The sequence below is a fragment of the Dunckerocampus dactyliophorus genome, chromosome 17, assembly GCF_027744805.1.
Source record: "Dunckerocampus dactyliophorus isolate RoL2022-P2 chromosome 17, RoL_Ddac_1.1, whole genome shotgun sequence".
In the NCBI taxonomy this organism is placed as follows: domain Eukaryota; kingdom Metazoa; phylum Chordata; class Actinopteri; order Syngnathiformes; family Syngnathidae; genus Dunckerocampus; species Dunckerocampus dactyliophorus.
Window position 1 is genome coordinate 5,540,685 of NC_072835.1, and position 107,348 is coordinate 5,648,032.

The 107,348-nt window shown below is 40.4% G+C and overlaps 4 protein-coding genes across 7 annotated transcripts; 2 read left to right on the forward strand and 2 right to left on the reverse strand.

Annotated features, from left to right (window-relative positions):
* The first annotated feature begins 2,708 nt into the window (after nt 1–2,708).
* Nucleotides 2,709–23,890, forward strand: dcp2 (decapping mRNA 2). The gene is made up of 11 exons (XM_054758281.1): nt 2,709–3,222; nt 6,522–6,673; nt 7,895–8,022; nt 10,992–11,090; nt 11,174–11,326; nt 11,407–11,519; nt 13,443–13,547; nt 16,002–16,110; nt 20,503–20,598; nt 20,672–20,723; nt 22,870–23,890. The coding sequence occupies exons 1-11, from the start codon at nt 3,170–3,172 to the stop codon at nt 23,001–23,003; spliced, it is 1,194 nt and encodes a 397-aa protein (XP_054614256.1). The 5' UTR covers nt 2,709–3,169; the 3' UTR covers nt 23,004–23,890.
* A 2,530-nt stretch (nt 23,891–26,420) lies between these two features.
* On the forward strand, nt 26,421–73,383 carry syk (spleen tyrosine kinase). Of its 3 annotated transcripts, none has more exons than XM_054756485.1 (14): nt 26,421–26,564; nt 35,679–36,137; nt 40,495–40,655; nt 53,546–53,684; nt 55,453–55,534; nt 55,627–55,682; nt 56,530–56,592; nt 58,267–58,342; nt 59,631–59,790; nt 60,020–60,229; nt 61,827–62,016; nt 64,403–64,543; nt 66,764–66,876; nt 69,983–73,378. In XM_054756485.1, the coding sequence occupies exons 2-14, from the start codon at nt 35,742–35,744 to the stop codon at nt 70,053–70,055; spliced, it is 1,860 nt and encodes a 619-aa protein (XP_054612460.1). In that variant the 5' UTR covers nt 26,421–26,564; nt 35,679–35,741; the 3' UTR covers nt 70,056–73,378. The 3 variants fall into 3 exon arrangements, with proteins under 3 accessions (XP_054612460.1, XP_054612462.1, XP_054612461.1); XM_054756486.1 differs by lacking the exon at nt 26,421–26,564 and adding an exon at nt 29,142–33,627; XM_054756487.1 differs by lacking the exon at nt 66,764–66,876 and having other exon boundaries at nt 69,983–73,383.
* A 698-nt stretch (nt 73,384–74,081) lies between these two features.
* auh (AU RNA binding protein/enoyl-CoA hydratase) lies at nt 74,082–92,524 on the reverse strand. 2 transcript variants are annotated; one of them, XM_054756490.1, is made up of 11 exons: nt 92,287–92,524; nt 91,875–92,179; nt 91,518–91,585; nt 90,260–90,347; nt 85,647–85,733; nt 84,131–84,223; nt 80,928–80,984; nt 79,586–79,773; nt 75,839–75,889; nt 74,963–75,010; nt 74,082–74,483 (listed from the first exon to the last, which is right to left on the reverse strand). In XM_054756490.1, the coding sequence occupies exons 2-11, from the start codon at nt 92,104–92,106 to the stop codon at nt 74,406–74,408; spliced, it is 990 nt and encodes a 329-aa protein (XP_054612465.1). In that variant the 5' UTR covers nt 92,107–92,179; nt 92,287–92,524; the 3' UTR covers nt 74,082–74,405. The 2 variants fall into 2 exon arrangements, with proteins under 2 accessions (XP_054612465.1, XP_054612464.1); XM_054756489.1 differs by having other exon boundaries at nt 91,875–92,182.
* Nucleotides 92,525–96,135: 3,611 nt separating this feature from the next.
* nfil3 (nuclear factor, interleukin 3 regulated) lies at nt 96,136–106,720 on the reverse strand. Its single transcript, XM_054756488.1, has 2 exons — nt 106,527–106,720; nt 96,136–100,687 (listed from the first exon to the last, which is right to left on the reverse strand). The coding sequence occupies exon 2, from the start codon at nt 100,589–100,591 to the stop codon at nt 99,395–99,397; it is 1,197 nt and encodes a 398-aa protein (XP_054612463.1). The 5' UTR covers nt 100,592–100,687; nt 106,527–106,720; the 3' UTR covers nt 96,136–99,394.
* Nucleotides 106,721–107,348: the final 628 nt, after the last annotated feature.

Below are 107,348 nucleotides of genomic sequence, written 5' to 3' on the forward strand. Positions count from 1 at the left end.
ACGTGATAGGAAGGCACTCCAGCGGGTGATCAAGACCTCACAGAACATTGTTGGGGCAGCCCTCCCCTCACTGCAAGACATTTATAAAACTAGAGTCCTACGCAGAACACACAACCTCATCAAGGACAGCACACATCCACAACACTCATTATTCACACTCCTACCGTCAGGCAGACGCAACGGGAGTTTGAAGTCCAGGACCACAAGGCTGGCAAACAGCTTTTACCCACAGGCCATCAGGCTTCTCAATGAAGCTCTCACACACGCCGCCGCACGCAACACACGCACACACTGATAGCACTTTTATTTATTTATTGATTTATTTATTTGTATTAATGTCTCTTCTGTTGTTGTTGCTCAATTTATTGGTATTTATGTTTCTGATTTTCTTATTCATTTTCTTGTGTTTTTCTTTCTTTTTTTGGTAGAATGAACAGAACAAGAATTTCATGGCATAGCAGAACTACCTGTTTTACTGTGCATATGACAATAAAACTCTTGAATCTTGAATAATGTACAGAAAGGAGTAAGGCATGTGTGTCTCACATGTACTGTATGTCTCTCATAAGAATTGTGGATGATCCCAAAAACAGTGCAGAAAGGGTTTCAAATGGAGTAGGGAAGAAGGACAAAGTAAGAAGCCAAAAACCTACCACTTCCACACGGAATGGGAGGATAACTTTTTTTTCACTCTATCATGTCGGACATGTCATGGCTACTACTAGTGATGGCCGACTCTTTGAAATGAATGTCAGGAGCCGGTTCGCGTTGTTGGGAGCCAATGGGGAGCCGATTCGTTTTTTCCTCCTCTTTTTTTCTATTAAAGTACTTGGGGTTAAATGATAGTCTTAGTGTCATAGCAAAGTCATACAATATTTTTACATCAGGGGAAAGACCATACTCCATCTGAGGCCCAAAACGCACCAGAGACCACCTGCGCTCTGTAGCGTTCCCCAAGGTGACACGTTCAGGCCACTTGATGCCACAGAGCTCCATTTTGGTGTCCTGTGACCCAGTGGCGGTTGCTCTTCTTTGAAACAGGAGAAGCTCATTGGGTTGTGACTTTCATTTAATAAGATTTTAGCAACGTCGTCTTCTGCCATCGTGGCTGGGCTAACTAGCAAACTACTCCTCCCACTATGGTGATATGATTTAATGACCAACAAAAACAAAACTCAATATTGCTGTAATGTAGTATGTACAAAGTGAGAAAATAGCTTTAGAATTGAATCGCTGGGACATAATTCATTCTGGAAGAGACTTCACGTCTGCTCTGACCACTGAATCTGCATGAGGAAAGGGGGGAGGGGCTTGTGTGAGTCATTCAGGTATTTTCATGTCAAACATTTAGACGGGTCTGTACATGTGTCTTCTTGAGCAGACCTGGCGGGCACTGCGAGATCTCGCCTCATGACAGCAAGTGTCTTGCTTTTCTCACTGACTGTGCTCCCAACTCCCTTGACATCATCAACCAGCTCCTCCCTTGTCATTGTGGGCTGCTCACAATCATCCTTACCCCAGCAGGTGAATTCCTGAATGGAGCTCCAGAACGAGGGTGATTGACTGTTATCTTGGATTTCTTCCATTGATCAGTGATTGCACCAATGGCGCTCTTTTTCTCATCAAGCTTCTTCTTCACGCTCTTGTAGTCTATTCCAGTCGTGTGCAGGTCTACAATCGTGTCCCTGAGGTCGGCTGTGGTCAGGAGAGACAAGTGAGGCATTTTTTCATGATGAAAAAACAACAACAAACTATTAACATAAATAAATGTTCATGTGTGTTCATTGAACGGTGCTGTAAATGTCTTTTATGTATCATTCCAATCGTTTTAAACATTTTATTCAGTAAAAATTGCTGAATTAGCACATTTCCTGATCAAATACATGCCATAAACGTGAGATGAAATGAAATCTGACTAAATATTTAAAAACAAAGTGAATCTTGTTATCCTCTTAATGAGCAACCTAACATAAAATAACAACTCCAAAGGAGTCAGTGACTCACCGGCCATGAACCTCATTGCACATCACTGGCTCTTTGGTCTTGCCTATGGCAGAGGAGAGGTTTGAATGGAAGAAAGTGTTTGTGTGATACGTGTCTTTTAGCCACATAATGAGTTGAGATTATGAGTACTTTCTTAAAGGGACAGGCCTAATTTGTGTGTTTCAGGGAATGTTTTTGTCAGTCAAATACAAACTGATAAATAATAAATAAATACAATAATATAATACATAAATTATTTAATTTTGACTTTGTTTTAAAATGTTCCTATTCGCTCTCGCAAATAAAGCTTCCATAAAAATGGTGGACTGTTGTCTACGTATGGGGCTAAACTGAAATACTCATTTTCCCATTTTTTCGGACATATTGAGGTGCAGGGTGATGAACTGGCTGAAGTATGCTAAAGGAAAAGGAATGGCAAAGTAGGATCTAGTTTGTTTAAACATTAAATAAAGCCAAGTTAAACATCATCAAATTAAAATCAAAAACGTTTGGCAGGGAATATTGGTTAGAGGAAGTGAAGGCAGGTTGTATTTAAAACCCGTTCCTGAACAGAAGGTAGCCAAATGCACCAAAAGGTTATTTGCCTTGCAATTACAGGTAAGTGAGCAAGAAGAAGCGTTTTACTATATCTCTTTTTCCATCCAGCTGGTGGCGGCAATGCGTCCCTGAGCCAGGCAAGAAGAAAAAGAAGAAGAAGAAGAAGGAAAAAGAAGAAGAAGAAAAAGAAGCAGCAATCAAGACGTACGGAATCAACAATAAAATAAAATGCTACATATGAAATAATAAATAATACAATAAAGTGATAAAGAGTACAGCATGGTAGTGACGTAGAAGTAGTCACTAAATTTGGCTAAGATGTTGATTTTGGGGCACAGGCGTCGTAAACATAATAGCGTATCTGGTCATTGAGTGACATGAGAACGAACCAATTATATTCCACGGAATCGCCTCGCGTTATTTCCGGATGAGATGTTTCACCTCCGGTCTTCGTCTCCTCTGTGTTAGCCCATTAGTTCGTAGCCGACATTTACAACTTTCTTTTAAAAAATCGACTTTGGAGGCGACTGAGGGCTTCTTCAGGAAGAAGGATGTGAGTAAAAACGCGGAGGAAGCTTCGCGCTGCTGTGGCTTTTGTTTCAGTCCGCCTCAATGACTCCAAAACAACATGGAAACAAAAAGAGTAGACATCCCGTCTGGCTTACTGGACGATCTCTGCAGGTGACTGACTGGATGCTTCTTCTTATCTCTTTCTTGTCACCTTTTGCTTTTAAACATCATCCAAACCAAATCTTCAACAGGTTCACCTTGCAAAGACGGACGCATTTGTTGTTGTTTTTGCCTGCCGAGGTTGCACTGAATGTTCGTGTATAAATGTACTGAAAATCAATTTGAAGGAAATGTCAATCCACTCAACCGAAAAGCGGAAATGTTGCTTCAGTTGATGTAGAGGTGGTATTCATTCATGGGTGTCCAAAGAGCTCGTTTTTTTTTTGTAAAAGTGAACCTATTGTTAAGAAGATATATTATGGGATATTACACTAATTTGCGTTGTTACCTATTACACAAAGCTAAGATGTTGATGTTTTATTTAGATAACCTAGCATGTAATATATTCCAAATATTGAGAAGTGTTTCTCACAGGACTGCAATCTTCCTGTGGCGTTGGGTTGAGGGGTGGAGGTAGCATCATCTACTTTGCATAATTGGCCATGACACAAAACTTTGGACTGAGTGGAGATTTTCAAAAAACTCAAACCTGGTGTTTGTTTGTGGACGGGTAAAACTGACCCTTTTGGCTGGTGTCAAAAAAAATGTGTGACATTATCTCACATTTTTAGACCTTGTTTAACAGCAGAACATGAAGCTGATGAGTCGTTATAGTGTTAACGTCATTTCGTGCAGCGGTAGACGTGCATTCAGGATGTCTCCTGGGATGTATGTAAGTGTGTGCCGATTTTAAAGTTAACGTAAACATCGCTGTACATGTAATATATCACTATATTGATCAGATTACATGTTATAACGTGCGACTCAGTCAGTCGTGGTGTGTGCGTATGAGTTGTGTTAAGAAGCAGAGTTGCAATGCCATCTACTGTATAGAGTTGTAATGCCAAGCTACACAGACAGTCCCATTATAACGTGTTTGTGAGCAAGCGAGCAAATATTCGTCAATGAAATGCCTACGAGAAAGAAAAAACACAATGTACTTTAGTGCCGTTTGCCGTGAACTAGGCCTGTCGTGATAATCACTAAATTGATAAACCTCACAATAAATAAAACCAAACTCGATCATTTTGCCGACCGTGATAAATTGACATGTGCATCCGTCTTTGTTTAGCGCTAGCACACACAGAGTGCTGCAAGCGAGTGTCGTGAGGAGTAAGAAGCAAGCAAACGCGAATGGGTGATTCTCCTGAACGGGCTACCAGCGAACGAGAGCATTTACAGCCGTACTAGCGTCGGTGCAGTGACTCTCGAGGGTCACAATGCACAGACTACAGTGATTTGAAGCCATGTGAAATATACTGCTAACGTATCACAGAGCTTTGTGATATACTCAACAAAAATATAAACACAACACTTTTGTTTTTGCTGTCATTTTTCATGAGCTCAACTGAAAGACCTAAAACCTTTTTGTATGTACACAAAAGGCCTGCCTATCTCAAATATTGTACACATCTGTTAGTAAGCATTCATCATTCATGATTCATAATCTATCCATGTCATGTGTGTGGCATATCAAGATGCCGATGAGACAGCATTATTATTGCACAAGTCTGTCTTCGATTGTCCACAATAAAAGGCCACTGCAAAATGTGCAGTTTAACTGTATTGGGCATGGCCCGGAGGGGTCAGAAAACCAGTCAGTATCTGCTATGACCACCATTTGTCTCTAATACCGTGTACGCCAATCCAGAGCATCCCAAACATACTCAATGGGTGACATGTCGGCTGAATATGATGGCCATGCAAGCAATGGGATGTTTTCAGTTTCCAGGAATTGTGTACAGATCCTTGCAACATGGGGCCGTGCATTATCATGCTGCAACATGAGGTGGTGCTTGTGGATGAATGACAACAATAGGCCTCGGGCTCTCGTCACAGTATCTCTGTGTATTCAAAATGCTATCAATACAGTAAAATGTATTGTGGATGGAGTGGCCCACGGTGGCAGTGGGGTCGTGGCATGGGCAGGTGCGTATCTTATGGACAACAAACACAAGTGTGTTCTATTGATGGCATTTTGAAGATAGCGAGCATGTTTGGGATGCTCTGTATCGGTGTATACGGTATTTGAGGCAAGTGGTGGTCACACCAGATACTTACTGGTTTTCTGACCCCTCTGGACCACCCCCGTCAAAACAGTTAAACTTCACATTTTGGAGTGGCCTTTTATTGTGGCCAACCTAAGACACACCTGTGAAATAATCATGCTGTGTCATCAGCATCGTGATATGCCACACCAGTGAGGTGGATAGATTACGAATCATGAATGATGAATGCTCACTAACACAGATTTGTGAACAATATAGGCCTTTTGTGTTCATCGAAAACGTTTTACATCTTTGAGTTCAGTTCATGAAAAAGGGGCGCAAAAACAAAAGTGTTGCGTTTCTATTTTTGTTGAGTACAGGTGAAAAAGCCTATTAGTAGGACAAATATTGATCTTTGCTTTTTTCCCCCATTTGTACTTATGTTTTTTTAAATTTGCCAAATATTTCAACTTTCTTCTTAAATAATCTTAATAACCTTTCTTTTCATAATATTTGACTTTATTTATCACATTTTCCCCAATGTAATTTTCCCAAAATTACAGCTTTGTTTTGTTGTTTGTTTTTCATAATATTTTTTCCTTTTAGTATTTCAACCCTATGCTACTAACATGAAATTTAGTATGTATGTTCTCGTAAAATTTTGAAGTTTTTTCTCATTAGAATGTGACTTTTTTTCTCTCAATATTTTGACTTTATTCTTGTAAAATTCCAGTTGCTTTTTTTTCATTCTCTGCTCTTGTTTTGTTTTAAATTTTTTAAATTTCAACTTTCTTCTTGCAGATTTTCCTCTTGTAATTACGACTTTCTTCCCATAATATTTTCACTTTATTCACGTAACTTTATGACTTTATTCCAAAAATTACAACTTTATTAATTGTTTTCTTTGTTTCTCATAATATTACGACTTTAAAACATTTTTTCTTTAATATTTCAACTTTATGCTACTAAAATGATGCTATTTTTCCTCATAATATTACAACATTGTTCTCGTTCTCGTTAGACTACAACTTTTTTTAATCTTAAAATTTTTACTTTATTCTTTTAAAATTTTTGCTGGTTTTTTTTTTGAATAGTTTTCTTGTTAAATTCTGTTTTTAGAATGTGCCACGGGCCTATAAAAAAACAGCCACGGGCTTCACTTTGGACGCCCCTGGCCCATGTCGACGTGAGTCAGCCAATCAGACTGTGGCAGTCGACGAAAATGGTTTTCCGCAATTAATTAGTGTCCTTTTGTCTCTGTAGTCGCTTCATCCTGCACATTCCCAGTGAGGAACGGGACAACGCTATCCGGGTGTGCTTCCAGATTGAGCTGGCACACTGGTTTTACCTGGACTTCTGCATACCCAACACACCGAATGCCCCTCACTGTGGCATCAGAGACTTCGCCAAAGCTGATATCCTTTCCCGCTATTAGTGACATATACTGGTGCGGCATTCCTCAGGCTTAAGCATCCTTCCTGTATCCCACGGGACCTTTGTGTGCTGAACACAGGTCACAGTGTTAAAGTACTTAGAATATTTAGTGGCTTCTCAACATGGAAAAACATTTTTTTGTAAATGAAAAGTCCTTTTTCATTTGAGCTGGGAGGGGGCGATACTGCAGATTTTGGTATACAGCTGTTGCCGATACCGATACTTTTTACGCGAAAATTTTCAAGCTCATTTAATGATTTAAATCTCTTTTTGCCTTTTAATAGAATATTTATAAGTGATGCTCACCAATCACTATCGGCCGATTTTGCGTGTGGTGGCATACTCACAACAACGTGTCTGCCGTATGGAACTTATATGCCATTTGTGATGAATGATATAAAGTTTGCATCCTGCAACACATGCCACGAAAAAATCCACTTGGCATTGTCCCCTAATTTGAGCCACTCTTATCATCTAGGTCTATCGTCTAGATCTGGAATGGGCAAACTGCAGCCCGCGGGCCACATCAGGCCCGCCAAGCATCGTAATCCGGCCCACCAGGCATTTCCAAATTATTTTTTTTACATCGAAACTGTAGCCAGCGACATGACTTTATGCTGCTCTTGTACCCATGCCAAAAAAAACACCCATATGTGCCACAAGGCATGCTGGGTAGCTTTTGGTATACTCTTTCTCCCAACACTTTGCTGTGTTTGGCACTTTTTTGCTTGATTGCAAAATATGTTGAGGAGGTCTTCAGAGAAGGAAATAAGGAGGTGTTAACAGCTCTTGATATCTCATGGTTTATTGTTCATACTTCATATTGTTGTTGCAGCTGGGCGACCCAGCATGTCTTGCGGGCATTGGGAACTAACAGTTTTAAGTTACCGTTTACCGCTTGGTTGTTGTTTATCATCCACTTAGTAGTAGTAGTAGTTGATTTCTTTGATGCGTTAACTTGCTGTGGATGTGTTGTGTTTTTGTTTTGTTGCACCGTAAGCACATAAGCTGTTCTGTTTGATGACCACCTATATATAGATGGCCCCTCCGCTAAATTTTTTAACCCAATGTGGCCCTTGAGTCAAAAAGTTTGCACACCCCTGGTCTAGATAAAAAAAAAACAAATACTGATAACAATGCACAGTCTACTTTAAATTACTTTAGTTTAGAAAAGGCTTCCTTTTTTCTTGACAGCTACAAACTTTTCCAGCACTGTCCATTCCTGTTGCCAAACGGAGAAGATGTGCAGAAAGTCCTGGAGCAGTGGAAGGAGTACAAGATGGGTGTTCCTACTTACGGGGCAATCATTCTTGATGAGTCATTAGAAAATGTGAGTTTTGCATGCTACAATATTAGAAATGGATTTGAATATGTCATCACTAGCAGTGACTCTGGGCTGGAACCCTCAAGTTCTTTTACGAGTGTGCACTATTATTAGGTAGCCAAACAACAATTATTTTATTGTTCTTTTTGAATTGCCACCTTTTTAGAGTACACAGTGGCTTATTGAAACACCCATTAAAATGAAGAAAACCGTGTTATCCAGTTGACCACACCACGGCTAAGTCTAACACTTGGCTATTATCATGTAGCATGCTCCTCCGCTACCCCAGGTGTGTCCAAAGTGCGGCCCATGGGCCATTTTTTTTTGGGGCACATTCTACAAATATAATTTAACAAGAAAACAATTAAAAAAAAAAACAGAAACAAAAGAGCAGGAATTTTACAAGAATAAAGTCAAAATATTAAGAGAAAAAAGTTGTAATCTAATGTCGAAAAGTCATAATTTTATAAGAATAACATCATAATATTATGAGAAAAAATACTGTGATTTTAGTAGCATAAAGTTGAAATATTTAGAAAAAATAATTTATTTTTATTCGTATATGAGAAAGAAAACGATGAATAAAGTTGTAATTTTTGGAAAATTAGGTTGTGGAAAAAGTTATAATGTTACTAAAGTCAAGTGAAAATATGGGAATAAAGTCATAATTGCGAGAAGGGAATTTGCAAGTCGAAATTGTTGAAAAATTTTAAATAAAATAACAGCAAAAATGGAAATAAAAACAGCTGTAATTTTACAAGAATAAACTTGTAATATTATGAGGAAAAATAATGTCATTTTAGTAGCATACCATACATAGTCTCTCCAACGTGTCCTGGGTCTTCCCCAAGGCCTTCTACCGGTTGGACTTACCCTGAACACCTCCCCAGGGAGGCGTCCGGGAGGTATCCTGACCAGACGCCGAAGCCACCTCATCTGGCTCCTCTCAATGCGCAGGAGCAGCGGTTCTACTCCGAGTCTCTCCCGGATGAGAGTGCTTCTCACCTTATCTTAAGGGAGAGCCCAGCCACCCTACGGAGAAAACTTATTTCGGCCACTTGTACCCACGATATTGTCCTTTCGGTCACTACCCAAATCTCATGACCATAGGTGAGGGTAGGAACGTAGATCGACCGGCAAATTGAGAGCTCTGCCTTTCGGCTTTGCTCCCTCTTCACCACAACAGACCGATGTAGAGTCCGCATCACTGCAGACGCCGCACCACTTCGCATGTCGATCTCGCGTTCCATCCTTCCCTCACTCGTGAACAAGACCCCGAGGTACCTAAACTCCTCCACTTGGGGCAGGATCTCGTCCCTGACCTGGAGATGGCACTCCACCCTTTTCTGGGCGAGAACCATGGACTCGGACCTGAAGGTGCTGATTCTCATCCTGGCCACTTCACACTCAGCTTCGAACCGATCCAGTGAAAGTTGAAGTTCACGGCTCGATGAAGCCAGCAGGATCACATCATCTGCAAAAAGCAGAGACTCAATCCTGCAGCCACCAAACCGGAACCCCTCAATGCCCTTGCTGCGCCTAGAAATTCTGTCCATAAAAATAATGAACAGAATTGGTGACAAATGGCAGCCCTGGTGGAGTCCAACCCTCACTGGAGACGGGTCCGACTTATTGCCGGCAATGCGAACCAAACTCTGACACCGGTCATACAGGGAACGAACAGCCTGAATTAGCTGGTCCGATACCCCATAGTCCCGGAGTACTTCCCACAGAATTCCTCGAGGAACACGGTCGAATGCCTTCTCCAAGTCCACAAAACACATGACTGGTTGGGCAAACTCCCATGCGCCCTGCTGAGAGTGTAGGGCTGGTCCACAGTTCCACGACCAGGACGAAAACCACACTACTCCTGAATCCGAGATTCAACTATCCGGCGGATCTTTCTCTCCAGAACCCCTGAATAGACCTTATCAGGGAGGCTGAGGAGTGTGATTCCACGATAGTTGGAACACACCTTCCGGTCCCCCTTCTTAAAAAGGGGGACCACCACCCCAGTCTGCCAATCCAGAGGTACTGCCCCCGATGTCCACGCGATGCTGCAGAATCATGTCAACCAAGACACGCCTACAGCATCCATGGCCTTCAGGAACTCCGGGCGGATCTCATCCACCCCCGGGGCCCTGCCACCGAGGAGCTTTTTGATAACCTCAGCAACCTCAGCCCCAGAGATAGGAGAGCCCACCGTGGAGTCCCCAGGCTCTGCTTCTTCATAGGAAGACGTGTCGGTGGGATTGTGGAGGTCTTCAAAGTAATCTTTCCACCAATCCACAACATCCCGAGTCGAGGTCAGCAGCACACCATCCCCACCATACACCGTGTTGACTGTGCAATGCTTCCCCCTCTTGAGATGCCGAATGGTGGTCATAATATTCACGTTGCGTTAACAGATGCCTATTTAGCCGGTTGTTCTCCATTTTATTGTTATTACTATAATTTACCTTTCAATATGAAATGTCTGTTCTTGGTCTCTGATTTAATAAAATACATTTTCCCTCAAAAATGCGACTTATATATTTTTTTTTCTTCCTCATTGTGCATTTTTGGCTGGTGCGATTTATACTCCAGAGCAATTTATAGTCCGGAAAATACGGTACTGTATAAGCCACACCTGACTATAAGTCGCAGGACCAGCCAAACGATGAAAAAAAAGTGCGACTTACAGTCCAGGCAATACGGTATACGTCTGAATCATACAGTAGACCCTACTTATCGCGACGCTCCTCAGATTGGCAGACTGACGTCGACATAAGCGATTATCAACATAATCGAACAGTGAAACTAGCCACTTGCTTGCACATTTACTTGGGCCAGAGACATAAAGAGAATAAAGGCATTTTCAACCTACGACAGTCTGTTGACATGGTTTTCCTCCATTCTTGCATATTTTTAAATTGTGATTCTTGTATTTTCATGTGATATTTTATACTATTATTTAACAGAGCTACATCTTTCAGGCACTCCTTGTTCAGGGATACCTTGCAAAGTCAGGCTGGGGCTTTCCCAAAGGGAAAGTGAATGAGGACGAAGCACCACATGATTGCGCTGTTCGTGAAGTGAGTCGCATCTTTACTTGCCGTCTCTGAGCAACTGAAAAGCACTTGGCAATAGCTTATACACTGTACTGTGTCTTTTCTAGGTGTTGGAGGAGACAGGCTTTGACATCAAGAATCGTATTTGTAAAGATATGTACATTGAGCAGAAAATTACTGACCAGCTGGTGCGGCTATACATCATACCAGGAGTATCCAAGGATACAAAGTTTAACCCCAAAACTAGAAAGGAAATACGGGTATGGGATCATTTCACTCAGTAAAATGTCTTTTTCACTGCTGAAAAATAATCCTTAATTTTCTTCTGCCTCTTCTGTAGAACATTGAATGGTTCCCGCTTGAGAAGCTGCCATGTCACAGGAACGACATGACTCCAAAGTCCAAGCTTGGACTGGCCCCCAATAGATTTTTTATGGCCATTCCATTCATAAGGTGAGTGGAGAAAGTGATTGTTCTGGTTTAGTATTAATGGATCCATAATTAGTAAAATATATTTCACCTTGCGCTTCGACTTTTGCGGCTTCAATCTATCATTGGTTTTTCACAAATATATACATTTTCAAAAATCATTGCTCTTTGTGGTTGACTACGGCTTATTATGAATTAGAACATATGCATATAATTGTGTGTGTTGTTGGCCTAAATTAAGCATTTTCAAAGGTAAAAATGGCTAAACGAAGTAAAATAGAAATGTAAGGCATTCACAAGACATGCTGTGCTCACGCATTCAAAGACAAAGTCCTGGTTACGCATACTGTATGTATATAGCATCGTTATCATCATCAAACAAGTTGCAGTATTTTCACAGGTTAGTGGTGGAACTGTGGGTGGGTGTGTGTGTAATTATAATGTACAAGTAGGTCAGTATTACTAGTTGTGTAGTAAGTTCACCAAATGAAACAAACCGTAGGCTAGGGGTAAATATTTGTAGTAATGATATGTCGTATTCTACACTGGTCACTAGGTGTGAGTAATGTTACACTGATGACAGTAGCCACCACAGGAAGTACTTTACAGAACAGGAAATTTTAAAAATACCCAACAATTTTCTCTTATGTCTACTACATTGGGTAAAGTTGACTATAGAGCGGTGTTACTTCATGTCTAGAGGGCTATAAAAAACATATTTGGAAGGTGGTAAACAGGTTTTCAATACTAATGAGGAGAAGCGGCATAGAAAATGGATGGATGGATATTAGGCAACTCAAAGAAAAACAAAAATATTCCCATCTCACTACTTTATTTTCATTTTTTAAAGTCAGAATGATGAACAAACAACACAAACTTTACAAATAAATATTTCTGGCATTTCCAAAAATAAGTCAGTTACCAGTATAGCCACCCTTCTTTTCAATAGTACGGAAAAGCCTTGCATCCATGGAGTCTGTTCAGAGAGGTGTACCTTTTTTCTTCTCTTTTCACTTTTCTTCACTATAAATCTTACGTTTAAGGGCCCACAAGTACTCAATAGGATTTAGGTCAGGTGAGCAAGGAGGTCATGTCATTATTTTTAAGACCTTTTTAAGTCCTATCCGCACAGTGGAGTACTTTGATGCATGAGGTGGAGCATTGTCCGGCATAAAAATCATGGTCTTCTTGAAAGATGCACACTTTTTCCTGTACCACTGTGTGAAAAAAAGTGGCAGTAGGTTTGGGAGTTGAGTGAACAAATACAGTGCAGTCCAGCCTTTGGCTTGCACATTCCCCGTGATGTGTATTGCTGCTGGCTTTGCTGCGGTAATTGTGACAATTTGTTGTGGATTTTATTTCATATTGGAGAATTTATTACCCAGTTGTCATTTTATTGATATTATTGAAGTATTTAAATTACTATTCAGTTCAGCTTGCATGTCACCAAATTCCAAAAACGTTCAAAAATATTTTCCTTTTAAAAACTACTGGTTCGAGCTCCGTTTAAGCGTCAGCACTGTTTCAAAAGTACTGATTTGGCACATATTCACCACTTGTAACTACTGTTTGTAGTGTTCCCAATATGGATGTACACTCTTTAAAATGGAATGAGTTGTGGCAGTCTTTAATAAAAATGAAATCCTGGGGTATTTTGATGGGTATAACTTACTTGTTAGTATAAAGCCACATTGTTCAATTACAAGGTCAACATCTTTTTGAGAATGCATTGTAATACTAATGAGTGTTTAAGGTGAAAAATGAATATGACTAACTGTAAAAGTGTTTAAAGGTTTAGGTACACCTCATCCCCAATGCCGCCAACCGTTTTTCATCCACATCTCATGACATGGCCTCCTTTATTTGAACTTAAAGATTCAACTTAAAATTGTTCCTCACAAATAATGTTTGGCAATTAACGGCCCACTTGCTGCTTCTTCCGTCCAGGCCCCTGAGGGAGTGGATCGCGAGGTTGAAAGGTGAGACTCCAGACAGCGATGAAGACTTGGCAACAAATGGCACCACTCCAGGCAAGCCATCAGAAAATGCTGGGTAAATAACCTCATCGCTTTTCATCTTCTCAGGGCATTGAATTGATTGCACCTGGGGTCTCATATATAAAAATGTGAGTGAAATTCTGTCTAAAAGTCTCCGTATGTAAGAAACCCAAAATGTGCATATGGACAAAAATATCCACAGTTATAAAAAGTGGCGTACGCGCACATTCACGCAATTTGTGGTTCATACCTTGAGTAGAAGTGTGCGTACGCAACTCCGCCTCAAGTTATGCCCTTTCCACACCTCCACTTCGCCATTGAAGGTCAATGCAAGGTGACGTTCATGAATGTGGCGTCCACATTTAAATAGCCTTCATTGCAATGTTACGATGGCCGCTGTCATTCGGAATCACAGCTGGTGGGAAGACGATGAGGATGAAGAAGTAGACTTTCTCAGGAATGGAGGTGTAAATACTGGAAAAAGTAGACTACAGTGTTCCCTCGCTGCACCGTGGTTCACCTTACAACGTATGAACGCGCATTGTGTTGTGCGTCCTTATTGGCTAAGGGACAACCCACCCATTGTGTTCTGCGTTTCTATTGTCAATCTCCTTCTTGCCAGCCCGCATGGCCGTATTTCCTGTTGTGTTTATCGCTAGCAAACCACTTGCCTTGCAGTGTGACTTGCAAGTTTTGTCCCCGACAAAATCGACAATGCCGACGAAAGAAGTTACGTGTCTGTAGGGCGCCATTACGGAATAAATGAATCTTCGGTTCGAGGAGGAGGACTGCAATAGGAGGAGTACTGCAGCAATATGTTTTAACAGGGATACAAAAACGCTACAGCTTAGCGGCGCCAGGACAAAAGGCATGGTCATATGAGTGAAATACACGCGAGTCACTTAATGATTTCTTGTGTCCAACCTTGTAGGTTGATCATTAAAGTTCAAACGAAGAGTTCAACTTTGAGAGTGTTTAAACAAGAGAAAATATTACTTACTGCCTGTCTGAGAAATGTGTATCAAGTATTTGGTGAGGGGTTTTACAGCCTACCGCTACCGATTTCACTTATTGCGGGCTACTTTGGGAACCTATCGCCCGCGTTAAATAAGGGAACACTGTATTTGGACAACACAGCAGTGGCATAACGAATAAAACAGAGATTCAGTGAGAGCATGTTGGCTGTCGTTGGTGTGAATAGAGCAGGACGAACTGAGCCACAACTTAAAAAAAAGTGGTCCGATATCAAGGCACACTTTTCCATTTTGCAGTCACCGTATGTTAAAGAGCGCGAACAGTATAGGATATTACATTTGATTGACAAATGATATCCGTCGGTGTCATGTAAAATAGCAACGCTTTCCACAAATGTTTTTAAGTCAGTCACGGCGTGAGGGTTAATGCAATGATGGATAAACATTCATTGTCATCCATTGCATGTTTATTTCAACATATGACTTCACTTCACCACTTAATACTTGTATGTGCGTCGCCTTTTTGCCATGTCGCCAAAAAGTGTGTACACCAAGTACAAACGTGCATACATTCTCAAGTCAGGTTGTGCTTAGATAGATCCCATACCTGTACTTTGCATGGATTCAAGATTCAAGAGAGTTTTATTGTCATATGCATAGTAAAACAGGCAGTTATACTATGCAATGAAAATCTTATTCTGTTCATTCTCCCAAGAAAAGAAAGAAAACACAAGAAAGAATAAGAACATAAGAAACATTAATACCAATAAATTAAGCAACAACAACAGAAGACACATTAATACAAATGAATAATACAAATAAATAAATAAATAAAAGTTCTATGAGTGTGTGCGTGTGTTGCGTGCGACGTGTGTGAGTGCTTCGTTGAGAAGCCTGATGGCCTGTGGGTAAAAGCTGTTTGCCAGCCTTGTGGTCCTGGACTTCAAACTCCTGTAGCGTCAGCCTGACGGTAGGAGTGTGAATAATGAGTGTTGTGGATGTGTGCTGTCCTTGATGAGGTTGTGTGTTCTGCGTAGGACTCTAGATTTATAAATGTCTTGCAGTGAGGGGAGGGCTGCCCCAACAATGTTCTGTGAGGTCTTGATCACCCGCTGGAGTGCCTTCCTATCACGTGTTGTACAGTTACCGTACCAAACAGTGATGGAGGCGGTAAGGACACTTTCGATGGTGCATCTGTAGAAGCAACTCAGGAAAACGGCATACGGCTTTTCGTCCCTGTTTTGTGCATACACAAGCTTTATAGATGAGACCCCTGGACTTTTCAGGTTGTTTTCGTCTCTCATCCGAGCAGGATCAAAGACTAGATAGGACAGTTCTAGTCGCTCAGATTTTCAATTAAAAAAATGATCTACTGTTCATATCTTTTGTTAGGGAATAAACTTTCAAAATCAGCAGGGGATCAAATATGTATTTTCCACACTTTATCATATTAACACTTAGTAGAATTAAAATATGATTAACACATTTTTCAAACAAATTAACCCATTTTTTTTTACCTTCCTTGTTTCTCTCAGGTCAAAGTTCCGGCGCCTCACAGTGAATGAAGTGTTTCTTGGTGACAGTTGTACCAAACAGAAACAGCAGAAGGCCCAGAGTCATCTGAACCACTATGAGCTGAACCAGGTAAGAAAAGACGCCATGGCAACTATCTGGACCAACTCAACTCTTTCTTATGCGTGTTTGCAGAATTTCATTGCCCACACATTGACAGGGATTTGGTATCACTTACTGTAGTTTCAGGACTATAAATCACACTTTTTGTCATGGTTTGGATGGTCCTGCAACTTATTGTCAGGTGCCACTCATATATCAAAATATATATGTTTTAACATGTTTTTCTATGTTAATTCATACTGACTGTGTGTGCAAAGAGTGAATATTACCGGCAACAGCCACGAGATGGCACTCTAAGCTTGGAGTCAGTGGGAGTGGGAGCTTGGTGAACTTGCTTAAGGCCCTGTCACACCTTGACGATTTAGGCAGCGCATGCCTGACGTGATCATTTTGATGGCATACGTTGAACTGTCGACGTTTTTTTTTTTTTTTTCAATTTTGGGCGTATACATAGCGTATTCATAACGAGTTAGACGTATACATGACGTATTAGTAACTTATATAGAACGTTTCTATAACTTATAGACAACTTATACCAACGAATGCGTAGCGTGTTGCCGGTGTTCACAACTTATGCCCAACGCCTGTCACACCTTGACGAATTAGCCAGCTTACGCCAACGTATGAAAAATTTGGCCAATACGCTGGCGTACGTCGAATAAGTTATGTGTAAGTTTTGTATAAGTTAAGAGCACGCTGAAGCTTGCCGACATACATCGTAGTACGTCCAAGTCATCCCAAAATTTTGTGCATGCACAAAAGTTTTTGACGTATGTCAACATATGATTCATACGTCCCGCATACGCGGGCAATAAGTTATGCGATCGTTGAAGCCCGTTCACACACATTATTTGTTACGCACAAGTTGTAATACGTCAACATACCTTGAGACAGAACTGTATCTTCTTGGCAAGCGTTTGGATGAGAGGAGATGGAGGCTGTTGTGTTTGCATTAGCAGATAAGTTTGCACCTTGACCAGTAGAGGACACTGTGACACTGGGAATGGAACCAACTTTTTAAACATTATTATTAGGCGTTAGAAAGGCGTTAGAACCTGCGTCATCTCCATCAGAAAAGCCTTTCCCTCCTGTTGGTTCCATTCCGTGTTTTTGTTATCCAACTCTTAATTCTTAATTGCCCATGGTTTGATGCACTGTTAGTGTAATTTGTAATGCGGGGGTCTCAAACTCAATTTGCCTGGGGGCCGCTGGAGGCAGAGTCTGGGTGAGGCTGGGCCGCAAAAAGGGATGGATGACAGTATGTAAAAGAGATTAATGATAGATTATGAAAAGTGGAATATGGAGAAAGCATACCTTCTTCCCTAGGGTTACAGAAACACGGAAGAAGGAATATGAATATTGAAATATGAATGAAGAAAAGCGGAAACAAGGGAGATAGGAGGAGGGGGGCAGGAAGCGCCAAAGACATCCATGAAGTAACGTACTGTAAAGGTGTGTCAAAATAAAACCCATCTTTGTGTAAGAAATTAAAAGTGCACTGTTACGTAGGTCGGAGTTTCGGAGAAGAACAAACACACAGCAGCTCTCTGAGCGCCGTCGTCAAGAGCCATATACCTCACCGTGATTGGTTCGTTCGGCTCCGCACACGACAAGTGTCATTCATATCAAACTTGCAGGCCACACGAATATTAATTTTTCATATTAAGACGGGGGCCGCGAGTCTGAAACCCTTGTGCTAATGCAAACACAACAGCCTCCATCTCTTCTCATCCAACGCTTGCTTGAAGATCCCCAGCGGTCTCTATCTCCTCTCAGCCAACGCTCGCCAAGAAGATACAGTTTTGTCTCAAGGTATGTTGACGTATTACGACTTGTGCGTAACTTACAAATAACGTGTGTGAATGGGCATCAACGATCGCATAACTTATTGCCCGTGGATGCGGAACGTATGAATCATACGTTGACATACGTCGAAAAGTTTGATTCATGCACCAAATTTTGGGACGACTTGGACGTACTACGACGTATGCCGGCGTGCTTCAGCGTGCTCTTAACATATACAAAACTTAGCCATAACTTATTCAACGTACGCCAGCGTATTGGCCACATTTTTCATATGTTGGCGTAAGCTGGCTAAATCGTCATGGTGTGACAGGGCCTTTACCAGTGACTTGCTTGTTGGACTCGCTGGCTTGTTATGTTAATTCAGCCTGTTCAGCCTCCCAGATATGTTCTTTATGCTATTGAGTTAGCTGAATAACCCTCTGCTACGAAAAGGGGAAACATATTTAAAGAGGACACAGGAGGTGGAAAAGTCAAATAACCAAACATTATGAATGAATAAACTAAAAAAAAGGATAGTCAGGTGAATAGACCATTAGTGTCGGCCCATATTCAAGCCTGCAATATCTGTATCGGGCCGCACGGTGACCTAGTGGTTAGCATGTTGGCCGCACGGTCACAGTCTGGAGATCGGGAAGACCTGGGTTTGATTCTCCCTTGGGCATTTCTGTGTGGAGCGTGGGTTTTCTCTGGTTTCCTCCCACATTCCAAAACATGCATGTTAGGTTAATTGGCGACTCTAAATTGTCCATAGGTATGAATGTGAGTGTGAATGGTTGTTTGTCTATATGTGCCCTGCCATTGGCTGGCGACCAGTCCAGGGTGTTGCTCGAAGTCAGCTGGGATAGTCTCCAGCATGCCCCCGCCCCGCCCCCCGCGACCCTAATAAGGAGAAGCGGTATGGAAAATGGATGGATAGAATATCCGTATCGGATCGGAAGTAAAAAAGTTGTATCGGGACTCCCCTAATACTCGGTACTATACTAAAACGGCATTCATGTATTATTTGCATGTTGGCATTGACTTGGCACTGAATTACCGGTTCTTGTGACAACCAAACATGTAAATAAGATAAACAACATAAAACTATATAGTGACTTCAATAAAAGAATAACGTATAAACCTGTTTTATATGAAATGTATCATTACATTACTTTTGTTGTTTTCTGGTGCTATCTTGAAAATAAAATATAATAAAATAAATTTGACCTGTTGGGGGGGTGTGCCTCTCTAATATAATGGAAGGGGAGAGACTGCTTTGGTCCAATGACAAAAAAATATCAATATGAATGCTAAGCAAACCGTACCTGTGTGTGGGTACTGCAGAACACTTAACGCTCTTTAAAAAGTCTGCTTACAGGATGCTTGCACACTTAACCGTGCTCCCCCTGCTGTTTTTTGGTGCTGTTGGTTTGGTCAGGTGACAGCCAAATAAGACCTGATCAACCGGTTGTGCCATCCCAGTTGATAAAAACCGAGCAGTCTGCATTTTTGGTTTCACCACATAAAACATCACAGAAACTGTTCAGCCAAGTTGTGTCGACGCGTACGTTTTTACTGTGCAGCCTTTGGTCTGATGATGAGGGGTGGGTATCGTTTCCATGTGTCCCAATTCCGGTACCAAATCTGTACTTTTTGAAATGGTACCGGTGCTGAAACGTTGCCGTTCCGGTATTTAAAAAAAGGAAAACATACAAATTTTCTCCAAAAACACTGACTTTTTTTATTTTTACGGAATTTTGTCCCATGCAAGTTGATCTACTTCAATAAGATATAAATACTTCAATAATGCAAAAAATGAGAACTAAATCATATATTCAACAGTCAAATTGCAAAACCAGCAGCAATACACAACACAGACGATGTAGTGCAAAACAAATGGTAAGATTTGGCAAAATTTGAATTCTTACATTCTGCACAATTGGAGCAGAAATTGATAACTGATGCACAATTGTGACGATGTTAGGATAGCGTTACAACGTGTCTGCTAGTGAATCCTACATGCAAGAGTCGTGCATTCATTGAGCAAAATGAAGTTAGGGTGAACAACATGCTTGTCTTGTAATGTTGATGTTCAGAATTCCAGTGTTCATGAAATAATGAAAATAAAAATAAATTAACGAGGACGTGTTGTGTGTTGGTGTGGAGAGCAACAGGGAAACGTGTGTGCGAGATAACATTGAATTGACACTACATTACTTACTAAATGTTACTGTACTTGAGCAATATCCGATAAAAAAGAAACATTTATTTGGTCTCCTGGGCTCTAAGTAAGTGAACACCGTCTTGAAATATAATGTACACGTTGTTGTACATGTAACATATCATATATTGATAAACAGAGTTGTTGCAAAGCCACCAAGTCAGCTCTGGTTGCTTTTTCAGGTTTCTGATTAAATCAAATAAAAGTGAATGTGTTTTATGTGTTTAAACTACATTGGTGTGGATGGACATTTAACACATCAATGAGGAAAATGTGCGTCTTTGAAAGAAGAAGAAGGAAAAAAAATAAAGTCTTGTAGTGAAATTGTTATCCAGGTGTGTGCGATTCTGAGGCATAAAGGCACTTTACCGTTGCTGCGTCTGTTTGTTTCTTAGAGCCAGCACTTAAAAGGCACTGGGAAGAATTCATCCTCTCAAAAGAAAGGAAGCATTGAAAATGGATTCAGCAGCCAGCATATCAAACTATTATCAGTAAGTATATGGCTTTACAAATACTCGGTATTTAACTCTGAATGAATCTTGCTTATCGTTTACTTTGATGCAGAAGGAAGATAAACGGCTTCATCCCAGGAGGCTGCAAGACAGTTTTGAGAAAGGTATGCGTTTTATTTTATTGTATGGACATCTTGCTCTCTTCAGCAACAGACTGTAAAGTAATCCCCGCGCTTCGAATTTCACGCCTCCCGCTATCACAGTTTTTCAAAAATACAGTGTTCCCTCGTTTAGTGCCTTGGATAGGTTCCCAAAATAGCCCACATTAAGTGAAATCTGCGAAGTAGCCAACTATATTTTTGTACAATTACTATATTCAGTCTGTTTTAAGGCTGTAAAACCCCTCACCATACACTTTATACACATTTTCCCACATTTCGGTCTTGTTGAAACACTCTCAAAGTTCAAATTTCGTTTAAATTTTAATGAGCAACATACGAGCTTGGACACAAGAAATTAAGTGACTTACTACTCTGATTGTGGCTTGTCCTGGCGCCGTTAGGCTATAACGTTTTTGCATCCTTGTTAAAACATATTCCTCCTTCCATGAACCGAAGATTCCTTTACAGTATTCCATGCACCCTACAGCCGCGTAACTTCTGCCTTCATTAAGCATGTATGATCACAAGCGATCATACAACACGAAACAGGCAGTCCTGCACGAAGGAGATTGGTTGACAGTGGTCTACAGCCAATCAGAACGCATAACACAATGGGCGGGTTCTCCCATAGCCCATCAGGACCTTTGTGGCTCTATACATACTGAGATGAAGTGAACAGGTCTGGACAAGTCTTCAAATCTCACATGAGTATACAACACCCTCTACTGGTAGCAGTAATAAATACAATAACAGACCCATGCAACATAGTACCGATATATCACTGTAATACACTACAAGGATGCAGAACACAATGCATGTTCATACGCTGTTCAAAAAAAAAAGTGCAAAATTGCACTTAAAAATATCCACGAAAGGTGAACCGCAAGGTAGCGTGGGAACTCTGTATATGAGTTAATTAATCATTTCGTTTTGTGGTTGAATGCGGCCTGTAATTAGTCAAAAACTATGCATATTTAAGCAAATTGTACATATTCATGGCCTAAATTGAACATTTTCAAGCATAAAAAAATGGCCCAATGAACAAAAATACAAATATAAGGTATTCAAAAGACGCGCTATGAAGTGTAATATAGTATCTGTGACTTGTGTGCACTTTTATGAAGCAGGGCCTGGGAAGTGACGTGTGTGACGTCAGCTGTTCACTGCATATGTGTTCTCTGCTTGTTAATAAAGCAATTGAAGCACATCGTGAGTCTCTTTTTAAGCATAAATAGCGGCAGTAGAGTACTATTCTACACTGGTCTCTCAGTGTCAGTAATGATGAGATTGATGAGACAATAGCCAACAGGAAGTACGCTGTCAATGCTAACATGTGAGTCTATCTTATCTAATTTATGTCTAAAGGGTTTATTTTCCATTCTTATGATTACGAGATTGGGTAATACAAATGTAAAGGTGACTATAGGGGTGTTATTTGATGTCTACAGGGCTCTAATAATGGTAGAAACCATATTAAGAATGCCGTAAACAGGTTTTCTATTCTCTAACTACGAAAATATTCCATTTATTAAAATTTAATCCTACTTTATGCACTTACCGAGGTTGCGTCCGGATCAATGACTATACTCTACACTGGTCACTAGGTGTCAGTAATGTTACTGTAATGTTCAGTGAGAGACACATGCGCCACACTTGATTTTTTTCTGTGATCTAACTACCAAAATATTAAATTTATAAATAAGGAATCCTACTTCACGGAAATTCACTTATTAAAGTCGGCTCTGGAACCAATTAACTGCCATGAACGAGGGATTACTGTCAACTTTTACATCTGCAGTGCAGGAAGGACTGCTAACAAACAGTTGTAAATGAATCTCTTTCTCTCTCAAAACCCCTTCTGAGATTTGTGAAACTCTGGTGAGCAACCAAAAGGATCATTTGACCTCTGTGCTTGCCAATAAGGCATTTTCTACTACCTAATGAATGAACCACCTTTTCTATTGCCATCACATACTTATTTACCCATGCAAATTAATTTATAAACTTTATTTCATGTTATGGTTTTACATTCTTTCCCTTTGTTAATATAAAGCTACCAATGAAAATAGTTCATATCATTATAAGGGGGTACACTTCAGGTACAATCAGTGGGGATGAAATAAGTGTAAATGAACTTGTCTTTCCACAGACAGGACTCCATGCAGTTCTCTTAATGGACCACAGACAGCCCACCACAAGGACTCGCAGCACCTGCTGTCATCCAACGCTTTCCTTCATTTTAAGTTTGACAAGGATGCCATAATGAGATGTTTTGACTTCTGATGTGGCGGATGATGAAATGTGATGACCCAGCGAATTCAACTTTGACCCCTAGAAACTCTTTTACACTCCAGTTTTGCTTGTCAGTTTTACATGATGTCACATTGAAAGTCTAACTTCCACTCATCTTCACTGGACCTGGACCTGTCCTGTCAAACATTTCACAGTATGAGCTTTCTAAAGTGAAACGTCACTTTCAGAACCACAGGGAGCATTGATTTCAAAGTTCAAATTGTTCATTGATTTTAAATGGTTGGTAATTCTTTTCTGTCCGTACACGTTGGCTGCTTAGTTAGGAAAAAGTAGGTAGGTACCACTTTTCTAGTAAATATCTTCAGATTTTATCCAGTAATGTAGAATGTAAAGCATTTTATTAAAGTTCCGTTGGTCTTCTTTGGAAAGTTGTCTCAATTCCAGATGATGTATGGAAATCTATAGTAAGCATTAGGGATGTGAGATTGAAACATGACATACTTAACATTTCTTGTTAAACAGTTTTGCAATAATAATTAATTAACCACACTTTAAATGAAAATGAAGTTGATAATTGTGTGTATGCGTGTCTGGTTTCATTGTCTCTCGCCTCCAAGCAGGCAGGAAGAGGGTTCACTCTCTGCATTGGTTCAAACACCTAAACGCTTCATAGAACAACACCGTTTCATAAAACAATGGCGTTCGAACAGAGTGAGACATCTTGTCAGTCATACAGTCGCGTTGTCTCAGTGGGGGACGGCGGGGCCGCTAGCATACACACACACAGAGTAAGCCTTGTGGGGAGCAATGCAAGGTAGAAATTAGGAGGTGAAAAAGGATGATTGCAAAAGAAAATGCCGCAGCCCCTGTGTGGGAATATTCCAGCTTCAAACCGAATGAGCAAGGTGAGCCCATCAACACGGACGAACAGACGGACTTACCTCAAATACAGTATCCACCCAACCCAGTTTTTCCATTTGGGGAAAAAAAACATCAAGATGCAGAAACACCGAGATGTTTGATCGGCAAAGCAAATAAAAACAGAACAGCGCAAAATGGTGTGCATTCACAGATTAATTTACTACATTGCAAAAATAAATGAGCTCTTTAATACAGTTGGAAAGTCAGCATTTCATCTCCAAATGTTTCACAGACATTACGTTTTTCTTGTGCGTAAATACAAAACACAAAGTCCAACTCCAACTCCATCATAAAATCCGGAAAAAAAAAACATTTGGTTTATTCCACTCCTCTTTACAGATACTCTCCAAACAGATGTACTATGGGGGTTATGGTTTATTATAAAATGACGGACTGTTCATATCTCTGTAAGGGATAAATGACAAAATTAGCAGGGCTGTTGACGGCCTTTCACCTTTAATCCAAAAAGCTTCAGTTCTCGAGTTATACAGTAAGTGTTGAGGTTCCCTATTTACAGTATGTCCCTGGTGGGTGTGCCCCCTGGGGGTGGTCATAAGTGTTGTTATTGTTCCTGGTGAACGAGCATCCTGCATAGCAATAGATCATTTGCCTTCCTGGTGGCAAAACAGCTTGTTAGTGGCCACTCTTCCCTTGGAATATGACAATTTTGAGGGAGAGATGTTAGGGTTGGAAGCAGACGACAGGTGACGGTGCAAACCTCCTCCTCTGTTTAGAGAGGGCCTTTTTAGTTTGACATAGATGGCTTCTTTAAAACCAGCGAGCCTCCCTATCCAGAATTTGGACATCATTGTTCTCGTCCCTTCCTTTTGAAATGGTTCTCTGATGTGGCATGTGTTTGTATCGGGTTTGTCGGTTTTTCCAATGTAGGGGTCATTGCACCCCTTACTACACTGGACCACTGAGTTTGCTTTTCAGTATTTTGTCCTTTGGGTGAAGCAGCTTTTTTTCTGAGGGTGTTGGTGAGGTTGAAATGCGTCGGTATGTAATGTTTGGGGAAAATCCTTCTGAGTTTCTCAGACAAACCAGCCACATAAGGGACTGCCACATTTTCCACGCAGTTTCTATCCTCAGGCTCGGTTTTTTGATTTTGGATTTGACAAAGGCCCAGTTGGGATAGCCACAGTTAGAAAGAGCCTCCTTGATGTGTGTCTGCTCTTCTGTCCTCTGTTGTCGGTGGTCGGGATCTTCTATGCTCTGTCCGAGGGTTCTGACGACCCCTAGCTTGTGTTCTAGTGGATGATGGGAGTCACAGAGCAGACACTGGCCTCTGTGGGTAGGTTTTCTGTAGACCTCAATATTGCAGTCCAAAAACGGCAATGCTTTCTTTGTGTTTGAAGTTTTCCCGGGTGATTTTTGTCCACAGAGTTGATATGTTCAGGGAACAAATCTGCTAGGCAGGTTTTGATCTTAACCCATGCATTGTCAACATACTACCTGAACCAGTGGCTGGGCTGAGTTCCCCTAAAGGAGTCAGTACTTTTCTTTCCGCTTCTTCCATGGACATGTTGGCCACAATGGGGGAGAACGGTGAGCCCATGGTACAACCATGTTTTTGCTTATAGAAACATTTGTTGAATTGGAAGCAAGTGGTGCTCAGGTAAAGCTGAAGTACAGTAGATTGCATACCTGGTCTGGAGTTAGGTTGAAATACTTATTTCTCCTGCTAGGCGGTGTTTGTTGTACCGCATTTCGCGTTAGAACATTTTGTGGTTCTATGCACTCCCATAAACGATTAATACATTACAAAAGGAGAAGTAGTTACGTTAGGCAGAATAATATTAGTGGTGGAAATTTAGGCTCTTTTAAGGGAGCTGGTTGTTTCGGCTCGGTTCAATAAAAAGAGCCGGCTCTTTCGGCTCCCAAATGGCTCCTCAGATTTCTTGGTTGCGTAATTGATTTATTACTAAATTACATGTAAAATGTAAAAACACAATTCTATGAAATGTTTTATTTACATGGCTTTATTTATATGCTTAACATGGAACAGAATTGCTACAAAAAAAACATATCAAGTGCAAAAACCAAAACCCATCTCAAATGGACGAAAAGAACCGATCCGATTGTGTCTATTACTTGTAAATGTCCACCAATTTACAATATGCAATCAGACATAAAGACAATGGATAAATGGCAAGCAAACCAAGCCTCTCAAATGCTGTGACTATCATGAAGGATAAAGATGGTATCTTTGAACTTGTGAAAGGATTTACTAGTGCGGTGGTCACCAACCTTTTTGAGGCCAAGATCCCTGGTCTCGGCCGTGAACCTGCGCAAGATTTACCCCCTCCAAAACAAGGATATATATATATATATATATATATATATATATATATGACAAATGACTAATATAAACATGACAAATTGGTATAGTCTGACTTAAAATGTTTTCTTGGGTTTAGACAACACTGCCATCTACTGGTGATGTTTGTTTATGGCATACATACAGTGTCCTCCATTCCTATTGGTCACTTGAATGATGACACATTTGTGCCTGTGGACCAATAGGAAGTGGTCGAGGAATCTCGCGTCTATGGGACAGGAGGATGAGGAGGATGACGATGATGGGATGCTATTGGGATGCTAAGATGAATTCCACACAATAAGAAATACAGATGGAGCATAGGTCCATCGTGTTCTGCGTTCCATGGCGTGAGTATGACCTCTATTGCTATTTAGATTTGACAAACATGTCCAGCAGATGTCACTCATTCACCACTTTAATGGAGCACAGTGGTGCAGCTTGGCAGTTGGAAGGCTAATGAATCAAGAGGCAGAGGAGGAAGTTCTCATGTCTTTACAAGGTGTCACACATACATGCATATATTATACAATTATATCACTCAACAACATAATATACATACATGTTTCTTCTTTTTCAGTTCATATATTAATTTCAATAAATGTTTATCCATATTGACATACATGCAGTGTATTGCATACATACATACGTACATATATATTATTATTTTTACTTTTTAAAATAATGTGATTGTAATTAGTTATTAAATCAGTAAGTATAGTATTCAATTTATTATGAATTAATTATTCAAGGAAACTTTTTTAGACTGTCCAGATATCATCCAGATATTAGTGACACAGGAATTCTGAAAGAAATAATGCAGGTTATTAACAGCTGCCAAACAAGAGATATAAATTAAGATTCATTTGCCAGAATAAACTATAAAATAAAATAATACATTATTTATAAGATATTACCTACAGCCACAAAAAGAAAATCTGCCTGTAAAACAATTAAAAAATATCTAAAAACACTAGCATTTAAACAAATAAAAAGCACACTCATGGATAAAATATACATGCATTACAGTGTTAAATGTGCAAATGCTAACTAACCGTCTAACCGTCGCTACAGCAGCTTCATTCTACCACGGTTTTTCAAAAATATATTCATAAATAAACCATGCTTTTTGTGGTTGAATACGGCCTATTATTCGTTTAAAAAAAAAAAGTAAATTAAGGAGATTTTATGCACTTTTTATGCCTAAATTGAACATTTTGGAAATGACTAAAATACAAATATAAGGCATTCAGAAGACGCATTCAAAGATGTTGATTATCTGTGGTATTCTACGCTGGTCACTAGGTGTCAGTAATGTTACTGTAATGTTGAGTGAGGCACACAAGCACCAGACTTGATCGCCTGAACAACAGGCTTTTATTGCAGGTTTGAATGATCTCACAGCAGGCACAATAATAATAACAGAATGATCATAATATTAACATGGGCTACTGTTGTGGCTGAAATCCATGACAAACTAAAACTCAACTATTAATCCCCGACATCACTTCCTTTTCCCCACACGTCCAGAACACATTTATTGACGACCACTAGCATGAGCACAAGAGCATGAGTCTTATTTATGTCTTGAATTATATTATTTTCTCTTATGTTTTCTATATTGGGTAATAGGAGTGTAAAGGTGAATTTAAGGGTGTTATTTCATGTCTAGAGGGGCTCTAATCATGTTAAAAACTGCATTTAGAAGGTTGTAAACAGGTTTTCTATGCTTTAACTACGAAAATAATGGAATTAATCGAAATTAATTTCATTTGTAGTGAATAACAATATTTGACAAAATCGACAATGTTTTTCAATTTCGACTGATTTTTGGTCAATACCTCCATCAACTAGAGAAGTTAATTTGTGGAATTTGCGTGAATGCTGAAGAGCTGAATTTGAACAGAGATGCTGTATGGAAAAAGTTGAATTATGGGGAAAGTGGGAATTTTTAGGCTGTGGAAAATTGTTACCCTGAACGTTTTGAAGTTGGAATAATTTGAATGGGTTGAGAAATATGGACACTAGGGATGCTTCGATCCAAATCGCCTGATTTCCGTGAAAAAGCATGTGGTCGACATATGTCGATAAATGCCTTTCAACGGCCATCACAAAAGCCGAGCACCTGTGGCTTGTACTATTGCAGCATGCAGCCTGTAGCGAGCGCCTCCCGCCCACTCTCCTTTCTTTCACACTGTGCAGGTGTGCCAAACCCAAAACAATCATGTCTGCCGTGTGGGACTCACCTGTCGTTTGTGAGTGATATCAATTTTGCACCTTGCAAAACATGCCACAAAAAATACCTTGCCGGGGTAGAATGTTAAAAACCTTTAATTTAACACGGCATTTGAAGAACAAACACTTGATGGAGTACGGTGAGTTTCCAAGGATCACGATGTGGTCATCAGTCAAACAGCAGCTAATGTAGCCAACGCTGGGCACTCACCCGTATGTGTGTGACAGTCAAAAGTCTAAAGCAAATAACCCCCCAAAAAATAACTGAATTCATCGGACTAGATGACCAGCGGTGGAAGACACCGCGCACTTGGAGCCCCGCTAAATGATACCTGGAAGTCCTGCTAGAACGCCATCAAACTATGTACTCTCACATCCAAACTCTCCTTAAAGAAGGCGTCTCATCCTCTGTAAGTTTCACCAGTGATATATGTTCTCTTGAAGAAGTAAGTCAAATATGTTTTTGGTTAAATGAAGGTGATTTTATGGTTCCCTTTTTCATATCATATAGCCAATAGTGAATTAAAAAATGTACACTTAATCTATCTTATCTGTATTGGCTGATTTCAATCATGGATGATCGGTATCGGATTCGGCAGCATGAAACCCTGATCGGAGCATCCCTAATGGACACAATGGCGTTCATGTCAATGTGAATTTTGGGGCTAGAAAATATGAACTTGAAACCTTGAATTTGAAAACGGGGAATTTTTGGAATGTGGAAAGTTGATAACAGTGAATGTTTTGAATGAGCTGATTACTTTTATGCTGGCAAGGGCTGAGAAATGTTGAAGTGGTAAGAATGCCTAATATCGTGGGAAATTTGTGTTGGAAAATGTGGAAGTTTTGGAAAAGTGGGAATTTATGGGATGTGGACTATTTCATATTGGGATGGTTTGAATGGGTTGAGGAACATGTAAGTTGCAAAAACTGTCCGTTCATTTTCAATGGGAACATTTCTGCAATGTGTCAACAGATATGTCACATGTTTGGAATGAGCTGAACACTTTGGTGATGGAATGCTTTGAATAGGTTGACAAAAGTGTAGCAAAGTACAGTTCTTTAAAGTAAACATGCTAAATACCTGAAAAAAATGATAATTTGGGTGATGGCTGCGAATGTGATCAATCACCTTTCACCTTCAGCAGCTGGCAGCAGACCAAAGGTCAAAGTGTGATGGATTTATGCTGCCTCTCACTGGTCAGCTCTGGTATTACATCAGGTCATATTTGCTCAAGGAAGGCTTTTTTTGTGGCTGTGTTAAGTGTGTTTTGTGCTGTGTTGGTCAATTTGATGATTTTTAACTTATTTCTAGAGTTCAACACCGTCACATGAACTCTGTCATAACTTGTGTTTGAGTGAACTTTCATTGCGTTTGATGTGAATACTTAAACATTTGAACGTTCATGGTAAAAAGGGCAGCAAGCGTCTCCAATGTGCCAGAGCTCAGGGTTTTCAAAGTCTAACACATGTTTATTTTTTTGATTGTCATGTATCGGGTCTCTCGCAGGTGAAAAAAATCCGAGCAGATTCTTGACACGAGCAACAGACCCGAACATTGTAAGATGTCCATCCATCCATATTCTATACCGCTTCTCCTCATAAGGGTCGCGGGGGCATGCTGGAGCCTATCCCAGCTGACTTCGGGCGACAGGCGGGGTACACCCTGGACTGGTTGCCAGCCCATCGCAGGGCACCTATAGACAAACAACCATTCACACTCACATTCATCCCTATGGACAATTTAGAGTCGCCCATTAACCTCACCTGCATGTTTTTGGAATGTGGGAGGAAGCCGGAGTACCCGGAGAAAACCCACGCGCGGAGAACATGCAAACTCCACACAGAAATGCCCAAGGGAGAATCGAACCCAGGTCTTCCCGATCTCCAGGTTGTTACTGTGTTGGCCGAAATGCTAACCACTAGCCCACCGTGCGGCCCGTTGTAAGATGTCTTTCAAAATAAAAAAGGTACATTATGATTAGAATATTGCATTTATAAATCAGATGGCGTTTTCTAAGTCAAACTGGTGTGAATACAAAGGCCTCCCTCGGAAGAAGCAAATGAATTCTGTTGTGTTTTGTACTGTTTTTAGCAACACAAATGAGCTGCAGCTCCAGATTTTCTGAGCTGGTCAATATGACGTGTCCAGACGATTCCAGGGGCAGCAGAGGGACAGTTCGCTCCTTCACTGTAGCAGATATCCATTTGTGATGACCTCTGTCATCTCTAGCGAGTACAGTCTCTCCCATCTCCAGCTCCCGAATCATGCAACATGCATCAACAACCACTAGGAAAGTTGTATCCACAGCAAAATCAATGTGAATGTGAGTGCTGAATGATTTGCATAAGTGGGGGAGGTGTTCAATCAGGTGAATACACCGCCTGTTATCAATGTTAACAATGCAGTGAAGGATGTGTAGAATTACTAAAATTGAAATTTGTTCACACATTTCTCAATATATCTCTGTTACGAAGGAGTATATTTCCACCACATGCACACTAGAAACACAGTACAGTAGACGCCCCTACAACGTAAATAATCCGTTCCGAGAACGTTTACGTTATAGGGTTTTTATGTTATATGAAGCGTAAAATACATGTAAATAGCCTAATCCGTTCCAAGATCTTCCCAAACTCACACCTTTGGCACTTCAAAATATTCAAAGTCCACCAAATATGGTGGGAAAATATATGAAAACGTTAGCATAAACATAGTAGCATAAACATTAGCATAAACATTAGCAACATTCCAATATAAAATAAGGTAATAAATAAGATTACTATAAATTAATAAAACGGAATAACAAAAACAATCAACTAGTTTAAGGGCGACTATGATGAGGAAGGGAGGTTGAAGGGAGAAGCCTGTCTCTCACACAAACTCACGTACGCACTATATAAGTCAGCCAATGAGATGAGAGCATAGGCGGTGCCCCGATAATCAGCCAATGAGATGAGAGCATAGGCTTGTACCCTGATAATCAGCCAATGAGAGCGTCAGAAGGCGTCACCAAGTGTACTCTGTTAGTCATGGAAAATGTTTCCCTCTCTCTGTCGCGCGAGCTCTTCAAATCGAATTTCTGAACTTGCACCGTCTTGACGTTTTACGCTATATGGAATTTCTTACGTAATACGATGCAAAAACTTTACAAAAAGTCTTTACGTTCAGTGGAATTGATGTAAAAGGAGGTTTACGTTATGCAAGGTACTGTGGTGGACACTAGGGGGCATGTGTCTCACCCAGTCGGGAGTCGACTGGGGGCGTGGTTAGAGTCCAGGTTTGGGCGCGCAAGTGTTAGCGCTATAAAGGAGATGTTCATTCTTTGTCAGGTTTTGTAGTGTGCAGTTGGAGAATAAAGCTCCGCATGAGACCCAACCATGAGTCTTCCTTGCAACTGCCACAGTACTACTGTAGTGTGGAAAAAAAGCTATTGCAGCTTGAGTCTTCTTATTACACTTATGCCGTCCTTCCACATCTATTATGTGCCCACGATATGCAACACTCGCCCTGAAAACCCTCATCGACTTGTCATGCCGATGTTGTCCAGAGTCTTTACCTGAGACTTGAGATTAAAGACTTGAGACTTGCCAGTGGCTTCTGATGCAGTAGGTAAATTTGGTAACCACGTCAAAGCGCTTTGAGTACCTTGAAGGTACAAAAGTAAAAGTCCATTGACCATTTGTGCTATCTTTAGCAACACAAATCAATGGACGAGTCAGCAGATGCGTTTTAGTCGTCTTTTCTTTTACGAAAGCGCTTCTGGTGCAACAATACAAGACAAAGTCAAATGACCAATTATGTCATCAATCTTTTCAGCACACACAACAAAATAAAGTAGTCTGTTGAAAACACAACAACTTCAATGAAGTACACTGTTTCCTTTACGAGAGCAAATACTGTCAGATGGTACTTCCTGAGTGGTAAGCAGTGTTTGGCCAGTGCACATGACTGACAATTCATTATCTGACACCTCCTTTTTTTTTTCTTTTTTTTTGCATTTGCATCTTTTCGTTTAGGTTTCAGAGAAAGAAAATTTACGAGACAATTTGCTTTGCTGTTTTAAAAAGTGCTTCATATTATGGATTATTTGTACTTTATTAAGTGCAGGCCACTTTATGCTGGACTAACTGTTGGTTTCTGTGTCCCCAAGTAGTGTTATAAAATGACTGAATATTTCAGTTTATCAATAACAGAAAGCTAATCAGATGTAACTTCTGTCCAAATGAACCCATTGAAAGACTTTAAATGTGTTCTATTGTGTGCTGTACAGCTTTATGCTTAAGTTAAACTCATCAAATCCATAAGCGACATATAGAAAACATTTTGGAGTAGTTGCCATGTGACAGTCATGTGACTATTCCAGGATATGGCTTCCCCACAATGGCAGTGTGTCAGGTAAGCTAGCTCATTGCCGAAAGCTCATTTTTTGCCGTAAAACTTCATTTTAAATCCATTTAACAACTGTAATACTTTAATAGGGTGTCAAATATTACAATTCAACTCTTCCTCTTCCTTCAGTGAATTCATAGAAAATAATCTAGGAAAACATTACTATCAGGTTTTTCAGCCTGTAGCTTTTAGCCTTCATATCATTTTTTTAAATTTTAAATGTATTTTAAATGGCTTCTCTGTGCTATATTTGGCTTTAAATGGATTCTAACTTGGATGAATTTTCATACATGCGTTATTAGTACAGTACAGAATTGCTGCATCGTTCAAGCATTTTTTCTGCTTATCTCTAACATATTAGAATATTATACCAGAAAATGTTACAGTTCTAATATTTCCACCATATACAGTTACTTTGTTTTGCTTTTATTACATTTGCTGTCACAGAAACAGAATAAGAATCAATAATGTGTGCAACAAAACAAGAAATTTACCTTGGTACTGATAATACAAAATAAAAGCACTGAATATAGTAACTGTTGTCTTCTGCATTGCATGTTGTTGTGTGCGGCCGTTTTGTTCTCATCAGAAAAAGGGAAGTTAGGGCATCTAGTTGCCAAAGACGTCTCAGAATCAGGAAGCTTGAAAACGCCACCAAGCTCCATCAAAGGCCTTCATGTTTCAACGGCAAATGTTTGTCAGTTAGCAGCGGAATGCGAGCCGTCGACCACGTTGCTCACGGTGCTGACATGATTCTCATTCTCCTTCCAGTCCCTCAACAGACAGTAAGTGTCCTTTCTTTCCGCCATGGTAAGCCCATCACTGTTTTTTCATCTGTGAGTTTTGCCTTTGAAGCTATTACAATGAAACAACAGAAAATGAATAACTCTATCACCATGGTAACACCAAGAAAAATGACCGGAAAGTGATTATTTGTTATTACCTTTAATTACAGGCTTTACAAGATTTTCCAGCTTTTTTTCTTTTAGTTAATCTCTTTCAAAAAAAGTCATGTTTTTACTTCCTTTTGCAAATGTTGCGAGTTGTGCAATAGCATGTGTAATATTTCAACTCAAAAGAAAACATTGTAGAGCATTTCCAGCAACATAAGTGATTGGCTTAAAGTCGTGCAAACTTACCTACAAATACTTGCTGGTGTGTAGAAGTGACCAAACTGACCTACTACAAAGTGTTTCAGGATAAACAACAATGAGATTGGATGCCATAATTTGGTTCAAGTTCTGGTTTAATTTATTTCGAACATGCATACTGTACAGTATACATTGAATGCCTCATGTTCCAAGTCGCAGTTCCACATGTTCGAAAAGGAGTAAGAAGAAGCACAGCTTAATTTGATTTTAATTTGTGACAAGAAAAAATCTTGCAAATACTTGCTGGTGAGCTGCAGTGACAAAACTGTATTACTGCAAAGTGTTGCAGGATAACGAAAAACAAGATTGGCTCTCATAAGTTGGGAATTTCAATTTGTGACACGGAAAAACCTTACAAATACTTGCTGGTGTGCTGATTTTTCCAGGTAAGATCAATTGAGAACAGCTTCTCATTTACAATGATGACCTGGCAAGAGCCCCAGCAGAAGTAAAAACAAAACAAAAACAGTCCACATGAATCCAAAACGTAACCATACAATGAGGAAGAGACGATGAAGGCAAGAAAAACCAACAAACCGATGAACAAGTGCTCGTGTTTTTCAAAACCAGAAGGAATCAACACTTGCACCAGTCAGCTAGGGACCGTTTTAGTTTCTGTTTCAACATATGGAGTACCGCTAATAGAAGAGCTGAAAGTTTTACGACGTGTTGAAGGGAGTTTTAGACACTTGTGACAAGTGACACTGTTTTTTTCTGATGAAATAATGTAAAGACTTCTCAATGGAAGTGAGGCAGAGTTGAAGGGTGGATGCGGCAGAGTGGAGTGAACAGCCACATGAATAGATGATGGTATCATCGGAGTGAAGATGTATCTTAGGGCTATAGGGCTATATATATAGGGCACATATATATGTGGAATATCGATATACAATATAGAACTCGATATTTCTTCCACAAAGTGAGTTTAGACAAAAGTCAAATCCAAATATGCATGTGAAGTTGTTTTCCTAAAAAGTAAATGTTATAGAAAAATAGCTGCTGGAACAAAATAGTACATTCGCTTATTAAAGTAAATATGGAGAAGGTAAAATCTAATCTTAATCAGTCTTAATCAGGCTGCACTCACGGTAGTCTCTCTGCAGCCAGGTTAGCGCCGCTAGCTCTTCCTTTTCACGTTCCCCATGATGACAGACGGTAAACATGGTTTATGCCGTCTTTATACAGCAACCTTTATACTGTCTTTTACGCTGTTCATCAAATCCAGTCTATATCGATATGAACGATATGCTTGTTTTTGATATCGTGCTTAAAAGAAATACCGATATTTTAAAAATATCGATATATCGCCCACCCTAGTGTATCTGCGAGGCACTGATAGCCTTGGCCACATCATTGGCTGCTAAGTTTGTTGAGCTGAGTTTTATGAAATCATTCATGACATATGATGCTCTCTGACTGCTCGTTTGTTTTCCGCATTTGTCCATTGAAGTGGTGGTGGTTTGGATTGTCTTCTGTTTTTCTGAAATAGGTTTGGTTGAGCTTTTAGCTGACGTTTTTCACAACAAAAAAACAACAAAAAACAAGTGATATCCACCAACAATATCGATAATTCATCTTAGACCTCTAGTCGTGTCATGTGACCCCATTGCTGTGTTATGCGCTTCCCTTTTTCACCACACATTTAATGGGTTGTGTTATTTTTTTAAAAATCTCTGTTATTTTAGGCATTGTGGTAGCTGCACCGTGTGAGTGGACCCTTTAAAGGCAGCCGCCATCCTCAGGCCAAGATGGCTGACAGAGTGAACAGGCTACCATTTTTCTATGGCAACATTGCCAGAGAAGAGGCAGAAGGTTATCTGCAGCAGATGGGAAGTGGCGCGTATTTGCTACGGCAAAGTCGCAACCACCTTGGAGGCTTTGCCCTCTCGGTGTTGCATTCGGGCCGCTGCTACCACTACACCATTGAGAGGGAGTCGGATGAAACGTACGCCATTGATGGCGGGAAGAGCCACAGCAGCCCGATGGAGCTGATTGACTACCACTCGCAAGAGATGGACGGCCTCGTGTGTCGCTTGTTGAAGCCCTGCAACCGGCCCAAGAACATGCAGCCCAAGGTGGGGCCCTTTGAGGACCTGAAGGAAAAACTGATCCAGGAGTATGTCAAGCAGACCTGGAATCTACAGGTTGGTTTCACACGTACACTTAACAATACCAAGTATTTTTATCTTTCACATACATGACAAAAATAATGATATCTATGCTGACTATTTTGATGTGATATTTTTTACAATGTTAGACCAATTTACCAATAATGAGCTATTGCTCTTATTGGTCAATTTTATTTTTTTATTTGTATTTGTTTGTTTGTAGTTATTTTTTATTCTTATTCGATATTTATTACATTATTCTTGTAAGGTAATACTTATGTATTTATTTATTTATTTATTTTACTTTTTCAAAAAACTTAATTATCTTTCATTCATTCATTAGAATTTGTTTTATTTTATATTTGTTTATTTATTAATTTCTTTTTTAAAATTTAGCTCTTATTTATTTACTTATTTCTTAAATTCTTGTGAACACCTTTTTCTTCTTTCTATTTTCTTTTCTTACATCGCAACATAAGTTAACTATCTAGTGCACTGTTATGAATGGAATATTTTCCTTCTGCTGTCAATAAGCCGTCAACATGCCTTATTCAAAGCAGAAGGAAAATATTCCATTCCTAACAGTTTTCTATTCTTTTCTCTCCATATTAGAGGTAAAATTGATTTATTGTGCAAGGGTAAACATGTGATGTTCCGTAATGTAACTTTGTTAAACATGTCTGAAACAAATAAAACCATTCCCAATTTGCTTAGCTTAAGTAAACTAAACTGTACTAAAATCTGAGCTATACCGTATTTCTTAAACTTAAAATCTGGTAACAAAGCAGAAAACACAACAGTGTTTTGGCAACTTTTAAAATGTCCTGTTGCCGATGATTTACGTTATTTGAAGTAATATAGCTCAGATTTTAGCATACATTTCTTAAGACAAGCAAAAGGCAAGTATGAAAAAATCTCTTCTTTGACCTTGTTGATAAATGTTAAATCTTAAATATCAGTTTTTACAGTGTTGATATTAACAAATGAATTTCAGATGTAGAAGGCCTCAATAATCTAAGGTGGTGATTCCAAACCAGGGGTACGCATACCCCTAGTGGTACGCGAGCAAATTGCAGGGGGTATGTGGAAACATTTAATTTCCTAGATGATAAGTAAATATTCTCGGGCATTTCATATTAAGCCAGACAAAATAATGGAACGTGTGCGCTACAACTAGTTTTCCCAGGGAGACAATAACTCAGATCAGGGTTTTATGATACCGATCATCCATGAGTGAAATCGGCCCATGCTAATACCGATCACATGGATTAACTGTAATTTTTTCAATTTCTTTGTGATGAGTGCTATTGGCCAGGGTTGCCATATAAGGGGGAAATGTAAGGAAAATTCCCAGGTCCCCTGATTGCCAGCCCAAAAAATAGGTAATTATCAAAAAATAAATAAATAAAAGGGAATGGGGCTTTGGGGGGGCCCAACGTGATTTCTTTTTCATGAGGCCCAGATTTCCTGACTGCATCTCTGGGATTTGCTATGTGATAAGAAAAAAGGAACCATAAAATCACTCATGAAATTTACAGAGGATGAGAGGCCTTCTTTAAGGAGACTTTGGATGTGAGAGTGCTTTGGTTGCGCCCGAGCCGGACTTCTAAGTAGCACGTAAGTGGGTTCCAAGTGAGAGTGCACTCGGTGAACCCGGTGTCTTTTACCGCTGACGAAGGTTGGTCATCTTGTCCAATTAATTCAGTCATTTTTCAGGTTATTTGCTTAGCCTTCTGACTGTCACACATACCGTACGGGCGAGTGTTGTCCATCGTTTTGGGTGCGTTCGCTGCCGTTTGACTGACGCTGCAACCTCAAAAGCTCACCATACTCCATCAAATGTTTGTTCTTCAAATGGCGTATTAAATTAAAGATTTTTAACATGCGAGATATTCTTCATGGCACGTTTTGCAGTATGCAAACTTTATGTCACAAATGGCAGGTTTTGGCTTTGGCACGCCTGCGCAGTGTCAAGGAAAGTGGGAGGGGGACGCTCTCCCAAGACGTTAGAGCAACACTGCACACAGGGATCGCGACAGGCTGCAGACGGAAATAGTCTGGGCCAGAGGCTTTTCAGATTGGCGTTGAAAGGCATTTATTGACATATGCCGATCACGTGCGTTTCCACGGACATTGGCTGATATTGATCAGTGGCCGATCGATCAGAGCATCCGTACTTATAACCCTCGTTGAACAGCTGTGTTCAGAGCAGCTGGTTTTGACATGCTAAATGTTTATATTGTGTCAAATGTGTTAAGGTTCTAGCTTAGTAGGGCAACATCTGTATAATAGTGTACAAGGTATTTGTAGTCAAACTTCGATTTTCGAACACCCTAGTTTTTGACAAAAACTTGTGTATTTTATTTCACCTATTGTACATTCCTGCTTTATTCATCCATTTGAATTTTACTTTACACAATACTGTTCATTGTGCGCAGAAACTGCTCTTTTATCCATTCTATTCACCATTTATAATGATTTCACATTGTTTTCTGCACGTAAAACTATAATTATTCTTTATGAAATGTAATTTTTGGTCATATTTATGGGTGCCTGGAATGGATTAATTGGGTTGACATTATTTCATATGGGAAGACTTGCTTCGTTTCATTTTTTCACCTGACCTTTTGAACAAATTAATAACAAAAGGGATGTACTGTATTTAAAAGGTTCAATATCATATGCTGTATGTTAGTGGTTCCCAAACTTTTTACAGTCACATACACCTTAAGACATTTGACCTGAAGCCATGTAGCCCCTGCTCCTGCACACTTAAAAACATAAACCTTTTTTTCTTAATTAACTTGAAATATTGAACATGACTAATTGGTTAATTACTTTTATAGTAATCCCTGTCAAAAATGTGTCACGTTGTGATAAAGTTTGACATGAGCACTGATACAGTACATAGATAAGTAATCATCCTACATATCTTTTATTCCAGTCCGATGTCGGCATCCATTCCTTTGAATGGGTTGAATTTGAGCTTCACTTTTTTTGTCCACTCACGATGGCTATGGTTTAAGTCTGCATATTAATTTAATAATAAAATTGAAGGGGAAAGTCTAACAGTCATGATAAAGTAGTCCAAAAATGCCAACGATAAAGCCTCATTTTCAGGGGAATCCCCACTCAGAGTGACATGTTTTCACCGCTGTGGATTGGAACACCAATATAAATGAAATCTTTAAGATGAAACACTCTTAATGCACAAATAATCATCAAACTTACTTATTTGTTCATATGGAGCATGAACAACTTCATGCTCTGTCTCTTTTCTGCTCCGTCTCCTTTCTGCTCCGCTCTCCTTGCGACGAGGCTTTCAGCAGCAATTGTAATTGTGAGTGTTAAGCGCTAATTGTTTTTCATTTTTATTCACGTACACCCTGTGACAACACGTGTACCCCTAGGGGTACGCTACCCCACTTTGGGGAACCTAGGCTGTATATGATTAAGAAATAATATAAATACATATTCTCCTCTTTTTGATTGATTTGGTCAGTTGTAATGTGTTTGGATTCATGTTTGGATTGGGTTAATGGATTAATGTATCTGGATGGCGTATCAATTCTTTGAGAAAAAAAAATTAAAACACATTTTTTTGACAAAAAATCAGAATTTGCGGGGGCATGAATGCTGAATCACAAACGGTGCTGGGATCCACTGTATTTAGTGTTTGGTCACCTGAATGCTAATACTTTGGCATGCTGTATCGAAAGCTATGAAATTAAAGGACCTACTGTATACAGTATAGCATATATAAGAGGATGGGGGGGCATGTTGATACATTTTGTACATTAAAGATGCTAACAGCAAACCAATGCATTCCAATATATGCTAAACTATCCGAACAAAACATCCATATCTTGGCTTTGTGTAATGTCTAATAATATATCTAATTAATAATTGATATATTTTATTTTTACAATATGCCGAGGCCCAATAAAAATAGTGCGGGCCAAAAATGGCCCCACTTTAGACAGCCCTGCTTTTTGGCGAATAGCAAGTGTTTGCTGCTGATATGATGGCTTTTGCTTTGGCGAGATAATAACTCAGACCTAAAAGTGCGGTTGAGTGACACTTTTGGCTCAGAGTATGCAACAGTGTGGGGGTTTCTTTTTCATCACATTCATGTTAGTGGACATTTGTCTGCACACAACCATTGTTAAGTGACAATAGTGCCGGCTGTATTGGGCAACATGTCACAGTGACACTGATAGGTGTACTATTAAGTGCTGAAAAGTGCGTAAACAGTCAATGAAGACAATAAGAAGTAGCACTGTAAACCTAGAGGACACCCCACATACATGCAGTATGTGATGAAGAAGGCACGCATTTGTGTTGTTAGCCAGCTCAAATGGATAAAGATGAATAAAGATGGTCGTACTTGCAGGGTACAGCTCTGGAACAAGCCATTATCAGCCAGAGGCCACATTTGGAGCATCTCATTGCAACCACGGCTCATGAACGGATGCCCTGGTTCCATGGGAAAATAACACGAGAGGACTCTGAGCCCAGGCTTCAAAATGGCCCCCGTACCAATGGAAAATTCCTGTGAGTACTTTGCTCATATATTTGTAATAATACAGTGTTTGCTGTCAATGTTGTGACAAAATTCAAAATTCATATTTATCCACAAGGAGCGCTAGAAAAGACGTTCACCCCCTTATAAAGAAATGAACAGTCTATCATTTTAATGGTGTAATGTATGTTATGCAGTTGGCCCTCGCCACACTGCGGCTTCACTCTATCACGGTTTTTCAAACATGTCATGCTGTTTTGTGGTTGAATACGGCTTATGAGTGAAAATATTCAGCATATTTAAGTACATTTTTAATAGGTTTTTTTGCCAAAATTAAGCATTTTCAAGCATAAAAATACTTCAATGAACTAAAATACAAATATAAGGCATTTAAAAGATGCAGTGATTATAATGATGAGGGTGGGACCTCGGCTGAACTAACCAATCACAGTGAGGTATATGGGTCTTGAGGGCGGGACCTCGGCCGGGCAGTACGTCCAACGCCTCACCGCCTTGACTCGTTCGCTCGCTCATTCATTCATTCCTCGGAGACAGGGCAGAGTCAGCCGCTTCACGGCTTCTCCTCTGCCCAGCTGAGTGGTTGGTTCACCGTGATTGGTTCGTTCAGCCGAGGTCCCGCCCTCGAGAGCCATATACCTCACCGTGATTGGTTCGTTCAGCTCCGCACACGACAAGTGTCATTCATATCAAACTTGCGGGCCACACGAATATTAATCTTTCATATTAAAAAGAGGGCCGCAAACAATCGTCCCTGGGGCTGCGAGTCTGAGACCCCTGGTGTAGGCTGCATACGCTACCACTCATGGATTTGTGACTCGCTAAGGCATTAATAAAGTTGATAGAAAATCAAAAAAAGTTGGTTCCATTCCCAGTGTCACAGTGCCCTCTACTGGTCAAGCTGCAAACTTACCTGCACATGCAAACACGACAGCCTCCATCTCCATCTCCCCTCGCCAAGAAGACAGTTCTGTCTCAAGGTATGTTGACGTATTACGACTTGTATGTGACTTACAAATAAAGTGTGTGAACGGACGTCAACGATCGCATAACTTATTGCCCGCGGATGCGGGACGTATGAATCTTATGTTGACATACGTGGAAAAGTTTTATGCATGCACAAAATTTTTGGACGGCTTAGACGTACTACGACATACGCCAGCGTATTGGCCAAATTTTTCATACGTTGGCGTAAGATGGCTAAATTGTCAAGGTGTGACAGGCGTTGGGCATAAATTGTGAACACCGGCAACACGCTACGCATTCAATGATATAAGTTGTCTGTAAGTTAGAGAAACGTTCTATATAAGTTACTAATACATCATGTTTACGTCGAACTCGTTATGAATACGCTATGTATACGCCCAAAATTGAAAAAAAATGATCACGTCAGCCATGCGCTGCCTAAATCGTCAAGGTGTGACAGGGCCCTGAACAAGGGATTATTGTACATTCATTTGTATTTGATTGCGTAAACTAACGGTCGTACGGTGGACCTAGCAATTAGCATGTTAGTCGCAGTCAGTAGATCGAGGGTTTGAATCTCTGTTTGCATTGCCAACATGACAGTCTCCACCCGGAGGTGGAGGCAGACTAAACTCCAGCGTACAGGCACTGAGCTGGGGGGCAACAAGTATTGCTACCCCTACTCGTCACCTCTTCCTGCTGGCAATGCCAGAATGGAAGTCCAACCCCCTCTCGAGAGGAATGGTTCCAGAGGTGAGTCCAACTATCTAACTTCTCAACCTCGCACACAAGCTCAGTCTCATTCCCCACCACGAACCTGGAGTTGGCTTCTGCAACTGAGGATGGGATCACTAAGGTCCCTGCTTTCGGCGGCCACCCGTTTCACATTGCTCCCGACCCCTTTGGCCCCTCGAGTGGTGAGCTCATTGCAGTGGGACCCACGTTGCCTTATTGTGCTGTGCCCGGCTACCAGGCGCTCTCCGTCGAACCCCGCCCCCAGGCCTGGCCCTGTTTGACCCGTGTCCGTGCGAGGGAAAACTTGATCCAAAATTGTTATGGGGTGGCCCTCCCAGGGGCATAAAAGCCCTCGATGACTTATAGTACGTAGCTCAATCAAGAATAAATAAAAATCAAATATGAATGAATTTAGAACCTCCATTTAATGCTGTTTTTTTTCACATTTTGTCTCTGTGTTACAATAAAGCCACCATAAAAACAATGAAATGTTCATATTTTTGTAAGGGGGTGAACTTCAGCAGGGGATTAAATATTTATGTTCTCCACCTGACATGATGCCTCATGCCAGTTGTTCCATGTTTTAAGTGAACCAGGAGTGAGACGCAAAGTGTACAGTTGACTATATTATTATTATATATTAAGTGGACACTTAATAATTATGTAATAATTCACTTCTAAAAGTACTAAAAGTACTGTATGACAGTGGGGCACATAGTATGTAGTACATGTAAAGTCTTTGCTTGCTTCTCATTCTGCAAAGTGGTCGTGGCTGGCTGAAGAAACAGAGACCACACAAACACACATACTGTAAATGCTATGTGCAGTACACAAACACACACATATATGCAGGCCGACTGGTTTCCGCTCAGATGGTTTGCAAAACACTTCCTGAAATAGCCATAAAAGAGGAAGAATGATGTGGCTGTTAGGTTTCTCGTGTCACCACCCAAGAGTGTTTTACTTTAAAAATCATGATCTGAACTGCACTAGGCGGAATATTTTTATTATTCTGACACTAGCTTTAGGGAATCATAAAGTAATTAAGATCATAATAAATAGCAGGAGCATATGTATAGTCTTTTTAAAAGAGGACACATATAGGATATAGTATATGTCTTGAATACATTATATTATATAGTATATATTTTGATTCTGATCAGCTCTTTTATTGCACAAAACTACTCATGTAGAAAGATATACCGTAAAGCACCGTGTATAAACCGCGCTTTTTTTCCACTGGTAAGAAGCAAAAAATCGGGGTGCGGTTTATACACGATGACAGGTCTGTGACCAGATGCAGAAATTGACGAGAAGTCCATTTTGAATAGCCGTCTGTGGGTCAGACAGTTGCTTTGACTTTAGCGCCCTCTGCTGTACAGTTGCTGTAAATGCTTGTGTATGCAACTAACTAATCTGACGGCTGTCTGTATTTTCACACAGTGAAACCATCTCTATATACACTGAAGCTAACCTAAGCTTCCAATGTAAAATACAATACAATAAATTCACACTGAAGCAATGCAATAAAATAATAATAGAGAAAAAGAGAAGCAGTGAAAGAGAAGATATCAAAACATCTCTGAAAATTGCAAATTTCTTTATTTTGATTTATTATTATTATTATTATTATTATTATTATTATTATTATTATTATTATTAATCTGTGCTTAGTCATAATATTAAAGATCTAGATGCCGAAGTTCAGATTTCTCCTTTATTCTTCTTTTTGAAATTGCTTAGTACCTTTACTTGATTTGAGATGAAAGAGTTGGCAAGCATTTATGAACTAAAAATTTTTTTTCCCCGCCCTTGAGCCTGAAAATGGGGGTGCGGTTTATACATGGGTGCAGTTTATACACGGTGCTTTACGGTATGTAGAAATGTTTGCTGGGCATGTACAAATGAGCAGTGTGTTCGTAATTCCTGTAAATGTCCGTAAAGATCTTAACTTCTCCAACCCTGGGTGTGAGAGGTTGGCTAGAAAAAGACAAAATAAGTCATACTTTAGATTAGATTAGATTTGTACTTCATTTATTCCACAACAGTGAAATTTACAGTAAATGTTACTGCAGCAGAAAGATACAAAAAACACAATATACCAAATTCCTATTATATTCCTACTATAAAGATATTAAGAAAATACAATAAACCTCTAACATAAAACCTTGCCAAGTGAGTTACGTATGAGATGACAAAGTATGTAATAAAATGATAAGTGTAGGCACTGAATGTATTTAACAGTAAAGTGGTGTTGTAAATGAATAAATAATATTACACATGTTGACAGTTAGGTATCAGAAATATACAGTATACTGTATACACATGTTAAATTGTACTAGTTGGGTATTTACATGAAAATGAAGAAAAATATATTACACGTTATACAAAAAAAAACTGGAAGTAGAAATGACTTATAGTGCAAATGGAGAAATAAGAATAACACGTTGAGGTTGTGCAAGTCTTGTGCAGTCTGATGGCTGCTGAGATGAAAGACCTGTGGTAGCGTTCCTTATCACACTGTGGCTGTAACAGTCTGCCACTGAAGGAGCTGCTCAGAGACCCCACAGTGTCATGCAGGGAGTGAGAGGTGTTGTCCATGATGGATGTTTGCTTGGCTAACTTGGCTTGGCTTTGTGTGCATGTACAAGATCTACATGATGGGTTCTCAATAGGCAGCCCACGGGTCACATCTATCCCGTCAAAGCTTCTCAAATGGCTCGCCAAACATCAGCCAAATCATGGAAAGCTTCAGTCTAGCTAGAGAAGTGCTCAGTCATGCAGTACAACAGTAGCAACAGCGACGTGTACGTGTCACAAGGAAGCGGCAGTAGAAGAAGGCGGTTCGCATTCAAACAAACGTGGCGTTATCAACTCCAAAAAAAGAAAAGTAAAAGAAAAGACACTGAAAACTGGGCTTTTAATAGCGATTGGACTACAAAATATGCATTTAGCGACAACACAGTGGGGAAGATGATTTATTTACCTCGTAATGAAGTAAACGCTGTTTCCAAAGAATATAACCTGCAGAGGCATTTACAGACAAAATATCCCAACTTTGAGGCAGTCCATCCTCCCACCCCTCTGGTTATTGATGGGTGGGACATTCCTGGATTTTTTAATTTGGAGTTTTGGAATTTCAAGACTCTGGACTTTAGTGGATTGCTGTAGTACAGCTCATATGAGTGTGTTGTCACTGACAAAGGATAAAAACAATTATATACACTGCTGATCAAAATATTGAGACCAGTTGAAAAATTGGAAGAATTTACATTTTGCACTGTTGGTTCTTAGGGGAGTTCTAAGTAGAACTTCAAAATGCAAAAAGAAGAAATGGAAGTGAAACAAAAACATTATTTGAGTATGCAATTTATTGCAAACAAGCATTAAAGTGAAATACTGTTCATCAGCTGATCAAAAGTTTAAAACTATACCTCAAAAATAGCATGGGAGTACCGCAAGGGTCTGTTCTCGGCCCTTTGTTGTTCACAATGTACATTAATGACCTACCAAGCTGCAGTGCAGATGTACGCTGATGACACAGTCATCCATGTGTCCTCTAAAACACCCAGCCTGGCAGGCGAGCATCTGAGCAGGCTTTATTGAACATCTCTGAATGGCTCCAATTATCCCATCTAACTCTTAATGTTAATGTAAAAAACGATATCTTGTGTGTTTTTCCATACCAAATAGGCCCATGCATGATGTATTGAGGTAAGAATTAAGAATGAAATTATTGAGGAAGTGAATGAAGTTAAGTACCTAGATATCATCCTAGACAAGAATGTAAAGTCTGATAGTCAGGTTATCTGCAAAAAGGTTCAACCAAATCTTAATTGATTTTGTTTTATTGGAAGGAACCCGTCACATCAAGCTGCAAAACTGTACATGCATGCAATGATCCTTTCTCATCTGTCGTATTGCATTACGTCATGGTCATAAGCTTTCCCAACCACATTAAAACCACCATCAATCAATCAAACAATCATCTCATCAATCATCAATCAAACAATCATATCAATATAAAAGTAGGCAATAAAAATCGTGGACCAAAAACCAAAAAGATGGCACCACTACCGCATTTTAAGAATACATACTGTAAACTTTTTACTTTGGAAATTTTATGCATTTTAGTACTCTTGTTTACTGTTTTTTAAATGTCTAAATAATCACGTGTCACCATTGTTTTCTAAAGTGGCCACAGAGCGAGCACACGAGCCTCCACCAGTGGTGATTGCTTGTCCCAAGATGTCTATAGTTTTTAACTGGTTGATTGTTGGACCATGTTGCCTTTGCTTTTTAACTTACAAATGTATTTCATTTGAAAAACTACCTCTTTTTATTGTTGGAATGTTATTGTAAACTGTATTTTATTTTTTTAAATTTTATTTTACTTTTTTTTCTTCTCCTTTTACTCTTGTTACTTTTAATGTTTTATCATTTCAAAAGCCTCCTGTGGACAAGTGTTGCGAATTAGCACATGTGTTAAAACACTCAAACAATGCATCTGGTCTGTCCAATGTAATTGTGATGTCCACATCAAATAAACAATAAATAAATAAATAAGGATTGTGGATGATGGGAAAAATTCCAAAAAATTGCAGTTTTCCATTAAGGTCCAACAGCACAAAATCTAAATTCTTGCAATTTTTCAACTGGGCTTAAAATTTTGTTCCGGAATGTATATAACATTTTACAAAAAAAAAAAACAAAAACATCAAAATATCAAAGTGTGTATTCATGCTCAAACGATGCTGGTGCCACAGCAACTCACACAGTGGTCTGTACAGGTAAATACATAAACATAAACAGGTTGAACAACTCTGGCAGTTAAACAAATGTAATTGAGGACCCCTGGTCTAAATACAGTAGAAGATGTTTGTATGAAAGTAAAGACTTTGATGGTTATTGTAGATGTGAAAATGTACATATCTTTACTACTGGATAACAATAGTGAGTAAATAATGAAGGTGCTTGTTCAGTGACTTTTTGTCGTAGAGGAATGATACTTGTATCAAAAGCTGCTACAAGTATGTTTGTTACATTAGTGTTTTCTTTTATGAAATTATTATATAAATGATATATGGCATATGCTGCTCTGTACTTGTGGTTTACATTGTTTTCAGTCTTTACTTTGGTTGACCTTTTGGCTCACTTTCTTGCGGTCACATGGATGTATAGAATGTGTATATTGATGCAAGCGTGGGGTAGCAGTTACCATAACAACACAAATGCAACCATGCCGCCCTGTATACAGGGGGGTCCGTAGGGTTTAAAAGGTTAAATCAAAGCTGAAATTCTACACTGATCTATCCCAGCCACACAACAACCATTCACACTCACACTCACGCTAACGACTGGTGCGAATGAAAGATTTTCCCTGGCCCTGGCAACCCGTCAGTTATTTGTCTTTCTCTATCTGTACCGCCAACGGTGACATACTTTTCCGAGCACTTTAGGCAGCTGTGAAGACAGTCGATGTGTGGAGGTTGCATCAGAAGACATGACTTCAAGATTCAACATTCAAGAGTTTTATTGTCATATGAACAGTAAAACTGGTGGTTCTGCTATGCAATGAAATTCTTGTTCTGTTCATTCTCCCAAAAAAGAAAGAAAGAAGCAGAAGAAACATTAAGACCAATAAATTAAGCAACAGCACAAGAACAACATAAGAGACATGAATACAAATAAATAAATAAAGTGCTTGACCTTCAAATTAAGCGTTTCATCGACAGAAGTTGTGAGCAACCGAGGAATTCATCATGCAGACAATTTCTGCATGTGCACAAGAATGAATTTCGCCACTGAGCAACACGGATTTTGACATCATGGGCTAGCTGGCAAACGATTATGTGGCAAAGCTCCAACAATGGCAGCCTTAAATGCCAGATGGCGTCTCTGTCAGTGGCCGACTGTGGTTAGACCACACTTGGACTGACCATGTCGATGCTTGACTACATACTATAGTGCTATTTGTTTTATTAAAAATATATCGTGGCGCTGTAAAAGGAAACATCATAAAAACTCTTGTCAGTGTCCAAATACATCTGAACACATCTGTACAGTCAAACATCAGTTTTGGAACGCCCCAGGGTTTTTATGATTCGGTTTTTGACATTTACACCAACATTTTGACCTGGATTTCATACACAGGCCCGTAACCAGATATTTTTCGGGGGGGTTAAAAAATCTGAGTGAACTGACTTTTGCGAGGGAGCGAAGCAACCGAGCGGGGGGAGGGTGTGGGTGTCCCCCCTCCCAGAGCAGGGACAATTTTGCATTTGGAGCCCGAAAAAACAGTTTTTTGATGCATATTTTGGACAGACATAACAACAATGTTATTTCCTCCAAAATGACAACATCAAGCTTGCCCTATTTAGATAAGTTCATCCGTTTACTGGGCGACTGAGCATGCCATGGCTTCAGTGGTGGATGCTATTTCCACAGGCCTACACAATATGAATCACTACAATGTGTTTCAGCCTTACCTATCGCAAATTCAGCATCATCTTTCTTGGAAAATATGTCCACCACTTCCTCCAGGTTGATAACCTTTTTGTAGTGAATGTGGAGAAGTGCCAGCGAGGTCAGCCGCTGTTGCGTCATACTGGCCCTCATGTAGGTGTTCAGACGCTTCGAGGTACTGGCACTTCGCTGGTACAGGCCAACTGAAGGAGGACCCTGATGTTGGGGAAGTGAACGGGATTGTGTGGCGGTCCACAACTTGATGTGGGGGAATTCAGCTCCACAATGCTGTCGCTTGAATGCATCACATCCAGTCAGGTGGATTATGGTCTTCTTTTAATGGCAGTGTGTCCTGTTACAACACTTTTACAGACGAATGACAGGTGAGCGTCGACTTTGGTCACGGGATAATCATGTCTCATTCCTAACAGTTCTGAGCACTTTCTACAGCAATTTAGATTCCATTTTACAAAACAAAAAGTGTTTCAATTGGTTGTGATGGTATAGTATATTGGTTGGCTAACCCTTTCTAATTCCCCTTAAAATGATTATCTTCACATTTTATAATTTGTCCCACAGGTGCGCTGATATTCATACAATGAAATATTTTGTAATCCAATTTACAATACAGGACAAGTGAACACATTCAAACTTCTTTTGCATGATGTCCCTGAACACTCTGAACACTCATCTCACGTGGCCAACATGGCTGCTGCTGCACAGCATGCAATACTAAATGAGGCTCAGCAATTAGCATTAGCAAAGTAGCAACAAGTAGAAACAGCATATTGAAAACAACACAGTCACAATGACAGACTATTACCTGGAACAACAGTTTTACAGAGGAATGACAGGTGAGTGTCGACTTTGGTCACGGGATAATCTACACTGCACATAAATGATTCCAAGTTAGTTCAACAAAGAAACTGCATTCAAGTCTATAAAACTTCACTCCAAAATGCAGACTGGCTCATTCCAATTAGTGAACACTATCAAATGCAAATGACATTGTATATGACAAAATATAAACACACAGTAAACATTACATCACCAAATATCCCGGACAGTGCAAAAACGTGACGTTACGGCCCTGATACACTGTCTGGGTTATCGTACAATATTACACATAACAAACTAGTCTGTTTTCCCAGTACTGTATCATTCCATGGAACTGAGCGCCCAAACAAAGCATCCTATGCGTCGCTGACTCACTGTCCGTTCATTTTTTTATTGAGTGCCACTGCTAAAAAACATGCCCTGGGGCAAAAGGAAGTTGCCTGTGTCAGCAATTTGATAAAGAAGGTGAAAAGCACAATTGAATTCAAGACAGAACTCATCGCAAGTTCCTCTTCGCTCCTAAAGGTAAAAGTGATGTAGACGCCCCTACAATGTAAATAATCCGTTCCGAGAAGCTTTATGTTCTAGGGTTTTTACGTTATATGAAGCGTAAAATACATGTAAATAGCCTATACCGTTCCAAGATCTTCCCAAACTCACCCCTTTGGCACTTCAAAATATTCAAAGTCCACCAAATACGGTGGGAAAATATAAGAAAACGTTAGCATAAACATAGTAGAGTCACATTCCAATATAAAATAAGGTAATAATAAGATTACTGTAAATAAATCAAACTGAAAAACAAAAACAATCTTACCGTTCACGAGATATCTTGATCAGGAGCACGCAAGTGGAGGCAGAAAGGAGGAGGAGGACTAGCCTTAAAGAGTCTAAGAGTCAGCTGGTCGGTGTGCAAAATTTTTATTTATAACTTAACTTAATTGTTTAAGTTAGTTTCAGGGCGACTACGAAGAGGAAGGAGGTTGAAGGGAGAAGCCCGTCTCTCACACAAACTCACGTACGTGCTGTATAAGTCAGCCAATGAGATGAGAGCGTAGGCGGTGCCCCGAAAATCAGCCAATGAGAGCGTGAAGTGTCAAAAGGCGTCACCAAGTGTTAGTCTGAACTGGCACAGACTTGAGGCATTAATAAAGTTGATTGAAGAAAAAAAAAAAACTTGCACCGCTTGACGCTTTACGTTATATGGAATTTCTTACGTAATACGATACAAAAACGTTACATAAATTCTTTACGTTCAGTGGAATTTACGTAAAAGGAGGTTTATGTTATGTGAGGTACTACTGTATTCATTCATCCATTATATTCGTATTTGACATTGTTTTCTAAATGTAAAACTATAATTATTGTATACAAAATGTGTTTTTGTTTATATGTGTGGGATGGATTAAATGGATTTACATTATTGTCGATGGGAAAAATGGCTTCGGTTTTCATGTTTAAGTTTTCATCTGACCTTTTGGAACGGATTAAGGCCCAGTCCACATGGAACTCCCCTGGGGTTTTTGTTTTGGCGGGTTGAAAAAAAATGGCGTCCACACAGTATCGGCTCACGGGAACAAGAACGTTTTCAGGTCGGATCACCGGGTGAAAAGGATGTAATACATAAGGCACGACTACATATAACGCTGTAAACAAGACACAGACAGAACCACATGACACACAAGCTATAGAAGAAGAAAGAACGCATGCACCTACTAAGTCCTTCGTTTCCACGATACACAAACAAAACAAGAATCCCACACGTGTAATTGTGTGTGTCTCTGCTCCACGTGTAGTTCATAGAGGGCAGCAAGGTTTTGTTGCAGTAGTGCTAATAACACCAACTGCTAGTCCACAATTGTTGTTGTTCTGTGTGACATCATCATTTTCAAAAGCAGAGGTTTGCTTGTCTACATGGCAACGACAAGCTGGCGTTGTCAGATTTTCCCACACTGGGAAATTAATTTAGCTCATTCTCAAAAAATGCTGTTCCTGGGCGTCCTGAGCGCCGTTGTCATGTGGATGAAAGGCTGAAACAATAACATACGAAAGCATTCCCGTGTGGACAGCCCCTAATAACAAAAAGTGAGGTACCACTGTATTGATTAGTCAATCTGAGAAAAGATGGAAAATCAATCAGAAACATTGCACAAACATTTGTCATATCCAATACAACAACTTGGAATGCCCAGAAAAAGAAAGAAACCACTGTTGTACTAAGTAACAGACATCAAACAGGTTGACCAAGGAAAACATCAGCAGTTGATAGAAACATTGTGAGAGCTGGAAAGCAAGACCCTAAAGCTGTTAGTGACATCACTAGGTTGTTGCTGTTGATGTCACAAGCGTAACAGAAAACCATAGATGGGTCGTTTCCTCATACATTCCTTCATCTTAATGTTCCATCTGTGTAAGTGCCCAGTTATTCAATAAACACAACCAGTATAAAGCCTAGATTACAAGCCTGCTCCGTTGCAAGAAAATAAACTGGAAAAGTTACATGTAACAGAGAGGAAAAAAGCTTGCACCAGCGTTATTCAAATTTGATTGCATTGTTTACAACAAATTAATGTTCATGCAACACCCCCATGGAAAAACAGCGCTGCGAAACAATGAAAGACACACACAAGAATGCATTCATACAGACTGAGTTGGTGTAAGAACACAGGTAGACATGTTAGAAGTGTTATTTTCATCTGCTACATTCATTATGTCTGACCGCTGTTTGACCGCCTTGTTTTCAACTATTTCATGTCTTTATGCAACACACCACACACACTCACACAATTGGAGCAAATATTTTCAACTCCATGCACCGTTTATTTGAGTGTGTTGTTGGATCCAGTTCGTGTCTGAGCATTGGTTTGGTCAGTTTCTATTCATGCTGTTGGCTGATGTTTATGCTGAATGTGACTTTGGAGTCAGAGCCGATGGTGAAAGAGGCATGGGTAGGATTTGCATGGGAGCATCGGTGGGGAAGGCACTCCTTTCTTTTTCTGCGAAAACACTCCTTTTTTTCTGCTTTTCTTTTCCTCATTCTGTTGTCTGCTCTGTTCAAAGGAGCTGACTCAATTGCGGACAGAAGTCCTCCAGGCTGTCCTATCCCCGATCTGTTCTCATGAGGAAGGCTGGATATTAGTTTGAGCCAGGGTCTGTTTGAGCTAGTCTTTGAAAAAGAGTTTCAGCCCTCCTCTGGTACTTATTCCCATTGTTAGTAAAGGATGATCCTCGGAAGACGAGAAGGCTCCATTTGCTGGATGTGACCTACTCAGAAGAGACACTGGTGAAGAACTTGGTAGTGAGGCACGGCAAAGAACCTCGTTGTTGGTATTGTGGTCTTCCATCGAATATTGAGGATCTATAGCTTGGATTGCGGGAAGCGTTCAAGGGCAGTTGATAGGACATCATAACAAAAATCCATAATCTTTGACTGGATGGCCAACGCGTGGTTGATGAATACACCACGGCTGTCTCAAACGCGGAGTGAACTGTCTTTATCCAGTTCTCCACATCATTTTCGTGCTTGGAGTCTTTGAAAGGATACTCTTGAGGTATGAGAAACGTTTGACCTCTTCGAGGGCTTGGCCGTTGATGCTAACATTCGCGGGTGGACTGTTTGGCCTGGTGCAGTTTGAATCAGGGTCTTGGCCTTTGATGTGTTCACCTACATCTCCAAGTTTTCATGAGTATGAGTGTGTAAATTGCCATATTAAATGTTTGCCCTCCATCCGAACATGGCTGCAACCCAGTAATAACACAGAGCTAAGATGTGGATCTTTTGTTCGGATAGCTTTGCACATGTTGGCCTAGAATGGATTGGTTTTAGCATCTTTAATGCACAGCAGGTATCAAAGTGCTGCTACTTTTTGACATCTGTTCTTTCTTTTGTTTTTCTATGTAGTATCCGACAGAGGGATGTGAATGGATCCTATGCTCTTTGTTTAATACATGAAGGACAAGTGATGCATTACCGCATCGACCAGGACAGGGCTGGCAAGTTCTGCATTCCAGATGGCAAGATGTTTGACACTCTTTGGCAGGTAAAAAATAAAAAAACATTTCTTCTTGTGTAATTTTCATCTTGATGTACCCAAGTGGTTGGTTTTGGTTTACTCTCCACTGTTATGTTCAGTCCTCATCAATGGTACACAATTTCCAGAGACCCGGGGTGTCCAAATTCCAGCCTTGCAGCCTTTTTCTTCCAGTGGTCCACGGTATATTCAAAACATCATTAAACATTTCTGTAACCTTTCTCAGAAACCTCGCCTTGTGTTCTCTGGGAGACAGCAAAGTTGCAAAGAGTCAAACTCCTTGAAACCGCTTGTGATGACTCACAAGATGAGCACACCCTGAGCAATTTAAGAAAACTGAAAATAGATTTAAAGGAAAGTACTGATAAGAAGATTCAGTTCCAACTGCAAAAGCTAGACAACAAATTTAGCTAACCAACTAAAACTTAAAAAAAAAGCTCTATGCCCCCCATTAAGTATTCAGGTGGGAATATCACTCACCTCCCAGAGTGAAATTAATTTTATCTTTGGAGAATTTAACATAAACTTATTTCCGCCTCAGACATTCCACATACCATAGAATTACCCAAATTAAATAAAGGACGGGTGTCAAGCTTGGATTTTTCCATTTCATTATCGGAACTTTACTGTATGACGCTCTACAGCAGATGCCAAATAAGAAAAGACCCATGACCCACTGAAAACAGCTCCGAAACCCACTTTTGGGTCCCAACCCACCAGTTGAGAACATGATTGAAATCTTTACATTCACACATTAATAAACTTCTTTGGAAAAACAAGCCTGCACCAAAAATCCAGGGAATGTGGGGGTTTAGAACTCGCAAATATCTTCAACTACTTCCTTGCGAACAGGCTACAGTATATCTCCAAATGGAACAAACCTAGCCCATTGGATTGTTTATGGTTAGACAGTGAACAATCACTTAGCCAGGGCGAGGCGGCGGGCTTGCAGGCCACATCCATCATTCATGACATCATTTCTACCACATACATACACGTACATGTACACCCGTTAGGAACATAGACGACAGCCTTCCAAAGCTGTCTTTTTTTTTTAACAGCACAACAGACACAATTCCATCCCATCACATACACGGGTGAGGTGTGCTGGATTGGGGGCTGGGGGCCGGGGCTGCGGTTATGGGCATGCCCGCTGACCACTGGGGTTCTGTGGCCCACTCAGAATGGCCTGGCCTCCGGGGCGTTTTGGAGACTGGGTTTTGGGGGGGCGGTCCCGGTTCTGCTCACCCCCTTGGGGCCGGTGGTGGAGGCCCGTGCCGGCAGTGTGTGGCGTGCAAGTATTTAAGTATAAATAATATAAATAAATATTTGATCGCATTCAAAAGGTCAGTTAGTAGTTGGTGGAGTAAGCCCTGTTGGAAAGCACACAGGTCAGATGTTTCTTGTAGCTGCTCACCAGTGTTGCACATACAGTATCTCAAGGGGGATTTTAGGGTGTCGCTTGGCAACTCAAAGTTTCAGTTCCCGTTATAGCTTTTCTATGGGATTAAGTTCCAGAGACTGGCCAGGCCACTCCAGCATCTGCTTTTTTTGAGCCACTCCTTTGTTGACTTGGTTTTGGGTCATTGTCGTGCTGGAATCATCCAGCATCCATCTTCAGTGTTCTGGCTTAGGCTCTGTCCTGAAACCAGATACATAGGAATACTTCTAACATTTCTCCTAACATTTGATCCTTCCGTTTGAAAGGGAAACAATACAATACAAGACAGCAAGTCCTGGTTTAAGGAACATGCTGACAAGGCTGTCTTTCTCTTAGCTGGTGGAACACTACTCGTACAAACCCGATGGCCTGCTGCAAGTGCTGACTGAGCCCTGTCCACGACCTGATGGAGACACAGGTACTAACACACACCAAGCCAACACACAAAGGATACTCGTACTAGTACAGTATGTATTGCATATAGTGTACAGTATATGTTCTTGTTCACAGATGTGTTAGGACAATCGCTGCTGCCACGGGACACCCCGAGATTTGGTTCTTTATTTGTAAGTTTTATGTGTGTGCTGTGCATGCTTATGGTGGTAAAATATAGAAGTATAAATATATTTACTTAGTATATCCGGCACGTGGAGTCTCTTGGAGCAGTGTCCTCCTCACCAGATACACAAAGCCGTCCCATCGATGGTAACACTGTGTGCCACTCAGTGCAGCAGAAACACTAAATTTCTGTTGGCAAGCTCCACTTTTATGCCACCAAGTCACGCTGGTCCTCATCCTCTGTATATTTAGGCTCAAAAAGTTCTGGATCCTCAGTCGTCCCAAAGTAGTCGTCTGCGACTCTCACAGTCTTCCATTATTAGTAGTAGCAAACACACGCGCTTTCTATGCTGCTGTTGTTGACGGAAGTAGCAGTAGTTGCTACGGGCTCTGTGAAATCAATGTGCCCAGGAGAGAAGTTCTGGTAATGCTTAAAATGACGAAAATACAGCACAATACTAAGAAGTATTACATGTATCATTAATGTGTTTATTAGTGCATGGTTGCGGCATGTACGTATATAAAATGATAAAACATCATTTTACGGTTGTTATGTTTATGTTAAAGGGCTTTATAGTTGAAATAGGTGACTCCCCTTTACGTGAATGATTAGTGAAAAACTATCTAGAACGCACAGATTCCAAAACTCCAAAAAAAGTGCAGTTTTCCTTGAAGTTCTAGAGACTGACGAGGCCTCTCCGGGTTCTTCTTGAGTCACTCCTTTGTTGCCTTTAATGCGTTACATGGACAAACTGTGACTTATCATAAAACCATTATTAACAAATATTTGCATGTACCTTTTATCATTCTTGACCCATAATAATTCATTTAACCTCTCTGACAATTTTTTTCCAGCAAAACGCAGCAGGTGGATTCTTCGCCAGAATCAAAATTGGTCCCACACTTGGTCGACAGAAGGTACGCTATAACACATCTCCTGCCTCACCCTAAATGCCACTGGGGCGCCCCCAGACCCCTACTTTCCATTCAGTGCCCTGCTGTACATTGTACTTGTTTCATTTAACACGGACTTCAAGTAAGAGCAGTACAGAGCAGTACGCCACTGTTGTTATGGTTTACTCACCTGCACGATTGCAATTGATGGGAACTTTATTGCACAGTGCCAGTTTTCGGGATTTTATTATCTTAATCAGAGCTGGCCCTCCCCAAAGTGGAGCTCTAGGGGAGATTTTATTTGGCGCCCCCCTCCATTTTTGATATAAAGTAATCCCTTGTTTATGGCGATTAATTGGTTCCAGACCCGACCGCAGTAAGTGAATTTCTACAGTTTACTTATTTATAAATACAACATTTTTGTAGTTGGGGCATAGAAAACCTGCTGATGAACTAAACATGTTTTTTAATTATTCATTATTAGAGACCTCTACACATGAAATAACATACATATTAACACTATTTACACTCCTATTACGCAATATAGTAGACATAAGAGAAAATAAGCCATTTAAGACATAAATAAGACTCATACTGTGTGTTCTGTAAATGTGTCCTGGTGTTAGGGGAGCCCAGTGCGTGGCAGACAGTAAGTGACGTTGGGGGTTCAGAGTTGGCGTGGGTTAGGGATTGTTATGCTTGTTGTGAGATCATTCAAACCTGCAATAATAAAAATTTAAATTTGCTTAAATATGTATATTTTTGGACTAATGATAATAATAGTATTCAGCCATGGAACAGCATGATTTATTAATTAATATATTATTGAAAAACGGTGATAGAGTTAAGCCGCGAAGTGGCTAGGGATACCGTAGATACGCGTCCCAAAAAATCGAATAGTATTGTTTATATCATTGTCTTTAATTTATAAGATAACATATTACCCATTTTACATTACTTAAAAAATTACAGATAAATACAAAAAAAGCTGAAATACAATATAAATACCCTCAACTAAAAAAAAAATCCTGTAAATTAATAAATAATAATGGCAATAAATTCTAAATACAACAATCAACATCAAACAATTGAAATAACTACACATTTTACACACAATAAGTCTATACATAAGCTATTGTAAATTCCAGACTATTGAACACATCTGAATATAAGCCGCACCCGCCAAATATAAAGTTAAGTATAAAAATGTTGTACATACTGTATATAGGCTGGACTTGTCTACAAGCCGCGGATGTCCGTTGTTGCAGCATGGGATACTTACACAGAAAGACAAACTATAAACCTTGTTCGCAGCGTCACTCGTTAGCTCAGATGAGTGAGACATAAGACACTTTTTTAAATTTGAGTTGTTGCTGTCCAAGCAGAAAATATAATAATTCTACACTTGATCAAACCTACTTAAGATCTAGTTTATGTTACGTTAACTAGTTAAGAACTAGTTTAAATATAATTACCTTAGCAGTTGCCTATACAGTATTGCCTATTAGGCCAGCTAATGTTAATATGTTAATTGTAACTGCACTCAACTAATTGTTGAGCTTTTGACTTGTAAAAAATTTACATTTTGAAAAAAAAACCCATTACTTTATGTAAACAATGGCAAAAAATAGCTGTCCACTGTACATTTAAAAACATTTGAAATATCAATTAAAAAAAAACATTTTGTCCTGCCTTCAGAGCTGTGGATCCCGACACAATACCCCCGATAAGTTCAACCCCTATGAAATGGGAAGTAATGGAGAGGTAACCAGAGGTATGTCAAATCTACTGATATTGCATGCACATGGAGCAGCATCATTTTAATATCGGGTGTAGTATGGATCAATAACTTGGGTTTTTGTCACTTGTATTTTTTTGTAAAGTACGACACATTTCATTTCCTGTTTTCAGACAACGCTGAGTGCGATACAGGGAAAATAGTTATATGTAGTTGTCATAGCAATTTCCAGACACCGTGCAAAGCTACTGTACATGGATAGACTGGATGGATGGGTAGATGGATAGACAGACAGATACAGTAGATGGATGTACCGATAGATTGATGGATACAGTAGATAGATGGCCTGACAAACAGACAGATGGACAAAATATGAAATACGAGTGAAATAAAATTGTGAGTTGTTAAATTTTGTCCATCATCCACAACCCTTATGTGAGACAAGAACCCACATGTCTTTCCCTTTTATGTTGAAAAACTGATAATAACGCATGTACTGGGTATTCACTTATTCCTCCATGAAAGCCTTCTAAAATTGTTTCATCATTTTATATACATGCACATTCTGTACACATACATGTAGGCACATTCATGATAACATACTTTTTCTGTCTCGAGAGACAATGGTGGCTCCCCAAGTCTTCCTAGCGATGTCGTCAGGTCGAACTTGAGATCCAGTATCCTTTTACTATACACGTGCGAGGCATGATTTATAACCTAGCATGAAGTTTTCCAAACTCAGTGACGACGCTGTCGCAAGTGTTACCTCTCGTTTGTGGACTGAGATGCTGTGATCAAGGCACTGTGTCCTACTACAATAATATTGTCGCTGTAGCTTGGTCAATATGCAGGTCACAGCATGTCAATGGAGTGTTGTTGGCAGTTTTTGGATGTGTTTTCTAAGGCTTTATACGCGTCCATCCATTACGTGTATGGTTAGTGAAAAACTGCAAGCATGAAGTGGCTATCGAGAATGCACAGAATCACATAGGGATTGTGCATGATGGGCAATATTCCAAAAAAAGCGCAGTTTTCCTTTGTTTTTTGGTGTCATGAGCGCTTTAACGACGGAAGACGTTTTTCAAGCTCTAGCTTCTCCCTGGCACCGTCGCTAGTCATAACTCCTGCTGGCTGAGGTGGTGTGACACCATAACCACTTCCTCACTTTTAATGTGCACCATGTAGAAAATCCGTACGCCTCTGTACCGTACAGAATATTTCGTACCAAAAAATGCAATCCCAGATACATGTACTGTTACAAATAGATACTGACATACTGATATGAATATTGGACAGTAAGTTTTTATGCTGATTTTCCCATCAGAGTCCTTACCGATGGACACGCCAGTATATGACAGGACGTATGCAGATCCAGATGAGCTCAGGAACTCCACAGTGTACCGTGAACAGCTCATTTTGGAGGACGAAGAATTGGGTTCTGGGAATTTTGGTACAGTCAGCAAGGGCATTTACAAGACCAAACTGTAAGCCTTTTTTTCTACTTCTGGAACACTGTAATAGCCTACTCCTCTTGGACAATTTGACAATAATCTTTCAGTCAAGAACAGAACAGAATGCCAGACTTGACGTGCCCAAGGCATAGATAGCTAGAGCAAGCTCAAGGTTTAAGCTTAATGTAAATCTGAACAGAAGAATGGTGTCAATATAAGCTGTAGAACAGTCACTCTAACACTTGTCTACCCTGTGTGTTAGGACAGTGCAGCAGGTTGCGGTCAAAATCCTGAAAAATGATGACGACAGTCCATCAATGCGTGAGGAGATGCTGCGAGAAGCAAATGTCATGCAGCAGCTGGACAATCCGTACATTGTGCGGATGATCGGTATTTGTGAGGCAGAGAGCCTCATGCTGGTGATGGAACTGGCCGAGCTGGGTCCGCTTCACAAGTTCTTGCAGAAAAACAAGTATGTGCTTTCTCGCTCTACTTGCTAAAAACTCCAGGGTGTCCCTAAAGTGTTGACACTTTAGCAAATGTGGAGTTAACACATCAAACTTTGAACTTTTAACCTTGAAGAAATTTAACGAGTCTTCCCCCGACACACACTGTGATATTTTTATATACAGTACTTTCAAAATAAAAAGCCCAGTTGAAGAAATGGAAGTGAGACAAAAAAAATTGAGTAAGCAATTTATAACAAAGGTTTAAGAGGCAAAAACTTCAAAAAAACTTGTCAAAAATGTGGTTTCAATTTCGTTTTCTGTCAAGTATTCACACTGTCATGATCTTACTGCCCCTTACTGCTGAGGTTGGACGCAGTAAGAAAGTTATTTGAAACTTCTTCAAAGATCCTGAGGATTATGGAACTAAAAAAGTCAAGTGGTACACACCCAAAAATTCTATTTGGAATTTGCACGAGAGCACCAAACATGGGACATTGAAAGGTGGAAGAAAGTTTTATTCTCTGATGAGAAAAAATGTAACCTTGACATTCTGATGGCTTCCAACGTTACTGGCATGACAAGGAGATCCCACCTGAGATGTTTTCCACATGGCACAGTGGAGGGGGTGCCATCATGATCTGGGCTGCTTTCTCCTTCAATGGAACAATGGAGCTTCAGGTTGTGCAAGGGCGTCAAACGGCAGCTGTTTGCAGGGGGCATCCCTCATGACTGAAGGCCCTCATCTGTGTGGTAATGACTGGCTTCTTCAACAGGACAACGCTGAAGTTCACAATGCCCGCCTGACAAAGGACTTCTTCCAGAGGAATAAGCTCACTCTTTTGGACCATCCTGCATGTTCCCTTGATCTAAATCCAACATTTGGGGATGGATGGCAAAGGAAGTTTACAAAAATGGACATCAGTTCCAGACAGTGGATGCCCTTCATGAAGCCATCTTCACCACCTGGAGCAACATTCCCACTAGCCTCCTGGAAACACTGGCACCAAGCATGCCCAAACCCATTTTTCAGCTGATTAACAAGAATGGCGCAGCTCCTCATTACTGAACCCTTTTTTTTAGATTTTATGTCTATTTTAGCGGGGGGTTGTTTTTTTATTAGCTACAGTCTTAAACTTTAGATCAGCTGATGAACAGCCTATTTCACTTTAATGCTTGTTTGCAATAAATTGCTTAGCATATTTTTGGTCTCACTCCCATTTGTTCTTTTTGCGTTTTGAAGCGCGACCTACAACCTCCTTAAGATCCAAAGGTGCAAAATGTAAATTCTTGCAACTTTTCAACTGGTCTTAAAATTTTGAACAGGATAGTATACACAGGAAATAATGTACTCCGAGCCGACCAATCACAGCCTTTATTGTCCACGATGTCAGATTTTTCTGGAGGTGCTCATGACGCCATGCGAGACGGTTTGCAGGGGGAGGAGCGATGTCTTGTAGCGTACGCTGTTACCTCCAGACAGGAGCATTACCCAGGTTTCACAGACTGAACTCCAAACTGAAACTGAAACCAGGGAAATGCAACAAAAGCAGCAAACAAAAGCAGCAAGGGATATTCAAAGGGTCAAAATGTGTCAAGTGATGACTATCGATTCCTTTGCAGACAAACAAGCATCGCCAACATCACTGAGCTGGTACACCAGGTGTCCATGGGCATGAAGTACCTTGAGGAGCATAACTTCGTCCACAGAGACCTTGCTGCCAGGAATGTCCTTCTCGTCACGCAGCACTATGCAAAAATCAGCGACTTTGGCCTCTCCAAAGCAGTGGCTGATGACCAGAACTACTACAAGGTAAATGGACACAATTGCTTCTCTGACATTGCCCAGCAGAGACAAGACAAGTCATTGTCAATCAAAAACACCCAATTTCAGTTACAATATTTTTACAAATATGAATAAAGTAGCTACAAGTTTGTTGTTTTACAGTAATCCCTCCTTTACAGCAGTTAATTGCTTCCAGACCAGGCCATGATCATTGGTTTTCCTCAAAATAGGATTCCTTATTTATAAATGGAACGTGTTTGCTGTTAGACCATAGAAAACCTGTTTACAACCTAAATTATTAAATAATTAGTAGAGCTCTCTAAACATTAACACCCTTGTAGTCACTTTTACACTCCTATTACTCATTTCACTTCACCTAAAAATAAGCCATCTAAGACGGTAAGACTCAAGCTCGTACTCGTTGCTGTAAATATGCTCCAAAGCTAGGGGAGCTGAGTGGCGGGCGGACAGGAAGTGACGTTGGGGGTTCAGAGTTGTCAAGTGTGTGATCAACGGGGCGTCTCACCCAACATTACAGTAACATGGACACCTCGTGACGAGTGTAGAATACTACATAGCATTACGTCTTTGAATGAGTCTTCTGAATGAATAAGTGTGGCATGAGGAGAGAGCTGCAAGTAACAGTGTAGCCAACAACGCCACCTGTGGCAGGCCGAGGACACTGCACAAGGCAGACCACGGGTTCGTTGGACCACGATTACATTTGGGGAAGAGACAGTTGAAATAAAAACATGCATTTTATTAATTCCAAATCTAAAACAATTTTACTTCATAAATGTGGATAAATGAGCACAAAATAAACTAAGAAACCAAACCAAACATGCATGAAACAAAGACTAAATTATAAAGCCATCAAATACCAATATTCACAGTATTTACAATGAGAGGCATCCAGGACCAACAGTTGTGGGAGGAGTCGCGCCAGCCGTGGCCAGGGATTGGTTGTCTACGAGTGACGTGTCCAGCCAACGCGGGAGGTGCAGCTTGGTCCGTCTGTGGTGAAAATTCACTGCAGTAAAGAGACCAATATGAGGCGCGCTCCCGCCCTCCAAAAAACGCGTATGCAAGCACAAACAAAGTCACACGCTAAACAGGAAGAACAGCAATAGGACACCTGAGAACACCCAAATGGGTCAGATGAGGGAGGCCTGCCGCCCACCGAGCACCAGATGCTGATGGCCCAAATGGCAATGGATGGCAACCTGCACGAGCCACGGTGAGGCTGGAAATGGAATAAAGTCTGGAATAAAATCTCATCAGTGCCAAGCGGGCATTGGGCGGAGACACAAACAAGCCAAGAAGCGCTTGGTAACTCACCCACAAAAGCACAGTAGTGGTTTCACCAGGTGACGGATGCACAAAGCCACCCCAAACGCACGGGCACAACTCCCACGGACCCACCAGAGAGGAGCGGAACCAACACACAGCGGCAACAAAGAGAAGCCGAGACACTACAGGCTTGAGTTTAAAAGCCCTCTCATCTAATCAGCACAGGAAATGATTTGATTGATTTGCTTAAATTAGCATTTTTTTGACTGATAATAGGCCAGAGTCCGCCACGAAATAGCATGATTTATTAATTCATGTACTGCATGTTTGAAAAACTCTGATATAGTGAAGCCACGGAAGTCACAGGAGTAACAGGAGTGATGCTTTTGTGTTACATGTGCAGATAGATCGATACTTTATTCATCTCCAAGAGAAATTGACCAGTCACAATATATTTCATCATTTGACAGCCCTAGATGCGGGGTTATTCAAAAAGAATGAACCAATTTCATTACGCAATATTTTATTAAGGAAAAGCAATAACAAGTGAAGAACTGAACAAGTGTTGAATGTGGCCACGCCCTGCAGCATGGGCTACATCAGTGCGGTAGCGGATCAGACGTACATCAGACACGTATCAGCATATCACCATCTAATGAGTTGATCGCTGTTGTTATTCAGTGTTTGAGGTCATCGAGGTTAGTGGTTAGTGGAACATAAACGAGACCTTTCACAAACCCCCACAAGAAAAAAAATCACACGAGGTGATGTCTGGGGATGTCGCGGGCCAAGCACAAAGAGCAAGGTGCAAGGTCTTGGGCCGCTTCCGTTGGCGGAGGAACAACGCAACGACAGCGCCCCTGTGGCAGCCATTCAAAACTTCGAAAACTCCTTTTTCAAATGGTCACTGACTCATTCCATGACGATGCTTGAGGACTGAAGCAATGCCTCAGGAAACGTTCTTTTGGAATATTCCTGTATTACAATAAAATTGACAATTTTTCTCACAGTACATCTTCTCGTTTATTATCTTTCCAAAGATCTACTTTTACAATTGTAAGTGTGTCCCCAAAAATGAAAGAAGTGTGTGTGTGGCTGTTTAGAATGTTCTGTGTTTTTCCAGGCCAAGAGACATGGGAAGTGGCCAGTAAAGTGGTATGCCCCCGAGTGTATCAATTACTTCAAATTCTCAACCAAAAGTGACGTGTGGAGCTTCGGAGTGTTCATGTGGGAGGCGTACTCATATGGAGAGAAGCCATACAAGGTATGAAACTTCATCTCAAAACTGTCAGCTGAATTGGTGTCAAAACGACAAGTAGCAGTGATTCTTCACTGCTACTTGTCGCATTCGTTATTTTGGAGCCATTGTTAGTGTAGAACAAGGCTGTCCAAACTTTTTTTCAAATTCAAGGATTGGGGGGGAGCATTTTGATACATTTTGTACATTAAAAGATATTGAAAGCAAGAAAACTAAGCCTGGTTGATGCTTCAGTGTGGAAGCAGCAGCTCACACTACGTTGGCTTACTTTCTGTGGACTCTTGCTGCACCAGCTTGCTCTTTCCCCTGAGATCCCCTTGGGCAGCTTCATGCGCACCTTCAAAAAAACAACCTCGCATCTCATTTGCTAGTTGATCAAATACTTCACTTAATCAAGCACAAATTATAGTCGTCCATCGCCACATCGTGGTTTGAATTTCGCGGCTTCAGTATCACAGCTTTTCAAAAATGATAATGCTGTCAAATCCTGCTATTTTGTGGTTGGATACAGAATTATTAGTAAAAGAAAATGCAAATTGAAGCAAATTGTAGGTATGCTTTGCATAAATTAAGTGTTTTCAAGCATGAAATTGGCTGAATGAAATAAAATACGATACAAGGCATTCAGAAGATGCATTCAAAGATGCAATATGTAGTATGTGGTATCGCTAGGTGTCAGTCATGTTACATTAATGTTGGGTGAGACACACAAGCACCAGACTTGATCACTGGAACAACAGGCTTTTATTGCAGGTTTGAATGATCTCACATCAGGCGCAATAATAACAGCATAATAATCATCATAATAATAACCAAAATAAAAACACAACCTTACCCACACGGTCGTAATCCCCTCCAAGCTACAACTCAACACTGAACCTTCCTGTCCTGCACACGTTCGGATCACATTTATAGCAACACACACAAGCACGAGTCTTATTTATCTTAAATTGTTTATTTTATCTGATTATGTCCACTACATTGTGTAAAGGTGACTATAGGGGTGTTATTTCATGTCTACAAGGCTCTAATAATGTTAAAAACAGTATTTAGAAGGTCATAAACAGGTTTTCTAACTACAAAAATATTGCATTTATAAATAAGGAATCCTATTTTGCGGAAATTCACTTCTGGTCGTGTTGGGAACCAATTAACCGTGATAAATGAGGGATTACTGTAATGTATAACCTTTTATTTAATGGTGTTTTGTTTCCATTCTGTCTCTCTCTGTTAAAATAAACCTAACATAAAAACAATGGCCCCTTCATATCTTTGGAAGGGGCTCCTTCCCCCCCACTTTTGGCATTTCCCTGTCTGAGGTCGGCACAGCTAGTCCATCGCATGACGGTTTTGGCTTTGTTTGTATGCCGGATGCCCTTCCTGACGCATGCGGGTAAACTTACCAAATCAATCGAAATACCTTTTTTCCCACTCAATATTCAATCAGGCTAATTTGACTTTTCTTGACTTTTTTTGGTCATTTTCCTGATTCTCACATCCATCTTGTTCTGCATTTGAAGACATTTGTACAGCCTTGCAGCTCTTCTGCTTTCACACGGAATTACTAAAGAAATTGCCTTCTCTACTTCTGGGGAAGAGATTGCGCAACTGCCTCGCCCAAGATACTTTGACGTTCGTGCTTAGGGAGCGTGTACACACCGCAGACGGTCTACAACAGGGGTGTCATACCCACCCAACCCAAGCTGAGCCACATCAAGTGTTGAGTCCACGGTGTCATAAAAGAAATAACACCAAAACTATCACACAGGAACTTAACATGCAAGAGGGAAATAACACACACGGGGCAGCTGCGTTACCTCTAAACGTGTACTTTGAGCAACTACTAAGGAAAGGAAACTCCCAGCAACAAGAGTGATGCCGGCTCCCAGCATGCTTTGCGGCACTTGTTTTGTAAAAAGTTGATTGAAAGTCGTGATTGTAGTAAGTGTTCCATGTAACGGCCCCCCTGTTCATGTCACCATGTGACAAGCTCACTGCCAGTTCAGTTAAAAAACCTCTTCCTTAAGCAAGCTTGAGTGCGTCTGACCATCTCCCCAGGGTGCGCAGGCCGCACTTACACCTAACTTTGGTGTCAAGAAGGGTGCTTCCTAATGTGGTCCCACGGGGCGTGAGTTTGACACCCGTGGGGTACAAGGTGGACTACTACTAAGTTTCTGAGCACGATCCAATGTTCACATGTAATGTGAATGTGGTCATTTTAAACAGGGGATGAAAGGCAACATGGTTTTGCAAATGATTGAGAGTGGAATGCGGATGGATGCCCCACCAGACTGTCCAGAAGAGATGTACGGCCTGATGAAGACCTGCTGGATTTATGAGTAAGACAAAACATCTTTCCGCTCATTTCACCACGTGGAGGTATGAAGCAAACCGCAGTTCAACCACCAGGGGTGGGCAAGCTTTTAAAAAATGTTGCCATAGGGCCGGACTATACTGTATATTAGTGGCGGATGGTGCATTTGGTACCTGGGCCTTCAGTGGGGTACGAAGTGGAACAATTCAACTCTTAATGCAACCCTTAAAAACCATCAATACTTTGTGGTTTGAATTTCGTGGCTTCACTCTATCACGGTTTTTCAAACTAAATTAATACGGCCCATCGTGTAGGCCTTAGTCAAAAAATATGCATAGTTAATCTAATTTTATATTATTGGCTAAATGAAGCATTTTCAAGGAAAACAATGACTCAATGAACGGAAATACGAATGTAAGGCATTCAGAAGACACACTGAAAGATGCCGTGTAGTATACAGTATGTAGTATGTAGTATGTAGTGTGCAGTATGCAGTGTACTACAATGGCCACTAGCTGTCTAATGTTCAGCTGATGAGACAACAGCCACCGCAGGAAGTACGCTGCCCAGAAAAAACAAGGAACTCCCCCAATGCTAACGCATGAGTCTATGCTATGTCTTATTTATGTCTAATATGTTTTATTTTCTGTTTTTATGTCTACTATATTGGGTAATAGGAGTGTAAAGGTGACTATGGGGGTGTTATTTCATGTCTAGGGGGCTCTAATAATGTTAAAAGCTGTATTTAGAAGGTCGTAAATGGCTTTGCTATGCTGTAATTATGAAAATATTCCATTTCTAAAGAAGGAATCCTACCTCGCGGAAGTATCACTAATCACCAATTAACCGTGATAAACGAGGGATTACTATATTTTAGGGCTGGGAATCTCAGGATACGTTGCTCACGATAACGATAATATCTTAATACAGTGATATGATGAAACAACCCCCCTCGCCAAAAAATGATTTTCACAGTTTCTATTTTGCAGCCTTGAGCTGGGATAGGTTCCAGCTTATTTGTGACTCTAATGAGGAGAAGTGGTATAGAAAGTGGGTGATATTTAGCATCTTTCTTTTGGTCCTGTCCAGCCATGAGGGCAGATAGTGTTGTTGATCTAAATGCCCCCACGTGCTCAACAGCTTTGCTCTGCCAGGGAAAAGTGTGAGATACACAGAATTTATTGACTTTGATGTTTTGTTGTTATGCAAATTTGGAGCGGCCGGACCGGAGCAGGAGGGGACAGAGAAGAAGAGAAAAGAAAACAGAGGGGGGAGTGCGGGCACAAGAGGGGGACAATAAAGACAGAGACAAGGACAACAGCAACAACAACGATTGTGACAACAATAACAGAAACATACAGAACGACATCAGCAAATAAATGTCTGTGATGACTATAAAGACCCTGATGGAAAGGACAAGATAATATCAACAACCACAATGACAATGCTGTCAATGACAATCACACATAATAGCAGTCATGAGATGATGAACTATGAGAGTGATCACAATGACAATACTGCATTGAAACAGTCACACATAATTGTAGTAATGAAATGATGAACTATGATAGTGATCACAATGACAATACTGTATTGAAACAGTCATACATAATAGTAGTAATGAAATGATGAACTATGATAGTGATCACAATGACAATACTGCATTGAAACAGTCACACATAATAGTAGTCATGAAATGATGAACTATGATAGTGATCACAATGACAATACTGCATTGAAACAGTCACACATAATTGTAGTAATGAAATGATGAACTATGATAGTGATCACAATGACAATACTGTATTGAAACAGTCATACATAATAGTAGTAATGAAATGATGAACTATGATAGTGATCACAATGACAATACTGCATTGAAACAGTCACACATAATAGTAGTCATGAAATGATGAACTATGATAGTGATCACAATGACAATACTGCATTGAAACAGTCACACATAATAGTAGTCATGAAATGATGAACTATGATAGTGATCACAATGACAATACTGCATTGAAACAGTCATACATAATTGTAGTAATGAAATGAAGAACTATGATAGTGATCACAATGACAATAAGTGTAACGCAGATCATTGTAAAAACTACAACCATACTGCCGACATCACCGTCGCTGTAATAAAACCAACAACATAATAACACCCTGGTTAACTCAGTGAGTAATGTGGGGAAGTACATGTGTACTGTGACTGTGCACGTGTACGTATACGTGTACGTGTGTACTGTGCGTGTGCACGTGTACGTGTGTGCAGGTATCTCTGTAAGGGTGCATGTCTTGTATATAAAAGTGCGCCAATGTGTGAATGTGGCAGACGGGCACCGGAGGCAACACACCAGCAGGCCCGGAGACGCCCCCGCAACCGAAAAGGAGCCTGCTCACGGCGGAAGTGCCAGAGATGTAACACCCAGCACCTGCCCCCAAAACCCCTGTGTATCCCCATTTTTTTTTAAAAGGAAAGAAATCAAATAAATAAATAAATAGCTAAAAATAATAATAATAATAAAAGCACGCACAAACACACACCGTGGTCGACCGCCTGACACCCGGGAGCCTCGTCACAAGACACCCCGCGCAGGGGACCCAGGGCGCAGCGGAGTAGGTTATCCTGGCGTCCCAGACCCATAACCCAGATCTCGAGCCGCGGAGAACACGGACCACTAGGGAGCAAAAAAAAGGCAGGACGTTACCAGCAAGGCAGACAGAAGAGCAGGCGGGGACGAGAGCTAGCAAATGAGCAAGCAGGCGGGCAAACGGGCGAGCAGCAATGCAACCCACCACACAGCGCCAGCCAACACCCGCGGGGCAGCAAATCCCCAGGGAGGGAGTGCCGCACCCCCAAGCCACGGGGAGGCCGGGGAGGATTTCTTTCAAAGGGATTCACATTTAGAACATTTCAAACAATAGAATTGTTTATTTCCTTGCTTATACGCAAGCTGGGCAGCACGGCTTAATGAGGGCACACGGCTGGACAGGACACTCACGGGCCGTAGTTTGCCTTCCCTTTGTTAAACCAATGAATGGCTCCTCTAATGCATCACGTTATCTACTCAGTTCTTTCTTTCTTTGACCTTGGATGCTTAAATCTGTCTTTTTATGTCTTTCAGGGTTGAGAAAAGACCCGCCTTTGCTGTTATTGAGCCAAGACTACGGCAATATTATTATGACATTGCACAGTGAATCTCCCCACACACAAGTCACACATTCAGATGGAAATCTGCTGCTTTCAGCCTCAACAAGCTTATGCAATAAAGATGATTATGTGTACTCTCCCTTGTGTCGTGTATTCAACCACCCAGACGCTGTCTTTGTTTGCCTCCCATGAGCCATTTATTACAAAAGTTAGCTCCTCACAGCTCACAACAAATAAAGTAGTTGGGCCACACTGGGGAAAAATAACCAATCTGAAACTTTGAGAATGAAGTCGTGAATTTACGAGAAAAAAAGTCGTAATATTACGTGTCGTACATGCCAGCTCTTCAGGAAGTGGTGAGTGCTTAAGCGACGTCAAGGTCTGGTTGGCTCAAAATTTTTTAAAGCTCAATGAGGGGAAGACAGAAGTTATCGTCCTTAATAATAATGACCCCCTCTTGGACTTGGGCCCCATCAAGCATCAAGTCAGTCCCACAGCCACCAGCCTTGGCGTCATAATCGACAGTGATTTTAAACTTAATAAACAAATCAACGCTGTTTTAAAATCCTGTTTTTATCATCTTCGGCTTCTTTCCAAAGTCAAACCGTTTTTATCTTTGCAACATTTTGAACAAGCCGTGCACGCTTTTATCTCGTCACGTCTGGACTACTGTAATTTACTTTACTCTGGAATAAGCCATAAATGACTCTCTCGCTTACAGTTAGTCCAGAACTCTGCAGCTCGGCTTGTAACAGGAACCAAAAAGAGGGAGCATATTGTCCCAATTTTAGCTTCCCTGCATTGGTTGCCTGTGCGTTTTAGAATTGATTTAAAGATTTTATTGTTTGTTTTTAAGGCTTTGAATGTGCTGGCCCCTCAGTACATCTCGGACCTCATCCAAATTTACACTCCAGCACGCACATTGAGGTCCGAAGGCCAGCTCCAACTGGTGGTGCCTAAGACCAGACTTAAGACCAGGGGAGACCGGGCCTTTTCTGTAGTTGGCCCAAAGCTGTGGAACACTCTCCCCCCTCATGTAAAAACGGCCCCCATAATTGAAAACTTTAAGTCTCGTCTTAAAACCCACTTTTATTCTCTGGCTTTTAACTCGGCGTGAGTCGTGTGGTCCTCTGGGTCTTTTATTATTTTTTAGTTTTCATGGTTTTATTTATTTTATTTTTTTAATTTCATTAATTTATTTTTTACCTTCTTCTTGGATTTTTTTGCTTTTATTGTTTCTACTTCTTGTTTTAAATATTTTATTGTAGTACGTTTCTTTGTTTTTATTTGATCTTTTAGTTTTTACTGTGGTAATTTGTACTTATTTACATTTACATTTAAATTCCCTTATTTACTTATTTGTGGTTTGCTAGTCTGTGCAGCACTTTGGAAACAGTGTTTATAAAACGTGCTGTATAAATAAAGTGGATTGGATTGGAAACTTTCCTCTTGCTTCAGGCCAGCTTTATTTATAACGTGGCAGCAAAACAGAGCAGTTGAGCACAAAGAGATCAGCATGTCTCACTTACGCCTTCCTTAGCCCGCCTCCTCCACATGACCAAGGCCAAAGGTCACGAGTCCCCCCTTTTCATAGCTGTCTCAGGCAATGCCTGTAACATCAACTTACGAGTTCTCGTAACTTTATGATTTTATTCTCGTATTATTACAAGTTTTTTCTTGTAAATTTGCAACTTTATTTTTTAAATTTATTCTTGAAATTTATTCAACACAAACTCAAGTCAAAATATGTGACACACAACGTAACCTACCCACTGCACTGCCTGGGAAGTGAAAAAGGAGGGACGGTCACATACTCTTGAATCGTCAATGTTTTAGCGTTCATAGTTCCCATCCTTTATTCATGTACATTCCGGGCGTCTTATTCAGTAAAAAAATGTAAAATTCAGTTGTTATTTGATGTGGTCTGACATGTGGTCTGTGCTCCTGACAAAAGCACATCCATACAGCAGACTGTATGACGCTGTGGACTGTTAGAATTAGGAGCGTAAAATAGAGTGCATGTATCAAATACACAGTCTGGCCCCCCCGCCAATTTTGTTAACTCAATGCGGGTCAAATAGTTGTCCTACCCCGGCTCTACGCGATACTGATATTATCGGCCGTTAGTGATGTGTGATGCCACTGGTTTTGGTTCCGATCCGAGTAAAATTGAGTCTGGTATCGGCGATACTGATCTGATCTTTGTGCAAATTCACCTAACATGTCTGGCCAATTTTAAGAAGTAGTGTATTTCACCTCATAGCATAAAGAATACAAAGTATTTTACTCATTAAGTAAATGGTTAATTTAAATACATTCATCAAATGAATGTAATAATTCAAAATAATTAGTTAATTAATTTTAAACCCTGAAGTATGTTGGGGTAGCGGGGTGATTTAAAATATCAAATCAGAGAAAAACAACAAATTCTTAAAATATGTGAAAATGATATATTAAACAAAAAAAGAAAAGAAGTAAAATAATAAAACCATTCAAATTTAAAAACGATTAATTATTAAGTACTTAAAGAATGAAAACTTTATTCAAAATATACACGGGGATTCGTTTACGATGGGTCAACGTTTCAGACAAACTTTACCTCAAATGACTGACATATCAGAATTATCGATATTTCAGTACGGATCCGCACATCACTATCGGCCATCTCTTCATTCCTGTGTTATTTTTTTACAGTCTCCTGCTCACACTTTGTTGAAAGGATATATTGGTCATATGTTAGCATGTTAATGGTAAAAACCACATGACCTGTGTAGTGTATAACATGCTATGGTATACATAGAGATAACAAATATAATATTGGCCATATGTCAACATACTGGATATGTATTATCCTGAGAGCCAACATATGTATTTGTTATATTATATAATCTAAACTGTTTTTATTTGAATAAAATTACACTGGGCCCAAAAGGTTGCAGGTTGCAAGTCTACCTCATGTACGTCATTCATAACACGAGAACGCTAATTGAAAGATAAGACATCGCAGTGATAACATGACTGTGCAAGACGAGCCTTACGAGCGGAATACTTCACACTCTCCCATGAGAAAGCAGAGCAGATGGAGATGCGGACAGGATGGACTCCCACGTGAAGTCAGACCAAATGGAACCGAGTCAGGATGTTCCATCACGAGAAGCAAGCCAGTATAGTAGAGGTTCAAAGAGGACCCCTGGAGATATCAAAGACTCCCTTGACCCGAGGGGTATGGGACAGTATAAGGAGGATTCTGAGCTGGGGGAGAGGGACATTTTTTCCAACATTTTCCAGAGGAGCGAGGAGAAGATGGGATGTCTTCTTTTTCGGGACGGCCGCCTGAGATTGTGTCGCTTTGCTTCAATCAATCACACTGTAAAATAAATCTAAGAGTGAATTGACAGAGGCTTGGTGAGTTTTGTTTTGACTGCGCTAACAATATATTGGAGTTAAAATAACACGTGCAGCTTTATGTCATCCAGTAAAAGTCCATCGTTTAAAGTCTTGCGTCTCAGTGTACACCCAGCACCCTCTACTGACCAAACCAAGTACTGCACATAACACAAAACACAAATTGACTCCTACTTTGCTCATTGATATTTCCAAATACCGTGGTTTCTTTTCACACAGGAAGTGAAAACATGTCCGCAAAGAAAGTATCGCAAAGGTCAACATGTAAGACACACGGTGTGAATGAATGATCAGTAATGTAACTACCTAACCACGTGAAGTCCATTTATGTAACTTATTAAGCAGGTCTGAAACAAGCAAACCATAGCCTAGCATGGCATAGCCTAGCCTAGCTGACACAGCTCACCTTTCTCACAATCATCCTCACCCCAGCAGGTGAAATCTTGCCTGAGGGTGATGACTGTTGCCTTGCATTCCTTCCATTGATCATTGATTGCACCCGTAGCGATCTCTTTCTCACCAAGCGTCTTCTTCATGCTCTTGTTTTCACTCTCATGGAGAGCTACCATCTTGTTCCTGGGGTCAGCTATTTGGTCTTGCCCGGGGCAATGAGAGGTTTGACAAACGTGGCTCTGCTTTGAAAAACAGCAACACATGCAAACGTGGACTCAGGTCACAGTGTGTGTTTTTAATAGTAGACAGAAACATTTGCACTAATCGAAAAACAGCAACTTCCTACTCGTTGGATGGCTTTAGGACTCACGATGCCGACACTCGTTTGCAATCAGACTGCAAGTATGATGAAGAAATTGTTAGTGATTACATTTGGTGGTATGTTCATCAACATTTCCAGCCTTTAAAGCACTGACCCCCCCCACCCCAGCATCAAAGCTGCCGGTCAAGCGGATCCCTTCAGGTACAGTCCTGAAGTGTGCACGTTGACTTCTAAACAAGTTGGAAGCAGTGGTGCAGAGGAAGTCTTGCGGGAGCTCTCACTCGCCCTTGTAGTTGGGACTCCTCTTCTCCTTGAAGGCAGCCAAACCCTCCAATCGATCTTTAGTTGGGATCACCTTAGGACAAACAACACGTCTTCATCTTCTTGCTTCGACTTGAACTCCCTTCACATGATTTTTGGATTGTATTGCTAAAAGTACATTAATATTAAATTCAAACATTCATTCATTCATTTTCTATGCCGCTTCTCCTCACTAGGGAAGGGGGTATGCTGGAGCCTATCCCAGCTGACTTCGGGCAACAGGCGGGGTACACCCTGGACTGGTCGCCAGCCAATGGCAGGGCACATATAGACAAACAAGCATTCACACTCACATTCATACCTATGGACAATTTAGAGTCGCCAATTAAGCTAACATGCATGTTTTTGGAATGTGGGAGGAAGCTGGAGTACCCGGAGAAAACCCACACATGCACGCATGCACATGCAAACTCCTCACAGAAATGTCCAAACGGAGATACGAACCGAGCTCTCCTGACTGTGTGTGTGTGTGTGTGTGTGTGTGTGTGTGAATCCAATGGTGAAAGTACTCACTTGGGCATAGCATGCCTCTTCAATAGCCAAGCCTGTAGACAGATCCACCTGAATGACATGAAATACAGTACATCATATGTATGCTGTTAAAAAGCAGCACACAATTCCCTGTAAACACATTTCGTTTATATATATACAGTATATGTGTGTGTGTGTGTGTGTGTGCGTGTATTTTAGTCAACCTCTTTCCCCCCTAGTGAAAAACGAGACATAATCAAAAGAAATGCTCATTGACACTATGAAACTATGCTGAAATCAAGCAACAGTTTGATAATGTGTACTTTAGTCCTGTAGATGGTTGGGACCATCTCACTGTTGTAGATCATTCAAACCTGCAATAAAAATCTGTTGTTCCAGCGATCAAGTCTGGTGCTTGTGTGTCACACGCAACATTCCAGGAACATTACTGACACCTAGTGACCAGTGTAGAATACTACATTGTATCCATCACATCTTTAAATGCTTTATATTTCTATTTATTTCATCTATTTTTATGCTTGAAAATGCTTTTAGGCAAAAAAAAGCAACATTTGCTTAAATATGCATATTTTTGGACTAAAATGCTGTATTCAACCTTGAAGCAGGATGATTTATAATACATTTTTGAAAAACTGATATTGAGTGAAGCCGCAAAATTCGAAGCGCAAGGCGGTGAGGGAATACTGTACTGGACGCAACTTTCATTTGTTATGTTTACTGTTTTTATTTCCGAGACAGAGCAGAGTTGCATTACAGATGCCTAGTTTTTCACCCCAAATTTGACAGTCCACTGCAGAGGACATAAATGCATAGGCCGAATCACAGCGTTAGGTCAAGATAATTGAGTTAGCCCTAAGGAAGACAAGAAATAGAAGCTCTTCTTTGCTGTGGCCTTACCTCTATACCCTGATTAATGGCTAGTTTTGCCATTCTGACTGCAATTGGACCCTGTGGAAACAAAAACCCAAGATCAGAAAGAAGCATAAAACGAATCACATTGCACAGCTGCACACAAGTGCCATCTAAATAGACAGTTTTTATCCCTGTAAGAGACTCATTGCAAGTTATCCCAAATGCTTGATTGCAGTCGTTGCTGCTAAGGGGGGCCCAACCAGTTATTAGCTTTAGCTTTAGGGGGCAATCACTTTTCCACATAGGGACATGTAGGTCTGGCTTTTTTTTTTCTCCCTTAAAAATAAAAAGTTTCATTTAAAAAATGCATTTTGTGTTCAGTTGTGTTGTCATTGACTAATATTTACATTTACTTGATGATCTGAAACATTTAAGTGAGACCAACATGCAAAAAAATAATCAGGAAGGGGGCAACACTTTTTCACACCACTGTACATGGCCTACAGGTAGTTTCCTTCTGCAAGTTGATGATGCAACCTAGCCTACAAAAGGAAGAGCGATTAAGCTGCATCAAGGTCATGTAGCGCTTTAGCTAGCACAGGTCAAGTAGGTTTTTTAATTAAGGTTTAGTTTATCACATATCCTGCACTTATTTGTTATATATCATGTTTCTGTCAACTTTTTTCAAATGTAACATGCAGAACCAAAACGGTTCAATACATCCATGTGAACCGTTACACCGCTAGTATTAATATGTATTATTTTTACAATATTCATATTTAATTATCATCATTATTATTATTATTATAATTGAATCATTACGAAAACTCCATTAACTGTAGTATTCCACATTTGGCGTCCTTACGTAAGAAATGGGTAACCTGGTACATATTAAAACACATGAAGTGAACAAATGATCAGTAAAACTTTCTTCCTACTCCTTTTTGTTTTTGTTCTTCAGTGCAACTTTGTTAAGCATGTTCCAAATAAACTAAACCAGGGTGTCCAAAGTGCGGCCCAGGGCCATTTACAGTCCGCGTATGTTTTTTATTGGCCCTTAGCACTAAAAATAGAATGACACCAAAAAAAAATAATTATATATAAAAACTTAAAATAAATTAAATTAAAATATTATGAGAATAAAGTCGTGGGGAAAAATTACAATCAAAAAGTTGCAATATTTGTAAAAACAAAAACAAAACTGCTCCGTGAATCACCACCTTACCGTGGTGCAGGGGTTTGTGTGCCCGAGTGATCCTAGGAGCTATGTTGTCTGGGGCTATATACCCCTGGGAGGGTCTCCCAAAGCAAGCAGGTCCTGGGTGACGGGCCAGACCAAGAGTGATTCAGAAGACCTGTATGAACAAACACACGAGGAGAGACCGCACCTCGCCCAGACGTGGGATACCGGGGCCTCACCCCCGTAGACCCACCACCTGCGGAGGCAAGCATAAGGGTCCGGTGCATTGTGCTTTGGGTGGCGGTCGAGGGCGGGCGCCTAAGCGACCTGGTCTTTGGTGGCCAAATCTGGTTCTTGGGACATGGAATGTCACTTCTCTGGCGGGGAAGGAGCGTGAACTTGTGAGAGAGGTTGAGGCATTCCGACTAGATATAGTCTGACTCACCTCGACCCACAGTTTGGGTTCTGGATCCAAACTCCTCGAGAGGGGCTGGACCTTGTTCTACTAGTGGCAAAGCGCCGGGGGTGGACGAGTTTCGCCCTGAATTCCTCAAGGCTCTGGATGTTGAGGGACTGTCTTGGCTGACACGTCTCTTCAACATTGCGTGGAAGTTGGGAACACTACCTCTGGATTGGCAGACTGAGGTGGTGGTCCCCCTTTTTAAGAAGGGTGACCGGAGGGTGTGTTCCAACTATAGGGGGATCACACTCCTCAGCCTCCCTGGGAAAGTCTATTCCAGGGTGCTGGAGAGAAGGGTACGACCGTTAATCGAACTTCGGCTACAGGAGGTGCAATGTGGTTTTCGTCCTGGTCGCGGAACACTGGACCAGCTCTACACCTTTTGCAAGGGTACTGGAGGGTACTTGGGAGTTTGCCCAACCGGTCTACATATGCTTTGTGGACCTGGGAAAGGCATTCGACCGTGTCCCTCGCGGTGTCCTGTGGGGGGTGCTCCGGGAGTATGGGATTGGTGGTACGCTACTACGTGCCATTCAGTCCTTGTACAATCGGCGCAGGAGCCTGGTTCGCATTGCCAGCAGTAAGTCAAGTCTGTTTCCGGTGAACGTTGGCCTCCGCCAAGGCTGCCCTTTGTCACCGATTCTGTTCATAATTTTCATGGACAGAATTTCTAGGCGCAGCCAAGGTGTCGAGGGCGTCCAGTTCGGGGGACTTAGGATCTCATCTCTGCTATTTGCAGACGATGTGGTCCTGATGGCCTCGCCGGGCTGTGACCTGCAGTGTGAAGCTTTTGGGATGAGACGCACCTCCAAATCTGAGGCCATGGTTCTCAGTCGGAAAAGGGTGGATTGCTCCCTCCGGGTTGGGAATGAGGTCCTGCCCCAGGTGGAGGAGTTCAAGTATCTTGGGGTCTTGTTCACGAGTGAGGGAAGGTTGGAGCGTGAGGTTCAATAGGCGGATCGGCGCAGCATCGGCAGTAATGCGGTCGCTGTACCGGACCGTCGTGGTGAGGAGAGAGCTGAGCCGGAAGGCAAAGCTCTCAATTTACCGTTCGATCTATGTTCCCACCCTCACCTATGGTCGTGAGCTTTGGGTTGCGACCGAAAGAACGAGATCGCGGATACAAGCGGCTGAAATGGGTTTTCTTTGTAGGGTAGCGGGACTCACCCTAAGAGACAGGGTGAGAAGCTCGGTCATCCGGGAGGAGCTCAGAGTAGAGCCGCTGCTCCTTCACATGGAGAGGAGCCAGCTGAGGTGGCTCGGGCATCTAGTCTGGATGCCTCCCTGGTGAGGTGTTTCGGGCATGCCTAGCTGGGAGAAGGCCCCGGGGAAGACCTAGGACACACTGAAGGGATTATGTCTCACAGCTGGCCTGGGAACGCCTTGGTGTCCTCCCGGTGGAGCTGGAGGAGGTGGTCGGGTACCGGGAAGTCTGGGCTTCCCTACTAAGACTGCTGCCCCCGTGACCCGGACCCGGATAAGCGGAGGAAAAATGGAATGTAATGGAACAAAAACAAAAAAGTAAAAAAGTGTAATGTAAGGAGAAAAAGTTGATACTAATAAAATGCTTTGTCAACGATAACACAAAGCTGAGATGCAGGCTGTTTTTTTTTTCTTTAAATATAAAAAATGTCTTTGCATAATAAAAAAAAAAAAGTGGCCCCTGCATCCAATGATTTTTCACTCCTGAACTCAACCATTACCCAACTCTTTTGAAGGCACCTCCTTTTACAAACATGAAGCAGTCTAAGTGACACGTAAAAGGACATTCTCCCTCTCTTCTTCTTCTTCTTAAATAATCTTCGTAAATTCTCATATTAATAGTTTGCCATTACTACCATAGTATTATGACATTTTCTCCAACCTAATTTTCCAAAAATGACTAATTTGTTTCTCATATTACAACTTTAAAAAAAAGGTGTTTTTTCTTTAATATTTCAACTCTATGCTACTAAGACATAATTTTTCTTCATAATATGAGTTTGTTTTCATAAAATTTACTTTTTTCCTCATTAGAAAATGACTTTTTTTCCTCTTAATTGTTTTTTTGTTTTTTTTTTTACTTTATGCTCATAAAATTACAGCCATTTTGTCCATTTCTGCTGTTTTAAAATTTTCCAACTTGGGACACCCCTGAGATGGGTCGTCTCACCTGAGGGTTAATCTCACGAGCAAGCGCCAAAGCTCGCAGATAAGCTGCATCCCCAACTTTGTTCTGCTCCACAGAATGACTGACGAGGCCGAGGCGACAGGCCTCTGTGCCGTCAACCACCCGGGCCGTGTAGATGAGCTCCTTAGCAAGAGACACACCAATCACCCTGGGGAGACGCTGAGTACCGCCTACACAGGAGAAAGAGAGAAAATCAGCCCCTTTTCCAGCACAGGAACTTGTATCATTTCGCACTTCTGAAATGTTTTTTTAAATAAAGCGAGCATAAAAATGATGTACTCGTCTTCTTTGAAACACTTGGAAATTAAAATACAGATAAAATAACTTCAATTGTAATCAAAGAAAAGTTAATTACGACTAAAGCTTTGTGCACATAAAATATATTAAAATGTCCTCTTATTTTTGTAACATTCTGTCCCTCATTGATACAATAGACATACCAGACAAGATCTGTACTCTTCATATCTTTGTAACGCCGCAAACTTACTAAATCACTTACTAAATTTTGCTCATTTCATGCTTCACTATCATGTTTTTTTCCTATATACAGTATTTTCAATAATCGCTGTTATGTGGTTTAATACGGCCTACTTTTAGTTGTTTTTTTAATGCATATTTCAACAAATGTTACCTTTTTTTTAAAAGCATAAAAGTGGCTAAATGAAGTAAAGTACAAATATAAGGCATTCAGAAGATGCATTCAAAGATGTTGCGATGATATGTTGTATTCTACACTGGTCACTAGATGTCAGGAATGTCACACGGATGAGACAACGGCCACAGCAGGAAGTACTGTACAGAACAGGAAGTAAAAAATGAACAAAGAACTTTCCCACTGCATTTGAGTCTATAGTAGGTATTCTTTATGTCGAATGTGTCTTATTTTCTCTTATGCTTACTATATTGAATAATAGGAGTATAAAAGTGACTACAGGGGTTTTATTTCATGTCTAGAGTACCCTAATAATGTTAAAAAGCATATTCAGAAGGTCTTAACAGGTTTTCTATTCTCTAAACTATGAAAATATTCAATTTATAAATAAGAAATCCTACTTCACGGAAATTCACTTATCAAGGATGGGTCTGGAACCACTTAACCGTGATAAACGAGGGGATAATGTATATATATTTTTTTCAATCTCGAATACCCATCCTCCCCTTCTTCAAGTGCCTTCAAGTACCCCATTTGAGAGCCACTGGGCTGGTCAATTGCCTGTTTCTATTAGGTTCTACTTGGGAGGTGAGCTGCAGTCCTCAAGTGTGTGTAGAAGGCTAAGAAGAACTGAACATGATGTGACTTAAGGGGGAAAAAAAAAAGTCTTACCTGCTCCAGGAATAATAGCAAGTTTGGTCTCAACCAGTCCCATTTTTGCAGCATCGGCTGGATAGAAAAAGAGTATCACAGTCATTCAGTTCATCTTCTATTGCTCACACTGCAGCCTTTTTTGTTGATAGAATGCAAATACATTATTTGATGTAATGTTATAAATAGATGGGTTATGATTACATTCATGTGAAAATGTATCAGTATTGTCTCCTTGCCCCCATCTCTGACACATTTGCTTTGGATTTTTGCTCCTTCCACTTCAGAAGGCAGTCAAACCTCAGTTTCCATACACCCCAGTTTTTGTATGATTCGGTTTTCAAATTTTTTTACTGCCATTTTGCCTCCGTTGCAAGTACCACCAATTTGATAAAGAAGGTGAGAAACACTATTGAATTGGACTTTCCCCGGATGTAGGAATCCTCATCCATTATTATTTTGCATGGTTTTCAGGATGTACACTATGATTCTCCTCCAAAAAATGTATCTAATGTTAATATGTTTGGGTGTCTGGAACGAATTTACATTATTTCTTATTGGAAAAACTGCCTTGGTTTTAGTGCTTTTAGTTTTCGGCTGTCCTTTTGGAACAAATTATTAGTGAAAACCAACCAGCTCCTTAGTGGGGGCCAAGTGCGCAAGTGCAATTCTCTACTGAATAGCTAGGGGGCAGTGTTTTCTGGTGTGTTACCAACCACACCTACTGTATCTATGAAGCATAGTGGTAGTGGTGAACAATGGCAACTGAAGACACATCCGGATCGTTGTTGGAGCTGGAACTAATCTTTTTGAAACAACAGCCACGTTTATTATTTTTGTGCCATTGTTTCTTTTGTTTTGGAAGACTTTTCAATGGTTTTGTGGCAGGGAGAAACCAAAAATGATGTTTTACAAAAAAAAAAACAAAACAAAAAAAAACACCAATCACAGCTCTGCATTGTCGTGAGGTTAAAATTTCAAGAAGGAGCTCTACTGAAGGCTTTGAAGAGGAAGAGTCGGTAGAGCCATGACGGTGTAAAATAATTAAGTCTCTACACCAAGGGTGTCCAAACTACAGCCCGCGGGCCGCCCAGTTTTGATTGGCCCATGTTAAATTCTGAATATCTAACTGAATATGGCCCACACAAGAAGCTTGAGATCAAAGTTTAAACACCAGATGGTGACAGGCAAAACCAACACATCTCCTGAGGCACTCAATGACCCTCAGTAAATACAATACACATGTGCTTCCAGATGCATTCAATTACCCTCAGTAAAAACTTTTAACACCAGTCAGCAGCAATGGCAGCACCAAAGAAACGCAAGATAGAAAGTGAACGTAGAAGGTTTCAAACACGGTGGAAAATGAATATTTCTTCAAAGAAATCAACGGAAAGCATGTCTGTTTGATTTGCATTGAAGATGTTGCGGTGATGAAAGAGTGTAATGTACGTCAGCACTATGAGACCAAACATCAGACCTACACATTGTACACTGGTGCTGAGTGAACACAGAAAGTCAATCAAATGGCAGCCAGCCTGCAAGCTCAGCAAGTTTTTTCGTGCTAACAAAATACAGGAAAACGCCACAAAAGCAAGCTATGTAGTGGCTAAACTTTAATGCACAACATGGCGACTTCAGAACGCAGAGCCTCATTAAAATCATGGAAATAACGTGCCCCGAAAAAGTGCAGTATTTCAACAACGTGAGCTTATCCAGGAATACAGTGGTGCGGAGCATCGAGGACTTGTCGGCTAACTTGACACTTCAGATGAAAGACGAGCCTTGTGCTTTTAATTTTTACTCCGTAGCCTGCGATGAGAGCACAGATGGCACAGACACCGCTCAGCTGGGGAGCGGATGATCATTTTTGCTGTACGGAGGAGCTGCTTGATACGTTAAGTCCAAAAGGCACGACTGGGAGAGATATTTTTGAAGTGGTGTCAGAGGCAGTGGAAAAGATGGGGCTTAAATGGAACAAGCTCTGTGGAGTAACAAAGGATGGAGCCCCAGCCATGACGGGTGAGTGCAAAGGAATGGCATCCATGGTGTGCGCCAAGGTAAATGAGAGCGGAGGTGAGGCTGGTAGGATGCACTGTATGATCCAACAAGAAGCACCGTGTGCTAAGACTGTCCAACTGGGCGATGTGATGAACATTGTTAGAAAAACTGTCAACGTAATCCGAGCTAGAGGACTGTACCATAGAGAATTTCTTTCCTATCTGATGTGGAGGCTGAATACGCGGATGTGCTCTATCACGCTGATGTGCACAGCACCACTGCTCCCACTTGAGTGCAATGTCACATTACATGCGAGTTAGAAATAGTAATACAGCTCCAGTCAAGACACACAAAGTCACATTAGGTGCTGTTTGGTTCTTTAAGTGTGTTACGTTACATGTAAGTCATGTAAGTTCCTATCAGTGCAGTGTCATGTCTACAAGAGCCATAATGATCAGAGCAGCACGTCAGACAGAGGTCATTATTTATGATGCACATGTCAGCAATTCTTTGTATACATTTTGGGCTTCTTTAAAGTTATTATGTGTTTTAAATAAATGGATTCAAAAAATAAATTATGAATGAATTTTATACTTTCTTACATACACTTTATGTAATTCAATTTGTCTATTGTTCCATATTTCTCCTTTGGAAAAAAATTAATAAAAATTGTAAAAAAACAGTAATTATTATATCGTTAAAAAAAAAAAGTACTGCATTATTGCTATACAGACAGCATAATAGATTTATGCATATATCTATTATCATTGACTTATAGGCAAGTTAGAAATGCCATCTCTAATGTGGCCCTTTATTTATTTTTCTGTATTTGGCCCTCAATAAAAAAGTTAGTACACCCCTGCTCTACGCCAATGTTTCCTGAGCGTTGCCGAGCGGTTCGGAGGAAGCTGTGCTGCTCTGGCAGTAGTGGAGTATTTTTTTCATGAAAATTAACATATAGCAAAAAATAAGGGAAAGTAAGCAGGAGGGCTCCAGGAAAGAATCATTTTGGTTATTCAAACTGACCTAAAACAGGAAAAGTGTAGCCTGCATTCATTTCAGATAGTTATGTGTTTTTAGACACTGTATGTAAACTTCTGGTTTCAACTGTATTCTTCTGCACATTTCACACAGAATCCTCACAGAGAGACAGAATCAGACTGAGAAAATGAGATACCGGACCTGGATAAGAAGAAGAAAATGGATGAACGGATGAATCTTACAGGCAACTCTGATGTCACAGGCCAGGGCCATTTCCAAACCTCCTCCCAGTGCAGCTCCATCAATTGCAGCTATTGTTGGCATTGGCAGGTTACCTATATGCAAAAATACATTTCAGCATAAGTACAGTTATATGCTACTGTGAAGATCCCGCACAGTCCTGATTCAGCATTCTCCGCAAATTTGCAGGGTTTTGATCAAAACATTATTTTATGCTTGTGGGGGAAAAAAAACCCAGTAAAATACCCAGCATGCTTTGTGGGTTATATATCAGTAAAAATGAAAAAAAGGTACTACCTGTGGGATGTTGTTTTACCTTTATTTTTTGTCTTAATGTGTTCCATGTGCTTTAATCTTGTCTGTCTACATGTTTCGGGACTAAATCATGTAGACAGTAAATCATGGTGTACACATGTTGTGTAATTGTTATTACGGTCGCTTTCATAGAAGCAGATCCTTTTAGCATGCTCAAAAGTACTGTAGCGACCTGGCCTTGTGTCGTGTTTTTGAAATCTGAATATCTGAACGTAACGTGCCCTGACTGGGTTTGTGTGGGTGCAGGAGGAGGAGGAAGGAGCTCCTTGCAGTGAGGACAGTTGTTTTGGCGCGGTTCGGCCGACGGTAGCCTGTCTTGTTTTTCCGATAAAGAGATTGTTGATAGACCACCCCTCGTCATCCTTACAACAGCCAGGTAGACGTTACAGTACCATTTTTATCCTTAATGATTGTCGTGTCAGTCTGGTGCAGTGTATTATTCTGCTGTAGTTACTTCTCGAGCGGGTCGGACAAAATGAAGTCATTAATTTATGAGAATGTGTATGTAACCACGAGACAGCAAAACTACGCACGCCGTAACCCGAGCACCATCTTTATGTATGTACAGTACGTATTGTTTTGCATGTATACTAGTGTGTGTTTATTTCAATACCGGGATAGTCCGTGTGGTGTAATTACAGTACATTGTGCGTTCCACATGTGTTACTTTTGGTTGCACTCCAGGTTGAATGTAAATGTGAAGCTAATTCATTGCAAACAGAAAACACTTTCCCAAGCAAGTTGATGTTATTTATGTACAGTAGTGTCACAGACATAGCCCAGGCTTGATTCGAGAGTGAAAAATCATTTTTATGGACGTCTCAATTAATGGCGGGTTTTCACCAACCACGGGTGGTCTGAGAACGCAATACAGAATAGGGGGTGATATACTGTACTTCATGAAATTCATTTTGAATCTCTACAGAAGCACCAGAATGGATTTTACAAGATTAAAATACTCATTTAAAAAATACATTTAGAAACATTGAAGTCGCAATTTCAATTTGTCCTGCAACTAAAAAACATTTTTTTTTTTTTTTTACAATTAAAAATTAACTTATAAAGTATAAATATATTATTTTAAAACACATAATCGGAAAATATAATTTGGACAGATCATCAAAATTAGGACAAAATGAGAATGATTCAGATGAACTGCTGAATCATAACAATGATGACTGAATCATCTAAATCAATATCTACCCAGTCCTGTGATTAGTGCCCTGGCTTTCGCCACAAATGGTCCAACTTCACTTTGATGCATTTTGGCTCTCTCTTTCAAGTCTGCTCCTGCACACAAGACAAACAAACATGCTTAAAGACTAAACATGTGGTGTGCTGCATTGCACCAGCTGTGTTAACTTAACTGTTCCAATGTTTTTTTTGGTCACATATTTCATCAATGATTTCCAAAAACAATAATTGCAGAGTTTCCACTACATGTAATTGATCCTGGCGCACCGCCATGACAGAAGAAAACCTGAAATGCCTTAAACATTTTTTACTTGTAAACAATTTTAAGTAATCTATTGTATGAATTGAGAGATATTTGCTATAGAGATACATACTATATAGCTTATTATTTACACACATATTGACCACAAGTACTTTGAAAACAATTTAAAATATCATAATAATGTTTTACTGTGCTTTATTTTGATAAGCATGCACCGGAATCGCCTGTCTGCCCTGTTGGCACTTGCGCATGTGTGACCAGATAAAAGTACGCTACACGTCATGTGTTGATGTTCACTTTGTTTCTTATTATCCAGAGAATGAAAAACAGCCCGTAAAATTTGTAGTCAATTGAAGACAGCCTGTCACAGGCTAAAGCCAACGTGTGTGATCGCTCTTTCAATCTCATTCAACTTTCTGGCATTTTTGTTTACACACTTTGCCTGGCTGGCAGCAGCGAGCTAGCTCGTTTTTGTCCCACGGGCGAGCTACAAGTGACTATTACCTTCATACTGTACATCAATCATCGAACATCATCACAACTTGCTTTTTTAAAGTGTCACTTAATCTTGCTCTCATTATAATACTTACGGCTTGTCTTCAAAAAACTAGGTGTGGGTCTTCAACTTAAACATGTAGCACACATGTCAAACTCGTGCCCTGGAGGGCCGAGACGCTGCAGGTATTCTCTCCAACCAGTTTCTTCAGCAGGTGATTTAATTGATGAGCTCCTTCCCTCAAACTGAAGGTGTTGCTCATTAAAATCACCTGCTTTAGTGACCAGCTGGAAAGAAAACCTGCAGTGTCTCGGCCCTCCATGGCACAAGTTTGACACCCCTGATGTAGTATGTCCAACTTTAAGATAGTGACGCTATCACTATATACTATCTCTAACAGGTAGCTGACCAACTGATGTTGAGTAGTTCACCAAAGAACATCTGCTTCACCTCTTAGTGTTCTATTCAAACATGACACCTGCATTTAAGACAAATGAGCACACTGAGTGGAGATGTACTTTGTAAATAAACTCCAATTAAATGTTGGCAGTCACATAAAATAGCTCACCTCTTCTTTCTTTTTGTCAAAGTACTTTTAATAGTGCTGCATAGTTGGATACACCTGTGCTATCAAAACAATGGACTCTCAATTTATACAGGACACATTTCTACAACAAAAATATTTAAATTATTTAGTTAATTGTGTTATTTGGAACTAAAAATCTATTATTGAACAATTCATTTCCCATTTATTCATATTTGTTAATTATTTATTTATTCATATTACTCTAAAACAATCTTAAATTTGGGTTTGTGTCAAATAGTACAAAATGTTGTACTTTTGTACTCGTCACATAGCACTATTGGACTAAACAGGTCTGGTAACAAAAGGAGGCTCGACATTTTAGACTTAGAATTAACAGTTTTGCAGTGTTCTCCGTTCTTGTTCTGCTGGTTGTTGAAAAACGTTAAATAAGTTAATAAATAAATTGTTATCTGTCATAACAAAAAAAAAAAATGCAGACGCAGAAGCGGCATGACACAACAGCGGTATGACACAGGAGCGGCAGGCCGCCCTCCCACTCAGCCCACCACCACAGCTTCACAAAATCCTTGGGGAAACACTGAATTGGGTGCACAAGTTTGTTTCACTTTGCTTTAAAGCTGCTGTATGTCTCAGACAAGTGGCTGCCTAGAGGGTACTAACTTTCACGTACTGCAAGCATTTCATCTCGCCCTCTTGTCTTCATCATCATGTACACTACGCCCCAGTTACATGTGCACTAGTTATGTCTGCTGTCAGCTAATGATAGCAGTTTAGCAACTAACGGCTATCATTAAATGTAGGGGTGTCATGAGACCCCCAACTCACGGGACAAGATGACTGGGTCCATGAGAACGAGATGAGACTTTAAAATTACTTTTTTTTAAAAAGTAGAATGAAAATATATGACTGGACAAATAAACTTTTTCATTTAACCAAGTCACAAAACAATGCACGTGCGTTTCGAATTTTTCATTGTCCCACAAATTGACGTGAAACGATTTCACTGTCAACATTTTTTGACACCAAATAAACCACTGTTATAATATATAATAAATAATACATCAATAAACTAATATATCATAATAATGCAAGATTTTCTTTAATATGTCGTCTTTCACTCTGTAAAGTTGTGGAATTGCCGTTTGTGGCATGTATTTTCTCACCAGCAATTCGTACTGTCTGTCAAACGTATTTACTTTGCGTCTCGGTGAGTGTTTTTTTTTTTTTACCCCTGTCCTGTCCAGCCTTTAAAGCAGATAGAATTGTATACCTAAATGCCGTCAAGTGCTCAACAGATTTACTCTGCCAGAGAGAAGTGTGATATACACTTCCCCTGTCATACAAAATTTATTCGACCTTGATGCTTGTTATAAAGCAAATTTGGAGCGACCGGACCGGAGCAGGAGGGGACAGAGAAGAAGAGAAAAGGAAACGGGGGGGGGGGGACAAAAACAAAAAAAAGAGAGACAAGAGACAAGGACAACAGCAGCAACAACAATTGTGACAGAACAACAGAAACATACAGAACGACATCAGCAAATAAATGTCCGTGACAACTATAAAGACGCACAAGGATAAAGGACAAATCAATATCAACAACCACAATGACAAAGCTGTCAATGACAATCAGACATAATAGCAGTCATGAAATGATGAACTATGACAGTGATCACAATGACAATACTGCATTGAAACAGTCGCACACAATAGCAGTCATGAAATGATGAATTATGATAGTGATCACCATGATAATACCGCATTGAAACAGTCACACATAACTGTAGTAATGAAATGATTATCCATGATAGTGAATAGAATCAAAGTTACTGTAATGCACATCATTGTAAAAAAAAATATATATATATATACACACATATACATACATACACATACATACATATATATATATATATATATATACATATACATACCGTACATACACACATATATATATATATATATAGTCATACTGCTGATATCACCGTCGCTGTAATAAAACCAACAACATAATAACACCCTGGTTAACTCAGTGAGTAATGTGGGGACGTACGTATGTACTGTGAGTGTGCATATGGGCGCCTTCCACCTCCCAGAGAGCCCCGCCCCAAATAGCAAGGCCGTGCGTCTCGGTGAGTGTTGACTGTCGGGACGGAGGTTCTGCATCTCAATGTGTATTTTTTTTTCCTAAATGGGAAAACTGGGTCGGGTGGATATGTTTGAGTTGCAAGTTCGTGTTGATGGGCTCACCTGGCTCATTATAAATATTCCCACACAGGTACTGTGGCATTTGGCTTTGCGAGCATCTTTTCCCCTCCTAACTTCTACGTTACCATGGATTTTTTTTTCTCACAAAGCTCAACCCTTATTCTGTGTGTCCGTGTTAGTGGCCCCGCCTCCCCCCACACAGACAAAGTGACTGTATGACGGGCAAGAGGTCTCACTCTGTTCGCCTATGCTCTGAGTGAAACCTCTTCCTGCATGTTTGGAGACGAGAGCTGAGGAAAGCAGACACGCGTGACGTGCCAATATATGCAGGCGGGCAACATGATCTAGTTCATTTTAATTTACTTACTAATTTATTGAGTTTTACTGAGACAGACATATCCACCCGACCCAGTTTTTTTCTGAACGAGAAATCTTGTCACGTTTTAATCTCTCCCTAATTACATGTATAGCCTATCAGAACAACATGAAATGTGAATTGCTGTCGCTTCTGAGACTGCGTTTATGTAAGTGCACGTGTATGCCCGACAGCGGAAAGCCATGAACAAGTTATTTCATTTGAGCCGAATGAAAATTTCCGACAGTTTTTACGCAGATTTGTTTGTAATAGTGACAAATACACATTTTTGTACCATCTGTTCTTTTAAACCACTATTGGCAGCATATGCTAGCTGCTGGTAGTGCTCTTATTATATTTTACGTTCAAAAAATATCATCTTAAGTTGGTTACTGCTGACCCTTTTAATCTGACTAATGCGCTGCTGCCACCACGTGGTTGGTTGCTGTACTTTAACTGATCGTCTCATGGATCACCAGTGTTTTCAGTTGATAACGTGTTTTAGAAGCACTGCTCTAAATTAAAAACAAAAGGAGTGGCGCTACTACAGGGGTAAAGTCTACTCCACTCCAGGGGCCATTTGCGGCCCGCAATCTCATTTTCAGCTCAATGTCTTCTTCACTTTGCAGCGCCACATTCAAGCTTGGCTTATTACGTCACCGTTTACAGTCGTTTGCAGTGGTTAGTTGTGAGCATGAATACTGACGACTCAAGGACGAGAATCAATTCATGGGTACACACCACATCCATGTCTTACCAGCACAGAAGATCCCTGGAACTAAACTGCACAAAATCACACTGCGTACTTTGTTATTCTTTTTGATATTTTCCACAGCCTCCGACATCTGAAATGCAAATAACAAGATCATATAAATAATCATAACCACAAACAATATGTAAGACAGGCATTTGGAAGAAAAGGCAACAATATGTACTCAGTTATCCTCAGACTTAACAAGAACACGCAAACGAACCTTGTTACTATTGTGGTGCAATTCTTCACTTACTTTTTTCTCCTGAAAATGTAACTAGGGTTTAATACAGGATATTATACGGCCTATTAGTAGAAAAAAACACATATTTAAGCAAATTTTACGTTTTTTTTTTTTTTTTGCTTAAAAATTCAGCATTTTCAAGCACAAAAATGTCTAAATGAATTAAAATACAAACATAAGGCACATCAAAAGAAGTGATATGTAGCATTCTACACTGGTCACTAGGTGTCAGTAATGTTACTGAAATGTTGGGTGAGACACACAAGCACCAGACTTGATTGCCAGAACAACAGGCTTTTATTGCAGGTTTGGATTATCTAACGACAGGCACAATAATCCCTAACACGGGCTATTGTTGCGGCCTAACTCATGCCAACTCTGAAGCCCCAACATCACTTCATGTCCACCCACCAACTCAGCTCCCTTAGCACATTTACAACAACACACACAACCATGAGTCTTATGTCTTATTTTCTCTTACTATGTTTACTATATTGGGTAATAGGAAAAGGCTCTAATAATGTTAAAAAAAAAAACATAATTAGAAGTTCGTAAACAAGTTTTCTATGAAAATATTGTTGTATTATGTTTTATAAATAAGGAATCCTACTTGGCAAAAATTCACTTACCACGGTCGGGTCTGGAACCAATTAACCGAGATAAACGAATAATTACTGTGTACAGAGTGACCCTAAATATAATATAAGACATAAGTACATCATACAAACAAAAGCTTAAGTGAATTAATTCCTAAATAAATTAATAAAAAAATAATTATTTCAAAAGCTAATTAAAATGAACAAAAAATACCTGAAATACAAATACATAAAATATCAATAAAAAATATATGATTAAAATAGTATATTAAACTTAAACATGTAAATGTTTTCTCTCGCTTTCTTTTTTTAATAAATATAATACTATATGCATTTTTGACAGAGTCTTTAGTGGCACAGTGTAAAATTATGTGTATTTGCACCATCATTGGCTATGCACCAAGGTGTCACAAACAGTACGTACCATTTTTACCAGATTCCTGCTTATGGCATTTTTGGCTTTTGGCCGGTTAATCCCAACAACCACAATACCTGCAAGACAAGGTGGAATCATGGTAAACAATGTGTGATCCTGCCAACATACTCATCAAAAAAGTGATGTAAAAACAAACTTGCAATTACAGAAAGCTTGTCAAAGCATTAAGTTGACCCAACACCCCCTGGATGCCAGTGGAGCACTACAGTATGTTTTAAAATACTCCATAAATCTCATATTGTGTACATAATAGCTCAAGAGGGCAATAAAAAACTAGCCGTGTGCTAAAAATGTCCCCCGGGCCGCATTTTGGACCACTCGAAGGTTTGAGTGTGTTGAACGTACCATAGTCTTGTCCGTCAAGGTACTTCACCACCAGGTCGTCCTTTGCTTCTGAGCTGTATGTTCGCGCCACTGAGACGAGGCCGACCGGAGGGGAATACGACTTCCATTTAGCAGAGCAGACATACTGTCTCAAAGCTAAGCAGGACGGCCACAGTGTTCGCAGGGAGTCGCTATCAGTGAAATGTACGCGGAAGGGCCGCAGTAGAGATCTACAGCCAAACTGTGCCGCCATACTTGACCGAGTACTCTTCTTCTTTGGTATTCGTCCACGGCGGGAAGCCCAGCTAGAAATTCACCACCACCGCCTACTGGAACGGGCCATAGTGCAGAAAATAAATATAATAACGATAACGATAAAAAAAATACATTTTTTAATTTAAAAAATGTTTTCTATATAATTTTGAACTCTTACCCTAATACGTGATGCCTCCTCTTCCAGCATGGAGGATAATCAGCGTTGCCGGATGTCCGATAATAATCCTATTTGTACAATAATTTTACCCTCTGTCCGATCAATGATTCCCCAAATCCCATAATGTTTCAGCCCCTCAATGTCTGGCTAATTGGCTATTAGCAAAAACACAAACAGGATTCATCTTGCACTGCGTCTGATGTGTATGTCTCACGTGCCTCTTTACAGCCATGTGAGGGCGCTGTTCTGCGAGTGGCAGTTTTTTTTTCTAGTGCTTTAATAAACACAGATAAACATACAATAAACACAGCATAATCTGTTATTCGCCGTTCAGTTGTGCCAATTTTAAAAAGTTCTCAATAGCCAACGTGTGAGCAAAACAAAACATTGACGTTATTTTATTTTGATGAAATGAGGGACAATTTTAAATTAACAAACCTATAATCAATTTTATTTGTAGTTGTAATGTAATTAAGGTGTTTTTACTCACTTTTTGTCTCTCCTACGACGTACTTTTTTCTTACAGCATTTTACAACATCATATGCAAATATCTATTTAGAAGCTACTTTTATGCCATGTCATGCAATCATTTGTTTTTTAGTGCACGTAAACGTTGCGACTTATGTATGATTCTTTGAAATACCTAGAATATGCTTTATTTTTGTATTTGTCAAAGTTATGAAAGAATGATTTAAATGTATTCATGTCATCTGATCTGCTTTTTGCTGCCTATTTGTGCAGGAGATCGTCATGCAGGTGGCCCATGTGCCTGTTCTTCCACATGACTGACATTTCATGCTGCAATGCATTTGTCACATTTACATGGGTGAAACCATCATGGAACATTAAAAAGTTTTGGAGGTTGTCAGCAAAGCCCTCATTGTCCCTGCAATGGCCAACGAGAGCCATCTCCCAAAGGACGTGTGTGCGGTGAGGCTGGTCCAGCAGGCCCGGGCTGAAGATCAGGAGAAGCAGGAGGTGCAGCAGCAACCCCAGCCTGGACTCTCTGGGAAGTGGAAGCGGTGCTGCTTATGCCCGCAGCAAAAAAGGCTGATCAACCAGTGCGCTAAGTGCGGAAGGCCTGTTGTGTAAAGGCCATCTGAAGATGGTCTGTGACCAGTGTTGCAAATCATAACTTAGTTCAGTTTGGTATCCATTGTTCTGTTGTGTTGATGGTTTGTGTTTTTTTGCCATGTCATTTCACCTGTTACCTGTTAATGGTAAACTCTTGCTATAAAAAAACAGGGGTTCTCTTGACAAAAAGGGCATAAAACAACAACAAAAAACATAAAAATAGAAATTTTACATGGAGAATAGGACTGGACACAAAGGCAACAATGCATATATTATACAATTACAAAAAGTGTTTGTCCCCCTTGTCACACTTTAATGTTTCAGATCATCCAACAAATTTAAATACTTGTCAATGATAACTGAATATAAAATACAGTTTTTAAATGAAACCTTTTACTATTAACGGGGAAAAAAATCCAAACCTACATGGCCCTGTGTGAAAAATGTATTGCCCTCCCGTTAAAACATACCTTAACTGCAATTAATTGAGATCTATCAGTCTGAAAAAGGTTATAAAACCATTTCTAAAGCTTTGGGACCCCAGCAAACCACAGTGAGAGCCATTATCCACAAATGGTGAAAACATGGAACAGTGGTGAACCTTGTGGCTGTCCAACCAAAATTACCCCAAGAGCGCAGCGACGACTCATGAAAGAGGTCACAAAAGACCCGACGACAACATCCAAAAAAACTGCAAGCCTCACTTAAGGTTAGTGTTCATGACTCCCCATAAGAAAGACACTGGGCCTGCATGGCAGGGTTACAAGATGAAAACCTTAGTTGAACAAAAAGAACATTAAGGCTCGTCTCAATTTTGCCAGAAAACATCTTGATGATCCCCAAGACATTTCGAGACAAAAGTTGAACTTTTTGGAAGGTGTGTGTTCCATTACATCTATAAAAGTTACACTGCATTTCAGAATATGAACATCATACCAGCAGTAAAATATGGTGGTGGTAGTGTGATGGTCTGGGGCTGTTTTGTTGCTTCAGGACCTGGAAGACTTGCTGTGATAAATGAATTCTGCTGGCTACCAAAAAATCCTGAGTGACAATGCCAGGCCATCTCTTCATGACGTTAAGCTGAAACAAGTTTGGGTTCTGCAGCAGGACAATGATCCAAAACACACCAGCAAGTCCACCTCTGAATGGCTGAAGAAAAACAAAATGAAGACTTTGGAGTGGCCTAGTCCAAGTCCTGACCTGAATCCTATTGAGATGCTGTGGCATGACCTTAAAAAGGCGCTTCATGCTGGAAAACCCTCCAATGTGGCTGAATGACAACAATTCTGCAAAGATGAGTGGGCCAAAATTCCTCCACAGCGCTGTAAGAGACTCTTTGCTAGTTATCGCAAATGCTTGATTGCAGTTGTTGCTGCTAAGGGGGCCCAACCACTTATTAGGTTTAGGGGGCAATCTCTTTTTCACACAAGGCCATGTAGGTTTGGATTTTTTTTCCCTTAATAATAAAATATTTCATTTAAAAACTGCATTTTCTGTTTAGTTGTGTTGTAGTTGACTAATATTTAAATTTGTTTGATGATCTGAAACATTTAAGTGTGACAAACATGCAAAAAAATAAATTTTTCACACTTTTTCCACACCACTGTATATAATACAAATTCTATTTATTTTATTTCAAAATATATTTAATTTGGGTAATGTTTTAAATATTTTTCTTAAACTTCTATGTATATTATTATGTGTATACAGTAGCTAATGGTGGCCTATGATTTTGGCACCATACTGTTTTGTCAGATATTTATTTGGCATGAAATTTCACCCTGCTGAGATACATTTGAGCTAGGGAGAGGAAGATAATATCAAATGTTAAAGTGGGTATGGCAGCGCCCACATATTTATTTATTTTTAATCACGTGTGGAATGTGGCAACAAAACAGGCCATTGAAACAAAGTCCTGTTGAATGAAATGATGGCACCAAAGCATCAAGATCAAGACAGCATGTAAATACTGTAACATTCCAGAGACAAGCTCTTGATCTAATGTGAAATGCACGACATGGACGTGTACTCACACTAAAGCATTTGAACCCTGCCTGACATGTACGTCCATCCCTTTTTCCAACCCCCATCTGGCATGACACTGCTCTACAAGCAAACCTATTATGTATGGAATATATCAATAAATACAAAGCGTTTATTTCTAATTTGCAAGTCTTTTATACAATGGGAAAATAAGCATTGGCTCTCCTGCAACTTACAAAATCAGCAGGGGATCAAATACTTATTTTCTCCCTGTAACCGGTAAGCTAAGGCTAAAAATGTTTTATCGGATTAATTTTGAATTATTTAAATGTAATTAATTGCAATTAATTCATCATTTTATTGACCGTTGTATGACACAAAAATGTTATAGAAAGAAATGGTCACTGAGTACAGTGAAGGACTTCAGCAATGTAGTGCTATACAGGTATTAAAAAGGAAATGGTCAAGCACTAGGACCAAGTGGAAAATTGCCACTCAAACTGAAGCCTGTTTCCCTTTAGCCTGCCCACAAGCTCATCGATTGGCTCAGCCGTTTATATGCCAGTGTAATTGGTCGTCCCTGCTCTTATTAGATATGCTTCTATAAGCAGCAGTGTTTTGCTAGTTAGCCAGGAGTTGTGTTCGTCTGCCCCTGCCAGCTAACCTTTGTAACGTTTGTTCTGCCTGGTCCTGTTAGCTAGATGGATTTTAATATGATTTAACACAGTGTAACATTGGAGTCTATGCCGGTGTGTCCCCCACCTCTGAAATCACAGTTTCTTCCATGATTGAATCCAAAATCTTTATTCAGGCTAGCACTTACACAAATTAGTGCAATTTTTAACAAAGTGCAATAACAGGAATATTATTTCATGCATTGTGCCCAAGCACGGACCAAATGGTGTAACGTGAGTACGCCTTATCATGTGCTTACCAACTCAAGTGGCAAATACTGCGCTGTCTTGTTCACAATGTCGCTTGAAATGATTACAAATAACAAAAGCATTAAAAAAATATTCTTACAAAGCAGAGGTGTACTACAGTGAGTGTCTCCACACAATGTAAAGCTGTCACAACATTCTTGCACAAAACAACATTTAAAAAAAAGAATACTACATTATGGATTCCAGTTTTAAGGCAAAATGGTTGACAAAGTTTGATGGTGGAAGGACTACTTAAAATTAAAGCACAACAATGCATTGTGAAAGCAGGTGAATAACGACTGGCAGGAGCCAGTGACAACAGTAACGTGATTGAATACAATGAAAAGAAAAGCTCCACAAACAATCGACATCTGTGTCACTTCTCAAATGATCAGCGGGTATGATGTGTATTACTGACACGATTGTACCTCGTTATGCTCGACAGTCGTGCTTTTTATTGTTTTTTTTCCCCTGCTTTGCAGGCAGTTTTGTCTGGCGGCTGGGGGCGAAGCAATGAGGCAGATGGATGCATTTGGCAGTTAGTATACAACTCACAAACCCTGCATCCATATTACGAAGATAATGATTCCTCATGGTTGACCTGAGTCATCTATTCAGTGCCACTACTTTCATGTTCCCTTGTTTGCTCGCTTGCTACTCGCTTCCACGCTTAAATCTGGTTTCCAGTTTTTTCTATGTTCAGTCCTTTTTCTGGTTCGGTTTTGGGTGTTACCGTCTCCAGCATCTCCAGCTTTAAGCTAATGTACTGTTCTTTTGGACACAGCTATTTCTAATTATTTGTTTCTAGATTTTCACCGCAGCTCGGCCTGTTGGTTTTTGTTTGCACTTGCTCATACTGCCGTATAGCTTTTAAATAAACTGTGTTGTACAACATTTCACGACTCACGAAAAAAGGCACATTTAATCTGATAGTTGATTTGCTACAGTTAAGAAAAGTACACGATACACAGGTCCAATTAGTGCTGTGAAATTGTACGTTAGATCATAGAAATACAGTTAACTATCCTAAAACTTTGTCAAAGCGTTGTGTCCGTGTTGTCATAGTAACTGCTTAATATCAGAAGAACGTCAGCTAAAAGCTCACCCAAACCAATTCTACGGAAACTTAAATCTGCTGTATGTTGCCGATAGGCGGCTGCCTAGATTGTACTGCAAACACATTGCACGCTCTTCCTGCTTCGTGCAAGTAATGGTCCGCCCCTAGCGCACACTTAGGGCTCGATCCACAGTCCACCCAATGAGAGTTAAGAACGCAAGGCATCGAGCTAAAAGCCCGAGCTGCCAACTCGATGTCTGGCGCGTCTTTATAAGGCGTCAGGGAGTGCGGTTTACACCACCAGAGGCAATCACAGTGAGGAGAAGGAACGTATTTCCCCCGCTCAATTGTGGCGGAATCTCATCATAAACACTACCTCGCCCCGTCCCGAACTACTGTAAACATGTCGAGATGGCTACCTGAAACACCCGCAAAAGTTGCAAAAAAACCTTTGAACCTCCTCTCTTATGGCGTGAATGGAAGCTAGCTGTTAGCTTAGTTTAACAGAGAATGGCTGTGTGTGTGCGACTCAGTTTGTATCAGTGTGTTTACACAGTGTTGTGTTTTACCTCTTGTTAATTCAAACGAGTATTTTACGCAGCCTGTTGAAATCGTGTACGTTCTGCGTGAAATGATGAGAGGCACGTTTATTCTTGCTCCCAGCTCGTCTTAACCGTCAGCAGACATTCTCAACACACAAACCACACTTCTGGCCTTCAAAGTAAGAGCAGTTTGCTGAGGATTTTATGTGTGAAGAGGATGACATCCCATTAGAAAAGTCAGCCAAGCCACATCTGTTTCTGAAATACTGTCCAAATTGGCCAATGATGTATTGCATCAATAAATGCAAGGATTTTTGCATTACACACTCTATGCTAGCAAAATAAGTGTCAAAATTTTTTGTTTTTTTTTAAAAAACAAATTTTGAAAAATTAAAATGGGACAAAAAATGGAATTTGGGAAAATCAAATGAATTTCACTGGGCCATAGAACGTTACCACAGCACAACAAGAGCATGACTGACAATTGCTGGTCGCTTCTCTGGGGCTGCTTTTGAGCATGTGCTCGTGCTATGGATGTGTGCATGTTTACCACACAGATGTGAGCGATCACTCATCTTTTGCAGGTTATCCCCTAATTGTGAAAAATAGACATTGTTTGTTCATTTAAACCAGGCAATCTCAACTGGTGGGTCTCGGGTCTTTCCCTGGGCATAAAAAAAAAGAGCAAAAAATAAAAGGTAAATTACAATCACATTATTTGTCTCTGCTATTTGGTTGCTGTGCTGCCACCTGGTGCTTGCCATGTTTATGGGCAACTTTGTCAAGCTTGAGCGGGAGTGGAAGAACATCAGTCTGACACACAGCTACAGATATCTGCTGGAGAAGAGCGCGCCATAAAGAGAGAGACAGCGTCTCACCGCTGCAGCTCACGTTGTGCTGAGGGGCGGAATTCTGCCTACAATGAAGACTGCTCACATTCCCAAGTTAGCAGCCTGTAGGCGGCCACGCAACCGTTGCCAACAGTCCCTTTAAATGCAAGATATTTCAGAAGTTTGCACTGAAACATTCCTGCAATCTAAACCAGCTGAGAACCACTGGTTTAAAACAGTATTGGTAACATACGCTGGCTACTGGTGTTCTTATCATTTTTCCAAAAACCGTATCTCTGACGAATGTGGGGAAACCAGCAAGCAGAGAGCGCCATCATTCCTCTCTACGGCTAAAACTCGCTGAACCAGCATCTTTATTTAGTCTTAACCAGTCAGTCATAAAGATACGTACATTTTAGTCTGTACTTTCATACCAACGTTATCCATGTACACCTTGTACATTCAAATATCATTCTCTTTTTCTAACAGGGTGTGACAGGTGAAATTAGCATGGTGTTTGGGTTTTGAAACTATGGAAGTGTTTTCTTTGAAAATGCACAGCGAGCAAAACGGTGCTGAATAGGCAAATAAGTGAACATGCAAATGGTGGAGCGGTTATTCAGACAGGTTTGATTTTGATAAGGACTCCTTGTGACGAGTGGGGGTTTTCATCAACTTCACCGCAGACCCTCGTCCTACATTGTTGCAGAGTCCACTACATCGTCTCCAGGTGGTTTGCCAAAAAAACCCTGCATTTTTCTGCTACCAAAGCTGTGCTCCTGAAGGGTTTCTGTGCTGCTTCCATGCCAGTGCTCAGACCGCTGGGTCCAGTCTTGCATGTTGGTGACCTGTTCCGACAAAGGACACAGCGAGGGCTGGGAGTGTTCAGAGATTTCCCGAGAGGCCCGATAGCATCCTTCCTCTGAAATGTTGACGGGAGAGGAGAACTTTGCTGAGGACTCGTACTCTGGGTCGATGGCTTCTACTTTAATTTGGACGGGCTTGGCTTTGAGTCGCAGTTTGTGGGGCAGAGCTGATGACCAGGCTTCTGGTACTTTGTGCGTGGCTACAGACCCAAGAAGCGTGACTGACCCTTTGGGTACCTGCTGCTCATCCTCACCATCAGATGATTTGCTCACAGCTCCATCATCTGAGCTTCTGGGAGAGTTACTGGATGACCTTGTGATCTGCAGAAAGGAAGCAGGTTGGGTGTAAACTCCGGACAAAGGGCTGGCCATGTACTTCTTGAGGAGTTCATAGGGACTGCTTCCATCTTGTGTAAAGCTGGCATTCTCTGCGGTTTCCTGTTTGACCGCCGTGGAGCCGCACATGCTAGTACTACCCTGGGGTGCAGTACATGCTTTGGATATGCTTGGTGAATGTTTGATGACTGAGATGCAGCTGCTCCGCAGGTGCTGATGCTCTGAATCCCTGCTGAAGGAACTTCGGTTAGCACTGGTCATGGAAAATTCCTGATAATGGTTGCTGCTTGTGGTGGTCGATAACTTTTGGAATTCTTGCACATATGCCGCTGAACTCAACAGGCCAAACTTGAGCTTGAGTGACAGCAGCTCAGCTTTGAGGGAGGCATTCTCCTCCCCGAGGGCCATCAGCTTGTTTTCAAGCACCATGTCGTTGATACGCCGCTTCTCCCTCGACCGTTTGGCCGCCTCGTTGTTTTTGCGGCGCCTCTCCCAATAAAGGGTGTCCTTCTTCTCGTCGGGGATAAACTCCCTTTTCCTGCGACAGGCAGTTTTAGCCTTGAATGGCATAGCAGAGACATGGTTACCCGTCAGGTCTCTGTTAGCCCCTTCTAAGGCCAGATCCAGCAGCAGGGCATGGCCTCCACGATAGGGCTGACTGCAGTCGACCTCTTGCTTGACTGATTGCATATTTAAGTTTCCTCAGGTGTATTTAAATGTTCACATAATGCTGATATTTTCTAAAGATACCTTCCACGAGGGATTATCGACTGCTCTTCACAAAACCTGTGGAATAACCGAAAGAGAAAATCAATTGTCACGTGTATCTACTTGAAAGCATTAATAATTGTAGCCATTTAAACATTAATAAGCAGCTTCAACCCCTAAGAATCCAGAGTCATTTAAAGTAAAATGATGGTGGAAATGCCACATACCAAGTGGAACACATTTCAGAGTTCCCGCTCTTTCGCTGACATCCATTAGCTGCTAGTGCCGGCCGCTAGCTAGAACACCGAACATCTTTGGATTAATTTCAAGAAAGGTGGAAGCAGAATTCACCCAGTGTTTGATTGTTCACCCACTAATAAGGAACGTGATCTGGGTTTCATTCCGTCATGAAGCAGGTTAGTTTTACCCTACTGATGATCTGTTGTTGCAATAGTCATCATTGCTTGACCAGCCAGACCAACAAAGGCAAATGTGGTAACTTGTCTGCCTTGTAACTTGATTGCTTTGAAATGTTGAGCTCGGAGTGTTGAAAACACTGTTCTCAGTCTGAAATGTTTTACGATTACCATTGTTATGACCGTGTGAGTATGGGATTGTTTACTTTTCCAAGCTAAAACAGCATTTTCATTGCACTCATGAGGCAAGTACTTCTATTGTTTCTATTGTATCTGTGTTTGGAAGAGATGTGTCATTATTTAAGGGGCTTTGCACTATTTATTTATTTTGTATTATTAATTGGACAGAAGGTTAAGACTTGTGTTTTTTCATTATTATATTTGGATGGATGGATGGATGAATATTCAACCAGACTTAGTTTGGTGGCTGCGCTTCCATTTCAAACAACATTAAGACATGTTAAAACTTAAATGTTCCAAATCCAAATGTAACAGGTATAAACATATAGATATAAAATACAGAATGTAAAATATTGATCCCATCAAAGAATAAGCTTGTCTTTTTTTTGGTCTGTGTCTAAACAATATACGTATACATTTGACATGTTATTCCGTTGACTTTATTTTTGCCAGTGCCTTACAGCATGCTTGGGGATATGATGTGCTCTTTTTACACACTAGAAAATACTGTAAGAATGGCACTTTCATATCATTGGCATCTTTATTTTATAATGTAGGATTAACGTCTACATCAACAAACACTATAACGGTTCACATGGATGTATTGAACACTTTCGGTTCTGCGTGTTCGGTTCGTTCCACTTGCGTACCTTTTCAGTTATATTTTATGCTATTTTTCTCATTAAATTTATTACTAGAGTGATCTAAGCGCTTCACGCGGAACTAAAGTCCTGCAAATTCCCGCACGGATGCCTCTGAGTGTCGGACACTACTGGCTGAGGGGGAGGAACGCTATTAGCTTGCAGGCGTGACAAATGGTGGCAAATGCAAGCAAGAATCGGCAAGCAATCTCACTACAGTCTCCTGTTTGGGAACACCTTGGCTTCCCTGTTAAAATTCCGAATGAACAAAGGCAAATGGATAAATCCAAAGTTGTGTGTCAACATTGTTCAACAAAGACCGCGTATGCTGCAGGAAACACGTCTAACATGTTAGCGCACTTAAAACCACGTCAACTAGCAGTGACTGTTACATCTACAAGAAAGAAACCAGCTAAGTGCAAACACGGATAACTTCAGCATACAAACAACCTCTAGCAAGCAACTGTGACCGGGCCAAAGCAGTCACACATGGTATTGGACTTTATATAGCCACGAGATTACGTCCGTATTCAGTTGTTGAGAGCGCTGGCTTTAAGTACAGTCATGGCAAAAATGATTAGACCACCCTTGTTTCTTCAGTTTCTTGTTCATTTTAATGCCATACAACTACAAATACCTTTGTTTGGACAAATATAAAAATGACAACAAAAATAGCTCATAAGAGGTTTTTTTGGCAGTACAATGCTATAGCTATTCATGTAACAACTTAAGTGATTTTGGTTATCATCAAGAAAACCAAGGAAGGTGCTAGAATATCAGCTCTTACATTCAACTCTTATGAGCTATATTTGTTAGCATCATTACATTTGTCAAAACAAATGTACCTTGAGTTGTATCAGGCATTAAAATGGATCAATAAACTGAAGAAACAAGTGTGGTCTAATCATTTTTTCCATGACTGTGTATGATTAAAGTTCTTGAACCTTGCTACGAAATACCATCACGTCCTCACTTTAGCCAGAAAGTTATACCAGCACTTTATGAAAAAGCTAAAAGTGATGTCATTAAAGAGTTATCACATGTGTCCGCTATTTCACTTACGACAGATGGTTGGACTTCACGTGCAACAGAGAGCTATTTAACTGTAACTGTTCATTACATTTTGCCACAAAGTTTAAACACAACTGTTTATTCTTTTTTTTTTTATTTTCCCATTTAAAAAAAACCTGTATCTCTTTTATTTATTTAAAAAAAAGTTCTGTTTGAATTTTTTTTTTTTTATAATTTTTTTTTAAAGTAATTTCTTTCTCCTTTTTTGGACCGAAAATTAACCGAGCCGAGCATTTCAAGATACTGAACCGAACCAAAATTATATTTTAGCATACCATTGCACTCCTATTGATCGTAGAATTGAATCGAATCATATCTGTTAAAGGTTTTCTTACAATATCGAATACCAATATACAGTATGTACAGTACATGCTACTCTGTTTTATTATCTGAAGTTGGTCAAACATTCAAGCATCACTGTGATTCTCAGTTTCTTCTTTAGAAGTGGAAAAGTACCGTGAGTGGACTGAGAGGAAGCGGTTGAGATGAAGAAGCACCTGGTGTGCGAGACACGACCAGGGCTGTCCCCTCACATGCATGGGCTCAGGGCAGCTACAGGCAATTCAAGGACGAAAAGCACATTCCACGATCATGTGCTCACAGCCTCTTCCTCCACGGTCCACTACCGGAACTAGCTGTGACTAATATCGAAACTTAACTTACCACGTCCATCTATGTATTACCACGCCCATTTATGTCAATAAAAAGAAGCAGGAGAGTGTGGTCCGTTAGAGTGTTGCAGTGTGGCACGGACGCTCTCTCCTTGCGCAAGAAAATCTCAAGTCTTGTAGTCTGTGGGTCATTTTGTTAATTCCTCGGTTGGGGGCAAGTTCTCTTGACAGTATCGCTCATTCTGTATTTAAAAAATACATAGTTTTTGACTCATATCGTAACCTGTGTATCTAGATTGAAATCAAATCGTCTATCACAAAGAGTGTAAATCTCTTTGTGATAGACGTTGTTCAGTGGAGAGTAAACGGTTCATACCACTTATCCTCGACTCCTGTCTCGCTCAAATCAAATGTCCACATTAGGTGACCCTTGATGCAATTAATATGTTGACCGACAACGGTGACAACATCGCGACCGTACCGGCATCGCTCAATGCTAACGAGGCAGCTAAAACACAGCACATGCCTGTGTTTTCAACACATCGAAGCCCAGTTCAGACTCCGAGGAAAAACACAGGACGCGACAAAGTATTTCCACATAGTGGCCGCGCTAGACCTCCACTTTCTCTCATAGTGCATGAATGGTATGACGAACAATTTTAGTAGTGGTTTTGAAACCGCACCTTTTTCATACCGTGGTATACCTTGAAACTGGTAACTGGCCCATGCCTATCCGGTTTTATTGGTAAGAATTGGTCGTTCGCCTATCCCCCAAAATTAAGCAAATCGCTGCCGATCGATCAGCCAATATTGCGATGTGAAGAGAGAGCTGAGCTGGAAGGCAAAGCTCTCAATTTGCCGGCCCATCTGCATTCCTAACCTCACCTATGGTCATGACCTTCGGGTAGTGACCAAAATAGTAAGGTCGCAGATACAAGCGGACAACATTACTTTCCTCCGTATGGTGGCTGGACTCACCCTACTAAGAGATAGGGTGAGGAGCTGAGGGTGGTGCATTTCACATGGAGACGAGCCAGGTGAGGTGAGGCGTTCCGGACATACCCAGCCGGGAGGTGGCCCCGGATACACCTAAAACACGCTGTGAGGATAACAGTATCAAAGCTACCGGAAAAGTTCAATATTATTATAACATTATTGCAACTGTTTGAGAGTTTGTGTGCATGTGCAGGCGCACATGTAAGGGTGGGTGTGTGTGTGTGTGTGTGTGTGTGTGTGTGTGTGTGTGTGTGTACGTGTGTCTTTGGGGGTATACGGCAAAAGTGGCTCAACAAACCCAGGCTTTGTGCTCAAGGTGCAACACGACAAAACCCAGCATCCACAATCAGACTTAATTGGTCCCGCAACCGTGGTTATCAACGTACTTTGTCAAGTCCGGTTTTCGGCTTGGTGCTAAGTGCATGTTCACATGAAAGGGGGCGTTTGACGTCATTTTATTCTACTTCCGCTGAAAAGTGAAGCGATCCCAGCCAGTGTATTGTGCAAAAGATGAGTACGTAATAATTATTATTATATGGAGGAGTTCCCAAAAATAATGACTGCTAAAAGCAACACTGTTGCCGCCAATACAGGAAGGGAGGACTGTTGGCATGCCAGCATGCAGCTTGTGAACGCGCAAGTTAACATTGATTACAAAAACTATACCCTACTAATATTTTTATTTATCTACGCTCAACATTACACAACTTTGACATATTAACACTTATCCATTTAAAAATAAATACATTGGAGCAACAACTTTTGCTTTTGACGTTATAAATTCATAAAATATTTTCATCTGCTGTATCTCGTTGCGACCACTAAATGGGAGTTTTTTGCGTGTGACGTGTTTTGTGGCGACTTTTAAAATTGTTTTCCTTTTTATAATAAAAACGGTGTTTTAACGCGGTTGATTGATGCCTCAGAGTGTTTATTCCTCCAGCAAATATTGTAATATAAGAAGACTAACAGGCTCAGTACTCACGCAAGGACCCCTATGACATTTACATCTGCTACCATTCATTTTTAATATTTCATGTTGCATTTTATTTCTGGTGCTCTAGCGTATTCTCTCGGCTGAAAATCTCTCACGGAAATGGATAATATCATCAGGGTATGCTCATCAGGAGTGCACACAAGTTGAATTAAAGGGATAAAATTGTATGCAAATTAATACAATTTACTTTGTGTGTTGAAATCCTATTTGTTGACAAAGTAATGGAATCTGAGATGACTCTGATGGAATTAAACTACATTTTTCGGAGCGCAAACTTTCAAACACGGACCAATTTAACCCGAACACATCACGAAGGAAGTCTCCAGCGCTCACTCTTTCGACCGTCTTGAGTGCAATATCCGGGTACTGACAGCACACTTGTGAAGCTATGTTTGCCTGTCTGCCATCAACAAACCCATTAGTTTAGTGTTTGAACACATCAGTATCACTAGCAAGACCATCGCCGCCATGTTAGCAGACTGTATGAAGACAATGTGAGCATTGTTACGACACAGCATTGCCTTACTTACTTGTTGGGACACTGGCGGATGATTCTTCATCTACGCCCTAAAAAGTCCACTTGTTGTTTTAGTGTGTAATAAGTGTAAATAAAACGTTGCCAGAGATCAACTTCCGGCGACATCTTGTGAGATTGTGACACCGTCAGTTGTGTCGCAATCAGCAAACTACCCAGTCTCTGCTAACAAGGCCTACGTGACTTATATATATATATATATATATATATATATATATATATGTATATGACATCAAAACATATTCTCTTGTATATGTTCGCACAAGAAATACCAATACGACTGCATTTATAACAAAATACTTGACGATACCGCACCTACTTGGATTACCTTAAACTGCCGCTCGGCTAATGCGCCACCTTTAATATAATACAGATATGTCTAACTTTAAATTATGACAGTTAAAGGAAAAATGCCTTTTCTTAGAAGACTTGGAAAGGATGAAATGATGATTAGCTAAGCTAGTACTCACATTTCCACTTTGTCTTCTCGTTTGATGGACGACGAAATGGCAGGAAGTGTCCTGAGCGAATTAGTTATGCATTCATCACCACAAAATGTCAAGAAATATTTGAGTCCATTAATTTTTGACGAAAGGAAAATAATTTCCTCTTTGTTTTTTGCTTCCAGTATGGCTCCTGACTCATGGATGTGTGTTAGTAGGTCAGTAGTGAAGTGCGTTGGCACGTCGGGGTTAATTGACAGTAGCCTCGGCCAATCACATCGCTGAATTTGACAAACTCCAGCCAATGATTTCTGTGCAGACTTGTGGACTCCGAAAGGATATGACGTCACTCATAATGCGACACACCTTCATGCGCATTCTAATACCGATTTGGACTTTTGTCTGTTTTCGTTTTTATTTGTATTATTTGTTACTCTTCAGTAGTGATCTTCACAATAAAATAAATAACCGTAAATCTGATTTTGTTGTGTTGCTTATAATGTTAATGTTACATTGTTGATATAATTACGTCAGTAGATCCAGAACCACCAGCGAATGGCGGAAATCAGCGAGTAATTGATACATCCATAAAAATGTCTAGTTGTAGTTTGACGTTGACAATGAACCATAAAGACTGTTAAAGTTGTGAGGTTTTTTTTTTTAACAGTGGTGCATCTATGCTGTATGTTTTACCTGTATCATCACGTATTCATAAATTACGGAGCCCCGGAATAAATTATTACCAATTTGTGGTGATTGAAATGTGCTGCGGAAAAAACAGCTTAGTTTCGTAGAAAAACAAAAACATAAATCTTTTTTTATTTTTGGACAAAAAAATCCACAAATTTG

What these genes read in the sequence shown, in the direction of transcription:
- dcp2 (XM_054758281.1), top strand. Translation starts at nt 3,170, where the DNA reads ATGGAAACAAAAAGAGTAGACATCCCGTCTGGCTTACTGGACGATCTC. An exon ending in TTGATGAGTCATTAGAAAAT is followed by an intron (nt 8,023 to 10,991) that starts GTGAGTTTTGCA and finishes TACATCTTTCAG; the next exon opens with GCACTCCTTGTTCAGGGATA. An exon ending in ATGGCCATTCCATTCATAAG is followed by an intron (nt 11,520 to 13,442) that starts GTGAGTGGAGAA and finishes TCTTCCGTCCAG; the next exon opens with GCCCCTGAGGGAGTGGATCG.
- syk (XM_054756485.1), top strand. Translation starts at nt 35,742, where the DNA reads ATGGCTGACAGAGTGAACAGGCTACCATTTTTCTATGGCAACATTGCC. An exon ending in AGCAGACCTGGAATCTACAG is followed by an intron (nt 36,138 to 40,494) that starts GTTGGTTTCACA and finishes TCGTACTTGCAG; the next exon opens with GGTACAGCTCTGGAACAAGC. An exon ending in AAGACCTGCTGGATTTATGA is followed by an intron (nt 66,877 to 69,982) that starts GTAAGACAAAAC and finishes TATGTCTTTCAG; the next exon opens with GGTTGAGAAAAGACCCGCCT.
- auh (XM_054756490.1), bottom strand. Translation starts at nt 92,106, where the DNA reads ATGGCGGCACAGTTTGGCTGTAGATCTCTACTGCGGCCCTTCCGCGTA. An exon ending in CTGTGACATCAGAGTTGCCT is followed by an intron (nt 80,985 to 84,130) that starts GTAAGATTCATC and finishes TTTTCTATCCAG; the next exon opens with CCGATGCTGCAAAAATGGGA. An exon ending in TGCTATTATTCCTGGAGCAG is followed by an intron (nt 79,774 to 80,927) that starts GTAAGACTTTTT and finishes TCTCCTGTGTAG; the next exon opens with GCGGTACTCAGCGTCTCCCC.
- nfil3 (XM_054756488.1), bottom strand. Translation starts at nt 100,591, where the DNA reads ATGCAATCAGTCAAGCAAGAGGTCGACTGCAGTCAGCCCTATCGTGGA.